At 43.9% G+C, this 144,179-nt stretch overlaps 4 protein-coding genes across 4 annotated transcripts in view; 2 read left to right on the forward strand and 2 right to left on the reverse strand.

Annotated features, from left to right (window-relative positions):
• The first annotated feature begins 24,403 nt into the window (after positions 1 to 24,403).
• FBXO41 (F-box protein 41) lies at positions 24,404 to 68,143 on the forward strand. Its single transcript, XM_089526408.1, has 12 exons — positions 24,404 to 25,204; positions 42,253 to 42,463; positions 46,438 to 46,517; positions 48,745 to 49,112; positions 49,933 to 50,168; positions 50,827 to 50,942; positions 51,493 to 51,645; positions 57,163 to 57,258; positions 58,123 to 58,241; positions 60,959 to 61,117; positions 64,842 to 64,957; positions 67,453 to 68,143. Exons 1-12 carry the CDS (start codon positions 24,468 to 24,470, stop codon positions 67,513 to 67,515), a joined length of 2,454 nt encoding a protein of 817 aa, XP_089382534.1. The 5' UTR covers positions 24,404 to 24,467; the 3' UTR covers positions 67,516 to 68,143.
• A 24,042-nt stretch (positions 68,144 to 92,185) lies between these two features.
• On the reverse strand, positions 92,186 to 108,101 carry CCT7 (chaperonin containing TCP1 subunit 7). The gene is made up of 12 exons (XM_089526409.1): positions 108,019 to 108,101; positions 105,737 to 105,890; positions 104,965 to 105,071; positions 104,161 to 104,286; positions 102,691 to 102,743; positions 101,145 to 101,316; positions 99,497 to 99,661; positions 98,701 to 98,889; positions 97,220 to 97,317; positions 95,907 to 96,039; positions 94,156 to 94,362; positions 92,186 to 92,843 (listed from the first exon to the last, which is right to left on the reverse strand). The coding sequence occupies exons 1-12, from the start codon at positions 108,022 to 108,024 to the stop codon at positions 92,625 to 92,627; spliced, it is 1,629 nt and encodes a 542-aa protein (XP_089382535.1). The 5' UTR covers positions 108,025 to 108,101; the 3' UTR covers positions 92,186 to 92,624.
• A 1,911-nt stretch (positions 108,102 to 110,012) lies between these two features.
• On the forward strand, positions 110,013 to 122,650 carry PRADC1 (protease associated domain containing 1). Its single transcript, XM_089526411.1, has 5 exons — positions 110,013 to 110,160; positions 115,300 to 115,400; positions 119,700 to 119,809; positions 121,433 to 121,600; positions 122,436 to 122,650. Exons 1-5 carry the CDS (start codon positions 110,097 to 110,099, stop codon positions 122,554 to 122,556), a joined length of 564 nt encoding a protein of 187 aa, XP_089382537.1. The 5' UTR covers positions 110,013 to 110,096; the 3' UTR covers positions 122,557 to 122,650.
• A 3,914-nt stretch (positions 122,651 to 126,564) lies between these two features.
• SMYD5 (SMYD family member 5) overlaps positions 126,565 to 144,179 on the reverse strand; it is a 19,018-nt gene continuing 1,403 nt past the window's right edge. The window contains exons 2-13 of the mRNA XM_089526410.1: positions 142,748 to 142,856; positions 141,926 to 142,062; positions 140,158 to 140,279; positions 138,312 to 138,381; positions 137,360 to 137,464; positions 136,731 to 136,793; positions 134,942 to 135,012; positions 133,723 to 133,829; positions 131,436 to 131,492; positions 131,218 to 131,312; positions 129,122 to 129,192; positions 126,565 to 127,026 (exon numbers count right to left, since the gene is read on the reverse strand). Of these exons, the coding sequence (XP_089382536.1) occupies positions 126,870 to 127,026; positions 129,122 to 129,192; positions 131,218 to 131,312; positions 131,436 to 131,492; positions 133,723 to 133,829; positions 134,942 to 135,012; positions 136,731 to 136,793; positions 137,360 to 137,464; positions 138,312 to 138,381; positions 140,158 to 140,279; positions 141,926 to 142,062; positions 142,748 to 142,856 (1,164 nt within the window). The 3' untranslated portion in view covers positions 126,565 to 126,869. The remainder of the gene's footprint in view (positions 127,027 to 129,121; positions 129,193 to 131,217; positions 131,313 to 131,435; positions 131,493 to 133,722; positions 133,830 to 134,941; positions 135,013 to 136,730; positions 136,794 to 137,359; positions 137,465 to 138,311; positions 138,382 to 140,157; positions 140,280 to 141,925; positions 142,063 to 142,747; positions 142,857 to 144,179) is intronic.

Here is a 144,179-nt window from a genome sequence, read left to right on the forward strand (position 1 = left end):
GGGGGAGAGGTCTGTCCAGACTGTCTCTGCCAGGCTGGTACCCCCAAGCACCCCTTGTCTCCCCCAAATGTGGGCACCAAGGGAGGGAGAGGTCTGTCTCCAAGGCCATTGCCCTTCTCTACCAGTTTGGTGTCTGTCCTGGTGGCAGCTGTTGGCACTTGGGGTGGGAGAGGTCATTGGCAGCTGCCCTTCTCTTCCAGTCTGGTACCCCCAAACTACTGCTCTGCCAGTCTGGTGTTTGCCCTGGTGTTAGCTGCCTTCTCTGCCAGTTTGGTGCCCCCAAGCAGCTCCTGTCTCCCCCCAAATGTTGGCACCTGGAGAAGGAAAGGTCTGTTTCATCAGCAGCTGCCCTTCTCTATCAGTCTGGTACCCCCAAACTGGCGCTCTGCCAGTCTGGTGTCTGTCCTGATGACAGCTGCCCTTTTCTGCCAGTGGGGCCCACAAGCACATCCTGTCCCCTAAATGTTGGCACCTGGAGAGGGAGAGGTTTGTCTCATCGGCAGCTGCCCTCTGGTACCCTCAAAGTGGTGCTCTGCCAGTCTAATGTCTGCTCTAGTAGTAGCTGTCAGTCTGGTGCCCCCAAGGACCCTCTGTCTCCCCCTAAATGTTGGCACCAGGGAAGGGGAGGGTCTGTCCCAATAGTAGCTGCCCTTCCCTGCCAGTCTAGTACCCCCAAACTAGTGCTCTGCCAGTCTGGTCTCTGTCCTGGTGGAAGCTGCCCTTCTGTGCCAGTCTGGTGTCCCCAAGTACCCCCAGTCTCTGCCTAAATGTTGGCACCTGGCAAGGGAAGGGTCTGTCCCAGTGGCAGCTGCTCTTCTCTACCAGTCTAGTACCCCCCCCAAGCACCCCTTTTATCCCCCCAATGTGGGCACCTGGGAAGGGAACACTTGAGGACAGACACCCCCCTGCCAAAAAAAAAAAAAAAAGAGGAAAAAGCAGATTTTGCACAAGACAGAACCATCTGGTGGGAGGGTGGCACGGAGAGGAGGGGCAGAGGAGCCATGCCAACCCCCCCCAAAAAAAAAATCCAGTCTGCTCTCATCCTCGTGAACAGCTGCAGACTCCCTCTTCCTCCCCCCCCCCCCTTTGAAAACCTCCTCCATCCCTCCTCCTCCATCTCTCCTCCCATCCCTCTCTTTTGCATCCTTGGAAGAAGAAGAAGAGTGCCCAGATTGCAAGCAGAGGAAAAGGAAGAAGAAAAAGAAAAAGAAAAAGAAGGGAAGGGCAGCCTCGGCTTCCTCTGGACCGACCCCCCCTCAACCCTGATACCCCCCTCCAGCCTGGAAGGAGGAAGCCAAGGTCCAGCAAAAGCCCAAAGCCTGCATCCCTTTGAAGAGCATCCTTTGCCTTGCCTTCGCTTGGCCCACCGCGCTCCCTCTAGCGGCCAAGAGCAGGTATTGCGCCCTGGGCTTTCTTTTCCGGGCAGCTCAGCAGCAGCAGCAGCTGAAAATCAGGGGTCCTTTTCCTCGGCCCCCCAACCACGATCCCAGCCCCATAGCCAGCCTCCTGGGAGGGCATTGGTGGAGGCAACAACCTTGGCAGGTCAGGAGTCTCCCAGCTCCCAGCCCAGAGGAGAGAAGAGGGAGCCAGCTAGCCAGGTAAAGGGAGCTGGGGGGTGGGAGGGATTGGGGGGGCAGAAGTAGGGGTCCAGGGAGGATGGGGAGCCTTCAGACACTCTCTGGGGGGCTGCTTAGGGGAGGGGGTATCATTTGGGGGAGATGCTGTTTTGGGGATATTCCTTGGGGGGCTGGTATTTGGGGGGCTGCTTTGGGGGAGATCTTGGGTGATTTCTTGGGGGTGTGATGATTTGGGGGGCAGTGCTTTTGGGGGGTGTTGCTGATCTGTAGTGACTTTGGGGATATGTTGCTATTTGGGGGTATTGCTTTTGGGGGTGTTGCTCATCTGTAGTGCTTTTGGGGTGGGTTGCTATTTGGGGGCATTGTTTTTGGGGGTGTTGCTCATCTGTAGTGCTTTTGGGGTGGGTTGCTATTTGGAGGGCATTGCTCTTGATATTCTGTTTTGGGGGAGATCCAGTTTTTTTGGGGGGTGGCTTTATTTGATTTTGCAAAGGCTCCCTCAATCCCCAGCAATTTCCCATTCCACACACACAGAAACACACACACACCCCTCCTCTCCCTCCTTCATGCCTCCAGCATGGCTGTGCAGAGGGTTCAGAGACCCAGAGCTACAGCCCCGTGCCAAGGGAGCCATGCAAAATGCCATGCTTTGTGGCCCTGAGCAGCAGTGAGGGAGCCAGGATCTGTGCAAGCACCCCTCCTCTTTCACCAATGTCTAAGCAGAAGAGCCAAGACCAGGGTTTGGGAGAAGCAATGCTAAACACAAGGCATCTTGGCTCTGCCACCCCCTTTCCATGCTTCAGATGAGCTGATCTGGTGCTGATGGGTGGAGAGAAAAAACCAAGGCAAGAATGAGGTAGGGGCTGTCTATTCTTACCAGAGGTAATCTCTTTATTTTTCCCTTGGATATAATGGGGAAAGGAAAGAAGGAGGGAAGGAAGGAAGGGATGAATGTGTCCTTCCCACCACCACCACCTTCATTGCTTTGCTGGTGTGATTTTTTTGTTAATGCAATCACATAGTAACCATTGCAAGAACCATTGCTGTTGGAAAGTGAGCAAGCAAGAGGACCCTGTTGGCATTATTATTATCATCATCATCATCATCATCAAAAAGAAGAAGACAGGTGTTGGGTTCAAAAAGGGAATGTTTCCAGAGCTTGCTCCCCTCTCTTGCAGTTGCACCCCTGCAATAAAAAGTCTCTCACAACCATCTTGCATCCCATCCCTCCCCAGGTATTATCCGAGACCCTGCCTGTTGTTGCTTGCAGAGGTATCAATCCACCGTCGTTGGCTTTGCGTTGGTTCAGTTGGAGAAGCGGAGGCTTGGTTTGGATGGCATGGCTCTCAGGGATGTCTGGTTTTAATATGAATGAATGAGGCGAGATGGTCTTAAAGTTATAGGCCAGGTATCCCTGACTGCTGTGGGTCTGGTTCAGACCAGCAGGATTCGTCTCCGCGACCAAGATGGTTTGCAAGATCACACGTGGTCCTGTATGGACAAGACCTTATTTCCAAACCTTTGCATGTAAGAGAATATTGCTATGTATCTATGGATTTCATTTTTTTTAAAGGAGCATCCCTGAGATCTAACATTTTAACATTCCGCTTTGCATTTGTAAGAAACGACCAATATTCCAAGAGAGTTTTTTTCTGTAGGCTTTTATTTATTTGTAAAAATGATCTCGCAAAGCTCACTCTTTTGATGGGGAAAAGCATGCTGGTATTTTGCCCAAAACTGCTAGTTTTGTAATGTCCTTTTTCTATAGGGCTTGGTGTTGTAAAATATATAAAAGGGGCATGATCTTAAGAAGCTGACAGTTCAAGAAGTGCAGAACCGGTTCAAGGTTTTGTCACTGATCCACCTCTTAATCTGTGGGGAAAACGCCAATATTGAGTCAAATTTCATTTGCTATTGAGAAGTCTAGACTTTGCATTGATGCATTTCTGGGTACATTGGTTGCCATCACTTCGCCACTGCATTATGGGTTTTGTGGTTTTGCAGGTGTGTAAGGTATCAGTCTTCTCCTCTGCATGTTTTGAGTCCTGAGTGTGAATGTTGTTTGGTTCTTGTGTGTCAATACAGGTTGAATCTCCCTTATGCAAAGTGCTGAGGACCAGAAGTGTTTTGGATTATTTATGTATTTATTGGATTTTGGAATATTTGCATATACAGTATATATATATATATATATATATCATGCGATGGGACCCACGTCTACATGTAAAATCCATTTACGTTTTGTATACAGCCAGAATGGTTTGAATGTTGGACTTCAACTCTGGAGGCCAGAGTTCGATTTCCAGCTCGAAACCATGAAACCCACTGGGCAACCTTTGGGCAAGTCACACTCTCTCAGCCTCAGAGAAAGGCAGTGGCAAACCTCCTCTGAAGAAACGTGCCAAGACAACCCCATGACAGAGGGTTGCCTTAGGGTCGCCCTAAGTCCAAAACGACTTGAAGGCACGCAATAACAACCATACGCTTTTATACACGTATCCCGAAGATAATATTAGATGCAACCTTTTAAATAATGTTGTGCATGAAAGAAAGTTTGTGTACACTGGACCATCAGAAAGCACAGGCGTCACTATCTCAGCCACCCATGTGGACAATTTTGGATTTGGGAATATTTCGTATTTGGGAATTCCTGATAAAGGAGAGTCAGTCTGTATAGGCATTGCCATTTGTAAGCTTCAAGGAAAATGGTTTTCTGGTGCAAAAAACAAGAGGTGTTGTAAGAATGGAGTTTATGTGAGCGGAAGAATAAGATTGTCTAGTTGTGTTCATACATGAAAAGACATGTCTGGGAAGATTGGGACCAGGGTCTGTTTTTGTGGTTATTGTTCTTCTTTCTTCAACCCATTATTGTTCAGTCTTCCAAGACTGATGGTTACTGTGCCCATTTTACAGATAGGCAACTGAGTCTGGGAGAGCCCAGGCCTCCCATTAAAGTCAGTGGCCAAACCAGAGCCCTTGTAAGCGTCTCTGTTTTGTATTGGATTGTGCATTTAAAAAGCGAACAGCCTGGATGCAAGTCCATCAAGAGCAATGGAGCCAGTGTTAACAGTGGGCCATAACACACTGCAGAAATCATCCAGTTTGAGACCGCTTGAACTGCCCTGGCTCAGTGCTAGGGAATTCTGGGAACTGTAGTTTTGCGAACCTTCTCTAGCAAAGAGCTTTGACACCACCACAAACCACAATTTCCAGGACTGAGCCAGGGCAGTTAAAGCGGTCTCAAACTGGACTATTTCTGCAGCATGTTTTGGCCCAATGACACACCTCTCCCATTGCTTTCAATGAGTCTCTCTTCTAAGTATGGCTGCAATTGCATCCAATGTGTTTCATGCAATAACGACACCAATTATTTATTTATTTATCAAAAGATCCCCCAAAGTATAGGAGATGGAGGGGAAAAGGAAATCTGGAACATTCTGATCTGCGTAGGAAGCTTTGGTTTTAAAAGGCAGGGATTGACTTCCTAACACGATCTGCACTTGCCTCAGAGACTGGTAGTTCAATGCAGGTTTTAGGGTTTCTTCTTGCTTTAAAATATGTCTGTCCATGGTTTAGATTTCATCACCTCTTACCTGGTTTTGTCCATCTAAGGCTGGACCTTTATGCCCACTTACCTGGGAAGAAACACATCTTTAAAAAGCCTTGCTTTTGCACAGATTTTGTGTCCATTTGTGGACAATGACAAGGCTATTGACCTCTAGGGAGGAATGTTTTGCAAACGTCCCTAACCTGGCATTCTCTACATTGCTTTGGACTACAAGTCTCATCATCCTCAGCCATGATGGTTTGCAGTGCCTCTTCGTTTTGTCTTCTGGACCTCAGAAATAATGCAGTCTGATGCTGCTTTAACTGCCATGGCTCCATGGGATGGGATCCTGGGATTTGTTGTGGCACCAGAGCTCTCTGGCAGAGGAGGCTAAGCACCCCACAAAACTACAAATCCCAGAATTCCACAGCATGGAGCCATGGCGGTTAAAGTGGTGTGGAGCTGCATCACTGTCTTCCTTTGCCACCTCTTCTGTTTTCGCGTTCACGGCAAGCTATATATAGTCTAGGGCAATTTAAGAAGCGACTTTCTCGCACGTTTCCTGCATCTCTCACCTCTTCTCTGAAGGTGTCTTGCCTTCTTTCAGACTGTCTCTGTCACACTGGCAACACACTTGTTCTCCCCGAATGACCTCCTTGGTGAAACTGGCTTCTGCTGCAAATATTGCTGCGGTTATTGTGGTGGGAGCTGATAGTGAGAGCCTGTCCTAGTTTTGCACATTTGCTATTATCAGGCATGATGTTCGTGAAGTAGTTTGAGGACTGTTCTGATTTGCTGCATTTTGGGGGTGTTTTCCCCCCAGTATGACAATGATGGCCCAAGACACACTGCAAATATCATCCAGTTTGAGACCACTTTAACTGCCCTGGCTCAATGCTGGGGAATCCTGGGAAGTGTAGTGTTTGTGAGACATTGAGCTTTCTCTGTCTGACAGTTCTGGTGCTGCAATAAACTACAATGCCCAGGATTCCCTTGCATCGAAACCAAGGCAGATAAAGCGGTCCCAATCTGGATGATTTCTGCAATGTGTTTTGGACCGATGGTGATGATGATGATGATGATGACACTTATTTATATCCCACCTTTCTTCCTAAAACTGGGATGTATGGCAGCTTCCAATTTATAACCACAATACGGCTTAAAACAGACCGCAAAAGTGAACATTAAAATGGGATTGAACTTTTTCAGGGGCAGCCATGTTGGGCATATATAGAAAGCATAATAACATCCAAAATACACAAAAGAGAGATAGCAAAATGCTCAAAACAGGAAACTTCCAGGGTTAGCCGTGTTGGCCATATAGCAAATGCAAATCAAAAATCCACCAAACAGTGATACCTTTATTGGCCAACCAAAATGCACAACGTACATGTTACAAGCTTTTGAAGCTTCACTGGCTTCTTCATCAGGCAAATTGTTACAAAGCATACAGGAGGAAAAAGAAATGCAAGACGTCAGTCATAGGCCTGTGTATGATAGCGATCATGAAACAGTGATATCTTTAATCAGTCAGCCAAAATGCACAAAATCTACGACGCAGGATTTCGAAGCTCTGCTGGTTCCTTCTTCCAGCAAAGGTGTTAATAATCATAAAGGATGGGAAAATAAATTATAAAATGACTATGTTAGTCATAGGCTTGCATTTTCCCAAGGTGTTATTGGTGTTGTTCTTTAGCGGGATATCTGTGCAACCAGTTCCCTCCTCCTGAACATGTGGCACCTGGAACAAAGCCTTCCAAAGTCCAATTTGAATTCCCTTCACAATGCAAAAAGGTATTTCCTCTGAGATCCCAGATGACTCCATCTTTTTGTGGGGTTGCAGCCCCTTTTGTTCAGCAGAGAATGCTGAGTCTCTCAAGAGAAGCCCCCATGCTTTTGCTTTTGGAAAATTGCAGGTGTTGTTTTGGCAAAACATGCCAAGTGTAATCCCAATTTCATAGACTCATTGGAAGTGACCCCAAGGGCTATCCAGTCAAACCCTCATTTGCCATGCAGGAACACGCAGTCAAAGCATTCCTGACAAATGGCCATCCAGCCTCTGTTTTGTTTAATTTAGTTTTTAAAATTTAAAAAATAAATAAATGTATTACCTTTGTTGGACAATATTCAAATGATTTCATGCCATACGTAAAATGATAAGACACCATTCAAATATAAAAAGCAATTCAGTCTGAAACAACCCAGCCCCATCAAGCCATTCTTTTAAAACTCTCCATATTAAAATCCTGCCAGAATGAAAAGACCTTTAACTAGAGGTTTGGAATAGGATTGGTGTGGAAAAGATAGAAAGGAATGTGTGATCTAACTGAAGATGCAACTGCAGCCTTTTAAATGAGGCTGGGAATTAGAAATGGGAATTGCATGGCCTTCCAGATGTTGGACTGCAGTTCCCAGCATTCCCTATCATTTGCTATCCTGGTCAGGGCTGCTGGGACTTGCAGTCCAGAAACATCTGGATTCCCACATGATTACATGATTCCCCCCCCCCCCCCCGGCCTTTGTGTCTTATTTTCCAACTTGGTCTTTCAAACCATTGTCATTTCTTTTCCAAATTCATTATAAGCTTTGTCATTCGGTGGGGGAACTAGCTAGCCGACAGTTGGAAAATATTGTTTTCCTGCAATGAATGACCAGATCCATTGTTGGAGGAAAGCAAACATAAGGTGAGTGTCAGTCAAGCATCGATAAAGGCACCGTTTGCTCCACATATTGCAAATGAGATGGAGAAACAAAGCCTATCTTTTCACATATCAGACCAGCGGTTTTGGTGTATCAGCATCAAATGCCACGCTACTGGAAATCAGCTGTCAGATCCTGCGTGGATAAAACTAGGAATGTAGGGCAGGCTTCTGCCAATGCAAAGCCCATCTAAATGTGGTGGGCTGGTTGAGAAAGTTTCTTATTTTTGCACTACAATTTAGACATTCGTTCCATTTATTTTCTTCTGGGTTCACAAAAATAATCAGCCAAAAAACACCTGACAATAGAGACAGTGTGGCATAGTAGTTTGTGCATTAAACTATGACTCTAGGGACCAAGGTTCAAATCCCAGCTTGGCCATGAAACCCAGTGGTTGACTTTGGGCAAGCCAAATGCTCTGAGGCTCAAAGGAAGGCAATGGCAAGCCCCCTCTGTAGTCGTCTGAGCATTGGACTAAGATGCTGGGGACCTGAGTGTGAATCCTGGTTTGGCCACGAAAAACCAACCAGGTGGCCTTGGGCAAGTCGCACTCTCTCGTCCTCAGAGAATGGCAATGGCAAACCCACTCTGAGGAAGCGTGCCAAGAAAACCCTGTGATAGGGTCGCCATAAGTTGGAAATGACTTGAAGGCACACAACAACAACAAAGTCTGAAGCCAAATTTCAAACAATCACATTAAAACCACAGCTTAAAAACAATATAAAATCATCCAGAAGCATTAAAAGTTTAAAATAATGCATGCAGACCGTAAGAAGGCTCCTTGCAAGCCATTACTCCATTAAAAGCCTGTTTGAACAAGGTCTTTGCCTGCCAATGGAAGGAAAGCAGGAAGGAAACTAGCCTAACTTCCCATGGAAGAAAACATGGAGGGGGAGCTGTGTTGGCCATTTAACAAATACAAACAAAATTACATCAGTGATACCTTTTACTGGCCAACCGAAATGCATAATATACTTGTTGTCAAGCTTTAGAAGCTCCATGGGCTTCTCCATCTGACTAACATCTCCAATTGTATGTTTTCTTCTCCTGTTTGGTTTGTAACATCTTGACTGATGAAGAAGCCCGTGAAGCTTTGAAAGCGTGCAACAAGTGTGTGTGTGTGTGTGTGTGTGTGAAGTATATCTTAAAAGTCCATAGAATCATAGAAACGTAGAGTTGGAAGAGACCACAAGGGCCATCCAGTCCAACCCCCTTCTGCCATGCAGGAACTCTCAATCAAAGCATCCCCATTGACAGATGGCCATCCAGCCTCTGCTTAAAGACTTCTAAGGAAGGAGACTCCACTACACTCCGAGGAAGGAGTGTGTTCCACTGTCGAACAGCCCTTACTCTCAGGGAGTTCCTCCTAATGTTTAGGTGGAATCTTTTTTCCTGTAGTTTGCATTCATGCTGCATCCTCAATGTGAGACCCCTTGAAATTCTTAAACAGGGCCATCATATCACCTCTTAACCATCTCTTCTCCAAGCTAAACATACCCAGCTCCCTAAGCCACTCCTCATAAGACATGGATTCCAGACCCTTCACCATTTTAGTCACCCTCCTCTGAACATGCTCCAGCTTCTAAATATCCTTCTTGAATTGTAATGTTCAGAACTGGATGCAGCATTCCAGAGAAAGGCTTCCCTCAAAGATCTTAAAAGTTGGACAGGTTCGTAGAAGGAGATAGAGTTTTTGAGACTGTCTGGACCCAGGCTTTATAGGGCTTTAAAGGGCATAACCAGTGCTTTGAATTGCGCCTGGAAACAGACTAGTAGCCAGTGAAGTTGTTGCAGTTTGGGAGTTGTGTGTTCCTTTTAACCAGCTCCAGTCAGCAGTCTGCTCACAGCATTTTGGATCTGCTGCAGTTTCTAAACAGTTTCCAAAAGCAGCCCCACATAAAACGTATTACAGTAATGTGAAGGGGATATAATCAAGGCATGTGTTGCCATAGCCAGATCTGACTCTTTAGGAATGGGCACGACTGCTGCGCTAGCTTTTACTGTGCCAATGCACTCATGGGCACTGCCAAAACCTGAGCATCCAGGCTCAGATCTGAGTCTAGAAGAACACCCAAGCTGTGAACCTGAGATTTCAAGGGAGTGTAACCCCAACCAGAACGGGCTGAATCCTTGATCTGTCTATTGACTTACCAAGAACACCTCAGTCTTGTCTGGATTAAGTTTGTTGGTTCTCACCCAGAACCAAAAGTGCAACATAGTGGTTTGAGTGTACAACTATGACTCTGGAGGCCAGGGTTCGATTCCCAGCTCAGCCGTGAAACCCACTGGTGACCATGGGCAAGTCACACTCTCTCAACCTCACAGGATGGCAATTACAAACCTCCCCTGAATCAATCTTGCCAAGAAACTCCCATGATAGGGTCACCGCCAGTTTGAAATGACACACAACAACAACAACAACAGCAACAGTACCCAGACCCCCCAGCCAAGGTGGCCTCAGGAGATGTGTTGCCTAATTGTATGAACTATGGCTAGAACATCTTTCTGATGTTCTAAGCTAGCGATTGCAATTTCTCCAGCATTCTTCATCAGTGGCAAGGGAAGACAGACAAAATCTGCTGGCTTTCAGCAGCCTTTTTCTCAGTGTCTTACGTCCTCCATGGTGCTATTTTCATCCCTCCACCTCCTCTTCCACTGGGGTAGCTACTTGATCGTGGTGGACCAACAGACCTCCAGACACAGTCTCAAAAAAGATAGTAGATCTGAATTTTATGTGGAGGTTCCCAAACAAATTTAGTCCTCGGCATCTCAGACTTATAGAGTTGGAAGGGACTCATGTAATTCAACTCCTTTGGCAGCACAAGACTCCACAGACATCCTTGGTAGGTGACAATCCAACCTGTTTAAAAATCTACAGCATTGGAGAGTACTCCACCTTCAAGGCGGTTTATTTCACTGCCAAACTGCTCTTACCATCAGGCAGTTTGAATCCAGAATGAAGTAGCAGAGAAGGACCTCCACCGGAAACCAGGGTGAACCTTCTAGAGAAGACACCAGTGGGCGAGATGGTACAGTGGTCTGTACAGTATGAATCAGCAGAATGGGGCAACAGTCCCTTTTTTTTGGACTACAACTCTCAGAATCCCCCATCCAGCATGGCCATTGGGACATCTGGGAGTTGACTTCCAAAAGAGGAATATCCCTAAGCTCTGCTCAGCTGTCCGTAGATACATCCACTGGTGAATTAGCGGCATCTCCTTAACCTGTTTTCTTGTGTGCTGTCCAGTCTTGGCTGAACTTCTATATTGCTGTCCAAAGTGCTGAAGCTCTTATGGTGAGATAGATCAGCACCATGGATGGTTCCATTAGGGAGAAAACTAAAACACGGAGTGAATTCATTATCCTACTGACATGGAAGCCACCCCTGACACTGGTGTTGCTTCCCCTCTTCAATCCCTCCTGCACCCCATAGGTTTCCAAATTGTATATTGGCCTCTACTGACAGGACCTTCAAATGTGTCTGAGCACATACACTTCTCTGAGTAGCTAGAAGATCTAGGAGAGGGGTGAGCTAAGTATGCAGTGGTGTGGGACACATGTGTCCCTTGGGACCCATACCTTTGGCCCCTAAATCCCCCGTCTTTTTAAAATAAAACTTTGGAGTTGATTGTCAGGTCATTTTTAACTGAAAGCTGTAGAATTGGCAAGTTGTGGGGAAGAGTGTGTCATTTGATGGCTGCAGGTGTTGAAACAATGGCCTTCTGTCATTCCTGCCACATTATCGCACATCATCCAGAGATCATCCAGGCAGTCTGAATCTACCAACCCTGGCTGGATATTATTCACTTTCCACTTTCTATCTCTAGCTGCTCTTCACAACAATTTCCATGACAACCCTTTTTACCTGTTGCTTTCTGCTAGTCTGGAAAAAAGAAACCTAGATCATACCATTGAGCCAGTGTTAGCATAGCATAGGGGTGGGCAGCTGCGGAGGGCCTGGGACCAATTTTCTGCCCCTAGAGTTCCCCAGGGCTTGCACAGATTGCTTAAAATCCTTCTCGCAGCCCCAAAACCAGAACCAGGAGTAGCAAAAAGAGGATTTGAGAGCCATCCAAGGTTCTGAACAACAAGGGCATTCGCAGCTACACAGTTGTACAATGCTGGTATTCAACAGAAGGGTGGAGTAGTGCAACGACTACTTAACTACATGACTATAGACTACACAAGTGTCATGTAGGGTCTCAGTTCATATGTTCCTCTTCCTTCCTTCTGGCAAAGAAGAGAAATAGAATTTGAGGAAGGGGTCTTATTTCCATCCCAAGTCAGGAGGAAAGCATGCTGTTATTATATACCTTCACGTCAACGTTGACTTACGGCAACCCTATGTTAGGATTTTCCTTTGGAGGATTTGTTCAACAGAAGCTTCCCATTGTCTTCTTCTGAAGCTAGGAGAGTGGGACTTGTCCAAAGCCACCCAGGGGGTTTCCATGGCTATTTGACCCTAAGTCTCCTGGAGTCCAACTCCTAGTCCAAGTCTTAAAGCACTGCACCACATAGGCCCTTACATACTACAAAGGAGCAGAGTTCAAACTACAAGTGACATTACACACACTACCAAGTAGCGGGTCTCAGATTCCAAAATTCCTTATGCTACAAATTTTATGTGCCTTCAGGTTGACTCTGACTCATGGCAAACCTCCTCTGAATAAGTCTTGAATGTCATAGGTTTACTTTAAAGTTAAAGATATTCCCCATTGACAAAGTTGTCAAGTTGTGTCTGACCCTAGGGGCCAATGCTCATCTCTGTTACTAAGCCAAAGAGCCAGAGTTGTCAGAGGCTACTCTGTGATCATGAAGCAAGTATGACTGCACAGAACATTATTTACCTTCCCACTGAGAAGTGGTACCTATTTATCTACTTGCATTTGCATGCTTTCGAACTGCTAGGTTGGCAGAAGCTGGGACTAGCGATGGGAGCTCACCCCTTCACGCGGCACCTGGGCCTCCAACTGCCAACCTGCCGATCTTGCAGTCAACAGAATTGGCTTCCTAACCACTTGAGCCACTGCAAAAGATTTGCTTTAGGATCACTATAAGTCAGAAATGACTTGAAGGCACACAACAACAAACTACTACAGTACTGCCACAATTGTAATCTCCTCCCAACCTACATTACCGGGCATCATGGAGAGAAGGAGAGACATTCTGATCACAACTGGAGCACAGATGAATAATGTCTCCATCAGTTTTGGGGGCAAGGTTGGTCCAGGTGACCTTACTTAAATATACTTAACTAAGTAGGAGGCATAGAATACTGCCTGTTCTTTCCATCCCTACCCCAACTGTGTTGACCCAACCTTGTTGAAACCTCCCCAGATAGCTATGTTGCTTTTCCTTTGACATGATCAGTTGGAGTTTCTCAGCCTTTGTACACCAATCCTCTCTCCTACAGCTTGGTTACTGGAACTGAGAGCTTTCAAATAAAATAGGCGGCAATTTTTGATCCCACTCCTTTTTCTTTTGGCCCTGCCCTCAATGGAATATGGTCCTCCAAGAATGTGTGAGTGGATGTGCACCTTCAGGTCGCCTGTCAGCTTACGGCAAACCCATGAATGTCAAGGGTTTTATTAGGCAAGGAATCCTCAGAGGTCGTTTTGTCAGTTTCTTCGTCTAAAATGCAGTGGGCCCTTGGTATCCGCTGTGGTTCAGTCCCAGGACCCCCCATGAATACCAAAATCCATGGATGCTCAAGTCCCATTAAATATAATTACATAATAAAATTATGCCCCTTATATGAAATGACAAAATAAAGGAATTTATATATATGTTTTTGTTATTTTCAAGCCATGGATGGTTAAATCTGTGGTCCAAGTGTCCATGGATACGGAGAGCCAACTGTATAGCCTACAGCACTTGGTATTCATTGGCCGTCTCCCATCCAAGGACTAACCAGGACTGATCCTGCCCAGCTTCCAAGGTCAGACATGATCTGGAGGCTTTATGGTATTTAGGCATGTAGATGCTGTTTAATAACAATATGCAAAATTGGGACCTTCCCCAATGTTGAACCTGTCTCTTTTATCAATGAGCCCAGGATTCAAGGTCACTTTTCCAAAGTAATAAAAGGACATGAGTTCACACATCACTGTCTATTAGTATTCTGCTGGCAAGGAATGAGTAAGGAAGAAAAATAAAATAGAAAAGCAATTTAGCCTCTCGCTCTTCAATTGGTCTAGAAGCCATGTTACATATTAGTTACTTGCCTTAAGCTTTCAGAGTTCAATTCAAAGTGTTGACTTCAGTCTATAAAGCACAAAAAGGAGTGTGTCTGCAAGTCCTTAAGGAACTGAAATTGATTTAATGTACAGGTTGATTGTACCTTATCTGGATTCCAAAATCTGAAATACTCCAAAATTGGCTGAGATAGTGACACTTTTGCTTTCAGATGGTTCAAGGTTCATGATTCATGACCAAATTATTTTAAATATTGTGCGTAAAATTACTTTTAGGCTATGTGGATGAAGTGTATATGAAACATACATGAATTTCATCTTGGGTCCCATCTCTAAGATATCTCAGATATATGCAAATATTCCAAAATCTGAAAAAATCTGAATTCCAAAACAATTCTGGTTCCAAGTGTTTCAGATAAAAGAGATACAACCTCTATCTATTTATGGAGGGGAAATGAAATGCATAAATATAGGATGGCTGACACCTGGCTTGACAGCAGTACATGGGGAAAGCATCTAGCGGCCTTAGCAAACCACAAGCTCAACACTGTGATGAAGCAGCCAAAAAGCCAGTGCTCTTCTAGGCTGCATCAACAGGATTATAGAGTCCAGATCAAAGGAAGTACTAGCAGGGTTCTACTTTGGTCAGACTTCACCTGGAATATGATGCCCAGTTCCAGAAGGATACTAGCACACTGGAAAGTGTGGCCAAGAAGGTCCTTAAACCAAGATCTGTGAGGAACAGCTTACAGATCTGGGTACATTTTCCTTATAAAGCAGAAAAAGGAAAGGTGACATCATAGTCATCTTTAAATATCTGAAGGGATGTCAGTGAGAAGATGGAGCCAGCTTGGTTTCTGCTGCCCCACAGACTAGAGTGCAAACCAATGGATTCCAATTAAAAGAAAAGGGATTCCACCTAAACATAGTCAAGAACGTCTTTACTGTACGCACTGTGTGAATGCCTATGAAGATGGTGGACGTCCTCATTGGAAGTCTTTAACAGAGTTTAGATTGGCATCTTTCAAGAGCTGTGTTTGCCTGCGTGGCAGAGGTTCGACTAGATAAATTTTGGGATCCCATCCAACTCTGTGATTCTGTGGTTCCTTTTTGCAACAATATTAACTCCTCACTAAAACCTTCCTTCCTACGAAAAATCAAATGAAAAATTTGAAGATAGCCACAGCCATGCCATATAGTTTTTTAAGTGATCCAGGATGTTGCAAGATAATTACATTCTGTTAGCTTAACATCTGACCAGGGCTGAAATGCGGAAAGCATTCATGCAAGAATTAGTTCTTTATTTTATTCATTAGAATATTTGTATTCCACCATTGTCTCCAAGGATCTTGGGATGTCATGTACAAAACCAATTTAGGCAGTTCAAAAGGAATTTAAAACAATTATAACAATTTAAACAGACTCAAATCAAATTAAACAATTTAACAACTCCCCCCCCCCCAAAAAAAAGACCATTTAGGATCAGTTAGAAGTTTAAGAGAATTTAAAGCCAAGTCCAAAAGAGTTTAGTAAAAAGCCATGTTTGTACTTGATGCTAAAATGACTCCAGTGATGGCATGAGTCAGGCCTCCAAAGGGAAGGTGAGGTGCCATAGCAGGGAAGGAGCTCTTCTATGTCTTCTCCTAGTGTGTCATCCCTAGGGCTGGTGCCACCCAGTGTGATAAGTCATGGTATCACCCCATCAACCTCCATGGAGAGAAGGGTTTCACCCTGGGGAACCCAACATCCTGCTGCCACAATGCCACCACAGCTGTCACAGCAAAGATGAGGCACAGCCCTCAGCTAAATCAGTTTTCCAATCACAAAAAAAAAAAAATCTCCATCCTCTATGGAGAGGAAGTCACAGCAAACAACCCACCCCCTTTCCAGAGGAAAATATCAGAAAAGAAGCCAAACATTTCAGGAGGGGAGGCTGCAGGAGGTGGGATCAGCGAGAAAGACCCATCATCACTCCCAAAGAGAAGTGATATGCCAAGAAAGTCCCCTGTTTCCTTCCATGGAGAGGGAGCCTTAGGATGCCTCACTGATGCCCAGTGTCACCCCCTCTGATGGTCACCTGGCGTAGTCCACACCTCCTTAGTGGTGCCACTGTCTCCCAGAGTGTTTTACTCCCATTCATGCGACAAGGATATTAAATGCAAGCTTTCTAATCAGCATGGCTTCTGCAAAGAGGAAGCATAGCATAATTTGGTCACCCCTATGCAGGCACAGTGGGCATGAATGCTATTACAGAACAATGACTTCTCTTTCACCGACTTCTCTTTCAGTTTCAATGGCAGCCTCCCCTGCAGGTCTCTGTAGATGTTAGCAGCTCCTCCAGAGCTTATGGGAGCTCTCCAGGTGCAGAACCCAATTACCAATGAGGGTTCGGCACCTGGACAGCTCACCTGACACCTGGGATGTAGAGTGGGAACTGAAAAAGAAGACATGATGAAACTGGCCAAGAGCGTCCCCAAGAGGCTGAGGGTTAGCGACTGTTAGAAGATGGGTACACTTGTCCCTCCACATTCACTGGGGTTAGGGGCACAGGACCGTCAACATGAGAAAACCGGAAATAACAAAAACACTATGTTTTTACTGAGACAACACCTTTCTAGGAATCTCTAGCTCCTCCAGTGCAACGCTGTGGTCAACCTCTGCCAGACATTGACCATAGAAATGCACTACAAATGCCCAGTGGAGTATTCTCTCTGGAATCTCTAGGTCCTTCAGTACGGCTTTTGGTTAAAATGAATATAAAGTTGTGCTGGAGGACCTAGATATTCCTAGAGAGAACATATTAATCAAATCCATGAATAATCAAATCCACAAAAGTCAAAGCTGCAAATGTGGAGAGATGAGTGTAGTATGCCAGGATCCCATTACATTCATATGGTTATCTACTAACCTTGGCTTTAGGCAACATCCTTCCTCCTGCCTTGTCCCTCAATAACCATCATTAAAACAGCTTGTCAGCTCGTCTCCACACCCACAAAATTTTGCATTCCTGTGGATATTCTCACACTCAGACTGCTATATAGGTCTGTCCCTGGGCTTTACTCTCCACCAAATGCATATGAGGAAGTGGGCTCAAGTCTACGAAAGTTCATGCTCCCAACTTCTCTCTTTCAGTTGGTCTCAAAGGTGCAACAAGATCTCTTTTGCATTCTGATTTTCCAGACTAACATGGCCAGGTTTTTGATTTCTGCCTCCGCTTTCTGTAAGCCCTCCTGCAGGGAAAATGATCATGCTACCCCTTTGCCTATAGTCAGGGCAAAAAGGTCAAGTTTATGGATGAGACCATTTCATTCAAGATAGTTTAAAAACCCCTGGAAAGAGCTCTGAAAGGATTTCTCAGAAGCAGATGAAGTATTCAATATAATTAATGGTCAACTAAAGCACAGCGATGCCAAAGCAATGACCCTAACTTCATGCATCCACTGATCAGGAATGACCAACCAGTAACAAAGTCATAAAGGGTGACTTCCTTACTGTGATGGATACCTCTGGGCCAAACTAAAAGTTTTGTCGCCACGTTGTCACATTTATTTCCCTTCCTTTAAAAAAAATAAAACACCTCCAAATAAACTTAGAGCCCAAGGGATCAAAAATGGAAGTCAACTGTATGTAGAAGAGAGTTTCATAATTTTTTTCCGACCCCACAGTGCCAATGAATATCTTCCCCAAACCCCTTCCTTGGCAAAATACCTACTCCAGTTGCCTACCGTGGAACAAAGCAAATTATATTGGGGAGCTTATTTGGATGGAGGGAAGTTACCCTTCTCATTTTACATCCTACTGCAATGGTGAATCCTCTCTGGATACTACAACCTGCAACCTGTCCCCTTTGCACAGAAACCAGTGGTCTCTGCCATCCTGACTACTTCCACACGGAGTGGTTATTTGTAATGTAGATATGTCTGTGATGCATATAGGTTTAAAACTGGGTCTCGTTTGGCCTGGTGACAATGTCAGCCAAACACGAAAAAGCCACAAAAGGGCAAAATCCTACACTAGCACTTCCTTCGGAAGGAACTGAAAAATCAGAGGAAGTTTATCAGCAGTGCCTTTAAAATAATAATAATAATAATAATAATAATAATAATAATAATAATAATAGTGCTGTCACCTTTGGAAGACGAGTGCCAAGCTCCTCCATTGCTCTTGCATAGTGAAAACACTCACATAGTGGATGCACTACACCGCGGCTGAATAGTCACACAGTGCAACCAACTGCATCCCTAATAATAATAATAATGCATTTTATTTATATCCTGCCTCTGCAGGTAACAAATAGTACATAAATAAAATACATAAATACATACATAATAATATGTAATTCCCTTATCCCCATCTTAAAACTAAGCCACATAAATATAAACAACATCATGTAAAATACAGATAAAATCACCTTTTTAAAAAACCATAACTAGAAGGAGACATTTTAAGGCAGGCTCAATAATCTGTAATTCCAAAATCCAAAATACTCCCAGACCCATAATTTTTTAACAGGTGGCTAAGATAGTGACAGCTTTGCCTTCTGGTGGCTCAGTGTACCCAAACTTTGCTTCATGCATCGGATTATTAACAATATTGTGTATAAAATTACCTTCAGGCCATGTGTATAAGGGGTATGTGAAACATAAATTAATGTTTTGTTTAGCCTTGGGTCCCAACTACAGAATAACTCATTGTGTACATATATGCAAAGACAGGTATTCCAAAATCCAAAACACTTCTGATTCGAAACATTTCAGATAAGGGAGACTCGAGTTGTATCTACAAATGTGCTTACTGTTGCTATAATCCTAGTGAGCCAAGAGTGAAGGCACTGGTGAGTTGTTACACATCACCATGAATGCACAACTGTATATGAAATGGTTATACTTGCAGAGTTCCACTTACACAACTGTAAAATGAATATGGGCTTTGCATCATGGTCAATGCTACAGAACCCATTAGGAATCTCCATGTATGGATCGACCTATTAATTGTACTAAAAAAAACCCTTGTGCTGAATGGTAATGTTTCACAACTGATCCACTAACTGTCTAATTGAATGTACAATCAAATGCTCATGTTCATCCATGCACCATCTCCCAGATTCCCCCAGCCAGCATGGCCCAGTGCAAATAGTTTTCCCAAAATCTCAAAAGCATTCAAAGTCACCCAGTCGCCAAAGCTGAGGAGGGATTTGAACCCTGGTCTCCTGGATTCCTAGTCCAGCGCTCAACTCACTACACCACACTGGCTCTTCCACTTACTTAGATTCTTACTTAGATTTACTTAGATTCTTACTTAGATTTATATTGAGTGTTGTTTGTAGTCCTGAGATGGAGCTGGTTAAAAAAAAAATCCCAAGCTATAAGAAGCTTATTGTCCTTTCCTCACTCTTCAGATTTCAAAGACGTGTGGCTCCTCTCTTGCCACTTCTCAAGGGTTTCAGCTTCCCCTTTTCCAGTGGGCGGAAAGATAGCGCTGCTTGATCCATGAGTAAAACTGTTATTCCATCTTGAGCTAATGGGTGACACCATTGCATATTTTAAAAACCCATGGAGGGTGCATTAGGAAGGGACTTCAAAGGCATTCTTTTGCAGATGGAGAAAGTGAAACAGTTAGTCTTTTCAACAAAGGAGGGGTGGTATTTAAATCCACACTATGTAATCGTGACAGGAATGAAACGCAAAGCGTTTTGACTGATCAGGCCATGTTGACAATAAAACAGAAGTAGCCTAAATACCCTCAAGGCAACGGATCCCATCTGATCTGGGAAGCTAAGCAGGGTCAGCTCCAGTTAGCGTTTGGAGAGGAGAATGCCTACGAATCCCAAGTGCTGTTGGCTATATTTCAGAGGGAGGGACTAGCAAAACCACCTCTGAGTATTCATTGCCTAAGAAAATCATATGAAATTCATCATACATGTGCGCATACAGCATGTCTGGACGCAGTTTGACAATATCATATTGGAACTATGGTGCCCAGAAAGGGCCACAGTATTGCAGCTGCGGTCTGGCCAAGCAGAATATGTCTCAGTCTGGACACTTTACCCCTGTTGATGCCGCCCAGAATTACAGTGGGTTTTTTGGTTATTGCATCACACTGTTGACTTAGGCTTAGCTTCTGGTCTACTAAGGCCCCTAGATCCTTTTCACTTGCACTGCTTTCAAGCCAGGTGTCACACATCCTATATTTGTGCTTCTTATTTTTCTTGCACAGATGGACTTTACCTTGCATTTATCCCTGCTGATGTTAATTTTCTTCGTTTGGGCCTAGCTCTCCAGTCTGCCATGATCCTTTTGAATTCTGTTCCTATTCCCTGATAAATTTGCTACCCACCCCACTAGTTTGATGTCACCTGCAAATACGATAAGTGTGCCTTCTGAGCCATCATCCAAGTCATTTATAAAAACATTGAAGAATACTGTGTCCAGGACAGGACCCTGTGGCATCCACTCACCCATCCCTATCACTTCTCCCCAGAATGAGGGTGAAGTTAGCCTAAATTTAATCCAGATCTGGGATTCAAGTGGTCTGGCAACCCTAGCCAGCATAACCAATTGTGAGGAATGGTGAAAGTTGCAATCCAGCAATATCTAGCAGACTGCAGGATTCCCTTCTACAATTCAGGCCTGTTGATCCATTTCAGTCGGTATTCTCTGCACCAGGAATGAAGAACATATAGCCCTATGGAAGTTGCTGGACTGCACTTCTCATTGTTCCTCGCTGTTTGTAACAAAAGCTATGTCAGGTGGTGGGGGGCATATTATTGTATTCCCCTGTTCTGCACTAAATGGCAGCAGGTCCCCAAGCAAAGCTTTTAAGCAGAGAACAGTGCTTCCTGTATTTGATGTCTGGTCCTTTCATACTGAAGATGGCAAGAACCTCCAAACCTGCTACTTTCTACATGGAGACCAGGTTTTCCTTTCAGGTATGGTGTCTTTCCAAAGTAAAGCAAAGTAATCTGTGTGGTAAGACTTTCATCTCAGCAGAGGGTGGAAAAGTGACCTTTTCGAGACTAGCCTGAGTGCATGCATACCTGCTCTCCATGCAATTTGTTCCAGGTTCTGCTGTTCTTGTCATCTCCAGTAGAAAAGGACCAGCACTTGATGGGAAGGACTTTTCTGGGAAGATAACTCTGCTTGGACTACACTTCCTTAAATCTCCCAGATAGCAGCTCCAAAAGGATCATAGCATTGAACAACCTGATGCTGAAACAGATGGCAATGTGTTTCCCTCCCTTGTTGTGCATCAGTGTAATCACTCCCTGGCCACCAAGCAAAATGGAAGAACCTGCCAGCCTCTTAGAACATGGTTTTACTCTGTAACTTATAGTTCCTTGCATAATGCTTCTTGCATTATGCTTCTGCTAGCTTAACATAATGTGTGCAGCTCAAATTAGGAGATGCTGCTGCTTCAGCATCCAACAAAGTGCAACCACTTGTGTGATGGCACTGATGTCACCAGAGGTCACCCATAAGATTCCAGCCCATCATCCCAGGCCATGAGCCTACATCAAAGTCATGTGGCACAAATCTCTGTATGCAGGGTTACATGTTAATTGTGCTGGGCTGACACTGCACAACTGGACCAAGATGCCAAATATGCAACCCGACAAATGCAATGGATATTCATGTGGCAATGTGAATGTATGTTCATGCAGAACCGTCTGTGGTGGATATGCACATTCATGAGCAATGCACTCCCATTTGTTGGTGCTGTTGTGTGCCTTCAAGTCATTTCTGACTTCTGGCAACCCTAAGGTGACCCTAACATGGGTTTTCTTGGCACGACTAGTTCAGAGGTTTGCCATGACCTTCGCCTGAGGCTGAGGGAGTTTGATGTCACCCAGTGGGTTTCACGGCCATGATAGGAACTGAACCCTGGTCTCCAGAGCTGTAGTCCAAAGCTCAAACCACTACACCACAGTGTCAGCACAGCAAACAAAAATGTCTGAATGCTTCGATAAGGGAACTGATGCATGTACAAGACACTAACAAGATTCCAGTTCCAACATTTCTGAACCCCAGACTGCTAGCCAAGTTGTCCATCCCTCAGCTATTTCGGAAGCCTGTTTAAAAAACAAACAAGCTAGAAGAGTGATTGATGGAGCAGAGGCAGGAGTTGTAGACTTGACAGGTTGACATTGAGATGAATGTCTTCTCAAGCTCTCAGGAGCCTTGAAAGAAAAGGCTTTCTGTCTGTATCCTTCCTCAGTTCCTCCAGGGATCTCCTTATTATTCCAGTCAGATTCCTCTCCTCTTGGGTCATCATGGATAATCCACATTGGGTTTGACATGCATGGGAAGAAGATCTGAGCCAGACACTATCTCAATGGGGGTTCTGTTTACTTCTTTGGTCACTTGTAATTACATTGACATTTAAAGGGGACTTCCTGGTTTGGTTCAAGGATGGATAGTAGCTTCGACTTTACAGTAGCTTTACAGCAGCTTCCATGTCAGTGGGGCATCTAATCCATTCTGGGTTGATCCTAGAAGCTGATCCTGGTTTGGGAACAGGTCATGGGAGCTTGGGTCACTCTTTTACAATTCCCACTAAAATCCAGAGTGAACTCACTGCCCACCATTTATCCCTCCATTTATCAGAGCCTTCTTTGCAGATTAAAAAAGGGTTAAAATGTGTGAAGATGGATTTTACATTTTAATGAGGGTCAGCATCACAGGTGATGAGATAGCAACTGCCAGATGAGATGGGAAGTTGGGCAGAAGTTTGGGATGTTTCTTAGGGGAGGTTTTTCAAAAGCCTGAACCACCACAAATCTCTTTATCTTTGGCTCTCTCTAACCAGACCATGAGGGGCTTCTGACCAAAAGCTCTGGATTTGGGAAGACTGGTTCAAGCTACAAAATCCCATCTGATCTGTGAGAGCATACCAGCCAGTTGCATTAGGATATTTTGAGTCCTTTCTTGGTTTATCTGAAATGAATTTACTCTGTAATTTCTCCTTTCTATCTGGACCTGGAGGACGAGGTAGTCCTTCGTGTAGGAGATACCCTTTTGCTATAGAATTTCCTTAGTTGGGAATAAAAACTCTTTCTTTAAAAAGTATTCTCCCTGCCTTGCCCTGCTTTTCACGTGGCTTAGCTTAGCTTGGCCCAGTTCTTCCCTATGGTTGGCAAGGGACGTGCCAGTTGAATTCCCAGTAATGTCTCGGTGCATTGCTAAAGGACAAGGAATCAAATCATCAGCTGGTGGCAGTGAGTTCTTTAGATAAAATTGGGGCTCAAGGGGTCTCATCCAGCTCAGGCAGAAGAAGAGACCCAGAAAAGCCTCACACACACTAACCTTGGAGAACCAGCTACCAGAGGCATTGGCATTGGCGTGGCACATCAGCAGTCTCTACTAGTTTACTTGCTTTGGGTAGAGCATTTACAAGGTCAAGCAGAGCTTGAGAAGTGACTTGTTTAGACTACAACTCCCATGCTGGCTGGATGATGCTGGGCATTGTAGTCCAAACAAGTCCCTTCTTGAAAGAAGGATTAGAGAAAATGAAAAGAAGGAGAGAGGTGAGAAGAAGTAAAAGAGTTGGATAGGGTGAGGTTGTAAGAATGTAAATGAGAAGGTAAAAGGAAGAAACGAACAGAAGTGAGGGAGAAGAGGATACAAAGTGAAAAGCAGAGGATGGAAAGGAAAGGGAAAGTGGAGAGAAGGGGAAACAGGATTAAGATAGGAGAAAGAAAAGAATAGAGAGAGAAAAAGAGGAAAAGAAATGAAAGGGATTAAAGGGAAAGATTGAGAAAGGATTAAGGCAGAAAGGAAGGGTGAAGAAGAAAGTTGAAGGAAACTAAGGGAATTAAAGACCCTAGTAGCAAATAATAAGCACGAATGAAGAAAACGGATAGTAGAAAAAGAAAATAATAATAAATAAAATGGTATCTGTAGATATCTTCAGATAAAAGAAATGAGGGAGACGAATGCACATGACGAATGACAAGAGATGAAGTTATGAAAGAAGATGGAATAATGAAGGATGTAACATTACGTGTAAAGTAATGTAATGTAAAAATGTATTGAATGTGGAAAAGAAATTGTTGAATAAAGGATACTGCCAAACAAGCAAACAAACAAACAAGCCCCTTCTCCATGTTATGGCCCAAAAGAGGAAAGGGTGGTCTGGGGAAACAAGAGTTGCCATGATCCTATTGACCCTGTTTCTCTCTTTCAGTGCCACCATCTGTGCCCGATGCTAACCAGGCCTCCTGCTGTGGTCAGTGGCTGGGATCCCCCACCTCCATGACTTCACCTGCTGACCCCTAACCCCAGCGATGACCTTGTGGAGCCAGCCTGCCCTCCTGCCGTGCCCCTTGCCCTCTGTCTCCACTGCTCCTCCCAGTGCCACCTGCCACGTGCCCGCTGCACCATGAGAGGGGCCCGGCAGCTGGTAACCTGCGGAGGAGGAGGGCTACTGCGTGGCGGGTGGAGTGGATGAGGGATGGCCTCCCTGGACCTGCCATACCGCTGTCCACGCTGTGGGGAACACAAGCGTTTCCGGAGCCTGTCCTCCCTGCGAGCCCACTTGGAGTACAACCACACCTACGAAACCCTTTATGTCCTCTCCAAGACCAACAGCATCTGCGATGCCACCGTCTTCCCACTGGCATCGGATTCCACACTCCTGACGCCCACCACCCGCAGGGACATCTTTGAGAGCACTTCCTTCCAGGGCAAGGAGCAGCGTTTCACCTGTGACCTCATCGCTGCCGACGAGCTGGAACCGTCCTCCTCCCCCGTGGCCTCCCGCTACGTCCACGAAATCGAGATCCCTCTCACCGAGATCTTCACCCGCAAGGCCATGACGTCAGCCACCACTCCTCCCGCCGCCGCCGCTGCGGCTGTGGCTGCTGTGGACGCGGCTTACGAGGAAGGCCTGACCCGCCTCAAGATCCGGGCCTTTGAGAAACTGGAAGTGGACAAACGCCTGGAGAAACTGACCGAAGAAGTAGAACAGAAGATCGCATCTCAAGTGGGACGCCTCCAAGTGGAACTGGACCGCAAGACCTCTGAGCTGGAGAAAGCCAAGCAGGAGAGTCTCCGGTTAAGTCGGGAAAAACAGGAGCTGGAAGATCGGGCGGTGGAGCTCTCCCGCCAGGTGGACGTCAGCGTGGAGATGTTGGCATCCCTCAAACAAGATCTGGTGCAGAAGGAACAGGAGCTGACCCGCAAACAACAGTGAGTCCCCATTTCTGGTCAATTTCTGGTCTGTTGAAGGATGCATGAGGTTGGTTTTATGGGTCACTTTAAGCCAAGGGTGGCCAGAGTGCAGCTTATGGGCCACATGTAGCCATCAAGGGCCATGTTTGTTGCTCTTCTGGCCAAAAAGAGCAAAATAATTGTTATAAATAGAGGTTGTGGAAGACATTCCTATCATGTTTTGCTCCCCCAAACCAATTCCAGGTGTTGAAAATGTTTTCCCTGGAAAATTGCACCCAAAATACCCTTTAGGCCTCTGGAGTCTAGGGGTACTTTGCTTAATTCTGTTACAGAAAAATCCCTCTCCTGGGACTTGAATAACCCGGAAAGGCCTATAAACGTGTTGAAGATGCTCCCTGTAGCTCTTGAGGGTGTTTGGGGACAAAACAGAAATTCAGTTTTTTATGGGGAGTTGCCATCCAAGGTCTTCTGTGAGGCTATTGCAGCCCCCTAACTTTCCACAGTTGCCCACCCTTGCTTTAAATATAACATTAATTTTTTTATTTTAAAAACCCTCAAAATCATTTTACAAAATTCTTTGTTGCTTGAAGCCATGTAGACCTGTATCCTATCAGTTGGTTTCCATCTTATCAGTTGTTTTCCAACCAGAGTAGCCCCATAGAAGCAACGGTGGGTCAACGCATAGGTAAAGCTCAGCACTAAATCCCATTAGTTGGAGAAGAAAGGAGAGGCATAACAATATCATGACCTCAGACTAAATGGATTTACACATATATAGGAGTTTATCTCACTGGGGCTAATTTCAGCATTAAAGAGAGATTAAAGTGCATTTAAAGGATCCTGAAAATAAAACAAAAATGGCAAGCAATTGCACGAATGATTATCACACGCAATTGCGCAAGTAAAGTAATATCAGAAATGCATTGTCGCTGAATTCCTGAAAGTAAAAAAGATGTGTGTTAATCCTTCTTTGTGATCACTTCAGTGTTGGGTTTTGTGTGACGTCGTGTGAAATCGTGTTGCGTAATGACATGATTTTTCCAGGATATTCATGGGATAAACTCCCGATCTCCTTCGTGTGATAAACTCCTTAGTGTTGTGTGTTTAAAGTGAAAATTTGGTAAAATGTGATGTTTTTAAAGAATTTTTTAAAAAATTATTATTTTTAATTAAAAATTAATTTTTGAAATTTGAAATTTTATCTCTTTTTTAGTCCATGCCCCACTAGTGATGCCACCGAGGCTGGGTCCTCATGGGTCACAAGCTAAGATTATTCTGGCCCCAGAGGTTCTTCAAAGTCCCTCCACTACCTTGAACACTCAGTTGTGATGCCAAGAGGCTGTTCATATTCATGCCCAACTGTGCCACCCAGCGCTGGCACCACTGATGCAAATCTCTCACTCTGGGGCCAGAATGAGGTGCCTAGCATCTCATGCTAGCAATGGCAGTGGCAGGACACATAGTAGGACACATTGCAAACAGCCACCCGGCATCGCTCCAGTGGGCTCCAGATATTCTTGGAAGATTTGGAGCAAAAGGTGACTTTTTAATACCATTTTACAGGTGGCATACCATGGGTTAGGTGCTGAACTGTCCAGAGGTCATCTGGACAGTTTGCACCAGAATCAGGGATTGGGCCCTTCATCATCTGGATTGATCGCCGTGGGAATGGGAAGAGGACATTTTATTTGGCCCATGTGGACAGGGTCATAGTAGCCCCAGTAGTAGTAGTATATGTGTGGTGTAGTGGACTGAGCGATGGACTATGACTGTGAAGACCAGGGTTCGAATCCCGACTTGGCCATGAAAACCCACTGGATGACCCTAGGCAAGTCACATGCTTTCAGACTCAGAAGAAGGTAACAGCAAACCTCCTATGAAGAAATCTTGCCAAAAAAGCCCAGGCTAGCTTTGCCTTAGGGTTGTCGTAAGAAATGACTTGAAGGCAAACAAGGCCTACCTTTTGATGTTTTTGCTCTCTGTTAAGATAGTACAGAAGGATATCCTTGCAGGCAGGGGCCATTCCTTTTGGCCATGTGGACTCTGCAAGAGTCTTATAGTCCAGGAAATAAAATTTAAACTCCATTAACAACACAAAAAAGATGCTTTCTTTGAGACCCAGGTGGCCTCTGACCTTTGCAATATGTATTACATGGTCACCAGAAGTCAGAAATGATTTAAAGGCACACAACAACAACAACAACAAAGAGTATACATGATGTAAGACCCAGTGTGGCATAGAGGTTTGAGAGTTGGACTAGGACCTTGGAGATCGGGGTTTGGCTCCCTGCTCAGCCATGGAAACCCAGACCCTCTCAGCCCCAGAAATTCCCATGGTAGGTTCGCCTTAGGGTCACCATAAGTCAGAAACAACTTGAAGGCACACAACAACAGCATATTTGTGATGTGGGTATAACGTACACTCCGACTTGTCTCTTCAAGGTCCTTTCATGTTCTTTGCTTTGTCTTCCGGATGCCTCTCCGTTCACTATGATGGGTGGATTGAAACAACCTGACATCTGCCCCCTTTTCTGCATCATTTGGAAACAGATGTTAAATAAGACCGGACAGTCATTCCTATTTCCTTCCTTCCTCCCCCCCTCCTATTACATTCCACCACAATCCCTCATTTCATAAACTCAGTCCATTTATTTATGGTCTGCCAGCCAATTCTTTTTGCCCATGCAACAGACTGTGTTTAAGCCCAGAGGCTTAAATTAATTTGCCAAGTTGCCTTCCATGTGCCATTTTGCTGAAATCAGAACAGATTATATGGGCTGTCTCTCTGCCCACCCCCATCTTTCTGAATGCTGGGTTTCTTTTCTTTGTTATCCCTTTTATCTTACAAAGGGCATCATTTGCAGGCTTGCCACCTGAGTAATTCAGTAACAAGGCTGAGCCATCAGCAGTGGCAAAATCCCTCATGCCTCTTGCAAAAATGCCAAGTTATCTTTTGTTGTTGTGTGCCTTCAAGTCATTTTCAACTTATGGCGGCCCTATAACTCTAGTGCTAACCAACATATGTCAACAGATATGGAAAACAAAACCAGGGCCAGCAGATTAGAAGCGATCAATATACATCCCCATCCACAAAAAGGGAGCCACAAGAGACTGCAACAACGATAGGACCATAGCACTGATCTCCCATGCAAGCAAAATCATGCTCAAAATTCTGCACCAGAAGACATGGGAGTGCAAATACATCTGATAGTCCTGATGAGAAATCTGTGCTTAGGACAAGAGGCAGCTATTAGAACAGAAGATGGAGAAACAGAATAGTTCCCAGTTGGCAAAGGGGTCAGGAAAGGCTGCAGAGGATGGCAATGGCAAACCCCCTCTGAATAAATCCTGCCACGAAAACCCCAGGATAAGGTTGCCTTAGGATCACCATAACTGAGAAATGACTTGAAGACCCACAGCAACATAACAAAGTGAATGATTAAAACATTGAAAGAGTTAAAAGGTATTTTCCATACCTTAGCTGATTCATAAATCAAAATGGAGTCTGAAGTAAAGAAATCAGGAGAAGACTAGGACTAGGAAGGAACTAGATAAATTCCTGAAGCGGAATGATCGACCGTTGAATATTGAAGTGAGGATTGTCCATGCTGTTGTATTATTTATTTATGTATAGTTGTAAAAGCTAAACAGTGAAGGAGGCTGATAGGAAGAGAATCTACTCATTGGAAATGTAGTGGTGAAGAAGAGTTTTACAGATAATCTGGCCTGCAAATAGAAGACAAATAAATGGGTCCAAGAGCAAATTAAGCCTGAACTCTCCCTAGAAGCCAAGAGGACTAAATGGAGACGCTTGTACTTTGGCCACATCAGTTTTGCAACGGGATCTTGTAGCACCTTTGAGACTAACTTTGCAAATGAAGTTTTAGCGTTACCTTTCGTAGATTTGATTTACTTCTTCAGATGCATTGGCATGAATTAGTGCCCAGGAAAGGCCTTTATAAACAGCCCGAATAGTCATAGAAATGCAAAAACGGTGCGGGTCTGGTGGTGAGGTGGCAAGCCCTGCTGGAAGAGATACAACAGCTGAAAATGCTGGAAATGCATTTAAAACAGCATGAAAGACCTATCTCTTCCTGCAGGCCTACCCAGTCAATTTTAAACCATGATTTTAATCTGTATATGCACTCATACGAGTGTGTTTTAATGATTTTATAGTGTTGTATTTTCACTGTGGGTTTATGTGTTTTTAATTGTGTTTAGTATTTTAACATGCTGTAACCTGCCTTGAGCCCTCAGGAGAGACATGACAGAAACAAAAATTAATGTCGTCATCATCATCATCATCATCATCATCTATGGTTGTTGAGGGACTAAGGCAGGAGGGAAGATGTTGCCTAAGGCCAGGGTGGGTGGATGACCATATGAGTGGTGGAAGGAGTCTGGGAATGTGCAGACTGGGAACCAGTAAAGAGATAAGGTAAACTGGTTAAGGATCTGGGGTGTTAACTAGTGTTATAATATGTGTCAGGATGCCATTTCACTTTGGGCATATCATGCGGAGACATAACTCCATAAAAGACAATAATACTTGGTAAGCAAGAACGCAAGAACCAGCATGGCATTGCGGTTTGAATGTTGGGTTGTGACTCTGGAGCAGGGTGACCAGATGTCCTCCTTTTCCAAGACATATCCTACATTTCGACCTTCTGTGCAGGAGGAATCTCAGAATGTCCTTCCTTTTGAGCATGACTAAGAAGCATGATCTTGCATTTATGTTAGTGTTTTTAGCTTTTGTTTTGTAATGTCCTATCTTTTTCTTGAATGTTCTACATTTTGTGATGCCTTGTCCTCCTTTGCAGCCATGACATCCCCCCCCCCAGGCCATGTAAGCCCACTGAGTGACATTGAGCAAGTTGCACTCTCAGCCTCAGGGGATGATGATGATGATGGTAATGATGATGATGATGATTTGTATCCCGCTTCTCCAGAAGATTGAAGCAGCTAACACTAGAAACATCCCTAAAATACAATAATCGTTTGCTACCATTGTATCCCAAACCCACCCAAACCCTCCCATCCACAATAAAATACAATTACTTAAGCAATTGTTAAAACAATTATTAAATTATTAAATGGATGACAATAGCAAACCTCCTCTGAACAAATCTTGCTAAGAAAATCCCATGGTAGGGTTGGCTAGGGTCTCCATAAGTTGGAAACAACTTGAAGGCACGCAACAACAACAACAACAACAACAACAACAAGGTAGAAGGCAGTAGGAAAATAGGAAGACCGCCTTAGAGATGGATAGGGCTGCTTTAAATTTGCAAGACCTGAGCAGCTTGAAGATCCTTGTATGAAATTGTGGTTTTCCACCAAAAAAAATTGTATTATGTGAGAAGTTTTATGATCAGTTTTATGCATAAGATTACTTCATTGGAGAAATATCCATGGGATGATAGTGGTGAGATAGAGTCCCCTTCTATGCAGATTGACCAGTTGTCCTCCTTTTCTAGGACATGTCATACATTTCAACCTTCCATTTTGAGCATGGCTAAGGAGCAGGACTTTATCTTTCTATGAATGTTTTTAGCATTTCTTTTGTCGCGTCCTACGATTTTCTTCAGCGTCTTACTTTTTGCGCTGCCTTATCCTCCTTTGTGGTTAGGACAGCCCTGCCCTCTATGTCTACCTAAGTTTTGTAGGAGTTCTTTTCACTGGAGAATAATGGTTAGCTCAATGGCTTTGCGCAATGAAACATGTGTTAGTGTCTTCCTTTTTCATGAAGACAGAATATGACATAACCCTGTACTTTTCATTCAGAGGGCTCTCTGGAAACGGCCCTCTCTTCCCATAAAGGGCATTTTGAACTGGATCGAGAGGCTGCATTTGTATGGTATGCTGTCAGATTTTAAGCACTTTGAGTCCTGTTCATCAGGGAAAGATTAGATATAAATAACATAAAGGGGTAAATTGTTTCTGCCTACGAAACAGGCGGAGAGGGAGGTTTTCCTAAGCAGAACTTAGTGATCTAAAGCTGATGGCTCCAACGTTAGTGGAAAAGTCAGATCAAACCCAGAGTTAGTGGGAAGTTCAGATTAAACCCAGGAGCAGATTGACTGCTCCAGTGATATAGGAGCCATCACCCTCCATTGATGGTTTCTGAGGAACCTACTGATTATTCAGCATAGGACTTGGATCAAGTTTGCTCTGGTTCGTTCCAATTTATCTGAATGTCTTGGATGTGCAACAGAGCTATGTACAAGTTGAATCTCCTTTAATCGAAATGCTCCCTTACCTGAAATGACCAGAAGTGTTTTAATACTACATACAGGATGAGTCTCCTATAATCCTACAACTGAGCTACATATCAGGTTGAGTCTCCCTTAACCAAAATGCCCCCTTAATCGAAATGACCAGAGGTATTTTAATCCTACAACAGAGCTACATACTGATTGAGTCTCCCTTAACGTATTCAAAGGGCTCTTGTAGCATATTTGAGACTAACTGAGCAAAGGGCATTGTGGCGTACGCTTTTGCAGACTTGTTGCATCTGCAAAAGTAGGCCAAGTCCACAAAAGCTTATGCTACAATGTCTTTCATTCAGTCTCAAATGTGATACAAGATCCATTTGCATAGAACCTTTAGAATTATCTATGGTTGTTGTTGTTGTTGTTGTTGTTGTTGTGTGCCTTCAAGTCATTTCTGACCAATGGTGACCTTAAGGTAAACCTATCATGGGGCTTCTTGTCAACAATGGTTTTGCCTTTGCCTTCCTCTGAAGCTGAGAGGGTATGATGTGCCCAAAGTCACCCAGTCACCCATGTCCAATACAAAATTTGAACCCTAGTCTCAAGAGTCATAGTCCAACATTTAAACCACTACACCACCCTGGTTTTCTAGCTATGATTTTTTTGTCTGCCTTCAAGTCGCTTTCAACTTATAGTGACCCTATCATGGGGTTTTCTTGGCAAGTTTCCCTGGAGAGGTTTTGCCATTGCTGTCCTCTGAGGCTGTTGTGTTGGGAGTGTGTGACTGGCCCAAGGTCACTCAGTGGGTTTCCATGACCGAGCCAGGATTTGAACCCTGGTTTAGGGCCTAAATACCCCAAAGGCACTAGATCCCATCTGCTCTTGGAAGCTAAGCAGGTGAGTACTTGGATGGGGAACTGCCAGTGAATACCGGGTGCTGGAGACTATACAGGGGCAAGAACTGGAAAAACCACCTCCAAACACTCCTTGCCTAAGAAAACCCATTTGTTGTTGTTGTTAACTGCCCTCAAGTCAATCTCAACTCATGACAATACTATGGATGAGACATCTCCAAGACCTCTTGTCCTCCATTGCTCTGTCTAATTCCTGCAACCCCACAAAACCCATGGCCTCCTTAATAGAGTCCATCCATCTGGTATGTGGCCTTCTTCTCTCCCTTGTTCCCTCCACCTTTCCCACCATTGTTGTATTTTCCAATGAGTCCTTCCTTCTCGTGATGTGGCCAAATTATAACATACCAATTTTAGTCATGTTAGTTTCCAGGGAGATTTCCGGCTTGATTTGCTCTGGGACCCATTTGTTTGCCTTTTTGGCTGTCCATGGGATCTTCTGAACTCTTCTCCAGCCCCACATCGCCAAGGAATGGATTTTCTTCCTATCTTCTTTCTTAACTGTCCAGCTCTCACATCCATCCATGGCAATAGCTTGTGTGCTGAGTTGTATATCTTTGCCTTTTAGAATCTTTTCTTGTTCTTTCATAGCCACTTTTCCCATTCTTAATCTTCTACTGATTTCCCGACTGCAGTCCCCATTTCAATCAATGTTTGATCCCAGGTATGGGCATTCTTTTACTAATTCTATTCCTTCTAGGTTGAACTTGTGAAGGTCCTCAGTGGTTTTATTTATGTTCAACATTAAGCCTGCCGTTGCGCTTTCTTCTTTGATCTTCCTTAGGAGGTGTTCCAGGTCTGTGAGGTTTTCTGCTAGTATTATGGTGTCATCTGCATATCTTAGATTCTTGATATTCTTTCCTCCTATTTTCACTCTTCCTCCTTCTGTGTCCAAGCCTGGTTTTCTTATAATATGTTCTGCATACAAGTTAAACAGATAGGGTGAAAGGCCTATCATGCCATAAGTCAACAGGAGACTTGAAGGCACATACAAACATGGTGCTACTGCCGTTTTCTCTGAGGGACCTTCCACCAGTGTCATCCCTATTACTGCTGTTGCGCAGGATCTGGTTTGCCAAATGTAGCCTCACTTCTCAGCAAAAGCCTGGGAGACCCTACCAGCAGCAGTGTTATGAGCATAGCCTCTTGCTTCAGATGAGCATGAGTCCCATAGAAAAGTAGCATCAAGGTGGGAGATATTCACCAGCGCTTTCATCAGAAGAGATGGCTACTCTTCTCTTCTTCTCACCTGCACTTCTTCCAGCTGCACCGCTCTGAACAAATTCAACTGCATGCTGTGCTTGCAGAAGATCCGGCAAGAGCAGACCTCCAGAGAAAAGCAATCTGAATATTAAAGAGCACAGCTGCAGTTTAAGAGCATGCACCTTTTTTAGAAACAGCTCCCTCTAGTAATTCCCACCTCCCTCCTTGGTTTTTATTTAATGTGGCCATTTGCATGGAGATGGGATCTGTACCTTGTTCTCAGTTAAATTCCTGCTGCGAGGATCAAGCTGTTTTTCCATGCAGGTATCATGGGGATAGTGGTGTAGTGGTTTCAGCATAGAACTAGGACTCTGGAGATCAGGACTCAGTCTCCTGCTCAGCCGTGGAAACCCGCAGGGTGACCTTGGGTGAGTCACACCCTCTCAGCCCCCAAAATCCCCACGATCAGTTCACCAGGGTCACCATAAGTCAGAAATGATTTGAAGGCACCTAACAACAACAAATGATGGGGATGCTGTGGCTAGCCCTGAAGCAAATATTCACCAAATTGTTTTGGGGAGAAAAAGGTGGTTGTTGGGAGAAGTTCCCTCAGTGATAATTTTCAACCATTTTTGTTTCCAGCACTGGCTTCTGCTTTGCTACTGATTCTGGGAAATGACTTGAATCTACACAACACACACACACACGCACGGTGAACCCATCGTGGGGTATTCTTGGTATGATTTGTTCAGAGGAGGTTTGCCATTGCCTGCTGCACTCCTACCAAAAATGGAAGTGGATTCATTTTACAGGGGATACAGGTGTGATTTCAATGCCCTCATGTACTTGGGGTTAGTGCTTTAGTCATCCATCCCAGTTTCGTACGGAGTCTCAAGAAACCAGGATGGATTACTATAGAACGTTCAATTGAACTAAGTTTTAAACGGGAGATGCATAAGAAATGGAAAAATGGGGAAATCACCAAAGAGGAATTCAAACAACTAGCTAGCATATGTAGGGGTAAAGTCAGAAAAGCAAAAGCACAGAATGAACTCAGGCTTGCTAGGGAAGTTAAGGACAACAAAAAGGGCTTTTTTGGATATGTCCGCAGCAAAAGGAAGAAGAAGGAAACGGTAGGGCCACTGCATGGAGAAGATGGCAAAATGCTAACAGAAGACAGAGAAAAGGCAGAATTACTCAAGACCTTCTTTGCCTCAGTCTTCTCAGAAAAGGCAAAGGTGCTCAACCTGAGGATAATGGAGCAGAGGACAGAACAGGGGAATTTCAGCACAGAATAAGTAAAGAGACAGTAGAGGAATACCTTGTTAATCTAAATGAATTTAAGTCTCCGGGACCAGATGAACTCCATCCAAGGGTATTAAAAGAACTGGCAAAAGTAATATCGGAGCCATTGGCAATCATATTTGAAAACTCCTGGAGAACAGGAGAGATCCCAGCAGACTGGCGAAGGGCAAATGTTGTCCCCATCTTCAAAAAGGGGAAGAAAGAGGATCCAAACAACTATCCTCCAGTTAGTCTGACATCAATCCCAGGAAAGATTCTGGAGCAGATCATTAAACAGAGAGTTTGTGAACATCTAGAAGGCAATGCCATCATCACAAAAATTCAACATGGGTTTCAGAGAAACAAGTCATGCCAGACAAATCTAATCTCTTTCTTTGATAAAATTACCATCTTGGTTGATGAAGGGAATGCTGTGGATATAGTATATCTCGATTTCAGTAAGGCCTTTGACAAGGTTTCCCATGACATTCTTGCAAACAAGCTTGTAAAATGTGGGTTAGACAAGGCAACTGTTACATGGATTTGTAATTGGTTGACCGGCCGAACCCAAAGGGTGCTCAACAATGGCACCTTTTCATCCTAGAGAGAAGTGACCAGTGGGGTCCCACAGGGCTCTGTCCTGGGCCCAGTGCTATTCAACATCTTTATCATCTTTATGGGATTGGATTGTATGACCCCTTCTGTTTTCTTCCAACTCTAAGAATCCCACCCCATAAAAATTCTTCTCTCTTTGGGAGATATGATTATCTCATCTGTCAAGCTGCTGGTCTACACTGACAGCTCTTGGCTGCCATGTCACTGGGATGGTGAATCTGCTCTGGACTTTTGATGAACGCCATTTCCAAAACAGAATAGGGATTGTTTCCTGAACTTTCAAAGAGCTGTCCAATGTGCTGAATCCCAACTGAACCACTGTTTCAGGAACAGACTACAAGCCAGTGGAGCTCTGAAAGCTTGCAACATGTATTTTTTGCATTTTGGTTGGTCCAATAAAGGTATCATGTTTTCTGGATTTTGGATGTTATTATACTTTGTTATATGGCCAATGCAGCTACCCCTTGATATGTTTTGGAGGGTGATGGAGCTCCCTCCTTTGGGCGGCCTTCAAACAGGAGCTGTACAGTTCTGAGAACTTATTTGGGGTGAAGATTCAGAACCAGAGTAGTATAGTGGATAAAGCATTGGACCAGGGCACTGGAGATCAGTGTTCGAGTCCCGACTCATCCATGGAAACCCATGGCCTTGGGCAAGCCACCTTCTCTCTGTGTAATAGGCCTCAGGATCACCATAAATCAGGAATGACTTGAAGGCACACAACAACAACAACAACTTCAGCACCATGGGTTGTGCTTTTTAAATTTCAATCTGAAACCCAGAGTAGATTGCCTGCTGTCTGCTCTTCACAGAAACCATCCTGAGCCGAAAAGGCTTAAATCAGAATTTTGACAGGTATTCGTTTTCCCTGTAGTTCCAGGTTCATCTGCTTAAATCAAGATTGTGGATTGGGCTGGGTGGAGATTAAGGTTTTCTGAACAGCTCTTGGCATGTGGGAAGGGGAAAGATGTCAGGGACAAAGGAAGGCTGTCCAACCAAGCTAGACAAAAAAAGGAGGAGGATGCTGTCTTTGTTCAATGAATCTGAACCCAATTATGTGGCTCCAAAGGACTTTTCGCTGCACAAGATCGCCTGGAACTGCTCCCTGTTGTGAATTCAAGCTGTCACACCGGGACACTATCCCCTTCCTGATTTCTTGCTGACCTGGCTGCAATCCTATAAATGAATCTGACCCAGATTCTGTGCCAAAGATACTCTGACCTTTTGAGAAAACCCTGCAGGACTGGAAGCTTCCTGACTCCCTGGAAAGGCTGCTGCATACGCCGGGGAGAAGGGAGGGAAGGAAGGCGAGAAGGAAGGGAGGCAGAACAATAATAACTACATGGATACGAAGACCATTTGCACATAACCCAAGGAGGGTCTTAAGAACATGAGTTCCCCTCTGGTGGAACTTGACACACATTCATAGACTCCTAGGCTGCATTTGCACTGCAGAAGTAATGCCGTTTGACACTACTTTAACTGCCATGGCTCAGTGCTACGGAATCCTGGGATTCTCTCTGACAGAGAAGGCTAAATATCTCACAAAGCTACAAATCCCAGAACTCCATAGTATTGAGCTACAGCAGTTAAAGCTGTTGCATTATATCTGCAGTGCACATTGTGTCCTAAAGTTGGAAGTGACCACAAGGGCCACCCAGTCCAAGCCCCTGTCATGCAGTAATGCACAGCTAAAACATCCCTGAGAGATGTTCTTATGGGGTTCCTCTAAGCACCATTCATCTCCCTGGTCTTGGTTCTTGCTAGGGCTTATTGTTGTGTTCCTCTTTTGGTGAAATTTTCATCCAGTTCAAGACTTGGGGGCTTGCAAATCCCAACATCTTCATGCCCCATGCATTTGACCCATGCAAGCTGGTTTACCATCCAAGGTCTGCTTCACTTTGTTGCTAACTTTCAGACTACATCCTTTATCCCATCATCCCTGGCCTGGATTAACATAATACTATTATTACTCTCAACCAGAGGAGACTCGTTTATTCAATAGGATTTATTTATGTGTTGCTTCCCCATTCAACAGTTGATTTAATAAGTCTGCTGTGATGGAGACTAACCTTTATGACTCAGGATACTTGCCACAATCCTGTTGGTGTCCTACGCATGCATACATTTCCCTGCAAATATGGTTGGATGCTTTTGGCTGGTGCAGTACATCCACATTCAGTTCAAGGCTGCAGAAGTAGAGTTACACATGTGGTTCCCTTGTACATCAGAACATATTGTGCATGGAAGTACATGAACACTGGGTGTCATGACTGGAATTCAGTATGGCATTTAGGTCTCCACAAGTGTACTTGTATGTGTGGGAAACAAAAGTGAGTAATTTTGTAATGCCCATATTGACTTAGTGATGCCATGACATTATATTTAGCTTCTGTATCCATGGAGTCTGCATCCACGGATTCAACCATCCATAACTTGAAAATGCTTCCCCCAAAAAATACAAAAAGCAAACCTTGATTTTGCCATTTTCTATAAAGGACACCATTTTATTACATTGTTGTACATCATGGGACTTGAGCATCTACAGGTTTACACAGGGAGTCCTAGAACCAAACCTCAGCAGGTACCAAGGGCCCACTGTACTATGCATGAGCATCTTTTGCACAATGATAGCCAGTGGAGTGATTGATGTATACTGGGCACTGATGCACATCAGGGACACTACACAATGTGCATCGGAACACCAGCTAGAAAGTACTGGAGCACAACAGAAGTGCCTGGTGCTTATTGGAACGCTCTTCTCCAGGTGCACATCTTTGCAATTCATTAACAGGGTTTTGGTTATGTTTCTGGGACATTGCTACAGATTAGTAAAGTTACAAGGTGTAGGCCATGATGTAAAATCTCAGATAATGTGCTTGTCCGTCGATGGGCATGCAAACTGGGTTGTGCCTATGGTTGCACATTTGGTGCTTGATTTCAAATGTTTATTGTTGTTCTTGTGTGCCTTCAAGTCATTTCTGACTTATGGTGAGCCTTAAGTGACCCTCTCATGGGGTTTTCTTGGCAAGATCTGTTCAGAGGAGGTTTGTTATTGCCTTCCCCTGAGGTTGAGAATATGTGCCTTGTCCAAGATCACCCCGGGGTTTTCATGGCCAAGTGAGGTTTCAGACCCTGGTCTCCAGACTCATAGTCCAGCACTCAACCACTACATCATGCTGGCTCTCCAAGTTCAAATGTACAATGTTATAATTAAGCAGAAGGGTTACACATTGAGTATGCAAAGGGAACTTGTAGCATCTTTGAGACTAACTGTGTGAAGGACTTTGTAGCATGAGCTTTGGTAGAATGAACTCCATGCGTCTGAGGAAGTAGACCTCTTAGGGTTTTCTTAGGCAAGGAATCCTAGTCAAAGGTTGTTTTGCCAGTTTCTTCCTCTGAAATACAGCCTGCATCCCCTGATATTTGTTGACTGTCACCCTGTTTAGCTTCCAGGGTCAGACAGGACCTTTAAAAAGTAACTTGACAAGCTCTAGTTAAGCATACTTAGAAAGGCATGTTGTGTGTATGTACCTTCAAGTCGCCTGTCAACTTATGGTAACCCCCTGAATTTCATGGGCTTTTCTAAGGAGAGGAATCTTCAGAGGTGGTTTTGCCAGTTACTTCCTATAATGTACAGCCTTCAGCACCTGATATTCCTTGGTGCTCCCATCTGAGCATGAACCTGCTTAGTTTCCAAGATCAGGTGAGATTTTGTGCCTATAGGGTATTTAGGCCTGCCTTAAACAAGGTTTTCTTAGACAAGGAATACTCAGAGGTGGTTTTGCCAGTTCCTTCCTCTGAAACGTAGCCACCTGGTATTCCTGGGTGGTCTCCCATCCAAGTACTGCGTAGGGCTGACCCTGCTTAGCTTCCAACATCAGATGGGATCTGGTGCCTATAGGGCATTTAGGCCACCCTCCCCTCTGAAACAACTTGCCAAGGGTCACCTTAGGATCACCATAAGTTCGAAACGACTTGAAGACCAACAACAACTACTTATATACCAACAGATTTCTTCATCAATGCTGTTGAAGACTGAGATTTTAGTTCTGTAACATCCGTGTATCTCCCCATATTATAAGTCTTTTGTGTTACATTGAAGAACTAACCAGGGAAATGTATGTATATCTTTTGTTTGTACCCAAACATCAGAGAATCCAGGAAAGAAATTCTTGTTTTAATAATTATATTCCTCATTAAAGATTTATTAATTATCATTAGATCCTATGAAAAGAATAGAACATCGAAAGGGTGATATGCAAACAGCTGACCTTGCATGAATCTACCCTTTTGCTAACTGCTAGAATATGTATTGCAAAACATTGGGAAACCGTGTTTGTCCTACAAATGTCAGAGTGATTTAGAAAGATCTTAGAATCTAAAGAATAAAGTTAACCTATTTTGCATGAAATTACTCAGCAGCTCATGCAGACAATTTTGCAGAGGGAGGGCCTTTATTTTTTGACTTTTAGGACAGTAAAGAGTGCAGCTAGAGGGGTTGGGCTTTTGTTTTTTAGGGGGTTGACAAGTAGGCAATGGCAACTCTATGAATCAGATCAGAGCCATGGCTTCCAACAGCCTTTTTCACGTCTTCCAATGCAGCACATTTGCCAAATTAAGGACAGTGGCCATGTCTTCCTTGACTGAATCCACCCACGATGTGGATTAAATCAAACAACTATGTGATCTCCCTTTTTTCCTCCTGTCATTCATTTTGTGTGTTGTGTTGTTTGCCTTCCGGTTGTTTCTGACTCCTGGCAGCCCTAAGGCGAAAGTATCATGGGGCTTTCGTGGCAAGTTTCTTCAGAGGAGGTTTTCCATTGCCATCCTCTGAGGCTGAGAGAGTGTAACTTGACCAAGGTCACCCAATGAATTTCTCTGGCCAAGCCAGACTTCAAACCCTGGTCTCCAGAGTCATAATCCAATGCTCAAACCACTACCCTACACTAACTGAGCAGTAATTCTTTGGAGAGTTGACTCCTCTTTTGGAGGCCTTTAAACAGAGGTTGGATGGGTATCTTTCAGGAATGTTTTACTGTTTAGTAGCCATATGTATTTGGCTTCTGAAGTTCTTCGCTGGATGCTCCCATCTCTAAAAATAAGGTTGGTGTCTCGAATGAGCCCCAAGTTTGAAACTCCATGAGGGAAACAACCATGGCTGAGATTTTCTATCAAGAAGATGGAGCATAATTTTATGCTCATGGAGTTGGGTTATAGTTGTGCAACATGGCCTCGTGCATGAATTGCAGTGCTGCACAACCAAAAATGCAATTCAGTTTCCAAGCACACCTTGACTGCACATCCGTGTACAACTGTGTCCAATGTGCATCCACGTGCCATGTGCCATATGTGCATCTCTGCTTCCATAACCTTGAATTGAATGCAGATGTTCTATATGGAACAAAAAGGTCCTATCATTTCCAGAGGGGGGACTTAAGCCTGTGTACAACATCAACAGGATTCCAGTCAAAGAATCTTGTAGCACCTTAAAGACAAAGGCTTAAATTCAACTGCTAGTAGACCACAGAGTCCAAATTATTGACCCGTAAGCCAGCTCTTATGTAAATCCTATTGCATAAGCTCTCATGGACTGGAGTCCATTAGATGCCTGAAGCATCGTCTTCCGCTGGCCGGTACATATGGATGCAGAGAGATGTGATGGGGGGATGTGAGCAGTGTGAGGAGAAGGAAACAACATGTACCAAGGAATAAAAATAAAAATACAGGCACTGAAAATTACGTAAAGCTTAAAATCACATAAAAGCTTAACAGCATGCCCTGGGGAGGCTCACTTTATATTTTTCCGAGGCCCCATCCATCCTCTTCACCTGGGCCTTTGGAGGTTACATCCTGCTCTTTGTTGGCTGCTTGTATAACAACGCAGGGCTGTTTTGGTTCTCTTGATTTGAGTTTGGCGTTTTGTTGGGTTTTCTATCATGGCAGTTTTTAACTTATATTGCAAAACTTCTCATGGATCTCTTTATCATAGAGAGATGGGGCACGCTCATGAATCCCAACCCAGGCCTGGTTACTGAAAGCCAGCCAATGCAATGGTAGATCTAATAGTGCTTTTTGGAAAATTCACAGAACCACAGAGCTAGAAGGAACATCTACTCCCATTTCAGTGCTCAATTCCAATGCTAAAGCAACCCTGACATGTAACTATCTGATCTCTGTGAAAATGCCACCACCTTCGGAGAAGTTCTTCCTAATTTTAGGTGGGATGGTCCTAGTCTCAGGAGCAGGTTTGCAGTTGCCAACCTCAGAGAATGAAAGAGTGTGACTTGCCCAAAGTCACCCAGTGGGTTTCCATGGCCAGGCCAGGATTTGAACCCTGGTCTCCCATTGTCCTAGTCCAACACTCAAACCTTTACACCGCACTGGTCCATATAATATGTACTTCAGGACTATAATATGTACAGTACTTTAGTTACTTTATTTCCAACCGTAATATTGCTGCCTAAAGTGTGCCTATTTGATCTCTGTGAAAACACCACCACCTTCTGAGATGTTCCTCCTAATTTTAGGTGGGATGGTCCTAATCCTAATAATAATCTGTGGAGCAGGTTTGCCATTGCCATCCTCTGAGACTGAGAGAGTGTGACTTGCCTGAGGTCATTCAGTGGGTTTCCATGGTCGGGCCAGGAATCAAACCCTGGTCTCCCAATGTCCTAATCCGACACCAAAGCATTACGCCACACTGGCCCATATAATATGTACTTCAGGTCTATAATATGTACTTCAGTTATTTCCATCTATAGTGTTGCTGCATCAAGTGTTGTCCCGCCCTTTGTGGGAAGCGTCACATCTTTTGTTTGCTTCGTGCCCCCTTCTGCAGGGAGGTGATCCAAATCGACCAGTTCCTGAAGGAGACCGCTGCCCGGGAAGCCAACGCCAAAGTGCGCCTCCAGCAGTTCATCGAGGAGCTCCTGGACCGAGCCGACCGAGCCGAGAAGCAGCTCCAGATCATAAGCAGTAGCTGTGGAACGACACCCAACTGCAGCCTGGGCAGATGCAGCGTGCCTGGCTCCAAGAGCACTGGCAGACCGGTACCTAATGGCAATGCCAATCTCCTAACACAAAAGTCCCCAAAAAGGGAGTGGGGGGTTTCCTGGGAGGGGGAGGCCCATGGTCAGAGGATGGAGGAGATGGGAGACACACAGTTGCTAAGAGCAGTGCACTGGTTTTACTGGTTTGGAGGGGAAGCTCCCCCAGGTACTCACTCTCTGTAGGACCTTACAGGCTGAAGGCTTTAAAAATGGACAATTAACCAGAGTGACTCCAAGAGCATTATTGCATTAAAAACAAACCCAACAGGCAAAAGGAGAGAAGCACATTTTTCTTTCTGTCTCTGCATGGTGTCGATTTTCGTTCTCTTTTGACCATAAAAGCATGGGAGAGGCTCATAAAACTGTCCCTTTTGCCAAGTTGGAAAAATCCCTTTAGAAAAAGGGATGTTTTTACCACCCTCTCCCACACTTTCACTTTTTTAAAAAATTGATATTGATTTATTTCTGACATCCGCATACATTCATCAAACGTATAATGCCACCTTCATAACAGCCAGACAGACAAACAATTAAATGTACATTCCTTTAAACAATAGACAATGACTTCCTTTTCTTGCCTCACTGGTTTTCCACAATCATGAATTTTATTTCATTCTTTTCTTATTTTATACAATCTCTATTTCCTTTTTATATTCGTCAGATTTTAATTTATTTATATATTCCTTTATTCACAAAGAATATTAATTTTCCAAATATATAACTGCAGTTATTTTTCCAATATTGTGTCACTTCTATATTATTTTTTAAAATTATTTTTAAATAAATTTTTAAAATAAAATTAAATACAGATTTTATTTTTCTATCCATCCTTCTTCTGGATTAACCGTTATCCCTTCTTTAACTATAATTATTAATTTATCCATGCTTATCATATCGTATAGTTTTATCAACTAATCCTCTACCTTTGGTATATCTTGATTTTTCCATCCATGCGCATAAACCATCCGCATCCAAGTTTGAATCGATGCTTGAATCCATGGATAAAAAAATCCCTGGATAAGGAGCTCCAACTATAATTCCGGACTTAGCGGAAATGTTATATTCAGATTTTTTATGATGACATTATAAACAGACAACCAAAAGGCTTTTGCTTTTGGGCATCGTATGATAAAAAGGGCCACTACTCTCTTCACATTTCCAACATCTTGGGTCCGTGTTCATATACAGTTTGGCTAATTTTTCTGGAGTAAGGTACCACTGATATAGCATTTTGTAATAGTTTTCTTTTTAGGCGTGCACATTTTATATTTTTCTCAATGCTTTTCCCCAATATTCTACATTTATAGGATGCCCTAAAATGCCGATCCCAGATGATCATGGCCTCTTTAATTGCCTCCCTTTCTGTATTCCCGTCCCGCACTTTTACAGCTGGAAGAGAAGGAAAGTGCTTGACTCCAAATGTCTGCCGGGTTTGTTTTTAATGTGATAACAAGGCTCCAGGTGAGGATGGAGAGAAGGAAGAGCGGATCTTGCTGCAAAAACCATTTATTTCTTTATTAAAAAGACAGAAGAAAAGCTGCAGACGCTAACATTGCAAGCTGTTTCTCAATGTACGAGAAACAAACATATTCACTTAATACTTATACAAAGATTACAAATACAAGACAAAACAAACAAAGCGACATCCTCCCCTCTATTCCATGAGTATCATTGCTGCTTCAAAGAAAATACACTTCTCTTTTCTTTTTAATTTTCATTATATATATATATATATATATATATGTATGTATGTATTAGTTGCCCGTTTTTCACTCAAGTTTTTTTCCCTATATAACTTTTACTTATCAACCATATAAGATTATTCCGTTCCTAATCCTCTGTCTCACATATCCGTTGTTCTCATGTCTTACATTTCATTACCTTCTGTCCAGGAGGTATTTCGAAATGAGCATGACTTAGGCCGCGGCATCCGCACTTCAGAAATAATCCACTTTGGCACCGCTTTAACTGCCATGGCTCAGTGCTATGGAATTTTGGGAAATGTAGTTGTTCTGGCACCAGAGCAAGCCAACGACACTTCCCAGAATTCCATAGCACTGAGCCAAGGCTGTTAAAGCGATGCCAAACCAGATTATTTCTGCAGTGCGGAAGCAACCCAAGAAGCATGAATTTACATTTCCATGAGTAATGCCCTGCGTTCTTCTTGAATGTCCTCAATATTAAAGTGCCGTGTCCTCCTTTGCAGTTAGGACACCCAGTCATTTTGCATTGAGGTTTCTCAGTAAGACTTGTTCAGAGCGGGTTTTCCTTGACTTTCCTCGGAGGCTGAGAGAGTGTGACTTGCCCAAAGTCATCCAATGAGTTTCCATGGCCAGGAAAGGATTACAAACCACGGTCTCCCAGAGTCATAGTCCAATGCTCAGTTTAGTGCATCATGTGCTCCCCAATGTTCCCCTACACCAATTTTACTTGGCTGAAAGCCAACAAAGGCTGTATTTGCACCGCACAAATTATGGAGTTTGACACCACTTTAACTGCCACGGCTCAATGCTATGGAATTCTGGGATGTGCCATTCCATAGCATTGAGCCATGGCAGTTAAAGTGGTGTCAAACCGGATTATTTCCGCAGTTCGGATGCAGCCTGGGAATAGCAACCAACAGCGACAGAGCATCACTCCTGGTGGACTGGTCCAGCTTGCATTGGGAGGAAGCCCACATTTTGCCCTCCATCTCTGAGCAGTTGCCCTTTCCTGCTTTCCATTTATCGAATTGATATAAGAGCTCTACATCGAGGTTCCTCTCTAACAGGGCAATCGGCTGCGACTGGCAATTGCCATCAAGAAAACAGCACTGAAAGTTCATTTTCAGACACATAACGCTGCAGTTGTGAATAGCTCTAGCGCTGGGTAGAAGACCCGTTTGTAAGTTATAGATCCATTACAATATTGACGTCTGCATCGGACCAGATAGATGGCTTTAATTTAAAATAATATGGAATAGATTTTTTCCCCTCCAAGCTCTTTCTCAGCACAATTTGCTAACCTTCAAAGAGATTGCGGGTCCCTGTTGTCTCTTTTATTTGGGCTCGCCATCATGTCGTATTGCAAACTGAGTTTAAAAGTAATTAGTTATGTAACTCATTACCGACAGTAACACCCGAGTAATTTGTCAGTGTTAGCGTTCCTACACACTCGCACACTTTTCCCATAATGCATTAATTTCCCATTGTTTTCACTAGTTTTTATAAGGGTGGTTATAAAAAGAAGGGCTGGTGGTTTTCATATTAGTTAGGCAATAAAGCCACACTGGCATTTAATCTAAATTTTAAAGGAGCGATGCAAGGTACCAAAACTTATCTCCAAAACAATTTAACATTGTAGATAGTTTCTTTAAAATTCAAATTAAAACCCAGAGCTGATTTACCACTTTAATGAGCCACAAACCCCTTCAGAGGTTGCTAAGGCTGCATCCACACTGCAGAAATAATCCAGTTTGACACCACTTTAACTGCCATGGCTTAATGCTATGGAAACCTGGCAAGAATGATTCACGCAAAGCACTGGAAAACAGAAGATTCCAGAAGTAGAAGAATGGTTACGAAAATCATTAGATTCTTTGGAAATGGATAAATTGATGAGGCATCTCCAAAACATATGTGTAAATCTACAGTGCTATATAAATAAAGTTTAATAATAAAACCAGAGAAAGAGTAAATTAAAAGAAGACTGGGATAAAGTATTGAGATATTTGCGACAGGAATGGGGAAGCATTATATTATTAGATCTAACAAATGACTAATGGTAAATAATGTTTTGTGGATTTTGGATGTTATTGTACCATTCCCACTAGTTCTGAAGTATAGCTTTGTACCTCCTTATTACCCCAATATATAAAAAGTAAAAAATCCATTCAAGCGCCGGGTGTGAGTGGAAAGAAATGGTTCAACCTGCATGATGCATATGGTGAATTGAGTGCCACGGACTTTTCCAAACATCACTCTTTCTGTTGACAGAGAGACCGGCATTCGGTTCCTGGAGCCACCGCTAACAGTTCCTATGCTGTTTCCAACCAAAGGTCCTCCTCCAGTACTGGGTAAGCCATTGCCGGATGCATTTGCTTTTTGCAGTTCTAGAAAGGTTCTCTTTTTCAGTTTACTTGGTCAAGTTCTTAGGAGCATCTGCAAGAAAGAAGACAGGGCTGGCAGTCCTACAGCCTTCCAGATGCCTCTGGACTATAACTCCCATCTTCCTTTCTTTTTTTATTAAACACTTAAAAACACATAACATACATTTATCAAACGACACTTAACTATAGTTACATTTATAATTCTCTTCAGTATAATCAACTTCTTATGTAGTCTACCAGGCCTGGCTGCCAGTGCTAACGTTTCTTGGTGTTCATCTTAGTTTCCCAAATTGTTCCCAAAGTGCATAGAAAGCTATCTTTAAGCATCTCGAGAAATGCCTTGTAGAAGATGGAGCAAACTTGTTTTCTGTTGCTCTGGAGACTGAATGCAAAGCATTGGTTTCAAATTATAGGAAAAGGGATTCCACCTAAAGAGTAGGAAGAAATGTAGGAAATAATAACATTTCCGTAGAGAAAGCTTGTTTCCTGAACAGAAAAATCCTGTGCCTTCAAAAGAACTGTGTAGTTTTTGATGGCTTTCTAACAGTGAGGAGGAAAAGGATAAAATTATTCATCCTTGCCTGCAAGGATGAATTTGATGAAGATTTACATCCTTACCTAAAGGACAAGGAAAATGACATTCTGCTGTTCGTTGAAATGCATACCTTTATTTAAATGTGTGCCGTTTTTCAGGCTCTTTTGTCCTCTGCAGCTTCTCTTTGTGTAAGAAAGAAAAAGGTCCCTAAATGGGAAGATCTGCAGCCACCCCCACATTCAAGCTCAGAAAATGGGTCTTAAGAAAAAGGATCAACCAGCTCAAGAAGTGGGTTCAGGAACATGGCATTCAAGTATACAAAATGGAGTTGTGCCCTGGGTTCAGCTTCTTGAAAATCACTTACGGCCTTCCTTGAAAAATAGGCATGCTGCTAGTCCTTAAAGCCGCACAAACTAGGGATGGAAAGAACATGCTCTCCGACTTTCCCAGTTTGACAGAGACATTCCCAATTAATCATCTTCCATCTCACTTTTCAAAGTTGGTTTGAAAATCTCCCAGTTTCTCTCGCCTCCTCCTTCCTTTGTCCTCAGCTTACTTCAGTTGCTGCAAACTGAGTTCGAAATGCAAACATTGTTTGCATTCAATTAACTCAGCAGAGAGAGAGAGAGAAAGAGAGAGAGAGGAGAGAAGGGGACTGAATCTTGCCCTTCCCAGTTGTCTGAGCCAAAAGCAAACCGCTGCAGCATCTCCTAAGTTGGATGCCCTTTCTCATTTACAGCTTCTGTCACCTTGGCCACACTTTGATTTTGCATGGTCACACAAGTCCTGGTTTGCATCTCTGCATTATTGAAGGGTATGAAGGAACATTCTCTGTTATGCATTTCCCAGTTGGGAAAAAAAGGGGTATTCTGAAGCCTGTCAAGGAGAAAAATAGCACAGTAAGAATGTTGTGCAGTTTTCTGCCAAAGCATTCCAGAAGCAATAGCATTCTGCACAGAGAAACAAGTGAGTTTTATGGAGGGAGAAAACAACACCGTTTCTGTTCAAAACTTGTATTTTCTATGCAAGAAACCGATTCCGATCAGGAAACAGTTTCTCAGGATTTTTCACACAGAAAGAGGTTTTTTGGGCAAAAAAAATGCTTCTTGCACAAAAATATGTTTCCTGCAAAGAAACATATTTTGGCACAAGGAAAATTTCTTGCCCAAAAATCTCTGTGCATGAAAAATCCTCAGAAGCACTTAAGGATGCTCAAATGTGAATCATAGAATCATAAGAGTTGGAAGAGACCACATCTAGTCCACCCCCTGCCATGCAGGAACTCTCAGTCCAAACATATTATTATTATTATTATTATTATTATTATTATTATTATTATGTATTTTTTAAATTGTTTTTACATTATTTTAATTGTTTGAATTTTATGGTGTTGTTTTTAACGTGATTTTTATCTGTCAGCCGCCTTGGGTTCCTTCTGGGAGAAAGGCGGCATACAGATGAAGTAAATAAATAAATGCAGAGGGAACACTGTGCAAAACAATATTCATTTTTCCCCCACAGCAGGGAGAAAACTCTAGTGTTCATTTCTCCTTGCATGTGAGAAGGAAATATTCAAATGCACCTCCAGTAAAAAAGAAACAGGTGTAGACAATGTTTGGGTGCCCACCTCTTCCATCTAATGTGGTTCTCTGATTCCAGGGCATCCAGCCATGCCAAGGCCGTCTCCCAGAGTTCGGGATGCTATGACAGCGACAGCCCCGAATTGTACCACGGGGAAGAGAACGCAGATGGAAACCCCTATCAGAGCGGACAGAGCCGAAGCTCAGATGGCGGCTTTGACAGGTCCAATGCTGTCCGCGGATCCGGTCTGCGCAGGCAGGCCATCCAGAACTGGCACCGCCGGCCGTATCGGAACAGCACCGAGGGAGAGGAAGGGGACATTTCTGATGTTGGCTCCAGGACCACCGAGTCGGAGGCCGAAATGTGGGAGACGGAGCCATCCAGGGTACCCCCAGAGGTTCAGCAGGTGAACTTCTCCAGGCCTGGAAACAACTCCCGGCTGCCAGGTGAGTGAATTTACAAGGTGAGGATCATCTCAAGTGCTAAGGTTTTGGGGCTGACATCTCAAGATGACCCCTGCAATCTCATTAAGCGTTAGGAATGAAGTACCAGTCACAGTGTGAAGTCGAAGGCTTTCATGGCCGGCATCCATAGGTTTTTGTGGATTTTGGGGGCTTACGACCATGTTCTAGAAGGGTTTATTTCTGACGTTTCACCAGCATCTGTGGCTGGCATCTTCAGAGATATATTTATTTATATCTCTGAGGATGCCAGCTGCAGATGCCAGCAAAATGTTAGGAATATACTCTTCTAGAACACAGTCACATAGCCCAAAAAACCCACAAAAAACTACCAGTCACAGTTTGTCATTGAAACATACACAGAGAGAACAGAGGTCCCTGTTTGGAAATTAAGACAGGAACTTTAGCCAAAAGGGCTGTTCCAGACCAAGGTGAAGTGAGAAGATTGTTTATTCCTATTTAGTTAGGGAGGCAGGATAAGGGACATTTAATCTAGCAGACTTGCTTTGAGCTGTAAGGTGGATGTAGAGCAGAGCAGATGGTGAGTCCTGACTCTACAACAACTGGGTGGGAAAGAGGAAGCTAAGTAAATACATAGATTTCCCAGGAGAGTCTCTGCAAGTTGCAGCAACAACTCAATTTAGGGCTTACAAACTATATCAAAAGCCAAGCTGGAGGTTTGCAAAGAGCCTTTAGCTCTTGCCAAAACTGGAGAATTTGTGCCCTCATTCAAGTGGAACCATAGTGCTATAATTGTGCCATATGAGAGCTTATGGGTGCGAATGTCACCTCTTTTCTCTTACAGCCCGGTCTGATGGAGGGAAGGCCACCCGGCCCGAGAGAGGCAGTCCATCCCGCTCAAATGAGGTTATCAGTCCGGAGATCCTCAAAATGCGAGCCGCTCTCTTTTGCATCTTCACCTACCTGGACACCAAGACCCTCCTGAGAGCTGCTGAGGTGTGCAAAGACTGGAAATTTGTTGCCCGGCACCCTGCTGTTTGGACCCGGGTGCTCCTGGAGAACGCCAGGGTTTCCTCAAAGGTAAGGATGCATCACAGACATGGGAAGAGAGGGACAAGGTGTGGATTTCAATAAACAGCCACAGGGAGCAGTGTCTAAACTGGGAGCATTCGGAAGGAGCTCCTGTCTTGGGGTGAGATCATGACTACAAAGATCCTGTAGCCTTTGACTTCATATAAAAACACACACTGCTGGCTTGAATATGCTGGAATCCAGAGTTGAACAAATGATTGCACCGCGAATCCTGTTCTGTACTAGAACTATCTAAAATCCCAGTCGTTCTCAGCAAGCTGGAACTTCAAGTCCCAGGATGCATCTACAGTGTAGAAATAATGCAATTTGATTCCATTTTAACTGCCATGGCTCCATCCTACAAACTCCTTATATAGTGCAGAAATAAGCAAAGGAAATTACAGTGTACAGCCATGGCTCATCTCCTATCCTATGATAGGATTTCCTATCCTAAGAACTATGAGAGCTTTATACATTTACAGCAATTGAAGTAAACTGAGGGGAAAGTGGGAGGAAGAGAGAGAAACAGGGACATTTTAAAAGCAGCTGAAAAGGTGGGAAGGCAGAGAATTAACCAGGAATGTCGCTGCCAAATCGGGGCAGTTGTGGGGTAGGCAGAGGCACGGTTTCTGTTCAGGATGTGTGATCTCCTGCTTTTCTTCCACAGTTCCTGGTCATGCTGTCGCAGTGGTGCACCCAAACCCACTCCCTCACTCTCCAGAATCTGAAACCACGGCAAAGAGGGAAGAAAGAGACCAAGGAAGATTACATGAAAAGCACACGGTAAGTGAGCTCATCCAGCTGTTTTATACGCTGTCCTTCTCCCAAAACTGGGAGTGAAAGCTGCCTGCAAAATTAGAGATGCAAAGGATGATCGTCATTTGCAGGCAATGATACTGGCAATAGTATGGAAAGTCTAATAAATTAATGACAGTTGCAAACATATCCATTAATAAAGAGTGAGAGAAAAGAAATAAAAACAACCACCTCCAACTCTCCTGCATTGGTCTGTCTTTTGAGATGGGTGGATTGCAAGGTGAAAGTTAATGTGAGATTAAATTTTGAATGAGCATTCAAATCCATATCCGACTTATGGCGACCCTAAGGCCATAAACCTATCATGGGGGGGGGGGGGGTGGTGCATTGGCAAGCCTTGTTTAGAGGGGGTTGTCTTTGTCTTCCTCTGCGGCTGAGAGTGTGTGACATGTCAGCGAGTGAGTTTCTACTTCAAAAGGTCCTACTACTTTGGCCTTTTGAAGCCCTGCTCCATTAGACAACTGTATACCTTCCTTGACATGTTTCCTTCTCTTTCCGTTTGGACTCCTCTCTCCAGGGGCTGCCTGGAAGCTGGGCTCGAGTCCTTATTAAAAGCCACTGGGAGCAACCTCTTGATCCTCCGGATTTCTCACTGCCCCAACATCCTGACCGATCGCTCCCTCTGGCTGGCCAGCTGCTACTGTCGAGCCCTCCAGGCTGTTACCTACCGGTAAGTGGATATACATGGGATCTTCCCCAAATTGAGTATTAAAGGTGAGTTCCTGGCAGTTTTCCATTGCTGAACGTGCATCCAACAAACCAGAATCTAGCAGAGACATTTCTGGTGGAAGATTTGGCATTCTCTGAAGATGCCAACTGCAGATGCTGGTGAAACATCAGGAATGAACTCTTCTAGAACATGGCCACATAGTCTGAAAAACCCACAAAAATCCATGGAGGCTCGCCATGAAAGCCTTCGACTTCACATTTGGCAATCTCATGAATAAGCAAAACATTTCCAGATATAGAGTTTTGAAAGCTTACAACATGTATTTTGTGCATTTTGGTTGGCCCAGTAAAGATATCAACGTTTGGGATATTATTATACCTATCACTAAGGTGTGATGGGAACTAATTAAAATGAATTAAATTATCAATGTGGCTGGATATTCACCAGCAAAATAGGCCAGATAAATACATTTATTTTTAAATTAAATGAAAGGTATACAGCAAGCCTTTCGTATCCACTGGAATTTGGTTCCAGAACCCCCCATGAATACCAAAATCCATTGATGCTCAAGTCCCATTATATACAATGGTGTAGTACAATGGTATCCCTTATATAAAATGTCAAAATCAAAGTTTGGTTTAGAGGTGATATGATAGCTCTTTTTATGTATTAGAAGGGCTGTCATATTGAGGATCGAGCAAACTTTTTTTCTGCTGCTCCAAAGAATAAGACATGGAGCAATGGCTTCAAACTTCAAGAAAAGAGATTCCACCTAAACATTAGAACAAACTTCCTGACAGTGAGAGCTCTTTGACAGTGGAGGACGCTTCCTTGGAGCCTCGGAGGATGGTTGAGTCTCCTTCTTTGGGGGTCTTTTAAAAGAGGCTGTCAACGGGGATGCTTTGATTGTGAGTTCCTGCATGGCAGAATGGGGTTGGACTGGGTGGCCCTTGGGGTCTCTTCCAACTCTAGGTTTCTATGATTCTATGACAAGTGGAGGCATAAGCTGGACTTTGACTTTAACGTGTTACTAACAGGATGCAAGCTGCTGTCTGACCTGTACACACCATCATTTTGCTAGGAAAAGACAGTGAACGAACAAAACAAATTACAACCATCTTTTTCTCTTTAAGTCCAAGAAAGTTCAATAAACATTTTAATTTTTGAGTCTGGGGAAGTGACAGGGAAACAAAAGTGTGTTTTTGTGCAGACACCAGAGGCTGGGCGTTATTCTTGGCACGACTACCAGGGCAAAGCCGGCCTGACATGCCAACGGGGGAGTCTGCAATTGTCCCCGTGTCAGGCCTGCAGTGAGATACCTTGCAATTATCCCTCTCTGAGTCAGATGGGAGATTGTCTCAGATTAGGAGGCTGGCGCTGGAAAGGAGGGGACAGATCTGGGCTTCCAGGAGAAGCTGTGGGTTGCTCTTTGCAAAAGCAAGGAGAGGGATTTGGGGCTGCTGGAAAGGAACCACGCAGCCTTTGCTGGATCCAATTTTACAGGAAAAAGCAACAACACCCTGCTTCCAATGAAAGTGAGAAGCTACGTGGGCAGAAAATCATACAATCACAGAGTTGGAAGAGACCCCAAGGGCCATCCAGACCAACCTCATACTGTCATGCAGGAACTCATAATCAAAGCAATCCGACAGATGGCCATCCTGCCTCTGTTTTAAAAACCCCAAAGAAGCAGACTCTGAGGACTTTTTCACACAGAGGAGTGTATCACCATCCCGAAACAAGAAGAAAGGGGGGGAAATCCAAAAATGCAAGAAATTATGTAGTAGCTTATCACACGCACAAACAAACACAGCGTCCGTCTGAAAGAGAAAGCAAGTGTGAATGCAAATGAAATCATCACATGAATACGTACCCATCGGCTTCTTGATTTCAAATTAGCGTATTTGCGCATGAACAGGGAGGACAGGAACCCATGGCCGACAGTAATCCCATGGCTGAACAGGAGATGTATTTCATACTAACACAAATGCAAATTGACTGCAAATTTGCAGTGGAAAAGGATTTGTAAATTCGATATTTTTCCAAATTCAGCTGTTCCTGGGATGTCTCACAATTGTGTTTGGATTGCCTTCTGTTTGCATGCGACGTCATTTGAAAATCTTTTGTGAAATTACGTAAAATACCTTGGCTGACCCTGGATTAATCTTTGGTTAACCTTCCAATTTTCCCCGTGTGATAAAGTCCTGAGGGAGTGTGTTCCACTGTCAAACAGTTCTTACTGCCAAGAAGTTCCTCCTAATGTTGAGGAGGAATCTCTTTTCCTGGAGCTTGCATCCATTGCTCTGGGTCCTGTTCGCTGGAGCAGCAGAAAACAAGCTTGCTCCCTCCTCAATATGACATCTCTTCAAATGTTTAAACAGGGCTATCATATCACCTCTTAACCTTCTCTTCTCTTCTAAACATACCCAGCTTCCGAAACCGTTCCTCATAGGGCATGGACACGCTTCTGGACACGCTCCAGTTTCTCAATGTCCTTTTTGAATTGTGGTGCCCAGAACTGGACACAGTATTCCAGGTGGGGCCTGACCAAAGCATATCCATGCATATCCATGTGCATGAGTGTGCATGCAGGCACCACATCGATAACTTTGCTTCCTTAGCCATTCCACATTGGACAAACATGTCTGATGGCTTCTGCAGGGAAACCTATTCATGCAATAGACACCAACACGATTCCAGGCCCACTGTCAAGCTTGGAAAAGTTCCTGTTTTGAACTACAGCTCCCAGCATCCCTTGTTCAGCCTGGTCAATGGCCCCACCAAGTGAGCGTACTGGAGACTTGTACTTCGATAAAGGAGCCAGTGTGGTGAAGTGGTTTGAGTGTTAGACTATGGACCTTATCACACTAGCAAAATCCTATTCAGAAACAGGATTTAAACTAGATTTAAATTTTTAAAAACCCCACAAATATGGAAAGCTTTTCACACGACTTTCCAGCAAACGGGAAATAACGCAAAAATAAACTGAAGGTAGTAAAACGGAGAGAAACGGCAGCTTTTTACTTTCGGGAAGTTCCAAAAGTAAAACGCTGCCATTTTTTCCCTTTTGCCTTACGCTGCCAGAAACGTCATGTGAATGTTTCTAATTTATTTCCAATATAAATCCTGTCTCCGTTTGGGATTCCTCTAGTGTGATAAGGTCCTGAGACCCTTAAGACCAGGGTTCGAATTCCGGCTCAGTCGTGTAAAGCCACTGGGTGACTCAAGCCAAGTCACACTCTCTCAGCCTCAGAGGATGGCAATGGCAACCCCCCTCTGAGGAAACTAGCCAAGAAAACTCTGTGATAGATCCGCTTCAAGGATGCCTTAAGTTGGAAATGACTTGGAAGGCACAACAACAACTCCAAACAAAAGTAATTTCTTTTCCGAGTTCTGCTTCAGTGCACAGTTTCTTTCTCTCCCTCCCCATTTTTCTCCTGAATAATCAGGTTTACCTGAGCCGCTTGGCAGCTTTCTAACCCATCACCGTGACTCATATGTTTTAATTAAGGCCAAGCCAAAGGAGCCTGGGAGTTCTGGCAGCCATCTTCCTCGGAGATGTATGAGCGTTCCAGATAATACGATTCGGCTTATTTTTAGGCTCATATGAAACCCAGAAGTGGGTCGTTTCAAAATTAGGCAATAAAAACAGAAGTTTGTTTTCAAGGGAAGGTGCCGGGGGTGCCTTGATCCAGCCCCTCTGAGCGTTCTTTCTGGCTGCATCTACACTGCAGAAATAATGAAGTTTGACACCGCTTTAACTGACATGCCTCAATGCTATGGAATTCTGGGATTTGTAATTTGGTGAGCTATTTAGCCTTCTCTGTCAGAGAGCTCTGGTGCCACAACAGACTACAAATTCCAGGATCCCATAGCATGGAGCCATTGAAGTCAAAGTGGCGTGCATTTTTTTCTGCAGTGTAGATGCAGCCACTGAACCACTCTTTATTGATGGCCAGTGATGCAGCAGATGATACACAGGGGGAACACACTACAGTCCTTTTGCTGATGGTGTCTGACACCCCACATAAACAACGGCATAACTGGACCCTCGAAAGAATGCCGCCCAGACTTATCCCTTCTGCAAGCAACCAAGTGAAATCCCTATAGCTGGACATAGAGGGCAACTTGGTTGCCATGCACTCCCTCCCAAGACGTGACAAATGGAAGATGGATTCTCAAATGTTATATACAGTGAACCCGCCATGTTTGCTGGGGTTAGGAGCACAGGATCACCATGAAAGTGGAAAAACCACACATTTTTTTAAAAGCCACTCTATGTTTTACCTGTAAGAAAACCTCTCCAGGAATCTCTAGATCCTCCGTAGCAACTTTATTGTCAACGTCTGCCAGAGGTTGACTATAGAATTTTGCTGGAGGACCTACAAAGTCCTAGCAGTGTTCTCTCTTGGCATATCTATCTCCTTCAGTGCCACTTTTGGTTAAAGTTGACCATAGAGTTGCACTGGAGGACCTAGAGAGAACCTGTTAATCAAATCCGCAAAAGTCAAAACTGCAAATCTGGAGGACCTGCTATTATGCAGATGCAAACAAACAAAATCCAAGTGTGCAAGTGTGACCCATCTCCCCCCAAAAGCTATGAGAACTGTGCAAGCTCCCCTTCCTATCTTCATATATGAAGTAGAAGGCTTTCATGGCTGGCATCTACAGTTTTTTGTCGTTTTTCGGGCTATGTGGTCATATTCTGGAAGCGTTTATTCCTGACATTTCACCTGCATCTGTGGCTGGCATCTTCAGAGAATGGTGGCATGAAGGTGTGTCAGTATATATACCCCACTCTCTTCCATGCCAGCATTCTCTGAAGATGCCAGCCACAGATACTGGCAAAATGTCAGGAATAAACTCTTCCAGAACACAGCCACATAGCCAGAAAACTCAAGAAAAAACTGTCTTCCCAAAGATGAAGCTGCAGAGAATAGGACCCAGAGCAATGGATGCAAGCTCAAAAGGTGTTGGAAAATGTATGCATTACATTCTCCTTTCCCTCATTATATATAGTCTCTCTCTCTTTCTCTCTCTCTATCTATCTATCTATCATGTGACTTCTGTCACTCAAGTTTGGAGGCAGTCAGTTGTTTCAGTTTCTTCCTGCTGTATTAAAGACGGTGAGATTTCATCTCTTTTCCCAAACCATCAGCAGCTGGGATAAGATTTAGTAGTTGTTACGTATTTATTCATGAAGCCCATTATTATTTGTTTTTTAAACTACAAACGAGTAAGTCTTTATTCTTTAGAAAGGCAGATTTAAAAATAATAGTCCGAACCACACTGTTTTGCTGATGAAAGCTGAACTCCAACAAGTTTAACTTTCATACCCGCATATTTTTGTTTCCCTTTAAAAGGGTTAACACCCTAAAATTGCACCCCACTAAAAGCCAATGCTATTCTAAGGCTGCATCGATAGAACTATAGTATCTGGATCAAGTGAAATAATAGTCCAGCTGTAAAGTTTCTGCTCCGACGTGAGGTTAACCCATTCCTCTTTCCCTGTTGCAGGAGTTCCACTGACCCTGTGGGCCACGAAGTCATCTGGGCGTTGGGGGCAGGTTGCCGGGACATCATCTCCTTACAGGTGGCACCATTGCACCCTTGGTAAGAATGCCTGCATATACATTCACACTGGTACCTTTGTTCATACACACAGGTCAGAAGGCAGATTTCCATTAGGCAAATGACTGTGGAGTGTGAGAAAGGGTTAAACTCCATGTGCCTGTTTTTAATATATTTTGGGTGCTGAATTTGAAATATACAATACAAGTGTCGTGCCGCAAGCAGTTCTTTCACAAATTAGATTTTTAAAAACCAATTCAGTCACTGCTCAGCTTCAATTAAGTGCGGATGCTGATGTTGCAGTCTGATTTCTATTACTGCCTTTTGAATGGACTTTTGTCATGGCTCCATCCTATGGACTCTTGCACTTTGTAGTCTCTTGTGGCACCAGAGCTCTGTAGCAGAGAAGGCTAAATATCTCACCAAACTACAAATCCCAGAATTCCACAGCACTGAGCCATGGCAGGTCAAGCGGTGCCCATCTGCATTAATTCTGCAGAGGAGATACAGCCAAAGGCCTTGTCTGCACTGCAGGAATAATGTAGTTTGACTCCACTTTAACTGCTATGGCTCAACGCTATGAAATTCTGGGATTTGCAGTTTGGTGAGGTATTTAGCCTTATTCCAGCATCCTCTGCTCCCCCAGAAATGGAATGAAACCATCATCTAGAAAGACATTTTTTAAAAGCGCTCTGTGTTATCTGGAGGGAAAAATAGAATTAAAGTTGGGTTACATCTATTTTGGCTGCTCTGCTCAAACTGCACACGACTCCCGTAATCCAGAAGCTTTTCCTAATTTGCGTCTCAGCTAATGACATTATGTAAAGGATGCTTTGATCGGCTTCTTGTCTGCTTTCCCTGTCTCTCTTTCTTTCTTTAATAAAAATCCCCAAACCTGTCTTCCAGCCAGCAACCAACACGTTTCAGCAACCGATGCCTGCAGATGATTGGGCGCTGTTGGCCCCATTTAAGAGCCCTGGGGGTCGGAGGCGCGGGGTGCGGCATGCAGGGACTGGCATCACTGGGTAAGTCTAGTTTGGGTCCTATGAAAAGGCAGAAGCAAAGGGTATCCCATTGTAGCGGGTGACCTCAAACCCACGAACCCGAAGGCCTGTGGCCTGCCAGAGGACAAGCAGAGTCAAGGAGACCGATCTGGCTAGAATAAAAACGCTTTATTTACTGCGCAGGGCAGCAGCACACCAAAGTAGGCATCACCAAGGCTGCAGCACTGATGGCTTCTTGCCACCCCCCTTTTATGCCCTTCGCAGAGGGCTGTTTTCTAAACAACAAGCGATTGGTTGCGTTCACTGTTCACTCAATGGTCCTGTATTTTCTTCTTGGCATTACACCTGCTTGGAGCCTGGAATGTACAGAGATAGCTAGCTACTGCAAAAGAGATACTTAGCTAGGATGATCCTGTTCCCTTCAAGGGCACAGCAAAGGGAGAGCATTGTATTCTCAAAGCTCTGGCAAAGGGAGGGTGAGTGCGTGTGATGTGAGTGTGTATGGTGGACACACACAGGAGCAAAAGGGTGGGGGCCATCATAGCCCATGCACTTTACTCTGAGGCTCATTCTATAAGCCTTCTGCAACCACTGATTCTTTTGCAAAGCTTTGTACAGAAAGCAAGAAAGCATTATTATGTCCCTCTCACCATGAGTATCTCCATGCTGGAATTTGGATAGAGTGGAGCCTTGGAGGCTAGAGCAGTGGTTCCCAAACTTTGGTCCTCCAGATGTTTTGGACTTCAGCTCCTGACTGTTGGCCAAGTTGGCTAGGGCTTCTGGAAGGACCAATGTTTGATCAATACTTACTCCTTGGAGGTCTGACTGGTGGCAACATGGGTTTCTTTTAGATGCTTTTTATGAAAGCTTTTGGGGACTCTAGGCCTCATTCCCCAGTGACCTTAGCAGTCCCTTGGTCAGGGTGCTGACAGGTATATAGGTAGGGTTTTAGGGGGTCACATAAACATTAGTCCCCAACAGTTACGAGACCTTGTGTCCATCTTACAATCTCATAACTGCTGAACAGCATACTAGACAACATTTATGTTATATTTTAGAAGAGTTTATTCCTGACGTTTCGCCAGCATCTGTGGCTGGCATCTTCAGAGAATGCTGGCATGGAAGTGAGTGGGGTATACCCCACTCTCTTCCATGCCAGCATTCTCTGAAGATGCCAGCCACAAATGCTGGTGAAACGTCAGGAATAAACTCTTCTAGAACATGGCCACATAGCCCAAAAAAACCACCAAAAACCTATGGATGCCGGCCATGAAAGCCCTTGATTTAACATTTATATTTTATTTGACTGATGGAAACCCACTGGGTGACTGTAGGCAAATCACACTCTCTAATCCTCAGAGGAATGCAAAGGCAAACCCCCTCTGAACAAAACTAGCCAAGAAAACCCTTGACAGGTTTGCCTTAGGGTCGCCATAAGTCGGAAACTACTTGAAAGTACACAAGAAGAACAACAAATATTTAGTGTAATAGGTAGCTTAAGCAAAGGGATTTTGTAGTATCTTTGGGACTAACTGTGTGGAAGAAGTTTTAGCGTAAGCTTTCATAGACTTGGTGAACTCTCTCAGAGGCTTGGAGTGAACCATACATCTATTATACATCCATACACCTGAAGAAGTAGTAGACCAACTCTATAAAAGCTCATGCTACACCTTCTTTTGCACAGATAGTCTCAAAGTTGCTACAAGATGCCTTTGGAGACGGATATTCCAGACTAACCTGGCTATGTCTCTGATTTCTGCCCCCATGGAAATACCTTGGTTTGGATCCAGGACCCCTCATGGATACCAAAATCCGTGGATGCTCAAGTTCCATTAAATGCAATGGCATAGTAAAATGCCATCCCTTATACAAAAAAGCAAAATCAATTTTTGTTTTTTTGGAATTTATACGTTTTTAAAATATTTTCAAGCCGTGGATGCTTGGATCCGTGGATAATAATATGCATGGATGTGGAGGGCTGATAGTATGGACTTTATGACGCAGGGGAAATTGGGTGTTTAAACAATGAAAATCGCACAATTGCGATTAACTTTTTCACACACCTCACCATTAAAGAGCCATTGTCCTGGGAATAAACAGGCATTAAACAGCAAGAAATCATTCATGGGATTTCCCCGTGAACAATTTGTTGCTGTTTATTGCCTGTTTATTCCCAGGAGAATGGCACTTTAATCATGACATCATGTGGAAAATGTTAATCGTGATTGTGCCATTTTCACACAATTTTCGCTGTTATATTTAATGTAGACATATTTAAATAAATACACACTAAATGGAACCTATTTGAGGATGGCTGTATGCCAGCATGATATAGCAGTTTGAGCATTGGACTTAGGATTTTTGAGACTGGGGTTCAAACCTTGGTTCAGACATGTAAACCCACAAACTCTCAGCCTTGTAGGAAAGCAATGGCAAACTCCCTCTGAACAAATCTTGCCAAGAAAACCCCATAATAGGCTCGTCTTAGGGTCACCATAAATTGGAAACTATTTGAAGGCACATAACAACGACAACATTTGAGGATAATGTCTGGGATCTTCGACAGCTCCTTTAAAGGTTGGATTAAAGCCCAGAAGGGATTTCAGCATCACATTGGCACAGAAGCCACTTTCTGCCACTATGCAGAGGATGAAATACTGAGCAGCATCCTAATATGTTATCATGCTCCTAAGCCCAGCTGTGACTGGCTAACCCTGCCTGTCTTTCTTTCTCCATAGCTCGAAATTGCATGCGCCTCCAAGTACTGGAGCTGGACCACGTGACGGAGGTGAACCAGGAGGTGGCGGCCGAGGTGTGCCGGGAAGGCTTGAAGGGCCTGGAGATGCTGGTTCTGACGTCCACCCCAGTCACCCCCAAGGCCTTGTTGCATTTCAACAGTGAGTGGAAACTCCCCAAAGGGTCAGCTCCCCAAATGGACTTGGAGTGGCTTGAGGCAAGAGGTCTGGGAAGTGTCCTCGTCTCGACATGGGAAGAGTCTTTCAGTGCCTTCGCCAGAGACATTGCCACCCATAAGAATTGCCCCCCCCCAATTTCCCTCCCTCCCCCAGTTTTTAATAATTTATTTTTGATACTTCTCATAGAGCATGGTTACAGAACGGCCATATCTACAACCCTAGAAAGTGATCTTTCCCGAGAGTCTCACTAAACAAGACACTATGTAGAGAGATCTTGTAGCATTTTTGAGACTAACTGAAAGAAAGAAAGTTAGGTCCAAAACACACTGCAGAAATAATCCAGTTTGGGACCACTTTAACTGCCCTGGCTCAGTGCTAGGGAATCCTGGGAATTGTAGTTTATTGTGGCCCCAGAGCTCTTTGACTGAGAAGGCTAAATGTTTCACAAAACTATGGTAGGGAATTCTGGGAGCCAGGGCAGTTAAAGTGGTCTCAAACTGGATTATTTCTGCAATGTGTTTTGGACCTTAGTCTCAACGGTGCTACAATTTTTTTCTACATACTGATTTTATAGACTTACATGGCTGTATCTTTGAATTCTAGGCAAAACACGCACAGTTAACAATTGGATGAATTGCACTGTAAAAATAAATAGCTGATATGGCTGTAGGGAATAAAATCTGGATTGAGACCATGGCATGGAAAGTAGGTTTTAACGTTTGGGCTCCAGCTGGGATCCCAATGCAAACCGAGCACGAGGTGTGCTTCCATTCTTGCTATATGTTCTCGTTTAGTTGTTTCATCCGCCCAAGTTAATTAAGTGAATTAAAATTCAATGGCGGCATTATCAAAACATCAATAAAGTTTGAGAGGCTGAGATAAGGAAATGTGAGGTGTTTACGTCCCATTGTTAGAAGATGCTGTTGCCTTTAAAACAGCCTATCTCAGTCCCTGGTGTAAAAATAGACCCAAACTGGGCCCCCTCTTTTAAATTAAGCCAGGGCACCCTTAACTCTCACCCCTGCTGATGAAATCTACAAAGTGGTGAATCTGCTAATTGATCTGCTTGGCGGATTCATCCAAACTTCATTAAAAGTTTGCAGTGCTGATAATTAAAAGCAAAAGATCAGGAAATATTTCCTTTAGAAAACGTTTGTGAAGGGAAGCATACTTGGTCTCATGCAACTGGATCAGCAATTCTGGCCCAGCAGTCTGCAAAGAGAGAGGGAGAGAGAGTTCCTATTGTAGATAATGGCTAGTTTTAAAATCAGCAGAATTGTGTCGGATGATATCTGCGTGTTATTCCTTCCCAACACATCGTTTGCGGTCTCACCCTGCATTTCATAGGGATGGGATATTCTTAAACATATTGATCTATAAGGGTTTTCCTAGGGGTATAGTGCAGCCTGAGCAAAGATCTGTTGTCCATTAGCAAGATAAACACTAAAAATTGAATTTATGGAAAAGACCCACAAACCCTTCTTTATTGTTGAAGTAATCGACCATTGCTCTGATGTCAATGAATGGGAAGGGCAGCCATGAGAGAGCTAGAAAAGATCCTAAAGAGTAAAGGCATATAACTGAGCACTGAAGTCAGAATTTGTCCAAGCCATTGCATTCCTCATCACCATGTATGGATGCAAGAGCTGGACAATGAAGAAAACAGATAAGAAAATCATTTCATTTGAGATATGGTGCTGCAGAAGAGTGCTGAGGATACCATGGACGGCCAACAAGACAAGCAAATGGGTCCTTGAACAGATCAAGCCTGAACTCTCCATGGAAGGCAAAATGACTGAACTGGGGCTCTCATTCTTTGGGCCCATCTTGAGAAGACAGGACAACGATGCTAGGAAAGGTGGAGAGAAGCAGAAAGAGGGAAGACCACAAGCTAGATGGATAGACTCTATTAAGGAAGTCATGGGGATGAATTTGCAGGACCTAAGCAGAGGCGTGGAGAACAGGGGTGGATTGGAAAACTCTCATCCAAAGGGTCTCCATGAGCCAAGGGCAGTTCAAGGGCAGTTAACAACAAGGGCATTATGCAACCAGGGCTCACATGGTCAAAACATTGGATGCAACATCACCACAATGTAGGACAAGTAACCACCAGTGGATTTGCATTCCACTTGCATTATGCAGTCCCTCTATTAGATACCACTATAGCACAGTACCATTGGCCGGCTGTATCCACGGATTCTTTATCCACGGATTCAGCCATCTGCAGTTTGAAAATACTCAAAGAAGTATATAAATTCCAAAAGGCAAACCACCATTTTATATAAGGGGCACCATTTTACTACCCCATTGTGTATAATGGGATTTGAACATCCACAGATTTTGGTATTCACAGGGGCTGGGGGTTCCTGGAACCAAAGGCCCAGTGTATGCAGTAATCATTGCTAAATGCACCCAGATGCACAGTTGCAATGCACAGTGATACACACCAGTTAAAATTCTTCATTGGGATTTAGCATTGGTGCCTTGGGCATGCTGTAGCACAACTTATGCAGTGCGGTGATAAATGCACACCACTGGCAGTCAGGGGTAGGCAACCTGCGGCCCGCGGGCCGGATGCGGCCCGGCAAGGCCTTGGGACTGGCCCCAGCCCGGTCCTGCCGCCGATTGCCGCCGGGGCCTTTGGGGGGCAATTGTCTATAGAAGCCTCAGAAACATGCATTTATATTAACATTTTTTTAAAAATCAGCAATTTTTTTCGTGTGTCCTCCATTTTTTTAAAAAAAGTTTCTTCCATTTGAAAATTTTGTCCTACATTTGTCCTGGTTTATTTATATATTTAATTTTTTTTAATTAATTATTTATTTTTTGGCTTTGGCCCCCCCAGTTGTCTGAGGGACAGCAACCCGGCCCCCGGCTCAAAAAGGTTGCCTACCCCTTGCATAATTGCAATGCTCAAGGTGATACATTTTATACACATTCCACATTGGGTCTCCTTATGCTCTCCAGTGATGTCTCAATGATGCTCAGTCATGGAAACCCAGAAGGTGACCTTAAGCAAGTCTTGCCAAGAAAACCCCAGGAGGGGGCCATAAGTCAGAGTCAACTATAAGGTGTATAACAACAGTAACAACTAGAGGAAGACTTACTGAAAACACACACACACAGTAGGTGCTAAATTGAGGGAACTGGCCTATCAAATAGGCTAGTGATCCACCAGGATCCCAAGTGGTGCAGAGGTCTGAGTGTTGGACAAGGAGCCTGAGAGCTCTGGGTTCAAATATCACTCAGCCTTGGGCATGTCACACTTCTCAGCCTCAGAGGAAGGCAGTGACAAACCTTCAAAGAAACCTTGTCCAGAAAACTCTAGGATAGGGTTTCCCCAAGTCATAGTTTATTTGAAGGCACATGCAAACAGCAATAACAAAATGCAATATTTTGCTGGTTTGAAGGTTTGAGACTAACTAGAACTATAGGAGACCAGGGTTCAATTCCAGGTTCAGCCATGGAAACCCACTGGGTGACCTTGGACAAAGTCATACTCTCTCAGCTTCAAGGAAAAGCAATGGCAAACCTCCCCTGAATTGATCTTGCCAAGAAAAACCCATGATAGGTTCATCTTCGGTTTGCAAAAAGGTGGAAACAACCTGAAGGCATGTCACAAAAACAAATCAATGTTGTGTTTGGGTACTGCTTTCCTGCCCCATCCCTGAAGCGTTGGACTAAAGGTGTTTCTCTCTCCTTGAAGGTGTTTGTCGGAACCTGAAGTCCATTGTGGTGCAGGTTGGAATCGGCGACTACTTTAAGGAACCAAATAGTTCCGAGGCCAGGAAGATGTTTGAGGAAATGGTTAACAAACTTCAGGTAATGAGTTTATGGCTTCCATGATATATAAGCCCTGGCATGCTTCTCACTGTGATGATTTGACTGTGTTTCTAGCAATAGGCTTGCAAATAGACAAAGGGTGAGCCCAGGCAAACATATGGCCCTCAGCTTCATATCAGAAGGCCACTGCAATTTGTTCTGGCTTGCAAATGAGTAAAGGGCTTGCAGATAAGCAAATAGGCAAGCAAATAGACAAAGGGTGGTCCCAGGACAAAAATGCAGCCCTCGGCTTTGCAGCAAACGGCCCCTGCAACTTATTATGCAAAAGTGTGGCTTCTCTGGAAACCCATGGGTGGGAGGGAAGGAAGAAAATGAAGGCTGGTTACAGGGAAGATAAAACTCCTTTGCAAAGGGATCTCATAGTACCTTTCAGACGAACTCTGCAAAAGACGTTGTAGCATAGCCTTTTGTTGCATGAAGTGAATGGGTGCCCAGGAAGGACCTTTATAAACAGACGGCATGAATAGTCATAAAAAGGCAAAAGTTGTGGGTATGATGATAAGGTGACAAATCCATTTTAAACTAGGGTTGTTGAGGGGCAAAGGCAGGAGGAAGGATGTTTTCCCAGTAGATAAGGATGTAACAGCCTGAATCATGTGTTGTACCTCCCCAAACTCTCCCAGTAGGCAACCCAGGATTCAGAATGTCAAATCCTTATCTACTGGAAACAAACTAAGGCCAAGGTGGATAGATGACCATATAATTGGGGGAAGGAGTTTGGGAATGTGATGTATACAGAATGAGAACCAGAAAGGAGATTCCAGTTTTCACCTAGGCATGTAGTGAAGAGGGTACCTCCTGTGCAGGAAACTAGCCATGATAAGGAGATCTGACTGGCTCAGCATAGGAGAAAGCTAAAGGAAATAGTCTGCATAGATCATAGAATCATAGAATCATAAAGCTGGAAGAGACCACAAGGGCCATCCAGTCCAACCCCATTCTGCCATGCAGGAAATCCCAATCAAACCATCCTGACAGATGGCCATCCAGCCTCTGCTTAAAGACCTCTAATGAAGGAGACTCCACTACACTCCAAGGAAGGAGTGTGTTCCACTGTCGAACAACCCTTACTCGCAGGAAGTTCCTCCTAATGTTGAGGTGGAATCTCTTTTCCTGCAGCTTGCATCCATTGCTTTGTGTCCTATTCTCTGGAGCAGCACAAAACAAGCTTGCTCCCTCCTCAATATGACATCCCTTCAAGTGTTTACAGGGTTATCATATCACCTCTTAACCTTCTGTTCTCCAGGCTAAACATACCCAGCTCCCTAAGTTGTTCCTCATAGGGTATGATTTCCAGACCCTTCACCATTTTAGTTGTCCTCCTTTGGACACGCTCCAATTTCTCCACATCCTTTTTAAATTGTGATGCCCAGAACTGGACACAATATTATTTCAGGTGAGGCCTGACCAAAGCAGAATAGAGTGGCACTATTACTTCCCTTGATCTAGACACTATACTTCTAGATCAAGGAAAGTAATAGTGCCACTCAATTCTACTTTGGTCAGGCCCCATCTGGAATACTAATAAGTTGGTTAAAAGCATCCTTGTGAATCTGGGGTGTTATAATATGCGTAGTGTGCCAGGAAAGCATAGTCTCTGTTCTACCCACTCTTGATGGATTGGACTTGAATTTGCTTCACTGGCCTGTTTCCAGGCAAATTCCAGGGTGCTAGTGATGACCTTAAAAGGCCTATATGGCTTGGGTCCAGGCTGTCTGAAAGCCTAAATCACTCTATATGAGACCACCTGAGTTTTAAGATCTTGAGAGGCAGGCTCTGTCACATTCACCTGTGCAATTGGTAAGGGCATGGTGGACAGCCTTCGAAGTGATGGCCCTTCTGGCCCCTTCTAACTCTACAACACAATGATTCAGTGGTGTCACTTGGGGGGGTGCAGGGGGTGCGGACCTCACCAGGTGACACCCTAAAAGGGGGTGACACCACTGTTCCTCAAACAGTTTCAGGAACAGGCAGAAATGGGCTGCGGCATTCACCTGCTTCCCTTTAAAATGCTTTAAGAGACGGTGGGAGTGGAGAGAAGCCCACCAAATCTTTAAAATTAGAATTTTAATTTTTTTTAAAATTTTTTAAAAAATAGATTCTTTTTCATTATTCTTTATTTATTTATTTATTTATTTTTAAACCCACATTTTAACCAAATCTTCACTATGTACTGTATATGTAAATACGTTTAGGCCATGCTTATGATATTGTAATTTGAGGGTACAATTTCAATTTTGCTAGTTGTTTATGTCACAACTGTTAGCATTACACTCAGTGGTATATGGGAATTATGGTTTACGAGCCACATCGGTGCAAAAAGCATTGCTAAGGATTCCGTATGGTGTAAATGGGGGGGGAGTGACGCCATGCGCGGCCGCACTGAGCGACTCTGACCCAGTGGTACTAAGCTGTGCCTGTAAATTGCAATGTTTTCTCTCCCGCCGAACCCCTTCTCTTCCCTTCTCCTCCAGGCCCTGAAGAAGAGGCCGGGCTTTTCAAAGATTTTACACATAAAGGTGGAAGCAGGCTGTTAACCTTTGCGAGGAAGAGGTCGAAACTGCAGCTTACATCTTCCGTCTGCCTGTTACGAAAAGACAACCCTGGAGCCAACACCGGTAGGCTTGCGAGCCGCCGTTCTCTGAACCGGCGCTTTAGAGAGCAACCAGCCTTTTTGAGTAGGCCTTTGGGAAGGCAAGCGACGGGCTCCTTTTCCTGACGGAGGGTCGGGTGCATTGTGTCGAAACGATGGTGCTACATATTTAAAAAAAGAAAAACCAACCACAAGGGATTTCTCCAGACTGCCAGGGAGGTTGTCCCCTTCTCCTGTCCCGTTCTCTCGTTCTCTCTCTTCTTACAGAGGCAGCTGTGAAACCATCTCCTTGCAACAGACGTTCTCTTTTTCTTTGCAGAGCAATCCTTTCTCTTCAAAGAACCTTTTTCCCCCTTTGAGAAGCTCAGTAACTTACAGCTGAGAGTGATTAATACGCTGGGCTCCCTGTCCTCCCTTGCTTTGCTCTCCTCTGCTGAAATGACTGATCATTCCTTCTGTCCGCAAAAGAGCCGTGAAAAACCCAGGCGGCGTCACTTGAGATTGAACTCCTTTCTGCGGTCTCAGTCTTGTTCCGTCTCTTTCCAAAATGAAATTTCTTAAGAACTCGGGGGGGGGGGGGGGGGACAAAGGAGTTCCTTTTGTGGAGAAGTGGAGGAATCTAGCATTTCTGTTGATTTTGATTTTTTATTTTTTTTTGTAAGAAAGGGCAAAGCAGAACTAAGGAAAAGAAAATTTCCCATAAGACTGGATGTTAAAGCATAAAATGAAAACCCCAAGATGCCTACTGTGGGGTTGTATCTCATCTCAGCAGCTCCGAAGTCACTCAGGAAGCCAAACGTGGTCCCATCTCCAAAGCCTGGTTGGAGTCCATCTCTGAAGTAGAACATCTCTTAAGTATCCTGCGCAGGCAATAAAGCATTTTGCCAACAATTCAAGGGCACTGTGGTTTCACAAGGCCTTTTCTGACACCACTATCTTTTGGAAGGCAGCACTCACAAATGATATATTCCTCAGCGGTGCCACAGAGCTGAATAGCCCACAAGAGATGGTCCTTTTCTGGATGCAAACCTCCACCATGACATGACCTTCTTCACTCCGATTGAACAAAGAGTAGAAAATTCTGGCTGACAGTATTTCCCAGGGATTTATTATTCTGCAAGGGCCCTCCAGATAAACCATTCCATTCCACTCTCTGGTTTCTGCCAAGCTTTGGGAAGAGATGGAACAAATATCCATCCCTCTGCCATTTCTTGGCAAAATGGTGTTGCTCCGCTTTGGATTTCTCAAGTAGATGGAGCTTTGAAACTCATGGCCACGCTTGTCAATCAGAAAACAGGAAGGCCATTGAATCACAGAAGTGGAACCATAAGGGCCAACTAGAGCAACCTGATGCTATGCAGGGATGCAGAACTACAGCACTCCTGAAAGATCTCCATCCAACTTTTGTTTACAGACTTCCGAAGAAGGAGAGTCTACCATCCTCCAAGGCAAGCTATCCCACTGTTGAACGGCTCTTACCATCAGGACGTTCTTCATAACATTTAGGTGGAATCTCTTTTTCTTGTAATATGAATCCATTGGTTCATGTCCAAGCAGAAGGCAAGCTCACTCCATCTTGTACTTGACGTCTCTTCAGATATTTAAAGCTGGCTCTCACATGCAGTACTTTTTGGGATTATATCATTGTAGTGGAAGTTCAAAATCAGAACTGTTGAACTTCCAAATCAGAAGATGTGTTTTTGGATCCCGTGTGGAAGGACCAGGTTGACAATCTTCTGGATGAAGCTCTGTCCCAAATCTGGGCATAATCTTCTTTGAATTCCTCAAGACATCAGGGTTTGCCATCGAGAAAAGAGGTTTTTCAGTCTTTGGCCAAGAATAGCAGCCACATGTGCTTATCAACTGGAAGTCAACAAGCCCGGCCTTTTCGATCGGTGCATTTCAATTTTGGAGAGAGATATGAACCTCATCGGTTACATTTCTTCCTGTTGTGCAGATGTTAAAGGTCAGAAAACAAGGCAGCCACCCTGACAAAGCCTTTTCCTGTCAGTTCATAGAATCATCAAAACTGTGAGAGATGGAAGGGATCCCAGGGGTCACCTGGTTCAACTCCCTACTAGAGTCGAGATTGGGTTCCCAATTCCCTTCCTCTGAAGAGAAGGTAAAGGAACAGCAGTGTAGGTGAGGGTCCTCCCAAAGAAAACCAAGCATCACCTGAGACTTTTGCACTTGCTAAGCAACAACAATAACCAAAAAAACAAAACCGAAGGAGCATCGATATTCTGTGCCGCAAAAACCCAACCGTTCTGTGACAAGAATAAATTATGTAAAGTGAACATAAAGATGAGACAGAACCTCTGAAATTCGCAGGGACACATCTCCATTGTGTCCCTGCAAATTTGTTAGAGACACTAAACAAATGTCATGAGAAATGTCTTAGGCAGTGTCCTGCTTTCCTGGATGTTTTGGGGAAAACTGGAAAGGGGACAACTGTTAAGATAGTGGCCTTTCTAATGGCTGGCCAATGGGAAGGCTTGGCAAATGCCCAAATTTGACACTGTCGGGTAGCTTGAATATAGAAAAGTAGTTAGGCAGACAGACAAGATAGGACACACGTGCATTATACAGGGCTGAATCAAAATATTACTCCCAACTAAAGCAGACCAGTTCAATCAATGGAACTTATATAACTGTTACATTACCAGGTTCCCATTAATTTCATCAGTTTATTTATTTATTCATCTATTCATCTCTGACTTTATTCATTCATTCATTCATTCATTTATAGAGTTTATCACACAGAGAGCGAATTGGTAAAATCCCATGCAGAAACGGGATTTTAAATCTGGGTCTTGTTTGCCAGGTGCGTTGGCGTGAAAACGAAATAACGCAAAAATAATCTGAATGGAAAGCTCCTTTATACTTTCAGAATTTAGCGAAAGTAAAAAGGAACTAGTTTTGACAATTGTGCATTCAGGTTGTTTTTGAGTTAATTCTCTTTCACACAAACATCGTCTGAAAAACATCCCGCAAATGTGGGTTTTTTCAACCTTCTGTTTGGGTAAACAGGCGCAGCAACGCCTATGATGCCCAGGGCGGCTTCTTTTTGCTTCCTCCAGGGAATAGATCGGTGACACTTCATGCGGTTGCTGCGACACCAATCCGGGGCTAAAAGAGGTGGCTGCATGCTGCCCTTCTGTATGGCCCCTATGGAGCTCACTACACACATGTACATAGATATCCAGATTTTCTGCCCCAAACCAAGATAAATCCCCATTTTTTCCCCTCCGGATTAAACCCCTGAAGCAATGAAAAGGCCCAGATTTAGCCCCGATTGCCCCATACGTCACTTTTACAGCTCACTGTGCAAACCAGGTGAGATTCTTTTATTTGGCCTATGTAGATGCGATCTCCAAAAAATCCATCATCCAAGCTCCAAAAATCGGTGTAGATGCACTCTCCAAAACCCACAAAACAGTGATAGCTTTATTGGGACAACCAAAATTCATATTAAATATGTTGCAAGATTTCAAAGCTCCACTGGTTTCTTCATCAGGCAAAGTTATTTAAAATGATATGGGAATCCTCTTGTCTATGCATAATCCTCTTGTGCGTTGTTGTTGTTGTAACAGCTTACAATAGCTTACAATATTAATACAGCAGCTTACAATATTAAAAAACAGTTCAATTAAAAACATTAAAAAGTGATACATTAAAACAGAATGAAATTATTATTATACTAAAAACAGATTGCATGTTAAAAGACTAAAACACAGTTCAAAAGAATTAAAAAAAATCCCAAGTGATAGGATTCAGGCCCAAGTTTGGGCCATCGTTGCCTGTTGTATGAGAATAAGGTCCAGCAGAAAATGGACACAGCCAAAGAGAGGGAAAGATTTCCTTGTTTAAAAAACTAAACTGAAAATAAGGAGCCATTCACAGCTGTAAGATATGGAGCGTCTGCTGACGTTTCCAAGAACTCCTGCTTCAGAGGCATTCAAGGAAAGTTTGGGCCATGTTTGCCTGGGATGCTCTAGTGTCAACAGAGGCTCAGCCAGCGCAGACGGCTGGATTAGATAACTCATTTGGCATCCTTTCAGCTTCATATCCAAGATGCATAATTTATTCTGTTGCTTAGACACGGGTTTTTCAAAGAATGGTTGGCAGGGTTTTCTCTTGGGAGGACTGGCTGAATGGAAAGGATGGAGCATGGAGCCTTAAGGTAGACGGGAAAAGCAAAGAAGAGCCAATGTTCTTGAAATCTATCCAGCCCTACCTCTCATCCGCCAGTGCCTCTGCCTCAATGCATCCAATTCAGTTACCATAGGACACCTGAATGGTATAGGTCCTCCATGCCCATAAAAGAAAATAGCATAAATTGGATGAATGCACCAGCTTTCCCTGCAAAAAAATATCCCAGCCTCTCTAGCTAGGGCTTGGAAAAACCCAGCTGTGAAACTGGAGAGACTCCCAATCCGGAGAATTAATGCGGTTTGACACCATTTTAATTGCCGTGACTCCATCCTGTGGGATTTTGACATTTGTAGTTTTGGGAGATATTTCGCCTTCTCTGTCGGAGAGAGAGCTCTAGTGCCAACACCAACTACAGAGCCCAGGATGCCATAGGATTGAACCAGGGTTGTTAAAGTGGTGTCAAATTGTATTATTTCTGCAGTGTGGATGCAGCCTAAAGCAAATCAAAGCAAAGACAAGAATTGAATTCGTGTTTCCAAATCCATGGCTCAGTCTCCTAGCCTTTTTGTGACCACCAGCAAAAAGATAAGCTTATAAAGGAATTTCTAATGGGTGCAATGTCCTACAAAGTATTCAAGAGGTGGCAATTCCCCAAAATATACAATGTTTAGGAGGGGGATGAGATGTGAAATTCAGATCTTAAAAAATGTAAATGCCATCTGCATCCGGAGCGTGGAGCTGCTAAAGCCCATTCTTCCTTAAGCCTTTGCCTATGGGAGCCGACTCTCAGCATTACTTATTTCTTTAAAATTATCTATAATCTTTCTGCAAAGATTTCTGCACAACTTTCACAATTTTTCTTTTCCTGTCCCTGGAGCAAAAGACTAAAGCTTTTGAAATCTGTTTGCCAAGATTTATGGAGAAGAAGGCCCCAAAATGCCTTGTTCCTTCCATAGTTCAAGATGCATGACATTTTGAGAAATGCAGACTTCCAGGATTGGGATGCCCTTATGTTTACAAGAACGGCAACTGTTTAATCAAAAACTCGTTTTTATCTCATTGCCATAAAGATGGCAGCAACAAAACACAAAGATTAGCAAGCTGAAGAGCGAGATGATGCCTCAAAACCAGCAAAGATATATATATATAGCTATATCTTAAACAATAAAGAACTAACAGAGAATGACAAAAATGAAGGGGGGAAATATGAACACCGCCTCCAGAATTTCATATTTTGATATACTTTTTAACACACGGTTTTCCGGCAGCGATGAGAAACCGCCGAGCCGAACTTGTCGCTTTTGACACAGCACAGAAACTTGAACAAAACTGAAACCTTAAATGCAAGAAAGTCGGTATTTATTTCTATAAAGAACTGGAGGAAAGAAAAAACAAAACAAAGGAGAGATTTTTAAAGCAAAGTTATTTACTCAGCATGTGTCGATATGCTCTGTTCTTAGTGAGGGATTTGCTTTACCCGAGAGTCATTGGGGCATTGTTTGGTTTCTTTGTCCTTCTTCATCCATAACATGGTGGATGGCGAGATCGAATCCTGAGGCTGCTTGCTGCTCTTTTTGTTGCTCTTTTTTCCTCCTCAGAGGAAAGACCTAGTGCATCTGATGCGAAAAGAACTAATGCGCTGGTTCGAGCATATAATGCTATAGTTTTTTTGCCCATGTTCACATGCAGATGACACCACCTTAGGTCTCTGGAAGTGGGGAAAAAACTAAAGTTTGGGTCCTCCCTGATTAATCCAGGGATGCACCTTGCATGGCAGTGAATTTATTGGGATGCCACATAATTCCTTTTTGGAAAGTGCAACATCATCCATGCGCATCGATTCCTCTAAGCAACAGAGTTCAACAGGACAGAGAGGCAATCTGGAATATAATCTACCTTCCAGGTTTGCTTGTCCCATGGTTGGCATGGAGGAATTTTGTGTTGCAACGCAAAGCATATGGTGGTGGGGAAATTCCCCGCAAATGTGGCATGTGGCAAGTCGCAATTTATGCAGAGAAGACGCCACCATCCGGCATTCCCGGTGGCGCACTGCCATGTGCTGAGAGCGGAGAATGGTTTTATTAAAAGGTGGGTCAGGGTGAAACGGAGACCAAAGTGACTTTTGAGAACGTATTTCATCTCCAAGGACGGAGGGATGAGGGTTTTTTGGGGAAGAAGAGAGCAAAAATATTTATTTATTTATTTATTTATTTATTTATTTATTTATTTATTGGCGAGATGGCCTTGGTATTTTTGTTTTCTAAAAGGTGAGAAAAAAAACCACACTGTGGGCCTCTCTGTGGCATTTCCTTGCTTGTGAAACCGTGGTCGAAACGGAGCTGTGTCTGGAAGTGTGGCTCCTGCCCACCGTCGCCTTTTCAGTTTACTGTGAAAAGTTTGCCCGACTGGTTTATGGTTTTCCCACCCTGTTTTTTGGAGGGCGTGGGCAAGAATAGGGTTTGTGAATGGATGCAGACCGTGGTGATAGTTGGAAGTTATTTACTCATAGCTGTGGCATCTCCCTTGAGGACCAGGGGTACCTTTCATATCTTCCTTTCCCCCATCTTTAAATAATGGCTAACATCCTGCTGGTGAATTACGATGGTATAATATACCATCGCAAGTCACTCTTTTGGTCGCTGCGGAGGTTGAAGTTCACTACAGGTTGATTCTCCCTTATCTGAAATTCAGGATCAGAAGCGTTTTGGATATCGCAGGGGTTTTTTGGATTTTGGAATATTTGCCTATACATAATGAAATATCTTAGAGATGGGACCCAAGTCTAAGCATGACATTCGTTTGTGTTCATTTATGAAACATAAATGAATTGCTTGTTTAGACTTGGGTCCCATATTGAAGACATCACATTACATACATTTAGATCTACAAACATACAAATATGTATTGTATGGACATACACACATATCTCATTACCTGCATGCAAATAAACACATAGCCTGACGGTAATTTTATACACACTATTTTAACATAATTTTGGGCATGGAACAAAGTTTGCATCCATTGAACCATCAGAAAGCAAAGGTGTTGCTATCTTGGCCATCATGGAAAAAAAGTTTGGGATTTTGCAATATTTTGGAATCCCAGGTAAGGGAGAGTCCAGCTATCTTACCATTACTGGGTCGACCAAAAGATGGAAAATCTCAGCTACACTTGTGGATAATTTTGGATTTTGCAGTCTTCCAGATTTTGGAATTCTGGATAAGGAAGACTCAGCCTGTACTAAAGTTGCAGTGACCCAAACCCTTCCAAACCCACCTTTTCTAAGCTGCAGATCCCCCAAAGCTGACCATTTCCTGGTCAATGGAGCATTAGGAGAGCAGCAGACAAGCAACCAGAAAAGCCTCCAACTGTCCTGATGTGACAAGAACAGACCCAATTTATCCTCTGTCATCCCACTTTCTAGCCTGGTTTTCAAGTATTCCAGGTTCTCTCTTTGCATCCCACATTCCCCCTTTATGTTCATCTTACTTCAATTGCTGCAAACTGAGAAGAGGAGAAGGCTGAATTTTGCCCTTCCCAGTGGGCCTTGGCAAAAACAAACTGCTGCAACTTCTCCTAGCCTGTGTGATGTTCTTCCTCCTCTCTATGCAAAGGGATCTTGTATCACCTTTGAGACTAAATGTGTGGAAGAAGTTGCAGCATAAGCTTTCATAGACTTGGTCTACTTTCTCAAGCGCATGTAAGTAGACCAAGTCTACAAAAGCTTATGCTGCAACTTCTTCCACATAGTTAGTCTCAAACATTCGATAAGATCCCTTTGCATACTGATATTCCAGACTATGTTTCTGAGCTTGCCTCCTCTTTAACAGATTTTCCCATCTTGGTCACATTGATGTTGCTTGGCCATCCACATCCTGGTGTTCATCTGTCAAATTTTGGAAGGTGTGTCCCAGTTATGCTCCTGTAGTTGGATGCATCATGTGTAGGATGCAGATCAGTGAGAACATATCTGGGGAAAACCCCAGAGATACTTGCAGATGTCTGTTGCTGAATATCCCGCAGTAAGAAAAAAAAATAGAGATTGGTTTACCAACTAGGAAATGGCCACGTTTGCAAGGCTGCAGCTGAGAAAAGGTGGTTTTGGGAGCTTGGGGTTGAATCTGAGACTATCATAGCTGCATTTCTTATAACAAAGTCTCCAAACACAGGATTGCAGCCAATTTTTAATTATTTGTTTTTAAAGTGGTGGGCCAAAAGATTGTCAGCAATAAGATGGCAGGGACCACAATCCAGCTGAAGTTTGCCATCTCATTGATTTCATGGAGAATGCCAGAAGATCAAGCATGCAATAAAGGGATTAGGAAATCAATCCTATGTATAGGGATGCAGAGTTCAGTGAGATTTGCGTCTCTCTGAGGCTATGATTCCACTTTAACTTCCATGGCTCCATCAGTCAATGCAATCTTGGGATTTGTAGTCTGGTGAAGAACCAGAGCTGTCTGGCAGAGAATTCTCTTTCTCCCTAAACTGCAAATCCCAGGATCTCAGAGAGTCCTGCCATGGCAGTGAAAGTGGCAACAAAATGCTATAATCATATAGTGTGAAATAGACCCCACTTTCCAACATTGAAGCCCCCCCCCCCTTAGGAAAAAAAATATCAAGATTTTATTATAGCTGCCTTGTTGCAAAGTATCCCAGGATTCTGTAGGATGGAACCACAGCATTGAAAGTTGAATCATAATGATATAATTGTCTAGTGTGAAAGTGACCCAGGTAAGTGTGTGCATAGGATTGCGGCCCAACTGCATCTGGATTGTGCCCTTGATTGATGTGAAAGAGAAGAAAGATTACCAGTGTGGTCATTTGTGTTATTGGGTTGCCTATGGATGGTCTAAAGCACTTGTGAGGATTTAAATGTGAAATTGATTTTAACTGTTTGAGACGGAACAGAGGAGTTAATGGAATGATCAACTTCAGCAGCTGGTTTCTAAAAACAAAGATATCCATGATGTGATTTCTCCTCTTTCAGTGGGCTCCAGTTGAAGTCCTAGACATACTAATGGATTGCCCTTCACCTTTACAGAGAATGCCCAATGGAGGTTACTTCTGGGAGCAGGGGGAGGAAGGGTCAAGTGTGGAAAATATACAGGGAGGTTACAAGTAGGAGTAGAAAAATATTCATCATTATATCTTTCTTCGCTGAAGAAAGGCAGAAGGTATCCATAAGCTGCTGTGAGATTCCTTGCACTTCAGTAAGTGCTCACCTGTGCAGAAACACACATAGATTTCTCTTGGTGTCTTACCCAAACCTATGTTTCTCTGATGCAGAATATCCATATTCCGTTCAAGGTGGCAGAAGCAAAGTTGTCCACATGCTGCACATTGATGTGCATTGATGCGCATGTTGGTGCACAAATGATGCCTATTCAATTATGTGTTCAGTTGCGCAGTGTCATTCGGCACAAGGGATGGGTAGCATAATTGATGCATAAACTGCCATTGCAGAGATTTATACTCCGCAACCTCGATATGGGACCTCACCCATGGTTTTTCTGTGCAGAAAACATATTTTTGCAGAGAGAGGAAAATGCTTCCTCTCCAGGAAAGAGTACATACTACACTGTGTTGTTCCCAAATGAAATCAATTGTATTTCTGCACAAATACCTACTGATGTGTAAATAGCAGTCAGGAACTACGCAGATAATTTTGTCCTTTCATGAAGAGGGGCTAGTATGGGAATTATTTGCTCTTGTCTGCAAGGACAAAAGACACACAGTGAGAAAAAATGACATTTTCCCAGCCCCTGATTTGTACTAATCTTAAAAATGGGGAGTTCTGCTGAGATGCTCAACCCAATTGTGCAACAACATCAACAACAACAAAACAATAATAATAATGATAATGATCAAAATACACTCTAGGAAACCTGGTTGTCTGACCTGGTGTTTTAATGTGCTTTTGCAATTCTTCCAGATGTTGGGGCCTGGTGATGTGGACTGTTGAGGATGGGGAATGTTTTGAGTGGTCATTTTTATATCATGTCATTGAACACATGGCTTTATCCCAATGGGGTAAAAGGTAAATCCATGGTATTTGTGGCATGGAATATGTTCTTAAAGGCTGGGTCACAACAGACAAGGAAAAGGCCGGCAGGAGTTGAGGAGCGAGGGAGACATCAGTATTTGCCAGGCTTCCTTTGTAAAGCTAGCCAGACCTTCCCTTCTTTTTTGTCTCCTATCAATGTCTGCTTATGGTTGATTTCCCAGACAGCTGCAAAGTCTCCATTAGCCAAGTCTCAATCTTCCAAATTCTTACTCTTGCAAAAGGGACATTGTCACAGCTAAGTTTGTCTTTATGCAGAATTCATAGTCAACTGTGGATTTCTATAACAGGTCTGTCAAGGGTGACCTGGCATTTTTACCAGACAGGGCCTTTTTGTCAGCCTCCAGACAAGCTGGGGCCCTCTGTCTAGTGCAAGCCAATCTCAGTGTGTTGAAAGTTGTCCATGCCCCAGATACCATCCTGCATACACGCACATTTAAAAGATGCTATGATGTACCTTAGGATTCTTGCAGCGGAAACCTATGAGTATGCACAGAGCACATACTAGAGCAGGAAACTGCTAGGGGCAGGTGGAGAACCAACTGATGCCAGGTGTTACCAATGGTCTCAGTAGCTGAATTAGATTGCAATGGGAAAAATTGTGTGTGGGGGGGGATCTCCCTTTTCAACAATGCAAAAGCACCTCAAAACAATGAGACAACCTCCAAGATTCTTGATCAACATGGACACCTGTAACCTAGGTCAAGGTTCGTCACTTGTAGGTGTGATGTTTTCAGCAGACTCTGATCCACAAGTGGCATTGCCCTCCCCAATGTACCATGTGCAGTTCAGCTTCCAGATAAGATTGCTTGGAGGAAACTAGATTAAACTAAAACCGTAATATGGGAATTCACAACACCATAGCAGGGTGGGGACCCATGTCAATAGTGTTATGAGGTCATTGTATGGTATCTGGATGTTCTGTTGTATCATTTTATCTTAAGTCCAGCTAAAAATGAAGGGAAGGAGCTGGTAAAACCAAGGTTGGATCTCACCCCTCCTGCAAAAGTTTCCTGCATAGAATTAGATGCCACCAGTAATGGTTAAATGAAGATTGCATGAGTGAGGCTTACAGATAATCAAAGAAATGCTGCTTGCAGGAGAGAGAAAAAGAGTGAGTTGCAGTGAGTTGTTTCTTGGAAAGCACTTATAATTTTTCTACATCAATCATGGTCAATAACCGAAAGTGTGTGTTACCGTGTGCCAGAAAGAAAGAGTGCAGCTCTGGAGCTATTTTTTTAATTATATAAATATATGTATATTTTAGTCTCTAGTGGAAACGTGCCAGTGTTCTGAGAACCAAAATGTTCCTCTCTTGTGTCTCGAGACGATCCCAAATAAAACACAGAGAGCATATATGGATTTATGGGAGCGGGGAGCTGTGAAGGGGTGGGGAGGCATGGCATGGCAATCAACAGGGAAAAGGGGCCCAATTCATTGAATGGCCGGTGGTTCTTCAACAACGGAATATTTTCTTGCAAACATATCTGCAAATGTTGACAGTACTGGAAGCATCTTTGAAATGGATAGGATATAGCAACAGCGAATTTAGGAAACTTTTATTGTGTTGCCATCGGAGTGAATTTATTCTTGTACTCTCCTTGCAAATTCTCACAAAATGCAGAATTAAAAATGAATGGAAAAATTCAACTATTACATGGGGAATGTTTTCAACAAGGACCGGGTGGTCAATTTTGCCTTGCTAAAATGTCAAGGGCCATATATATATATATATATATATATATATATATATATATAAATAAACATACACTTTGCAGGTCAGTGGGATGGGCCCACTTAATAGGCTGACATTTGGTTCCAATGCCAGTTTTTGAAAACATATCCCAAAGCTTTTGGCTTCTAGCTGTGATGGATATGTGAGCCAAGCTACCAGGTTATGCCTGGCACTCTGTTAGAGACATATGCATGCATAAGCCATGCTATGCATGCAGGGCAAATTATTTGCCATAGTGCCACAGGTGAATTCTGACAGCAGCAAGTGTGAGGTCACCATACAGCAATGTTGTATGATGCAGTTGTGCACTAGGGTTGCACAGTGGTACCCAGACAGTGACATGTGTTGCTATTCTGCATGGGAGGGAAGCATTGTCTGCCATCTTGCTGCCTCTGCTGTTTACTGGTGAGGAGGGGAGCAAGGGGCAGATAATACAAGAGGAAAAAGCAGCCAGTCTTTGTTCTGAGGGAAGGAAAAGACTGATGGCTCTTCATCTGGGAGTGCAGGCTCATTTCTTTCCTCTTCTGAGCTGAGACCAGCTGCATCCTTCTTCTCTGAACTGCCTCCCCTTCAATAAGGATCAGGCACAGAGGCCTCTCCCCAGAGCTTGACAGCTGATGTGGGGAGAGGATGTGGGAGCGCATGGGCAGAGTGCTACACTACACCTACTTGATGCACGATCTTGGCTGCATTCATGCATCCATTCCTGTATTGAAGTGGGTTAACCTCCATATTCAATTCAATGGCTGTAGAAGCAGAGATAGATGTACACTTCCATTTGTTCATGGTTCACCCATGGTTGCACAGCACTACAATTCACTGATGAGCCAGTGTTGCACAACTGCCATGCAACTTCACAAGATAAAGGTGTACACAGGCCTGATTCCCACTACCTTGTAACCCGGATCGCAATTTGGTTTGAACCGGTTGAAACGACCCTAGTTCCCACTTAAATCGATTCACTGAAGCAATTCCGAGGGGGGGGTCATGCACCAGAACCATTTAACCCACATCTTTTTGACATTGATTTTTCACCAAATCAATTCAATGCAAGTGTGAACCAGAAGCTGATTGGAATCGATTCAAATTTGCCCTTCGGCTGGCTGGAGCCAAATCGATTCATTTGCGAATGTGAACCGCATGTGGGTTATTTTGATGCCAGAAAATGTGATTGGGGCAAGTGTAGTATAAACCACAATCTGATGTTGACTTGATCCATTGATTCGGATTGTACATCGAATTATCTGTAAGTGGGAATTAGGCCACAGTCTCTTCAAAGTAGAGTTCTGGTCATGGATTCAGGCATCCATGGCTTGAAAATATTTTAAAATATATAAATTCCAAAATGCAAACCCTGTTTTTGCCATTTTATATAAGGGACACCATTTCACTGTGCCAATGTATTTAATGGGACTTCAGCATCCACAAATTTTGGCATCCACAGGGATTCCTGGAACCAAACCCAAACAGATACCAAGGGTCCACTGTTCCAGAACCACCACATTCAAAGAATTGGGTTCCTTTTTACCTGCCAGACAGGGAAGAAAACATTTGCACTGCAGCTGAGAGGTGGGTTTTCTTTCGCGTAAAGGATGAACCGGCAAAGGGCGACATGAGAAAGGTGAAGCATGAGGTGCAGAAAGACTGGGGCATCTCTCTGCCGAGGGAGACACCTGAGAACATCCCATTTCCCGCCAATCCTGGTGACTCTCTCGGAGCCCCTTTTCTCTCTTTTTGGGGCTTCTTTGGGGGGCAGAACCAGCATCTGTAAAATGCACTTTGATGTCGTTGCTTTTAAACTTTGCCGAATGTAAACAATACGTACTTAAGATTTAAAAGAAAAAAGAAGAGAAAACCAATTATGTGTTATAAGAGCTATTTTATGATTCAGTGTTGAATAAAGATAACTTCAAATGACCAGGGCTTGTTTTCTTTTTGTTCTTGCAAGCAGTCCACTTAAGGGTGCCAATACATACATACATAATGGCCAGATTTCTGTATCACATTTACAGAAGCAGAACCTGGATTTACACATCCGTAACTGATCCATATTCATGATCCCTATGTAACCACAACTGGCATGATTTCCACAATTGTAACTGCCTACTCAAACCTACCTTATTGTGCATCACAACACAGAGAGGAGGTCCATTCTTGCTTCTCAAGCAGAAGAAGGACCCCACTTGCAAGTCCTTCTTGCAGCTTTACTTGTTAGTGGGAGTAGGTTGGAAACTGCCCAAATCAGACATTGAATGGATTTCTGCAGTATGGGTGAGGTGCAAGTCATTTCTGACTTACAGCAACCCTAAGCTGAAACTATCACGGGGTTTTCTTGGCAAGATTTGTTCAGAGGGGGTTTGCCATTGCCTTCCTGAGGCTGAGAGAATGTGACTTTCCCAAGGCCACCCAGTGGGTTTCATAGCCGAACTGAGAATCGAAGCCTGGTCTCCAGAGTTGTCGTCCAACACTCAAACCATTATGCCGCCCTGGCTCTTTAGGAGTGAGAATATCACACCAATATTGAAATTGCTCTACTGGCTGCCAGGTATCTCTGGGCAAAGTACAAAGTGTTGGTTATTACCTTTAAAGCCATGCATGGCTTGGGTCCAGGTTACCTACAAGACTGGCTCCTCCTTATAATATGCCCCAAATACTCAGGTCCTCTGGAGGACATTTAATTCATCCGGCCAGAACTGGACAGGCAATTGTCACCCAAAGGACTTTTTCATCAGCCGCCCCTGGACTGGGGAATGGCCGGCCAGGAGAGATTTGGCAGCTAAACAGGCTTTTTAAATTTAAAACAGTATTACTGTGATACCTTTCTTTGCACAAATAACTGTACGTTGCACATAATATGACTAGAGAAGTGTTTTAAAAGAAGATGGTTTTATGGGTTGTTGTTTTTTTTTACATATTTTCAGTAGATAGAAACAAACTGTTTAGTTTAGTTACCTGAGACAGAATAAATTTGACATGCAATGTAGAGTTATTTGTGCAAAGAAAGGTATCACTGTAAGTTAGGATATATATAATGCATTATTTCTGAGGCTGAATAGACTCAAAGAGACTATTTCTATATAGAACGTTAAAGAATGGGAAGTTATAGTAGTATAAATAATCAAATTAATATTTCAATTGCTCTAAGACAAACTGTTTGACAAAATTTTATTGGGTTTTTTTAATTAATAAAAATATATTTTTAAAAAGAAGTGTATTCTATATGAATCTCCAGTCATCTGCTGGCAGAATTGAGCTAGAGGACCTAGAGATTCATATTCATCATCATCATCATCATCATCATCATCATCATCATCACAATAACAATAATAATATAATAATTTATTTCTATCCTGCCTCTCCAGCAGGATAGAGGTGGCTTACAACTACAATAAAATTCATACAATTTAAAAATAAATCCCTATTATCCCCTCCCTCCTAAAATAACAACATAGTAATTCCCATAATTAGTCAAGTCCATGAGTTATTAGTCAAATCCATGAACAATCAGTTCTGCAAAAGTCAAAGCCGCAAATGCGGAGGGCCAACTGTAGATGGTTTGATGTGGTGGTTTGATGCACCCTTCCTCGAGCTTTTGGGAGAGGCGGGGAAGAATATTATTATTACATGAGGAAGAACATACGAGTATTCAGGGATCTGGTCAGGTTTGACACCAACCAGAAAGGCACAAGATAGCTTGGTCCATGCTTGAGAAGATAGCCAGAATGATAGTATGGAAGGAGAGACCATGGTAAGCGCACATCATGGTGACAGCTCATCATAGAAACAAAAGCAAACAAGCCCTCTAGTCCTCCCATGAGCAAAACATCTGGAGTAAGCGTCAGGTTGCTAACCAGAGGCAGGGGTTCCTTGCCCAGCCGTGTCAGGAAAAATCCCACTCTCGTTTTGACACACAGACACAGCCCAGTGGCATACGCTGTGGCTTGCAAGAGCAACCGGAGGCCTGGGAGGAAAAGGCAACCACAAGGAAGATTCTCAAAGGAGTTCCGTCTACTGTGCTTTATTTTGTAGAGTTGCAGGAAGCAAGAGCTTAAACCAGAAGTATCCCTGGGGGGGTGCAAACTGCGTTGGGGGACACCTCAGACAATGATGGGGAGGGCTGCTTTCCAGGTCTGGTGGCTTTGCTGGCTGGGCAAGAGAGCTAGCAACAGCAATAGCAATTGCAAGTGCATTTCTATACCGCTTATCAGTGCACTTAGGCACTCCCTAAGCCAATGGTTCTCAACCTTCCTAACGTTGCGACCCTTTAATACAGTTCCTCCTGTTGTGGTGACCTCCAAACATAAAACTGTGGTGTGTTGGTTCCTAAGACCACTGGATATATGTGTTTTCCAATGGTCTCAGGCAACCCCTGTGAAAGAGTCCTTCACACACACCCCAAAGGGGCCGCGACCCACAGGTTGAGAACCACTGCCCTAAGCAGTTTACAATGTGTACACTAATTGCCCCAACAAGCTGAGTACTCCTTTTAGTGACCTATGAGAAGATGCCAGGCTGGGTCGACCCTGGAGCCCTGGCTGGGACTGTGGTTTGTGAGCGAGTGGTTGCAGTCCAGGCATGTGATCAGTGCGCCACCAGAGATAGTCTCCTCCATTTCCTTCTGGGCAGCAGCTGCGCCAGATCCAGGAAGGCTGTGGGTTGATGATAGTAGCAGTCCGCTTCCACCAGCAACCACTCATTTCTTAGTCTGGGGATTTCATTTATCTGAATGGCATACTGCTGCAGCTTTTCCTAGCTTCTCTGTTCTACTTCATTAACCAACTTTTGCTGTCTTGACCACACTGCGCTGTAGCCCTTTCCCCCCGTTTCTGTTAATATCCACACCTGCAGAAGGATTTCTAGAAGGAAAGATGCCACTTGCATACAAATTAGGAATGGAATCATCAACTGAAAAATGAACATGCTTCCTTGAAGGTTTATCTCTATCCAAATCGATAGGATGTGCTGCAGACAGGTGTGAAGAAGCCAGTGTTAATGTGCCATACATCATTATTTCTGTGACAGAAAACAAGTATGTGAAACAAAACTCACTGCCCCAAAAACAGCCTTCCCAAACCCAAAATCCCCTTCTGTGCCTTCTCCAAATACTTTTTCCCCTGGTTCTAGCACAGGAATATCACATTAAAAAAATGCACTTTCCTTGTGAGCTTTCTTCTTGGTATTATAGACTCAAAGATAAATGCTGGTCTTCCCTGACATTCACTACATCTTAAGAAGCTGTGACCGTATCAGAATATACATGCAAGCTAGGAATAAATGAATGAAAATCTTGCCCCATATGTTGTTGCTGGTGAATGTGAGAGATGGTAACGTGTATCAGAAGCTGAGTAATTAGGAACCACAAGCAGAAGGTGAACAACAACCAGTCCCACACCGCCACTTCATACACGCAGTGTCTAGCAAAGAAATAAAGCAGTCAGTCTTTTGTTCATCCTCCATTTTGTAGCCTCCAGTTCTCGCTTGAAGAACACATGTTGCATAGCCTCCCACCCCATGATGTTATGAACACTTTAGTATTTGTATGTAAAGTCTACATGTGTAGTATTTGAATGGTGGATTAGGATTCCAGGAGCCTAGGCTTTAAATCTTTAAACCATTGAGTGACCATGGATAGGTCACACTCTGTCAGACTTGGAAGAATGCAATGAATGGAAAGCCTCCTCTGAATAAATCTTACCAAGAAAACCTGGTCGTTGCTGTGAACTGCCCTCAGGTTAGCCCCAGTTCATGGCATCCCCATGGATGAGACATCTCCAAAATCCCCTATTCTCCACTGCTTGTAGATCCAGGCCCTTGACCTCTCTAATTGAGTCCAACCATCCATCTAGTATGTGCCTTCCTCTCTTTCCTCCACCTTTCCAAACATTATTGTCTTTTGCAATGAGTCATGTCTTCTCAAAGTACGACAGCCTCAGTTTAATCATCTTGGCCTCTAAGGAGATTTCTGGCTTGATCTCCTCTAGGACCCATTAGTTTGTCTTTTGGGTTCTCCACAGTATCTTCAGCACTCTTCTCCAGTGCCACAGCTCAAATGAGCTGATTTTCCTCTTATCTACTTTTTTCACTGTCCATCACTTACATCTATTCATGGTGATGGGGAATTCAATGGATCTGACAATTCTAGCTTTGCTGCTCAGTTGTATAGCTTTCCTACAATAGGCCATAAGTCAGGCACATAACACCAAGAGTATCCGAACTCATCACCCCTCTGAACTTGCTATGCCTGTTCGCTTGATTTGTTATTTGAATGTATGATTCTAAATTATAATTGTTTAATTGATGTTTTAGGGGAGGGTGGGATGTTGGAACGTGGGATTATATGTAATTTTAACTTGTAAGCCACCTCGATTGTCATTGACAGAGAGGCGGGATATAAATAACGTTTTATTTTATTATTTATTTATTACAACCACTTCGTATGATTTTAAAAAGGAAACTAAGCCTGGTCTGTTTCTCTGCTAGACCCTGTGTGTGGATAGTGGCAAAGTGAGACTGGTTATTGCTCACCTTCTGCTTGTGCAATACACTCTCTCACCTGCCGCAGCTATTCTGTGGAGTCAAGCAGCCCTGACTGATTCAAGCTCATGAACATTAAGCAAACTCAGACAATCCTACCCATACATAGGATCATAGAGTTGGAAGGGACCCCAAAGGCCATCCACTCCAGCCCCATTCTGCCATGCAGGAAGACACAATCACAGCACTCCCGACAGAAAGCCATCCAGCCTCCGTTGGAAAACCTCCAAAGGAGGAAGCTCCACATGTCATTCCTCTCCAAGACAGCCTCTTCCAATGTCAAACAGCTCTTACTGTCAGGACATTATCTGCCACATTTATCTGCCACTCCTGGGGAGGAACAAAATATGAAAATCTTCATTATCTCTGTCTTTACAATTCATCTGGGATTGTTCGCATACTTTTGATGCTCACCTTAAGGACTAGAAACTTGGCGCAGTGGTTAAATGCCTATCCTGCAGCCACTCACTCACAAACCATAAGGTTGCGAGTTCAATTCCAGAGAAAGGGCTCAAGCTCGACTCAGGCTTGCATCCTTCTGAGGAAGTTGCTAAAATGAGTCCCCAGATTGTTGGGGGCAATTAGCTTACAATATGTAAACCACTTAGGGAGTGCTTAAATGCACTGATAAGCGGTACAGAAATGTACTTGCTATTACTTGCTACATGAAACCACTTGTTGTCAGACTGTGCCATTTTGCAGTGCAAAGCTCCACCAGTTCCTAGCATAACCATAGAACGTGCAAAACTGCCCCAGTTGTATATTTCTTAATCTGATTTAATTTTGCGGGGTGGGGGCAAAACCCTAGGAAGTAGGCTAATGTGAAAGATAGCAGTCTATTGTTCTCTGAGTGTGGAAGAACTTGATAAAACCAGGCAAAAAGAAGAAGCAGCAGCAGCTTGCAGTTTAAAAATATGTCCGAGACAGGTATGGATTTTTCTTAGCTGAAAGACTGTTTCCTTGGTTACTTTCTCCCTTGGCTGAGCATCACTTCGCACTTTCCTGAGCTGAACGCTCATCGAAGGAAGGCTGGATTCTTTTTAGAAGCATCTTAAATCGGAGAACCAGGTGACATCCGCCAGTCTTCCTTCTGAACACAATCTCTTTCTTTTCGTTCCCAAAAATAACGTCTGTACCAACTGTTGCCACTCTACAGAGCTTCAGGAAAGCTGTGCTTTTTGGACTAAGTCTCCAGTAATCCCTGCTGGCTGCTCTAGGTTTTACTCCTGCGTTTAAAAGCTCTCTATCCAAGGTATTTTTTTTAATGTACCATTCAACATTTTGGATGGTTCCATTAAAATCTGGGCTAATGCGTGCAGCATATTCCCGGTCTCCATGGCACAGAAGCCAACACCAGCCAAAAAAAGGTTTTCTATGATAGCTGAGCCTATGTTTCCATGGCAGCTGGGGTTCAGGTGTTTTGAAAACGATATGAAAAATTGGAACTGGAATTAAATGTCAGGCTACTAAAGAGGGGCATTCCAGCCATCTGCAAGATGCGCGCTTTGGTTCCTTTGGCCCGACCCTCCTTTGCAGCAGATGGAGCTTTTCATGAGGGGGTTGTGTTTCGGTTTTATTAGGTTTGAGATGTGTTTCTAAAAGTGCTTCTCACTCATGTTTTTAACCTTTGTATTTAAACAGAAATCTATTTTAGTTGTGTGTCAGCTTTTTGGATGAATAGTTTTTTCTCCATAGAATCATAAAGTTGGAAGGGACCCCCAGATGCCATCCAGTCACTATTACTTCCCTCAATCCAGACACTATACTTCTATTGATGCAGCCTAGAATTGCATTTCTTAGCTGCTGCATCACAATTCTGACTCGTGTTCCCCTTGTGGTCTACTAAGACTCCTAGATCCTGTTCGCATGTATTGCCGTCAAGCCAGGTGTCCCCCATGCTATATCTGTACATTTCATTTTTACTGCCCAAGTGTAATATCCTACATCTCTCCCTGTTGTAATTCATTTTGTTAGTTTTGGCCAGGCTTTCTAATCTGTTATGGTCATTTTGAATTCTGATCCTTTCCTCTGAGTTATTAGCTACCCCTCCTAATTTGGTGTTGGAAGGAAGGAAGGAAGGAAGGAAGGAAGGAAGGAAGGAAGGAAGGAAGGAAATAGAAAATAGAAAGTCCAATATACTTTTGTTGTTTTTGTGTGCCTCCAAGTAATTTCTGATTTACTGCAATCCTAAAGGTGGATTTCACAGATTTCTTGGCAAGCTTCTTTAGAGGGGCTTTGCATCCTCTGATGTTGAGAGAGCATGACTTGCCCAAGATCACTCAATGGGGTTTCATGGCCAAGCGGAAATCCTGGTCTCCAGAGTCGTAGTCCAACATTCAAAACACTACACCACGCTGGTCCTCTTCCTTGCACCAATTAAGAAAGCACACCCTTCCCTAGATCTTAAGCAGGTTATGTGGTGTTCTTTCCCTTCTACGTATTTGCATTTCACTTTCTTTAGCATGGGAAAAAATAGTGCTGATGCTAAATTGCCTCTTTATATGGCATCGCTTGCAACAAACTCTTTCTACATTGCTGGATTTAGCAGGTCATTAAAATTGTGCTCTCCAGCTAATGATGCTCCGCTGAGATTCTGTTCTTGCAAGTGCATTCGTCCCAGGGCTTCTCAAAGCCAGAGCGGTTGGGCTTGAAACACCACAGCAATACCAGAAATGACAGGCTTTCAGAAGAGGCGATAGGTAAACTGCAAGGGCTTTATCTCTTCTTGTCTTCTGATGCCTGTCTCTGATAGAAATGTCCCAAGTTTTTGGACAGAGATGGTCGAAGTGACCGCTGAACCGTGAAACTCACCAGGTATTGGCCATTCCTATGCTCTCCACCTGAGCTGCTTCACAGGTTTGTTCAAAGATATAGCCATGTTTGTCTGTAGAATCTGTACGTAGAGCGATCTTGTAGCACCTTTTGAGACTAACTAAAAGAAAGAAATTGGCAGCATGTGCTTTCCTAGACTTCAGTCTATTTCCTCAGATGCATTTGTTGTTATGAGACTAAAGTGGGATGACAGAGAGCAATGTTTCCTTGGGAGGAAAGCTGGTTTAAACGGAACACATAAAAATGTAACCTTGAGAAATGTGTTCCTGTAAGATTGATTTTGACAAGTCTGAATGGTATGGACCAGAAAACGGAGTGCCCCCAGACACCCCTGGTTTGTCCATATGTTCAGGATTCACAAGCTGAAAGTTTACCAATATAACTGGACAAGGGAGCATCCCAGTGGTGGGATTCTTAGCACTGTAGTCCTGGGTGGGGAAATGCTATTGCTGCTGTATGTTACCCCAGGTTCGGACCCCCAATCGCCCTCCCCATATCTGATATCAATATTTGGAAATTCGGTTGGCTGTGAGCACAGGACGAAGCAAGAGCACCCACCACAATGAGATTGTCCAAAACTGAAATCAGCATAATCCCTTTGGCTATGGAGGACGATGATGGGATTCTCACTTGAGAAGGTGGTTCTGCAAACACAGACCAAGGACTTTTCCCCAGCAGGAGGTTGTCCTTTGTCTGAGATATGCATGCCAATTGTCCGGACATTTCCTCAGTCTCTCAACCATTCTTCTCTTGGGAAAACCATTTAGCAATGAGGCAATCCATTCATCCCAAGATTGCTGCCTCGGGATATGATTTTGAGTATAAATATCACTGCCTGCACACTGGCAATTTGGTCTACTCAGAAGCAGGTCAGACACTCTGTCTGATTTTTACTAGATTCCTCAATAAGCCGGCCACCCCACTGGCCGTGGTGGCTATCAAGTCACCTCCATTTGGTTGCCCCTTGATTGGAACCAAACTTCAGGATCAGTACGGTCTCACCATTAGCAAGGTCTACCACTTTTCACCTCCTCCCACATTCATTTCATTAGTTCTTGTGTGCGTGTGTTGGTGGTTCTTTTATTAATAAAATTACAAAACCTATCTGGAATTGCCTCTGCAGTTCTGTGTGATTTGGAACTGGTAAACATAGGGTTAGATCCCAGGTTGAACATTGCCCCAGTCAAAGGTATACTGTATATACTCATGTATAGGTCTAGAAATTTAGGTCAAAAAACTGACCCAAAAAACCTGAGTCAACTTATCCACGGGTCAGTGTACATAATGTATCTTAACTCTTATCTAAAAGAAGGAACCATCCCCTGATGACAAGCAAGAGTATAATCTGTCCCTCTACTCTTTCATCCATCCAGCCTTAAGAGTAAGCACAAAGAGTTATGTCTGCTGGAATTTTGTAAGTTCTTTGACATTGTTTTGCTTTGCTTCATCCTTCAGATCCTTTGCTATATACCCCTAAATTTTACCTTTGACTTATCCATAGGTCATAGCAAAATGCATAATTTTGGCCCCAAAACATGCCCTTGACTTACACATGAAGCCGACTTATAGTAAAGTATATATGGTAATTTAATTGAGCTACATTAATTCCCCTATTAACTATATTATTTGTGGGTCTCCTGGGACCCTAGCATTTTGGGTAACAAGGTGAAGCACATTGAGACGCTGAGGTTCTGGGAACTATCCCAGCCACTGAGCCCAAAGGACTGTTGATTTCCCAGACAGCAGAGAACCCAAGTGGAAAGTTACTTCCCAAGCGATACCTGGACAATTCTTTACTGGGTATCGTTTCCCAGTGGGAAGCAAGACAGAACTGCAAAATTTCAAGGCAAGAGTCAGAAGCTTGAATGCTCTTGCGTCAGTTCTGCAGCAGCATGTTTCTGTCTCACCTTTAGGTTTGGCAGCTGAACCCCTGCCAAATGCTAAACTTAGCACAGCTGGTGGGATCCTGAAACCCCAGAAGTCAAGGCAAACAATTAAATGAGGAAGCTACTCTGACCCACTCCAGGTGGGAAGGCTTAATACTCTTCCACAGGGCCTTCTAGCACCACGCACTGTAGAAGACACAAATATCCAATGTGAGGCTTGCTGGAGTTCGGATACAATTCTTTCCTGCTTCACAACTGCTGCCAAAGTAGAAAATAAGCACAGTGCAATCTTAAGCCCGGCTTGAGCTTCCATGGACAAAATCCCATTCTGCAGCACAAAGCTCAATACTGTATTGTGCAAGACTATGTGGTTTGTATTTTCTAAGTGATACAATACAAATGGAGCCTTTTCATATTTTGGGACACATCATGAGATCCCGTGTGTATGTGTGTTGTGTGCCTTCAAGTTGCTTCCAAATCATGGCAATTCCAAGGCAAACCTATCAGGGGTATCACAGGCCAAGCAGATAGCCAAATCCTCGTCTCCAGGGGTCCTAATCCAGCATTCAAACCTGGCTTTGAGATGATGCAACTTGCTGGAAAATACAACAGTGCTCAGTAAAGTGGAAGTGGAGGAAACAGGGAAAAGAACAAACTACAGGTCGACTGACTCATTCAAGGAAGGTCACAACCCGAAGTTCTCTACATGGTAGCACCATGGCAAGATCAAGGAACAGACCCCAAACTCACTAAACATCCATAATGCTGGGTTCTCAAGGGCCACAATGCTGTATTCTCGGTTCCAGCTGCTGAATTTTAAAGAGCTGTCGGACATGAGGAAACTGCAAACAATCACAGAATTGTAAGCGCTTGCCTGGTGTCACTCCCTCATCTATCCCAAATCACTTTTCACACCCTCAACCTTTCTTACCCTTTTCCCTTAGAAAGATTTTAATCACAGGGAGAGGAACAGATTTGAAAATTGGTAAGGATCCAATTTTATGGAAGATGTGGGCCAATAACGGGATTGTTAAAGCCTTAAATCAGATACTTCTTGTTGATGGTGAATTTCTGCCTTTTCAATTTTGCAAGTACAGTTTAAACTACTTCTATCAGCTAAATGGCAGTATCTACAAGTGAACAATTTTTTACAATCCAGACTTGGCCATACAGCTTTATGTGCATCTGAAGTTCCCTTAATATTAGAAACATTAACTGAAGCCAACAAAATAGTCACGTCAACAATGATAGATTGCTATTACATCTAGATTAGATGTAATACTGCTAATGATTCCTTAACACACGTTTTAGAGTTGTTTCATAGTAGCTACATTTTGAGAACCCTTTGGAATGTAAATATATATTTTATAAAAATTGCATGAAGAAAGGAAACCTATGAAACCTAGGCTGCTTTTTATAACTATTTATTGTGCTCATGCCTGGCTTTGATTCTCCAGTAGAAAAGAAAAACCAATAAATACAACCAGTAACCAACCCATTTAACATTCAAGGTCTATGCCAACACTGCAGACACCTGGGGGTGCCAAATCGTCCAGGCTGAAACTCAAGGAGTAACCTGGGAGTGGGGAGAGAGGCATCTGCAACCTGCTGGCATACCAGGGCTTGAGTATTCAAATGTGTACGGCCTTGAATTTTGAAGGACTTTTCCCCATTTAATACATTATAGGAAATGAGTAGAGCTCTACTGAACAAGAGCAGCCACGCAATGGGGCACATAGTGGTGTAGAGCATCATGGTTAATGGTCCAAATGAAGGAACCAAATTAAGGGGAACTAAGTGACAAAGACAGGGTTTTTGCATCTCACACTACTGGCGAAATCTGGCCATCAATGGTTATGGGGCCGCCCTCTGCCACGGCCTGCAGGAGGGGCATCGACTGTGGAACGGGGGTTCTTGATGGTTTCGTCCACGGACACAATGATGCACGCTGCTTCTGAGGCTGCTGTCAGGGCATTGAGGCGCACCACTGCCGGCTCCCATACACAGGCCACAAAGTTGTCTGCAATGTCTTCATTGTTCACATCTACACCATACCACATCCCGCCCTGAGAGACACACAGAAAACAGGCACCATTACAGAATGGAAATGAAACTGCTCTGTCATTGGGTCTCACCACGACATAGGCCCATCTCTCTTTCTTTCAACAACACACCATCCTGAACATGCCTGCCATGATTTCAAAAGCTAAACAGGTCTGGCTAGTACTTGGATTGGAGACTAGCAGGGATGGGAAGCTAGGGATCTCCAGGGAGAGCAGGGTGGAAACTGTGCAGGGACCAATTTTCCACTTCACTCCATCCCCCTGCCAACTGCACCCCATTTGTGCTGACATTTTGAAGGACAAAGGGGAAAGGGGAAATTCAGAAGAGATTTTTGCATATTTGACTATATTCAGGGAGCTCTGGCTGTCATTTTCATTCACATGCAAAAAAATTAATTAAAACCTGGGGGCTACAATAGTGCAGTCCAGAGGTTACACCTTCCCCAGTCTTGAGGTAAGGCTACAGAAGAACCTCTGGGGAGCCATGGCTGCCAGTCAAGAGTTGACAAGAGCGGGCCAGACAAAACCATGGACCTGGCAGAAGATAAGACTACTTCCAATGTACCTTTATAGTTCAGAACCTTGTTGGCAGTGTGGCAAATCAGATGCCCACAAATATATCCCTGGCCTGCTGGGTACCTCCAGCAACTACAAATATGGCATGCTAGTTTATCTACTTATATACTGATTAGCCAACAGACATCACTAACTCTTGGGACCCCTCTCAGAGGAACCTAACAGTCGCACTGCCTCTGATAAAAGGTAAAGATAAAGGTTTCCCCTTTGACTGGGTTATCAAGTCTTGTCTGACTGTAGGTGCTTATCTCCGTTACTAAGCCTTTACTAAGCTGAGTGAGCCAGCATTGTCAAAGACAACTCTGTGATCATGGGGCCAGCATGACTGCACAGAATGCTGTTACCTTCTTACCAAAGCAGTACCTATTTATCTACTTGCACTTCTACATGCTTTTGGACAGCTAGTTTGGCAGAAGCTGGGACTAGCGACAGGAGCTTACTCCATCATGCAGTATTTGGCAAAATCAATACCATTAGCATCTTCTATTTATACAACACCACAATAAAGTAACACAACAAAAAAAAGTCAGCAAGACCAAATCATAGCATCTACAACATGTAACAGGCACCTGACATGGCCACTGATTCTTCCATGAATTGATCCAATCCTCCTTTAAAGCTGTCCCAGCCAGCAGCTGTCACTTTCATCTCATGGCAATGAATTCCAGACTACGTGCCATGTGAAGTAGTACCTACGGGTGATGGAATCCAGGGGAAGGACCCTGCTGTGGAAGCTCACCTGCGCATGCTTAGCCCGGAGCTTGTTAAGGATGTTTGTGGCATCAAAGCCGGCATTGTCACAGAGCTGGCGTGGAATGATCTCCAGGGCTTTGGCATAAGCTCCTATCAGCAACTGCTGCTTGCCAGGAATGGTTCTGGAATAGTCTCGGAGGTACTTTGAGATCTCCATCTCGATGGCTCCCCCGCCAGCGACAACTGAGTCATTCTGAAAGATATCACCAGTACAGAAAGGTCACTGCAACTGGTCTGAGTTTACTCCATTCATAAGGCAGCCCCTGGCTGAATGCCCAGCACAGATTTGGCTGGCATTATTTGGAAGAGAGTGGCTGTATGTCTGTCAGATTCATGCAAGCTGCATCCATCAGTTTGTTGGCAAAGAGAGGAAAGGCACAGCTGCTATACAACCTACAATCCAAAAATCCAAGTAAAGAAAAAGATAGGTAGAACTGCCAGATTCTACATGCCCAGAAGTATAAATGTAACTAAGGTAGGCCTGGACAAAAGCCGAATATTTTAAGCAGGAGGCAGTTAGAGGGAGGGTAAGCTGATTTTCAGGAAATCACGAAGCACTGACTGAGGTCATCATTTTCTAGACTATCTAATGTAATGATGATTACAAGCATGTTATTCAGTACATGAACAGAAGGAAGCACACTGAAAAGTTTAACCCTTAGGCTCTGGGATGGCAAGCCACTTCTTGTTATCATTTCTGAAAGAGAAACAGAGGTGAAACAAGAGTGAGTGAGGTTCTGGGGCAGTTCTTGGAGGCTGCAGATCCAGCCACCAATCTGAACTTACCATCCCTATGAACTTGCTATGCCTACTTGCTTGATTTGTTATTTTAATGTATGATTTTAAATTATAACTGTTTAATTGATGTTTATAGGGAGGGTGGAATACTGGGACATGGGCTTATATGTAATTTTAACTTGTAAGCCGCCTCAATTGTCATTAACAGAGAGGTGGGATATAAATAATTTTTTATTTTATTATTATTTGCAGAGGGGGTTATGTGATTGCATGCTTTTCATGAGAAGGTTCAAGGTGCTTTGAGGGACTGGTGAGGGGACTCAACGTTCTCAAAAATGAGGGCTGCATCCAGCTCTTGGCCACACTTTCCACAACCCTAAAGGACATAGTTGTTCAGCCCTTGCAGAAGGGGAAAGCATCTTAGCAGCATGAGAACAGCTCTTACTAATCAGATGGGAGGATTCAATATTCCATACAGCTTCAATGCTGTTCTCTTCATCTGCCCTTCTTTCCCTGCTGCACAAATGCCATCTAGAAGGCCAATTAAACACTTAGAATTCTATTAAAACTTGATCCTGAGTAAGTCCCATCTATTCCTAAGGTTAGAAATTAAAATATTTTTGGAGTTCAATGCTCTCAGTCCCTCACCACTGGCTTTGCTGGCTACATCTGAACAGAGATGGTAGGCCAAAAACAACTCTCTATCACCAATCCATTCACATGCTCCACAAGCCGTATTTACGTTAATGTCAGCAGAATTCCAGATCTTCTCTGGAACACAGACCCTTCTTAAATATGGGGGAACTTCTGGTATTTCCTAGCCTCAATCTGTACTCCATCTGAAGAAAGAACTGGAAGGAACACAATTCCAGTTTAGAGCCACATCCCTGCCTGCTCATGTTGCTTACCTGCCAAAGCAACCAGGCAAAAAGCTACTGGCAAGACTAAGGTAGTCCAAACATAGAAGTCAAGTCACTGACATCACTCACACATACATACCTTGATCGCCCTTCTGACAATCATGATGGCATCATGGAGTGAACGCTCAGTCTCCTCCATGAATTGCTCTGCTCCTCCACGCAGAATTATCGTGCACGTCTTGGCTTTCGGGCACCCTGTGAAGAAGTTATACCTGGCAAGAGAGAGGAAGACTACCTTTAACATAACATCTTACAGTACACACTCAATGCAATGGGGGAAGATTTGCACTGAGGAGCTTTCTGCTCACACGCAGTAGTGTATAACTCAAAAAAGAGAGGTGGCATGGATCTGCCTTTGCTGCCTTTGTAAAGAAGGGTTCTGTTGGGGTTTAGGCTAAATGTCAGGGTATCTGACAAGCCATATCTACATATAAACCCACCTGGGTTTTGAGATCTTCAAGAGCATCTCTTTTCTCTATGGCCCTGGACAGACGGGCCCTTTGTGGCATCACGGCGATGTGCTAGGATTGCTTTGGGGTGGCGCATGCACACGCCCCGCAACCCTAGCACGTGACAAGGATGTCACAGCTGCGCAGCACCATCTACACGGAGCGCACAGCTGTGACGTCGCATCAGCACAGCATCCAAACAGCGCTGCACAGCTGCAACACCATTGCGATGCCTCTGGTGGTTTGCAGCGGCGCAACTACACCACAAAAAGGAGGTGCTTCCGGGCCTTCCTTTTTTGCTGCGCAGCAGTGTCACACAATTTGGTTGCTGTGGCGCTGCTGCGGAGCAAAGAGAGGTGCCTCTTTTTCGCACTCTGTATCGCGCCTATATCACTCCTCAGAGATACACCCGGCGAGAACACAGGAGAGGGCCTTCTCAGTGGCTACTCTCAGGTTCTGTAACTCCCTAACTCCCTTTCTGCAGAAGCTAGACTGGTGCTTTCCTTGCTATCTCTCCACAGGCAGGAGGAGAGCTTTTGTTTTAGCAGGACTGATTGGTTATAGGAAAAAGGCCTCAAATAATATGCTATATTGTCCCTGTTTGTTTTTTTTTTTTAATGACCATCTATTGATAGTCCAATTATATTTTAACTTTTGTATGATGTGTATGTTTAGATGTATCTGTTTTAACTCTTGAAAGCTGCCTTGAGTCCCAGGGCTGAGGAAAACGTGCAATGTAAACAGATAAATAATATCAAGAACAACAGGCACAAATGGATGTTGCTAGGGTGGGTCTTATTTCCAAAGGATAGTAGCTTTGAGAAAAGATTCTAATACTGAAAAATGGGGGGAGGAATGGGGCAAACTGCTGATCATCTGGAACCATCACAGCAGCTCCAAATACTTCCTTCGTCCCCAAGCAACTCATCCAGGCTGGCTTTACCTCTCGCCTCCAACCTGCACCTCCTCAAAGAGCTCACAGCGCCCAAGCACATCATCTGTCAGGGAATTTGCACTGGTCTGGATGGATCCCCCACAGGCCTAAAAAGAGTACAAAAGGGCACATTTTCAGGGCAACCATTATACAAAACCAATCTGCCATTAAGAAAATGTGCAACAATTTTACAAAATCAAATAAATCAAAAGTCGCATTGAGCCCAAGAAGGTTTGCCTACCATTAGGAAAATGTGCGTGTGTGTTTTTAACAGATTAATTATCCCAACAAAGCAGCCTAATCTATATCCACATTCCCCACTCTAACAGTTTGCTATTCTTCTATCAAAAATGTGATCACTTATTTTACACTATTCCCGTGTGAAAAGAGTTAATTCAAATTTGACCTAGATTTTTTTTTTAAATATTTATTTTTAAGGGCTGTGAATGCAGCCCACAGAGCCTGGCAGAGTCATGACACGGAGCTGTCTCTGACTGGAGCTATTTAGTCTTTGCAGCAGACTGCTTGTTGTTGCATGCCTTCAAGTTGTTTCTGATTTATGGCAACTCTAAGGCAAACCTATCACAGGGTTTTCTTGGCAAGATCTGTTCAGAGTCTTTGCCTTCCCCTGAAGCTGAGTGAGTGTGACTTGCCCAGTCACCCAGTAGGTTTCCACAGCTGAGTAGGGATTTTAGCCCTGGTCTCTACAGTCACAGTCCAATGTTCAAACTATTATGCCATGCTATCTCATTAGCAGAATAAGTCCAGTTGCTGAATTTGTAACTTGAGGTCAGAGGAAAAGTCTACTCATCCACAGCCCTTCTTTAGACTGTCTGCATCAGCACTGCAGAAATAATCCATTTTGACACCACTTTAACTGCTATGGCTCAATGCTATGGGAGTCTGGGAATTATAGTTTTGAGACATTTAGCCTTCTCTGTCAGAGAGCTCTGGTGCCACAACTGTAAATCCCAGGATTCCAAAGGATAGAGCTATGGCAGTTAAAATGGTGTGAAATTGGATTATTTCTACAGTGCAAATGCAGCCTAAGTCAGTCTCACTGGATTGTGACTTGTTTTGTTCAAGTGACACGTACATCATGGGAAATGGTGCCTGCATAACATTGCACAGAGTGACAAGTTTGGGAATCTTTCTATCAAAATCAAAATGAGGTTTCTCTGTGTGAAGTACTTTTTAAAAATTGAGATATAAAAGGAGAAAGTGCTCAATGCTTAGTACAAACCCTGAACAGCCAGAATCATCCAGTCAGCCAGTACAAAATACACTTTAAGGGGCCTCATTTCATGTAACAACACAGTGATAGGGGACTGAATATGGTTCTTGTACAACATCACCACATTCTATATGGGACCCCTAATTTGCCAGGATTACTCAGAAAGAATGAAATCAGCAATTGGATAGGTTGCTCATATTAGGAAGCCAGTCCTGAGCCTCTGATCAGCACTGTAAAAATAAACATGGGGCCTTACCATCATGGTTCTTTTGAGGTCTTCTTCGGGGACTCGGCCAGCACAGAACATGTCCCTATCAGCAAAGTACTGAGTGGCCACGTCACCAATGGGAAGCTTAGAGAGGATAACTTTGGCCCCTGATTTGTGGAGTTTATCCAGTTTCTCATACAAGATGTTCCACTCAGCATCCACAATAGCCTGGTAATCCTGTTGGAAGAATGAGTAAAGAGAGTAATGAGTAAAGAGAGAAAGGAGGAGATAGGAAGATTAGATAATCAGTGGAATAAAACAGTGTCAATAAGCATATAGTTTGTTATTTATGTGTCTGTTATGCTTTGTTTGTGTATTTTGTTGTTGTTGCTGTGTTTTCTTTGTTATATATTCAATAAATATATTTTAAGTAAAAAATTCCCTGGTAATCAGGCAAAGAGAGATTGGGAAAAGGAAGTCTCTGTATTGGTTCTTTAGCTGAGGATCCAAAATGTTTGCATTAAAATGAGGGAAGGCTGCCACACCACCGTCTGCACAGAACTGTCTGGACACAAACACCCTCAAATCAGTGGCACAATTCACATGCAAAAAACAGTTTGACCCAAGAGCCACCTAACAATTGGCTTCAGAACACTCCCTCTCTCCTTGCCACTCTGTCTAACTGAAGGAAAGAGATGCCCAAGGATGCCTACTTCTCCAATGCTCTTTGACCATGTAACAGTGTTGTCTCACTACCTCAAGTGCTCCTGGGCACAAAGCTTCCAGCTTTTGTCAGAAGCAGTCGTGTCCTCACAGAAGTCTTCTGGTAAAACTATCCCCTTACCTCCACAGTGCTGACTCTGATTTCAGCATTGTCCTTCTCTGCCTTGAGCTCCAGCTCAATGTTGAGTAAGGCAATCTTGGGGGACTGGTACTTTTTAGGCTGCATCTCAAACCCAGCATAAGAGAAAGTTTTCTTGAAGGCAACTCCTGCCACCAGCTGGGAATCCTGAGAAAAGAGAAAGGCATTAAAGCTGGGATTTGAAAATCTATTTGTAGATACTGGCTCACAGACAGAAATCAACAGTACTACTCACTTAATTAACACTTTTTATTGAAAAAGCTTACAGGCTCAGGATGGTTGAGCAATGATTTCTAAACCTCTAAACCTCAAACAAAACTCTTGTTTACAAAAGCAAAAAAGTCTGATCCGCACGGCCTTGGTCTTTTGAATTATCCTACGCTACCGCAGATGATATACTGCTGTACTCTAAATTCTCTTCTAAAAGGCAGTATGTGCCAGTAAAGACCTTTAACCTACGATGTAACAAAGTTGAGTGGTATCTTTCCATCAATCATAATAATTGGTATTGTTTTACTGGTAGGGGTATTGTATTTTACTACAACAATTTTAAGACTGGCACATAAATGTAACAGGGCAATATTTTTATTATGGTTTTAGGTCTAATATAAGTCACTCACCTTGTTAGCAAAGATAGCACCAAGTGCACCAAGTTTATAGACATGCTGAATGCAGGCACATCTTGTGTTTTTGTATTTTCTAAACAGTTCTCCCAAAAATGGGAGAGGCAGCATATGTGGAAAATCAGTGATAGCAAAAATCAATATATAGATGGCCATGTCCAGAACCTTCCTACTATTGATGACCCATCTGAAGGCCTCCAGGAGGTGCATGTTCACAATAACTTTCTCAGCTGCTGCAAAATGGGCACATTCCACAGCAGAGTATGATGTGATTAGCAAATATACATTTTCACCCTCCTTGAATCCCATTGTGGGAGAAAGGAAGGATATAAATCCTTGAAATAAATAGCCCAATTTTGCAGGTCGGGTTAGCACCCACACAGGCCAATCCTATACATGGGTACTGAAAATGAACCCCCCAACCAAGTTCAATACCAATTACTCTCAATTATGTGTGCACAGGACTGTAGCGTTTCTCCACTTTCTCTAACGTTCTACTTCTCCCTGTAATTCCAGGAGTTATAGCTTTTTCTTTTTTTACAGAAATACAACCAAGAGAAGTAACATTTGCCCATAGTTCCAGGGCAGTAAAGCACCTTGTACATCGATGGTGCTATATAAATAGACAATAATAATAAACGTAATACCATGCAATCTGAACTGGGTTTAAGCCTCCACTCACTGTTATCCTCTGACTCTTTTAAGATATGGGGTGGAGCAGACGGGCCATAGAAGTGATCTGCAGCTGCTCTGACCATGACTGCACTGGGACCACGGTGACAAAAGATGGCCACTGCCACAGTCCTGAATGAGCCTCCAGGCCACATTAGCTGGTCCCAGAGTGGCTTCTGGGCCGTTTGGGGGCATGCATCGTTTGAACAGCGCACCTCCAAAGCACCCAGAAGGCACCTTATTTGGCCCATCTGCAGTTGAAAATAGGGTCATAGAAAATAATCCAGACAGACTTTGCTAAACCAAGATGAAGTGTGGGAGGGAGGTAAACTTACCTCCAGGGCTCCTCCCTGCACCTTCTTGATTCCAATCATTTTTATCTGCAGCAGCTCATCCAGCATCATGACTGCATCCACCACCATCTTGGCAAAAAATTCCTTCTGTGAGGAAATCAGCTTGGAACTCAAAGCTGTGCTTGCACATTTCTCCAGCAAGCCTCTCAACTCCCTACATGGAAGGAAGGACAGACTGCTCTTAATGCCAGGCCATCAACTTATATGGATCATTAAGTCAGCTAGTGATTGCACCAAGAAGGAAGAAGAGAAGAACAGCTTTTTTGCCTAAAATCATATTCTCTATACAGCTGCAGTCTCACTCATCATAACAGATGAGGGTATTAACAAAGCCCCCAAGAAAGAAGTTCCTTTTTACAAAGTTGTTCTATGTCAAACCCAGCCACCAGCCTATCCTGTTCCAGGTGCTTCTGCCAAGTGAAGAAAGGCAGCTGGCAAGGAGGGAGAGGAGAATCTACTGGGGGTGACTCCCACTCTGTGCAACCTCCTTCACAAGAGTGTTTGTTTTCTTTATTCCCAGGTAAAGAAGACTTTTTTAAAAAATATATATTCCAAAACCTTTTTTAAAAATTGTGATTTCATTGCTTTAAGCCCTTCTTAAGTGCTAGGAAATTTCAGTCATCTTTGTATTCTTCTCTCTCCTGGATTTTTTTTAAAACTGCAAGCAATTTTTCATTAGTATTATATATACTTTACTTTGCCATTTTTATTTTTGTGAAGAAAATCTCAACAATTCTCTATTTGGAATGGTGTAGCATTAACTAGTAGAAGATCTGATAGTATGGCAAATCTCTTAACTACAGTCTGCCACCGAAAGACTGCCTAGCGACTGCCTGAATGCCTCTTACATTAGGTCAGATACAAGGTTAAAAGGCTTACAAGAAGGCTTTATTTATTATCTCCTGGTGAAGGGCTTGTAAATTTCAGCCCTGTGAGAGCCCCACAATGAAGGGAGCACACATAGCAACCCTCCTTCAGTCTCACTGGGCATCCTATTCAGGTGCATCCCCTACTGAGCAAAGTGGGAGTAAGAGGATGGAAACTGGTGGGGGAAGGTTCTACACTGTTGTCTGACTGCAAATCACAGCATCCCTCACCATGGGCTGTTGTAGCTAGGGCTGCAGGAACTTGGTCCATAACAAGCCTTGTGGCTACATGATCCCCACCCCTACTTTCTGATGGCACTTGTGGAGGAAAACTAGTCTATCTTTTCTAGAAGGGGTGGCAGGATAAAAGTATAGCTGGGTTAAGTAGTAGCTGTTTAAAATAATAACTCTTCTGCTGCAAACTGCAACAGCAAAATGCTAAGTATCTCAGCTTTCATGCTGGTCTATCACAAGCCTCCACATAATTAGAATCACTGCCACAAACCCTGGAGACAGCTGCATTCATCCAAGAACAAACACATGTGTACCCACAGAAGCTCGTTTCAGGTGTCAACAGAAACAGGCACACAGGCTAGTAAACAAAGAGAGAAAGCATCACAAAATTACTCTAATGAGCAGAAAGAAGAGAACAGCAGACTTACTCTTGGTCTGTTTTCTTGATTGTGACTGCAATACTCTTGATCTTATTTACAGCCTGTCAAAAGGACACAAGAACCAGAATGAATGCATTGGACTCAATCCTGCCAAATCTACATGCCAATAGTGACATGTTTCAGCCATCATATGCAAGCATCCAACTTGAAAGACTTCACCACAGGCACCAATCTGTGTGGATCGCTTCTTCATCAACAAAAACCAACAGAGACACACACAAGCTTTGTTCGTGATGTCAGTATTTCTGTCACTTCCATCTCCACTTTCATAAGTGGAAAGGAAAACATATCTACAAAAGGCGTGGGCAAAGTAGGTGTGTTAGAATGCAACTCCCATTGGCCCTAGCCAGCATAGTCAATGGCCAAGTATCCCAGGGAGCTGCAGGCCAACATCATGTGGAGGTCTGCCACATTCTGCCCATCCTCAATCCAGATGGTGAGGAAGGATTTGCTGGAACTCTGGAAAGCCTCCTATGGTAAGTTTCCTACACATTTTGAGGGGGGGAAATTGCGCGCGCGCGTGCGCGCACACACACACACACACACACACACAGTGCTACACACAACCATGGCCAAAGTCCCAGAGGAGGTGTCCAGAGCATCTTGTCCATTTTGTGCAATTAGATTGAACTGGTCTGACCTGGCATGAACCACGTGTATCAATAGGTTCACTTAATTATCTTTATCATCAAACTATACCCATTATTTATTTATTTATTTATTTATTTATCTCAGCTTCTTGCCAAAAGAACTAAATAATGGTTTCAAAAGCTTGTCAATAAGATGGAATGGTTCCAGCTGCCTTGAAGGAAACAGTTGTGGGACCATTTATTGAAATATCCTGTATTCTTCTCTGTGTGAAGTTAAACATTTTTATTTTTCCAGGAACTTAAAAAAAATATGGCCAGTTTAGTAGTTACTTATCTCAATTTCTTGATTTATGTTACTTATTTATATTGGAAATTTCAAAAAGAATTGTTCCTCAACCATAAGAGAACCATTTTTAGGATAAAAATGCAGTCTATAATTTCCTCAAATAAATAATTAAAATAGACTAACATTGTACTCCCTGCTGAACTAGTAGAAGATACCAGGGCAGCAGTGGAATGATGCCTCGAGGATGTTTACTTTGTTCAAACTCCCATGTAAACAAGATTAGCATGAAAGGTGCAAGGCAGAATTTCTGGCTCAGTATGTGCTTGATAACTCCACAGCAGGAGACTATACTGCCTCTGAGGAAGGGAGAGAGAATTATTCTCAACCTAAAAATGTGCATCCAGTATGCACTATGACTGCACAGATAAACCTTCTGCTGGTATCACATTTCTAACATCCTAAATCAAACCTGAGCAGAAATTACTTAATTTTTCAGTCTTGTTGTCATTTCCCAGACAGAAGTCAGCATTTCTGCAAGAGACAGCCATGATCTACTTCAAAGGGTGCAGTGGATATCCTTACCAAGTGAGTTGCAGTACGGAAGGCACGGATGATGATCTGGGGATGGAGGCCTTCTTCCACGTAGGGCTTGATCTGCTTTAGGAATTCAGCAGCTAGGAGGGTAACAGAAGTGGTACCATCACCAACCTAACAAAAGAGAAGTCTGTTTAGAGAGAATTTCTCTCAGCAAAAGCTCCGCTGAAGCAAGCATGGTTTTTCTACTCCATCTCTTCATAGAGGGACTGCATTAGTGTCACAGCTTCCTGGGTTAACTGTCCCTTAAACACTAAACCATGGCAATCCCCACCATGTCCATCTGCACTCAGTCTTCCTTGTCTCTTGCAGGCAGCCCCAAAAATCTTGTCAGCAGTTTCAGCAATCTCATGGCAAAGGACTTCATGCAGATTGCATGAGTAGCAAAAACCCTCCCAACAACTCTGTTCTTAGCATCCAGCAGTCTCATTCCTGGATTGCCAACAAAGCAACAATCTTTCCAAATGCAGTAGCACCCCCTTACTTCCATTCTCTACTCTCACTAGCAGTCCAAGCAACATTACTCCTTTTTCAATCTTCTCCCCATTCCTCCCTGACAGCTGTAAAACAGAACAGCTGCCTTCCAAAGGAAGGAAAATGTACAATCTCCCCGTCCCATTTGCTGAGGCCTAGAGGCAACTTTCTACTACTGAAGAGAGAACATCTTTGGATAATGACTTCAGAGTACACACAATTTAGAAGAGAACAGTGTGAAGAAAATAAAATGATCTGGACCCAGCAGTATCTCTCCTGCCCTCATTGTCTGACAATTGCCACAGTCTCCATGCCCACCTCTGCATCTTGGGATTTGGCAATGTCTACAAGCGTCTTTGCAGCAGGGTGTACCACATCAAGGAGCTTCAGGATAGTGGCACCATCATTGGAAATAGTTGCTTTGCCTGCAAAGTTTAACAGAGGAAAAGTCTATGAATTAGTAGTTGAATCAGAATTATCTGCAACATCTTAGCAAGTCCATTTGAAGGAAAGGGGAAGAAAAAGAGCACACCCAAATCAGACCAGAGGTGCACCAAGCACCTTGTCTCCTATACAGGATCACAAGTCATGCAAAGACTATGATCTATGCTCAACCCTGTTAGAACTGTACGGAGAGAAGCCAAAGAGGCAAGCCAAAGCCCAGCATGTCCCAACACAATTGTGAGAAATGCTCCCACATTCCTGCCATTTCCACAATGGGCAAACCTCTTAACTCCTGGTGGAAGTTGAATGGGATGCACACAAATTCATGACCATTGATGACGAATGTTCCCCCTTCTCCATGAAGGCAACAAATCTCTCCAATGTTGGGTCCCACAAAGCCTTAAAAAATAACGTCTGTGTGAGCCACAGAAGGCCACACCACAAAAAGGTGAGTCGCTCTGGAAATGTTGCCACCCAGCCTTTGGTAAGTCTTGCAAGTGGAAACTGAGCTGCTGAGGACAGTCATGCAGAATCAGGCAGTCCCAAAAGGTCTGGGGACTTTGGCTGGAGGAGGATTACCCTGAAGATAAACTTTGCACAAAGGGACTCAGACACACCTGCAAGTAACGGAAAGAGCCCAACTCACCTCTGTCATCAACGATGAGTTTGTCCATGCCCCGGGGGCCAAGCGTAGTGCGGATGGCTTCTGCCACGATTTGGCAGGCACTGATATTACTAATCAGCTGAGGGATCCCTTGGGAAGTGTCAGTGCCCTCCTTCAGCAGGATAACCGGTGTGGGCTGCAAGGCAGACAGAGAATCAGACAAATGGTCCTCCCAAAAAAGAAGCCAACATTCAGTTACACAAAAGGCATTTCTGTATAAACCATTTTAACAATGCTTTATGGTGCTATGGGTTAGAAAGAAAGGTCAGCATCATTAGCCATTAGCCACCAGGATGTTTTCTAAATGCATATGCAACAATGCAGAAGCAGGAAGACATAAAACTGAGAAGATAAAACTCAGTGGGTACGTTTGGATGTCATGACAAACTGGAGTTCTCTTCAACTCCAGTTTGTCATGACATCCAAACATGGCCAATGATCCAGGCTAAACAACAGCTAGACAAACCATGAGCCTGTTTTTATAGTTCACTCTAACTTTTAGGGAGGAACACAAGACAGCTGAGTCCCTGCCGGGTTCACATTTCACAATAAAGCATACAAATCCTAGTCAGAAGGTGTTCAGTTTGTTCCTGTTCACCCGTAATAAACCATCTTTCCCGCAGATTCCTGGTTGGACACAATGGGAGAATAAGACCAGTGAAGCAGGGGTGACCTTCCAGAAAGCCACAACTACAGATCCCAAGATTCCACATCATGGGGCAATGACAGGTAAAGTGCTGCCAAACTGCAAACGGGGGCCCTGTGCCCCTGACCCCAGCCAATGCGGAGGGACAGGTGTATATTTGTTACCTGAGAAAACAACCCTCTAGGAAACCCTTGGTCCTCCAGGGCAATTCTATGGTCAACATCTGCCAGAGGCTGACTATACAACTGCAGCGGAGGACCTACAGATGCCTAGAGAAGTGTTCTCTCCAGGAATCGCTGGTCATCCAACTCTATGATCAAATTGCGGAAGAGTTGTGCTGGAGGACCTAGACATTCCTAGAGAGGACATATTGATCACATCCGTGAATAAGCAAAGCCGCAAACACAGAGGGTTCACCTCAGAGGACCCTAAGTCAGAAGAAACAACTTGAAAGGACACAACAACAACAACAACAACAACAGCATGCCTCCACAGATTGAAGCATTTCTACAACTTGAGCTCCGTCCACACTGCAGAAATAATCCAATCTGACACCACTTTAACAGCCATCATCATCATCATCATCATCATTTTCTTATATCCCACTTTTCTTCCAATATTGGGACTCACGTCATCATCAATACTATTGATGTTCTATGGAATCCTGGGAATTGTAGCTTTGTGAGCTACCCAGCCTTCTCTGGATTATTATTATTATTATTATTAAACTTTATTTCTATAGCGCTGGAATTATACACAGCGCTGTACAGAGTCGGTAAAATTAGGAGTAAATAAAAGCCTGCCCAAGGCGTACATTCTAAGATAATAACAAGCAGAAACAGCCCAGTTTGACACCACTTTAACTGCCCCGGCTCAATGCTATGCAATCCTGGGACTTGTAGTTTGTTGTGGCTGACAATGTCTCACAAGACTACAGTTCCCAGAATTCCACAGCACTAAGGCAGGGCAGTTAAAATGGAGAGGGTCAAACTGGGTTACTTCTCCATTGTAGTTTGAAGCCTCTGTGAGACACCCCTGCTGCCACAACAGACTGCAGTGTGCTATAGAATCCTGGGATTTGTAGTTTGTTGTGGCCCAGAATATCTCACAAGGCTACAGTAATGAGCCAGGGCACTTAAAGCGGGGTCAGACTGGTTTATTTCTCCATTGTGAATGCAGCCTTGGAGGCTTTCTGAGTCAACTTCAGCGAGGACCACGCTAGAGGAAAGAACGTAAAGGCCATGCCTCCCAGACTACAACTCCCACAATGCCCCGCGCTCGTGTCTCCCCCCAGGGACCAGCATCCCACTCCCCCATTGCTTGGCGGTCCTGGTAGTCCCTTAAGGGACCCCGCATTACGCATGCGCGCGTCCCTTCGCACCTTATAGGCTCACGCTTTTGAGAGGCCTCTACGGACAACTCGAGCGAGGCTTGGAAAGCGGCCTCCAGACTTGCCTCCCTCCCGGCCACCCAGCGCCTCCGGCCCGCGGCCAATAAGGCCCTGTTCTCAGAAGGGAGACCCTTCCGGAGAAGGAAAGGCCCTCTGCGGGGTGAACGAGGCCGCCTTCGAGGCGGATGGCGGCGGATCGGCCCCGCTTCCCCTTCAAGTCACACTCACCATCATCTTGGCGGCGGCCCTGTTGCTACAACGGCTTCTCTGCCCCACAATGCACCGCGCCTGCGCGCCACCAGAAGCTTCGCCGGCGTCTGCGTGGGCGGAGCCAGAACAAGGGGGAGGAGCTTCAAGGGTCAGCGAGATGGCCATAGATATAGTAAAGTTGAAGAGAACACGCATCCTGCAATCTGACAGCACACTTCCGAGTTCCTCTCCTTCTTCTTCATTATTATTATTATTATCATTATGATAAGAAAATCTAAAGGTTCACACATATTATGTATTCAAGGGTGCCTGCAGGAATCCCACCCAGAGAGGGAGGAATGGTGCAGACATAGTTAATGCACTTATTATTATTATTATTATTATGTTATATTATTATATGTTTTATATGCCACCTTTCTCCCAACTTAGAGACTCAAGGCAGCTGACAGATTTTTTAAAATGCAATTTAAAAATAGTTTGACAGCATTAAAATAGCCAAAGTTGTGGGTTGGGTATGCTACTATGTAATGTATGTAATTTTATAATGTTTTAACATTGTTTTTTTTATTATTATTGTAATGTGTTTTCAAAATGTTTTATCCGTGAGCCGCCTTGGGTCCCTTTCTGGGAGAAAGGCGGCATTTTTTTAAAATGAAATGAAATAAATAAATAAAATTGGATTAATGCCCAGGGTCCACATTCCAGAGGAGAAGATCAAAATTCAAAATGACCTGAACAGACTAGAAAGCTGGGCCAAAGTTAACAAAATGAAATTCAACTGGGAGAAATGTAAGGTACTGCAGTTAGGGCAGAAAAATGAAATGCACAGATATAGGATTATGGGGGACAACTGGCTGAATGAAACTACGTGTGAAAGGGATCTGGGAGTCCAAGTAGACCACAAGTTGAACATGAGTCAACAGTGTGATGCGGCAGCTAAAAAGGCCAATGCTATTTTAGGCTGCATCAATAGAAGTATAGTGTCTAGATCAAGAGAAGTAATAGTGCCACTGTATTCTGCTTTGGTCAGGCCCCACCTGGAATATTGTGGTTCTGGGCACCACAATTCAGAAAGGACATTGAGAAACTGGAGACATGAGTCCAAAGGAGGATGACTAAAATGGTGAAGGGTCTGGAAACCATGAAGCCCTATGAGGAAGGACTTAGGGAGCTGGGGATGTTTAGCCTGGAGAAGAGAAGATCAAGAGGTGATATGATAGCCCTGTTTAAGTATTTGAAAGGATGTCATATTGAGGATGGAGCAAGCTTGTTTTCTGCTGCTCCAGAGAACAGGACCCGGAACAATGGATGCAAGCTACAGGAAAAGAGATTCCACCTGAACATTAGGAGGAACTTCCTGAGAGCAAGGGCTGTTCGACAGTGGAACACACTCCTTCCTCAGAGTGTAGTGGAGTCTCCTTCCCTGGAGGTCTTTAAGCAGAGGCTGGATGGCCATCTGTTAGGGATGCCTTGATTGAGAGTTCCTGCATGGCAGAATGGGGTTGGACTGGATGACCCTTTTTGGGGTCTCTCTACGATTCTATCATTCTATGCTTATGATAACATAAGAATTGCTGACAGTAAGGGCTGTTTGGCAGTGGAAGATGTTCCCTTGGAGAGTGGTGGGGTCTCCTTTGGAGATCTTTAAGCAGAGCCTGGATGTTATTATATTTTATCATTATACTCTTATCTATGGTGCTGTGACTCTAACAACACAGCAGCTCTTTCTCCAATATATTCTGTCCTAACAGCAGCCAAGTGCAGATCTGTCACCAGGACAAAGGGATGCTGCTGTGGCACTCGCTCCCATGCCTTTAAGAAGCAAGCCACAAGCTTTCCCTGATGATCTGCGCACTGGAAAGGCAGGCACACGGCCCAACGCGAGAACCCCATCTGTGACAGCCACATGACTGACAAAACCCCTTCCCAATGGCATCACTTGATGCTCTAGTGCTTGTCCAATGAGAGGTAAGGCCGGAGGTGGGTTTCCCCTCCTTCTGTCATGAGAGATTTGGGTGCATGATTCACATCCAGAGGCACAGAGAAAGAGCTTGAGAGAGGGACCCTGTGGCACAACCGTGTGGCACATCCCAGCCATGGTGCCCCCTTGGCCTGGATGGATGGCCAGCTTCTTGCTCTGCTTTGGCTCCTTGGCTCACGGTAAGCATCCCATGGCTTTTAAGGGCTTGGGGCTCTTTTAGCCTGCAATCGCACACTACCATCTCTGGACTTGTCACTTTGGAGCATCAGCTAGCATAGCAAGCACCCACACTTGCATGGGAGGAACATTATGCCACCTTAGCATGCTCCTGCCCTAAAGTCCAGTTCTTGCTGCTCATGCTTGAAGTCTTTAGGGGTATTTCCCCATTCCTGAGCCTTTTTTTCACCCTTGGCAGGCACTGCGCATGCAAAAAGAAATCTCTGAGCCTTTTCCCACGCATGCAAAAAGAAAGGCTCAGAAACTGAAAACAGAGAAGAAGAGGAAAAGGTGGAACAAGAAGAAAATCCAAAGAGGTTTAGTCCTGGAATACAGGCTGCCATGTTCTGTTTTGACTGGTCACTTGGCAACTTTCCTATGCCCATGTTCACATGCACTCATTTAAACGGCACAAGAGCAAGCCAGGTTACGAATTTCTTTTTGGCTGGTTACTTGGACACCTTCATGCACCCATGTTCACTTGTGTGCGTGTTAATGGTGCAAGAGCAAACCAGGTTGTGAATTTCTTTTTGACTGGTCTCTTGGCTGCTTTCATGCACCCATGTGCACTCAGTCCAAACGCAAACCAGCCTGCAATGTTCTTTTTAAGTGGTCAGTTGGCAGCCTTCATGCATCCATGCTCTGTTTACTTTTCCTTCTCCTCTCCGCTTTCTTTACACCTCTCTTTTCTCTCTCTTAGACTCACCGGTCTTACAACATTAAAACTGGCTTGCAAAAATGCGAAACAAATACAGTATACACACAAAAAGCTTTCACTGAAATGAATCAGACTTATCTCTCATTGCAGCCAAAGAAGTGTTTGTTCATTCATTCATTCATTCATTCATTTCTGTATTTCTATGCCGCCTTTCTCCCAGGAAGGGACCCAAGGCGTCTCATAGATAAAATCAGTTTGAAAGGTTTTACAATAAATTTTTTAAAACAATTCAAATAGCTTGTTAAAAACAGTATAAAATGACACGTGTGTGTGTGTGTGTGTGTCATTTTATTTGTTTTATTTGTTATTTGTGTGCCAGTTATTTGTTACATCTAAAAAAAATAGGAAATTTCACGTCTAAATTCCAACCAAACAAAAACACAACCCCAAACTCCTAAACTCTGGACACTGTCTAGAACAATTCTAACCCAAAAGCAAAAACAAAAGACGAAGATGCGCACAAATGCACCGAACGGGACAACGGCTTCCAGGAAACCTGACTATTGTTCTTTAATAATAAAAGGAGTCGAACTCCCTCTAAATTATTAATAAGTCTATTCATTACTTCAAATAACCCTTTCTAAAATATTGGAAGAACGAGATAGATATATTATACTTAATAAAATCTCTACTTATATGTCTCTTTTCAAAACCCACAAAATCATTATGAAACCCCTCTTATTTTTCATGTGATCAATCAGCATCCTCCCATTTGTTCTGAAAATGATCAAAGTTTTCTCATGCATCATCACTACTGTTAACGGATCCAATGGTTCTTTGGTTCTTCTTCGGAGGAGGACTTTAAACAGAGGTTGGATGGGCATCTTTTGGGAGAGTTTTAGTTGTGTATTCCTGCATGGCAGGGGCTTAGACTATATGACCCCTTGGGTCCCTCTTTCTCTTCTATGTGTTCATTAGTGTGTGACACAAAACTTTATTGTTGTTGTGTGGCTTCAAGTGTTTCTAGCTTATGGCAACCCTAAGGCAAACCTATCACAAGATTTGTTAGAAGGGGTTTGTCGGCATTGCCTTCCTCTGAGGTTGAGAGAGGGTCACTTGCCCAAAAACTTTACATGCTTTTTTTAAATTGGCATTGCATGTCTATGTTAAAGGCACAAGAGCAATCCAGGCTGCAATGTTCCGTTCAACTGGTCACTTAGCAACCTTAGTGCGCCCATGTTCTCATGCACACATGTTAATGGTGCAAGGGCAAACCAGGTTGCGAATTTCTTTTGGACTGGTCTCTTGGCCACAAAGTCAATAGGTAGACATAAAACTCCTTGGCTTTCCTCCTCCCGGCCACATTGCCCTTGGATTCCCCCCGGATTTCAGACTTGGTCCGTGATTGTATAAGAAGAAAAGTCACTGGAAACAATGCCAACCGGGCTGCATTCCAGGCAACCAGCTGCTGCCATGCTGCAAAAAATAGCAGAAAGCTCAGGATTAAAAATAGACCTGGGACTTCAAGCCCACATGCCACAGACTCTGGAGCAACGCAACAGGAATCTTCCAGGAGTAGTCAGAGTTTTTGCAGCCCTGCCAAGGATTTGGTCTAAACATCTCGCCTTGGCCCCTCGTGGCTTATGGGAACCCTTGATTTGGCAACACAGCAACATGGTTCTTCCATGGGACAATGTGAACATGGGTGCATGAAGGTTGCCAAGTGACCACTCAAAAAGGAATTTTCAGCCTGGTTTGCTCTTGCACCTTTAACATGGGCGCATGTGAACATGGGTGCATGAAGGCTGCCAACTGACTAAGTCTGGTTTGCTTTTGGACTTTTAACATGAGTGCATGTGAACATGGGGTGCATGAAGGTGGCCAAGTGACCAGTCAAAAAGAAATTTGCAGCCTGGTTTACTCTTGCACTATTAACATGGGTGCATGTGAACACAGGTGCATGAAGGTTGCCAGTTAATAAGTCAAAAAGAAATTCTCAGCCTGGTTTGCTCTTTTGCCTTTAACACTAGCACATGTGAACATAGGCACATGAAGTTTGCCAAGTGACCACACATAAAGAACATTGAAGTCTGGTTTGCTCTTGTGCCTTTAACATGGGGGCACATGAACATGGGTGCACTAAGGTTGCCAAGTGGCCAGTCAAACAATACATTGCAGCCTGGATTGCTCTTGTGCCTTCAACACAGGCATGCAATGCCAATTAAAAAAAATAGCCTGTAAAGTTTTGTGTTGTGTGCCTTCAAGTCGTTCCCAACTTAGGGCAACCCTAAGGCGAACTTGTCACGGGGTTTTCTCGGCAAGCTTTGCCCAGAGGAGCTTTGCCATTGCCTTTCCTGGAGGCTGAGGGTGTGGGACTACAAATCCCAGGATTCGATAGGACAGAGACATGGCAGCTAAAGTGCTATCACAATGTTATAGTTGTGAAGTGTGAAAGACACCTGCATCAATACCTAGGAGGCAACTGCCTAAGAAACCTGGCGCTCCATAATCCCCAAGACACGCTTGGAGAGCTTCACTCGGCTTAATGGAGCACATGCTTTGCTTTCATTGCTTAGCAATTATTTGGCAGTCTTGGACGAATTGTTAACAGGCCAAACAATTCCGTTTAAAATAACCAAAATAACCTGGTCCTGCCCAAAATTTTATCTTTGGGGTGGGGATTAAGTATATTAGTTCTCAGTTTTGGAAAGAAATTCCAGCATAGTGTAATGGGTTGAGCATTGGACTATGACTCCAGAGATTGGGGTCCGAATCCCAGCTCAGCCATGAAAACCCACTGGGTGACCTGAGCAAGAATTAGTAGCACTAAGAGCCAGTGTAGCGGTTTCAGTGTTGGGCTATATGACTCAGGAGACTAGGGTTCGAATCCCAGCTCACCCATTAAAATCATTAGATGACCTTGGCCAAGTAACACTCTCTCAGCCTCAAAAGAAGGCAAAGGCAAACCCCCTCTGAAGAAACTTGCCAAGAAAACCCTCTGTTAGGGTTTCCATAAGTCGGAAATGACTTGAAGGCATGCAACACCACACAACTGTAAAGAGTAAATGCATCATCAGGGAAACTGCAGATTAGGGGTGCATCTACACTGTGGAAATAATGCACTTTGACACCCCTTTAACTGCCATGGCTCCATGCTACAGGATCCTGGGATGTGTAGTTTCTGTGAGGCACCAGCACTTTATGGCAGAGTTTGACTTGTTTGCTCCACTTTAGCTGATCTCTGTGTAAAAAAACCCACATTGTGTAGGAAGGTGGTAAGGAGGCTCCTTACCATCCAGTTTGAAACCAGTTTCACAGTCACTCCCCATTGCCAGGTGAAGCTGGTGAGGTGAGATGTGGCTAGAGATTTCCAATGGAAAATTCGCCACACCTCCTTGAATTTGAAGTGAAGCCAAAAGAGAGATAAAACCAGTTTTAGAATGTGATGCAGGGCGTATGCATACTGCACAATGACAGCATTTGATATTACTAAGGATGCATTATTTTTGAAGTGCAGATTGCAGTCAGACTGGAATGCAACTGGAAAAGTACATTTTTAAAATGCAATAGGAAAAGTGAGATGACAGACAATAAACTGGGACTATTTCTACCAAGTCTGGACAGTTGAAGGGTACACACATACAGTACTATCTCCTCTATTTGAGATTCCCTTTCTGCAAAAGTAAAGTTGGCCCTCCGTATCCACGGATTCAAGCATCCACAGTTTGAAAATATTCAATACACACACACACACACACACACACACACGTATACACATACTGTACATTCCAAAACCCAAACCGTGATTTTTCCATTTTATATAAGGGACACCAATTTTATTGTGTCATTGTATTTAATGGGACTTGAGCATCCACAGATTTTGGTATCCACAAGGGATCTTGGAAACAAATCCCAGCAGATACCAAGGGCCCACTGTAGTAATATTAATAACAATAATAATACCCCATTGTATTTAATGGGACTTGAGCAGCCATGGATTTTGGTATCCTGGAACCAAACCCCAATGGACACCAAGAACCCATTACAACTGTTCCTGTTTTATGCCTTCAAGTTGTTTCTGATTTATAGCAACCCTAAGGTTGCTATAAACGTATCATGGGGTTTTAGTGACAAAATATCTTCTGAAGATGTTTGCACTTGCCTTCCTCTGAGGCCGAGAGAGTGTGACTTGCCCAGGGTCATCCAGTCCATTTCCATGGCCAAAATGAGGCCTCATTCCCACTTACAAATAAATTGGTTTGCGATCTGAATCAATGGATCGATTCAACAGCGGAGCGTGGTTCACACTACATTTGCCCCGCTCACTCTTTTAAGACAGTCTGCTAAAGTGCTTCCATGCTTAACTTGTGGAGAAAAGGCCACTGACTCATTGCCACTGGATCTCATGCCTTCTGCCTTCTCTCTTTGCCTTCTTGCTTCACAGCGTTACGCATCCAAGAATATCTCTACTTCCAAGTGCTGAGCCCTGGAGACATCCGCTATATCTTCACCGCCACACCGGCTAAGGATTTCGGGGGAGTATTTGTAAGTATGGAGTTTATCAGACTCAAGTTTTGGACCCTGCAATTGCGCTAAGGAAGTGTAAAGAACGTTGCGAAATGACTGTTTCGCGCAATGTCTTACCGCATTGCTTGCCTTTCCGTCATTCCCCTGTAACGTTATGTTAGCGCTACAATTGTGCAAAAGTTGCGCGAAAGTTGCGCGATAGTTGCGATTTCCGTGATGCAAAATCACGCATTGCGGAACTATTTACTACACCCACACCTTCCTTTTGTCTTTTGCATTTCGCAACAACATATTTGCGCATGCGCCTTGGAGGTTTTGGTGGCATCCTGACCTTTTTGCTTCTGGGGGGGAGAGGGGAAAGGGACCCCTTTCATTTACAGCCTCCTAGGTGTCCATGCAGGACAGAGGAATGGGGCTGGAATGGATGACCCCTAGGGGACCCTATCATTTTCAGCCTCCTAGGAGTCCATGCAGGACAGAGGAATGGGGCTGGGATGGATGACCCCTAGGGGACCCTATCATTTTCAGCCTCCTAGGAGTCCATGCAGGACAGAGGAATGGGGCTGGGATGGATGACCCCTAGGGGCCCCTATCATTTACAGCCTCCTAGGTGTCCATGCAGGACAGAGGAATGGGGCTGGAATGGATGACCCCTAGGGGACCCTATCATTTTCAGCCTCCTAGGAGTCCATGCAGGACAGAGGAATGGGGCTGGGATGGATGACCCCTAGGGGACCCTATCATTTTCAGCCTCCTAGGAGTCCATGCAGGACAGAGGAATGGGGCTGGGATGGATGACCCCCAGGGACCCCTTTCATTTACAGCCTACTAGGTGTCCATGCAGGACAGAGGAATGGGGCAGCCTCCTTGGTGTCCATGCTGGAAAGAGGAATGGGGCTGGAATGGATGACCCCTGGGGGTTCCTTACATTGGAAGCCTCCTAGGTGTTCATGCAAGACAGAGCCACCCCCCCTCCCCGGGGGTTGTCCTGGAAAAGGAAGGCCACTGGAAGGGAATGGGGTCAAAAAGCAGCTCAGCAGCATGGGAACTTTGCAGTCAGTAACTTTAGCATTGCGTTGCGCTGCTGCCTACCACACCAAACCATTTCGCAACACATTTCGCAAGATAACGGGAGACCATGGCCTGGCTTCCACTTTTGCCCGTAATGCCCCAAAAGGGGAAGAATGACACTTAAACTGAAGGCTGGCCAAGTACCATCAGGGGCTAGCCTGAAGAAGAAGAGCCCTCCCTCCGGTCCATCTGCCTTGGTCCAGGCCTCAGAGGGAGAGAAGAATGCTGGACCTGATTCCCTCCCTCCCTCACTATTCCCTTCTCCTTTTGTGTCGTGTCTTTTAGATTGTAAGCCTGTGGGCAGGGAACTGTCTGTTATCCCCTCTATTGTAAACAGCTCGGATTCCCAGTGATTGGGCGGTATATAAATAAAACCTATTATTATTATTATTATTATTATTATTAAACTACGGGAGTGTTGCGCAACGGGCTCCCATAGAAATGAATGGTGTCTGGAAGAACATCGCACTATCACGTTATTGTGCAACGTTGATGACGCTAACATTGCATGATAGGCAGGAAAAATCGCCAAAAACTCGCGTCTGATAAACTCCACTGAGAACCAAACCACAGCCATTAACTTGGATTGCATCCACACTACAGCAATAATCCGGTTTGACACCACTTTACTGCTGTGGCTCAATGCTATGGAATCCTGGGAGACGTAGTTCATTGTGGTGCCAGAGCTTTGGTTTCATCTGTATTGTTTTTGAACATTTTAATCTTTTAAACTGCATTTTGTTCTTTTCCACTATGATTCTATGATGTCTTTTAATACTGTATTAGTTTAATTCTATTTTAATGTTTCTTTTTGCATATTTTTAATGACTTTTTTTTTTTTACTGTAAGCTGCTTTGGGTTCCAAGCTGGGAGGAAAAAGCAGGATCATCATCATCATCATCATCATCATCATCATCATCATCATCCACTCCCAGAATTCCATAGCGTGGAGCCATGGCAGTGAAAGTGGTGTCAAACTAGATTATTTTTCCAGTGTGCATGCAGCCTGGGTCTTCTTTTTGGTATCATCCCCCCCCCAAAAAAAAAACCCAGGGGGGATGCAGCCTTTTAGGAATCTTTAAGGGCTCTATAAGGGATACTTATCTATTTCCCGCTCTGATGTTCCTATGCACAGGACACAGAAGACGTCTCCCCCGCACACTTCCCAGTTTTCTGACTCCTGCCAACTCAGCAATTATTTTTGTTCAGGATGCTTGACATGCGAAGATGAAGGTTTTCCCCTCTGCTCTAAGTGTGTTCCTCCCATCTGCTTCTTCTCTCTGCGGTGTCACAAACATTACTCATCGCATAAATCGTCACCAACAGAGTGGGATGCCGGAGTCACTGTGAGCAGGATTTGAACCCATGAAGGGGAAACACACCAGGAGTGACTTGCCCTTCACTGACCATTCAACTGTCAGCCTAGATTTTTTTCCCCTGTTTTTTTTTTTTTTTTACTATGTGGCCATGTTCTAGAAGAGGTTATTCCTGACGTTTTGCCGGCACCTGTGGCTGATATCTTCAGATTGTAATGAGTAATGGATTGTAATGAGCCTCCTTACCCTCTTTCTACAGTTTCTCTGAAGATATCAGCCACAGATGCTGGCGAAACGTCAGGAATAAACTCTTCTGGAATATGGCCACATAGCCCAAAAAACCCACAAAAAACTATGGATGCCGGCATGAAAGCTTTCGACTTCACAAGTCAGCCTAGACATTGCAACTCCCAGCCACAATGTCCCTTGCAACTGGACATTGCAGCTCCCATTGCCTGGACATTGCAACTCCTTATTGCTGTAGTGTTCACAGAACTTGGTAATCATATCCAAGGGTGGTTGTGTTGGCCATATAGCAAGTATATTCCAAAACCCACAAATCAGTGATACTTTTATGGGCAACCCAAATGCACAAAATCCATGTTGAAATGTCACTTACAAAACCTGGGATATGCTGGGAATTGTGGTCCTCTCCCAAAAGCAACAAGCTTTGGCCAAAGCATAAGGAAAATCCTGAAACTGAACCACTGTCACTTTATTTCCTCTGAATGATGTTTTTACCATCTCTGCCTGATGAAATAATCTGTGAAGGTCTCAGAGTTTGTTGTTGTGTGCCTTCAAGATGTTTCTGACTTATGTTTCGGGCAATTATTGGGTTTTCCTGGCAGTTTGCCTTTGTCTGAGGCCGAGAGAATGTGACTTTCCCAAGGTCACCCAATGGGTTTTCAATGGCCAAATGGGAATTCAAACCCTGGTCTCCCAGAGTCCTAGTCCAACAGGAAAACCACTACCCCACATGGACTCTGTTTCAAAGCTAGAGTAATGTATTTTTATATCTTTTCGTTGACCCATTAGTGGTATTGAGACTCCCTTATCTGGAATTCCGAAATGACAAATAATCCAAAAGCCAAAACGTTTTCCATGAGCGGCTGAGATAGTGGCACTTTTGCTTTCTGACAGTTCAGCATACAAAAACTTTGCTTCAGGCACAAAATTATTAAACATATCACACATAAAATTACCTTCAGGCTATGTGTATAAAGTGTATACAAAACATAAATGAGTTTCATGTTTAGACTTGGATCCCATCTCCCAAAGATCTCATGATGTCTATGCAGTTATTCCAAAATCTGAAGAACGCTGAAATCCAAAACACTTCCCATCCAAGCATTTCAGAGAAGGGAGGCCCCATCTGTACCTAGAGATGGAGTTTGGATGTTTTTGTTTGCTTGTTTTATGGCCAATGCAGCAACCAAGGACTGTGCTGTAAAACTTGTGTAATTGTGGAGTTGAAGGCTTTCATGGCTGGCATCCATAGTTTTCTGTGAGATTTTCGGGCCATGTGGCCATGTTCTAGAAGAGTTTTCTTCTTGATGTTTCGCCAGCATCTCTGAAGATGCCAGCCACAGATGCTGGTGAAACATCAGGAAGAAAACTCTTCTAAAACATGGCCACATAGCCTGAAAAACCCACAAAAAACTATTTGTGTGATTGTGTTTTTCCCTTAACCAGACAAAGGCCATAGTTTCTAGTGCAGCCTACCTCCAACCTTTCATCTCCCATCAGTGTAGTCCTATGCTGGCTGGGGATGATGGGCATTGCAGTCCAACTCCAAATTGGAGAAGGATTTTTTTGGTGTATACAGAATGCCAGGGACGGGAAGGGGAAAGAAAAGGAGGGTCTGTGTTTTCTCATCATGTTCTACAGCCTGTGGTTTCACCTTTTTGTACTTCTCTTTCCCCTGTTGAAGAACACAAGGTATGAGCAAATCTACCTGGTTCCAGCAGACCCTCCAGAGGCTTGTGGAGTGCTTAACAATGGTGTCTTCATTGATGGCCAGATCGCCTTGGTGGAGCGCGGGTGAGTTTCTTTGCACACCAAGCTCTTTTGCTGGTGCCGCTACATATGGAAAAGAAGTTGGAGCAAAACGATGGAGGTTGCTGGTTTCCATTGTTGGTGGGGCAGTGACTCCTCTCTGGATTTTAGCCTGAAGTTTAAAGGAGCTATCCCAGATGCTGAACCAATTTTGGAGATAAGCCCAAGTAGCTTGGATAGTACAGTGGGCCCTTGGTGTCCACTGGGGTTTGGTTCCAGGACTCTCTGTGGATATCAAAATCCAGGGATGCACAAGTCCTGTTATATGCAATGGCAGGGTAAGATGATGTATCTTATATAAAAGGGCTGAATCAAGATTTTCTTTTTGGAATTTATATGTACAGTCACCCCTCCTTTCTTGTGGACTTGAGGTCTGCGGTCTTGAATATTCACAGAGGGATAACCTCTGTTACTTTCAATGACACATGCCCCTGGGGCACGTGGTACATGTCCCATGAATGCTCGTGGGCACATGCCCAATTCAATTATTATTATTATTATTATTATATTTATTTATTTATTTATATCCCACCCTTCTCCCAAGACTGGGACTCAAGATGGCTTACAACATTATAAAACACCATGCAGTTAAAAAGATACAAAAACAATAAGGTTAAAATAGGATTAAATTACTACAATAAATAAAACAATGCTAAAATATCAAATACTTTAAAAGATAAAAATGCCTAAAATACAGGGCTTGAATATAGGTGAGTCTCCATTTTCCCAGGGGCATCCAGAACAGATCCCCTGTGAAAATGGAGGGCCATTTTCCAGCCGTGGATGGTTGAATCTGTGGCTAAAAAATCCATGGATATGGAAAGACACCTGTAGTTTCAAAGTTCAAGCTATACCCCGGAGCACATTGACCACCCCAGCAATACAGGAGCTTCTCATCACTGCTGTTTTACAGGTAACAACGTTGGCTGAGATCCTAGGTCAGCTACTTAACTACTTGGCCTGACCTCTCCAATTCTGTTGTACCAGGCAGCAGCCTCTGCGAGTGACAGATTATTATTATCATTCCTGATTTATGGTGACCCGAAGGCAACCCTATCATGGGGTTTTCTTGGCAAAATTGGTTCAGAGGGGGTTTGCCATTGCCACCCCCTGAGGCTGAGAGAGTATAACTTGCCCAAGGTCACCGAAGCTGGGATACGAACCCTGGTCTCCAGAGCCATAGTCCAACACTAAACCACTACGCCACATTAGTGTTTCAGTTTTTATTTGTACCCTTCTCAACGACCCCAAATTGGGACGCAAAGTGGCTTACCATCTAAAAGCACGATAGCATTAAAAACCTGCGAAAGTGTCAATTAAAATAGAATTAAACCATTACAATATTAAAACATCATTTGTCCTCTCTCCTGTTGATCAATGCACATTCCTGACATCCCTCCGCCTCCAAATTTCCAGCAATATCTGACTGCAACGGTCAAAAGCAGGATTCCTGTTGCAATTCCTCCTTGCATCCGCGATGAGAGAGGGGTGGAAGTGTCAGTGTGCTATAGCCTCGTTCAATTCAAATGCCCATAGCTTTGGTGTCCATGCGCCTAATGGTCATTCATATCGGTCTAAGTTTCAGCACTCCCACCATCTTTCCCCTAGGGGCTGCTCATTCCTATCTAAGACCCGCATTGTCCAAGAGCATGGAGGCCGTGCAGTGATCATTGCTGACAATGCCTATGACAATGACAGCTCTTATGTCGAGATGATCCAGGACAGCACCCAGCGGACAGCGGACATCCCTGCCCTCTTCCTTCTTGGGAGAGATGGGTAAGTGGCCTAGGGTCTGTACCATGAGATGAGCCCAAGAAGGTGAGCTCAGAAGTTCTGGGTCCCAACCTTCACACAGCAATGAATTAATTGATGGCAGCAGTAGGCAACCTCCAAGGATTGTGGGAACCACACTGGCCTTCCTTGGGATATTGGGGGGCTGCACCCCATGCAACTCTTTCACCCCTCAAAAATACTTCTAAAAATGGGACTCCAAATGCCCATGTACTTAACTTTTCCCACTCCTGCTTTAATGGGAAGTCATAGAATCATGGAATCACAGAGCTGGAAGAGACCACAAGGGCTGTCCAGTCCAACCTCATACTGCCATGCAGGAACCCACAAAGAGAGTGTGACTTTTCCAAAGACACCCAGTGGGTTTCAATGGCTGAGCAGGGATTCAAACCCTGGTCTTGACTTGTAGTCCAACACTCAAACATGAGAGCATGCTGGCACTAAAAAGGATATAGACTTTTCTTGGCAAGATTTATTCAGAAGGGGGTTGTCACCACCTGCTTCTGAGGCACAATATACTTGCTGCAAGTTTTTGAAGCTTCATGGGCTTCTTCATTAGGCAAGATGTTACAAACCTTGCCTGATGAAGAAGCCCATGGAGCTTCAAAAGCTTGCAACAAGTATAATGTGCATTTCAGTTGGCCAATAAAGGTATCACTGATAGATTTTTGTTTGCATTTATTAAATGCCCAACACAGCTACCCCTGCATGTTTTCTGCTTCTGAGGCTGAGATTGTGCGACTTGCCCAAGGGGACTGTTAAAAAAAAGTTATCATTTTTTAAAAAACCATTAATTCCCATCCCTGATTCCCATTTGTAGGTACATGATCCGGCGATCCTTGGAGCAGCACGGCCTCCCGTGGGCGGTCATCTCCATCCCCGTCAACGTCACCAGCATCCCGACGTACGAGCTCATGCAGCCTCCGTGGACTTTTTGGTAGCACACGTGGCCAAGGATGCTGGTGGCCACATCAAGGAGAAACCAAAGAGCAGAGCTGGGCTGGAACAGCAGAGACTCCAATGTCTTGTGAGCAACCTGCGAAAGGATCATAGACTAGCGGCTCATGACTGATTGAATCTCCTCAAAGCCTCCGGAGCCATACTTAGGAAGAGAGGGACCTTTTCCTGGTCCACCTGGCCTAGTGTTCTCAACTCTTGTCCAGCAGCAATAACTTTTCAGGGTTTTAGGTAGGATATTCTCCTAGCCATTGCTGGAAACTCCTGATCTTCCCTACCATCGGGGTCTTCCAGACACATAAGAGGAGCCTAAGAAGCTGGTTTATTATGAATCAGAGCCTTGGTGCATCTAGTCGAGTTATTGCTGATTCTGACTGGTCATGGTTTCAGGTAGAAACGCAGCCATGTTTTCCCCAGCTGGTGGTGGTGGTGGTGGTGGAGGTCCCAGGACCTGGACCTCCTTAGCAGCCCAAATCAGCTAAGATCAAGGGGGGTTGGGTCCTTTGGGGGATCCTTTTTCTTTTCCAGATGAAAAGGACTTGCTTGCAACCAGCGAGCCAGCGTGGTGTAGTGGTTTGAGTGTTGGATTATGGAGACCAGGGTTCGATTCTTGCTTGGCCATGAAACCCACTTCATGATCTTAGGTAAATCACATGCTCTCAGCCTCAGAGGAAGGCAATGGCAAGGCTCCTCTGAACATATCTTGCCAAGAAAACTCCATGATAGGTTCACTTTACGGTTGCCATAAGTCGGAAACTACTTGAAGGCGCACAGCAGACACACAACTCTCATTGGCACTGGCTGGTCTCAGGTGGACATTGCTATTGCTGGACCAGATGAGGGAATGGCTAGCCATTGCTGAAGTTCTGTTGCCAACTGCACAACCCACACAGTTGTGAAATTTGCTAGCTTTAGCTAATATCTCCCATCTCAAGGGAGTAAACGGGTTGTATGTTTGAAAAAGGAAACTTGTTCCTTTTTCCTTTGTTGTTGTGTGCCTTCAGGTCATTTCAGACTTATGGCGACCCTAAGGCAGATCTATCATGGGGCTTTCATGGCAAGATTTGTTCAGAGCTGGTTTGCCATTGCCTCCCCCTGAAGCTGAGAGCGTGTGACTTGCCCAAGGACAACCCAGTGGGTTTTATGGCTGAGCTCCTGGGCATTCAGAAAACCAGGCTCTCCCACCTCTCACAAGCTTTGTCCCTGAACGAAAACATCATAAGATGCCCAGCGTGGCTCCTTTTTTGTTCTGATCTGCGATGGTGGAGCCATCCTTCCTTGTTGCTGCTCACCCTGAAACAAACCAACATTGTTAACCTTCTGTGGGTGCATCTACACTGAAGAAATTATGCTGTTCGACATCACTTTACATGCTGTAGCTCCCTCCTATGAAATCCTGGGATTTGCAATTTTACAAGGCCTTTAGCTTTCTCTGTCAGAGTGCTGGTGCCTCACAAAACTACAAATCCCAAGATTCTATTAGATAGCACTATGGCAGTTAAAGTACTGTCAAGCTGCATTATTTCCTCAGTGCAGATGACTTATTAAATATATTCAAAGCCTGCCGACTCTTGGTACATAGCTATGCTTTTCTGATCGGTTCCAGCTGCAACTCCCATAGTCCCAGCCAAGGAGCTTGCTGGCTGGGGATAATGGGGGTTATAATCAAAACAATCTAGAGGGTGCCACGTAGTGGAAGGCAGTTACAACATGTGAAGTCACAGACATAGAAGGTTTTTTTACCCATGACCCTGTCCAAAACTGAGGAAGTCAACTCTTTCAGGTATCAGATGATTTTTGTGAACTGCTGAACATTAAATATCTATCTCTATTCCCGTCTTTATGCTTTCTTCATATTCAGAGAAGATGAACGCTGTCCAGGCTGCTCTGGAGCATCTCTGATTTTTCAGGTCTTTGCAAAATGCACCCAAAGTTCAGTGTTTGGCCGTCAAAAGAAATACCAGGCTTACCACTTACTGCCCTTTCCACCTTCCCACTCTCCTGAACTGCACTAGAGCTCCCTAGCAAATATTTCTAAGATCTTTCCGAAACAGTGCTCCTCTTCTTCTTCCTGGAGAGAAGTGACCAGTGGGGTGTCCAGTGGGGCTCTGTCCTGGGCCCAGTGCTATTCAACATCTTTATCAATGACTTGGATCAAGGAATAGGGGGCATGTTTATCAAATTTGCAGATGACACCAAATGAGGAGGACAGGATCAAAATTCAAAATGACCTGAATAGATGAGAATGCTGGGCCAAAACTAACAAAATGAATTTCAACACAGAGAAATGTAAGGTACTTCACTTAGGCAGAAAAAAATGAAATGCATATAGGATGGAAGACACCTGGCCTGACACAGTACACGAAAAGCAGGATCTAGGAGTCTTAGTAGACCAGAAGCTGAGCACAAGTCAACAGTGTGAAACAGCAGCGAAAAAAGTCAATGCAATTCTAAGCTGTATCAATACAAGTATAGTGTCTAGATCAAGGGAAGTAATAGTGTCATTCTATTCTGCTTTGGTCTGGCCCTACCTGGATAATACTGTGTCCAGTTCTGGGCATCACAGTTCAAAATGGACATTAAGAAGCTGGAGCGTATCCAACGAGGGTGGCCAAAATGGTGAAGGGTCTGGAAACCATAAAGCCCTATGAGAAGAGACTTAGGGAGCTGGGTATGTTTAACCTGGGGAAGAGAAGGTTAAGAGGTGATACAATAGCCCTGTTTAAATATTTGAAGGGATGTCATATTGAGGATGGAGCAAGCTTGTCTTCTGCTGCTTCAAAGAATGGGACATTGAGCAATGGAAGCAAACTCCAGGAAAAGAGATTCCACCTCAACATTAGGAGGAACTTCTTGACAGTAAGAGCTGTTTGACAGTGGAACACACTCCTTCCTCGGAGTGTAGTGGGGTCTCCTTTGGAGGTCTTTTAACAGATCTGTTGGAAGTGCTTTCATTGTGAGTTCCTGCATGGCAGAATGGGGTTGGACTGGATGGCCTTTAGGGTCTCTTCCAACTCTATAATTATATAACTTTGTAACTAAAAAAAACATGATTCCATAGGAGGAGACCAAATATGAAACTCATATTATTCTGCAGTGTAGAAATATTCTGAGCAAGAAGAGAGAATCAATCCAGATGCAAAACCTGTCTTGACATACCAGTCATTAGGGGCCAAACAGTATCTTTAGTACATGCTTGTAGGCTGAACTGAATACAGTTCTTTTGCATTGAATGAAAATGCCCAGCTACATAGTGAAACATGCATGTAGACAATACCATTAGGATTCCTGCCACATACAGTCGGCCCTCTGTATCCATGGATTTTATCATCCACAGATTCAACTATCCACAGGTTGCAAATATTCAAAAGTAATATAAATTCCAAATCAAATATTGTTTTTTTTGCCATTTTATATAATGGGCATCTTTTCATTATGCCATTATATCTAATGGGACTTGAACATCTGCAGATTTTGGCATCTGGAACCAAACCAGAGCAGATACCAAGGGCCCACTGTATGTTTTTGCACAAAGCCATGAAGTGCACAAGGACTTGGCTTCCCTATTTCTTCAGAAAAGGGGTCAGAGTCATGTGGCCCTCTACATGTGGTTTGGCTGCAACTCCCATCAGCCCCAGCCAGCATGGTAGAATCATAGAATAATAGAGTTGGAAGAGACCGCAAGGGCCATCCAGTCCAACCCCCTGCCATGCAGGAAATCCAAATCAAAGCATCCCCGACAGATGGCCATCCCTGACAGATGGTAAAGGACGCGGGGAGATGTATTCACTTCTGGAGGGCTGCACATTTTCCAGATTCAGAGTGGCCTCTTGCAGCATCCAACTCTTTCCAATCACCAGCATGCGTACACAAATCCACACTAAGTATGCACTTAAGTGAAAGCAACAATCCCACCCTGTTCCAAGCCCTCCCCCTCATACACCCCCCCCCCAAAAAAACCTAGAAACAAGTACAACCACTTGTGTTACAAATCATTTACTGTACCAGGAATGTAGGGGGAAACTGGCGGGAAGGGGGGGGTGCATTCTTTCCCACATCACAGCATGTTGCATTGGGGGGTGGAATCCCATGTGGCAAATGTGAAAACCCCAGCCCTTGCTTTTGAGCTTGATCAGATGAAAGGTTCAAGCTCTCAAACAGGTCTCTGTGAAATCTCAGACCTTCTCTGCATTGCCAGCTCAACCTGGCATGGGTTCAAGAACCCCTTCCGAAATGCACATCACGACCTCCCTCCGAGAAGGGCCCCATCCAGCCCTGCTTTCTGGGCCCCTGGCGATCAAACGTCCGTCATCTCATCCTCCAGCTCTGCATCCTCCGGTTCTCCTTCGGCTTCTTCCTCTTCCTCCTCCTCTTCTTCCTCTTCTGAGGTCACATCTGGATCGTCGGTTTGAGCCAGGCACTTGGGGCAGGAGCAAACAAACAGGTAGTTTTCCCTGGGGAGAAGACAGGAGAGAAGAAAGTCATGGCGACGTCTCAGGAGATAAATTAGAGGTGTACATATGCCACGTTAGAAACCAATGTGCACCAAGACAGTGTCATATACATGAACTCTTTTGTTCAGAAATCTCAGCTTCAGTGGTGAAATGACAGAAAACCTTTATTCAGAAAACTATAGATGTTCTCCATAGACATTTGTGTTCAGAACTAACCAGCAAGCATTAGCAATGCCTAGTTAAAGCATATTGTTGTTGTGTGCCTTCAAGTCTTCCCAACTTATAGTTGACCCTAAGGCAAACCTATCTTCACAGGGCATTCATCATTGCCATCCTCTGAGGCTGAGAGAGTGTGACTTGCCCAAGGTCATCCAGTGGCTCTACATGGCCTCCAAAGCCCTAGTCCAAGGCTCTAACCATTTTCTTCCCCTTTCCCATGGGAGTCTCTTCCTTCTCTCACTTCAGCTGTTTTCAAGAGACTGATCTTGGATCGAGCCTCAACTCCTTTTTCACCTGCTTGTTAAACACAAAGCAATGTGGCCAACAGTTTTACCAATTAACAAACGACTGTATGTCCTATCATTTAACACATTGCAGGCCAGCAACTAACAAGCAAGTGAAGCTATACTCATTCAGCCCAACACTCCAACCCACGGCAGGCAAGTGGCAACATTCAGCACCTGATAAAAAATAAATAATAGAACTTTTATTTCTATCCCGCCTTTTTGTCAAAACTATCAAAGCAGCGTATAAAGATTAAAATATCTCAGCATATACATAACATCTCCCCCTTAAAAAAGGACTAAACAGTATAAAGGTAAAATCCAACAATTAAAAACCAAACCTGCCACTGGAGCTGCAAGGAGCAAGCTGCCTTATACTGTAAAAACTTGTTCTACCTGCAGGCAGGGAAGGGGAGAAGGAAAGTTACGTGTCTTGCTGCCCCTAAAGCCTAGAACTCCCTGAAAATCACCTGAGCAGACTCCCTTCTTAATATTTATATGCATAGGCCAAGATGCATAACTTTACGATGATGCGAGTTCTGTCACTGACATGACACACAGCCATGCTAGTAAAATGTGATGATGCACAATGGTACTGAGAAAAATGTTGTGTGGCACAACAGGGGTTTCCATTGCACAATGGGACAAGTTGCACATTGAGACATATTGTGTAGTTATATAAAGCCTATGCTACTGGCTAGGCTTCTGCAATGGTCCTGATGGGGTAGGTCTCCACTCTCCTTTTGAGAGCATGAACATTGTGCAATGGTACAATTCAATCTTACGCAATTGTAAGTTGAATGTAACTTCTCAACAGGATACCAGCCAGGGTTTAAAATGCTTCAAGAGAAGCTATAAAACCTGGTATATGGTCATCCTCTGCTTACCCTATTGGTTATCTGTGCATGTCAAGAGAGCCATGACAACATGTTCCAGACTGCAGTGTTTCCCAAACTTTGGCCCTCTAGGTGTTTCGGACTGCAATTCCCAGAAGCCCTAGCCAGTTTGGCCAACGATCAGGAATTCTAGTGGCTGAAGTCCAAAACATCTGGAAGGGATTTGGAAATACAGAGTTCCGTATCCTTTTTCTGAAAATGTTGTGGAAAAACTGTGCTGGGAATCACAGAGGAGTCTTTCTCGCTCTTTCTACTTCCAAGTGCTGCAAGAGGAAACTGGAACGCATTTGTTAATAAACGTATTCTCTTTATCACAACCAGGTTTCTTGCTTCCTTTGAAAAGGGAAGGGGGAAGCATGGTAGCCCCCTTGGGAATGTCCCCTTCACCTTCAGTTTTTAGCATGTTACATGTTTGTGTGTGCCTGTGTATCTCCATGGATATGGGAGCCATCAGCCATTACTGGATGTGATTTTTCCTGGCTTTTAGCCTCTAAAAATAAAAACCACGGAGGGCTTCGGAAATTTCTAGGGGCTACAGGGACAGCCTTGGTGGCTTGCATGGAGGCTGCACTCTTTCCACGCCTGACATACACAAATGTTACCCTGTCTACATAAGTACACCCACCAAAATAAACAGCAATGGTGAATTCAAAGCCAAGCCACACCATTTCCCCAAACCCATGTCGTTCCTCTTACCGGAGCGTCTTGTGTCGGCTGTGCCGACTCCGCTCCCGTTGGCAACAGTCTAAGTAGCTGATACAGATCTCCTGTTTGGAAATAAAAACAATGGCACAGGTTGAAAGTGCAGCTGTGCTTTAAAAATTAAGCAGAGGTGTTCCCTGGTTTACTAAGTGATTACAGAGATGGCAGGCAAACCTGATCATTTCTCATGACGATCTGCATGCCCCCTTCTGTCACCCCCTGAAAGTCTCCTTTTACAGGAAAAGGTATTTTAAAGATTCCATTGAGAAGATAAAGAGAACCTCTGATCCAACCCCCCAGCATAAAAGAGGCCTCAGCATGTCAGACCAGGTCTGTAGATGAAAGCATGCCTTGGATGCAAATGAAAAGTCCCCACACCCCATCCTGCTTTTAACTGGTAAAACATCACAAGAACACAATGTTTGGGTTGATGGTTATCTAGTCATGTACTGTTATGGGAAAAGTAAGCTGCAGGGAGAAGGAAGTTAAGAAATACCAACCATACCAGCAAACTAGGGCTGCGTCTGTACTGCAGAATTAATGCAGTTTGACACCACTTTTAACAGTCATTGGCAAAGTGCTATGGAATCCTGGGTTTGCTGCGACAAGAGCTTGTTGACAGAGAAGGCTAAAACCTCACAAAACTACAAATCCCAGAATTCCACAGCATTGAGCCAAGCTGTGTGAAACTGCATTGTTTCCGAAATATACCACACGTACCCTCAAAGGTGTGCGTGTCTGTGCCTGTCAACTTATAGTGACCCCATGAATTTCACTCGTTTTCTTAGGCAAGGAATCTTCAGAGGTTGTTTTACCAGTTTCTTCTGCTTATATATAGCCTACAGCACCTGGCGTTTCTTGCTGGACTCTCATCCAAATACTAACCAGGGCTGACCCTGCTTGGCTTCCAAGATCAGACAGGATCTGGTGCCTTTATGATATTTAGGCATATTCTCAAAGGAACCCCAATTTAATCAATCTTTTCTGGGAACTATGGAAGCTGTAATTCAAAGGAGTAGACAAGAGCTCTCTTGCTACCCCTTTTAATCTTCTCCAGCTTCCAAGGATGCATTTACACCAGCCACTTAATCCAGGGCCACTCTGGAGCACTATGCTTTTGGCCAGTCTCAAGCTGACCACGATGGTGACCACATGCACTATGGCAATGAATCCATCATTGCGCCAGCCAGGCCAATGACACATCGGCCCCACTGGCTCATCCGTTTTCAGAGCGGCCGCTGTTGTTTTCTCGCAGGCAGAAGCTCTGTGTAAAGCCTTCCCGGCTTGCCTCCACTTCTGCTCAGGACAGAAAAAGGCACCCAGATATGTGAGAACATGGAGCCCAGGTGCCTGTTTCTGTCCTACTAAGGCTTTACACTGAGCATCTGCCCACAAGGAAGCAGTTTGGCAGCTCCAAAAACAGGCCACCCCCTTTTCCTTACCCCTGCTCAGTATAAGCAAAGGGGATTGCACAGCTCTTGGTATATGGACAACTAGATCAGGCTGCATCGGACCTGATCCAGCTGTCCACATGCCAAAAGAATCCAAGGTCACCCTGTGTTTTCTAGGAAACATCAGGATTCCCCCCAAATTTGCTTAGTTGTGTAAAAGATAGGAAAAACACAGATCCTCCCTGGAATTAGCCGTATATCGTCAGGACTGCCAGCACCAGCTTCGGGGTGAGCATGGCGTCTTTTACCAGTGTAGATAAACCCCAAGACTTTCCCAAACTACAAATCCCAAGATTCCTTAGGATGAAGCCACAGGAGTTATAGTAACATCAAACTGCTACAACACGCAGATAGATGCATTCCACATGTTCATTTGTAGTCCAATCTGAAATGCATCTTTTGGAGGGGCTTTCAATTCAACCCACATCGCAGGTCTGGTTGTATCACCTGGGAGCAGTTGATGCTATGTCACTCCTGAAGCTAAGCTGATATGGATCAGACCCCTTCTCCTGGATAGGAGAGCATGTGTTCCACATCAGAATAAATAAAAATATGCTATTTGTAAAGACACACATGCCATTGGTTTGCACAGGCACCTTCTCTCATTATGTTTTGGCCGGCAACACCATTGCTTCTCACCTCTCCTGGCCTGATGTCTTCCAAAGCTGTCAAGTGCAGGAGGAAATTGTTCTCTGGGAATGAGGTCTCAGCATTAGGGATGCAGCTGTGGTTACCTGGAACGCAAAAGGAGCTGACTTACACCCTCAAGTTCAAGAAGCAAATCCCTGGTGATCACTTCCAGATAAGGAGCTAGAGTCCCCCTGGACTGGCTGGTTTGTTTCCCCTCTGTTACTTACAGCAGCTCTGCAATACGTAGAGACCAGACCCTTCGCAATTCAGGAATTCCCCTGTCTCTAAATCCAAAAGAAAATGGGAGAGAGAAAGGAGCAATAGAGGCTTTTAAAATATATACATTTTATTTATATATATGTTCAATTAATCACTTACAAAGAACCACCATACATCTGGCACAGCAGTGCTTACCAGTGGTGCCATTTAAAATACAAGTTGAGTGTCCATTATTCAGATTTTGAAATATTCCAAAATTCAGAATTGTGCGCATTGGTGGCTGAGAATGACAACTTTGCTCCTAATAGTTCAATGTACACAAGCCTTGTTTCACACACAAAGTTACTAAAAAAAAATTTGGCATTAAACTACCTTCAGCTCATGTAGCATATCCAGTGGTAGCTGTGTTCGTCATACAGCAAAGTACAAAAACTTCCAAAATCCACAAAACAGAGATACCTTTATCAGCCAACCAAAATGCACAAAATACACAATGTATGTTGTGCATTTTGGTGGTCCCATAAAGGTATTTACTGGCGTTTAGCTGGCCAATGAAGATACATCATGTATTTTGGGCATTTGGGGCATAGTGGTATTGCTGTTTTGTGGATTTTAGATGTTGTTTAGCTTGAAGTATATGTGTAGAAGGTGTAAATGAAACATAAATGAATGTCATATTTAGACATGGGTTCCATCTCCAGGATCTCTCATTATGTATATGCAAATACTCCAAAATTCAAAAATACCCAGAAAGGAAGATACAATCTGTAATGAAGAACTGGTTCTAATTTTTTTTGAATTGCCCAAATGTGTGACTTCAGTCTCTCTTCACTTGGAGAGGTTTGCTGCCCTCCTTTTGGGTTACCAGGAGTTGGTGTGGTTGTGTTTCCACCAGCCCCTTGGCAGAAACCGTGCTGGACAGAAACTCTCCCCCACAATCCTTCCCTATCCTCTTTCCACTACACTCATCTGGCACAGAACCCCGTGAATGTGGAAGGACCGCAAATAACAAAAAACACTATGTTTTTACCTGAGAGAACATCTCCCTAGGAATCTCTAGGTCCTCCAGTGCAACCCTGCGGTCAACACCTGCCACATTGACCACAGAATTTCTCTGGAGAGGCTACAAATGCCTAGTGGAGTGCCCTCTCTAGAAATCTCCAGGTCCTTTAGTGTGACTTTTGGCTAAAGTTGACCACAGAGTTATGCTGGAGGACCTAGATATTCCTAGAGAGAACATATTAATAAAATCTGTGAATAATCAAATCCACAAAAGTCACAAGCCACAAATGTGGAGAGGCAAACCAATGTGAACTGGCTGAATGACACCACTTGTCCTTAAACAGAGAACTCCAATCCAGCAAAAGTTGTTGTTGTTACTTGCTGTCAAGTCAATTTTGACTTATGCTGTTGTGAGCCTTCAAGTCGTTTCTGACTTATGGTGACTCTACAGGGGTTTCTTGGCAAGATTTGTTCAGAGGGGGTTTAGCATTGTCATTATTTGAGGCTGAGAGTTATGTGACTTGCCAGGGTCACCCAGTGGATTTCATGGCCAAGTGGGGGTTAGATCCCTGTTCTCCAGAGTCTTAGTCCAATGCTCAAATGACACCATACTAGTTCTCTTTGACATATGGCAATTCTATAAATTAAAACTCTCCAAGTCCCCCTGTCATCAGTCTTGTAGACTCAGGGCAGCCATAGCTTCCCAGATAATCAATGACTGTCTTATTGATTTCATGATATTAATTGTATTTATTAAAAGTTTGATGTATTGTAATTTGTAGTTTATTTTAAGGAAGAGGGGGTTGTGGGATTGTTTTATTGTGTATGTGGTTTTACTAATGTAAACAGCCTTGATCCTATTGGAGAGGCAGGACAGAAATAATAATAATAATAATAATAATAATAATAATAATAATAATAATAATAATTGAGTTTATCCATCTGGACTGTGGTTCTCCCCTTTTCCTGCTGCCTTCTACCTTCCCAAGCATTATTGTCTTTTCTAGTGTGTCTTGTCTTTTCATGACATGTCCAAAGTATGACAGCCTCAGTTTTGTCGTCTTGGCTTCTAGGGAGAGTTCAGGCATGACTTCCTCAAATATTTGAATGCATTTCTTTAGATAGCTGTGTTTTTCCTTTCTATCAGCAGATTGGCATGGAGAACATGTATTTCCCCTTCCCAATGCCACACACCACCATAAAAAATAATAAACCCAAGAGCATCCTCCCACCCAGGGATCTCACAATAGTGCCTACCAATGAAGTCACCTTGAGATCCTGTGGCTCACCCACCTTTCTCAATGTCCTTGTAGAGCTGGTCTATGAAGGCGTCTAACTGCTCCCGCTCCCGTGGAGGAAGCTCTAAGGCATCACAGGCATGGACCCACTGGCTCAGAGAGCTGGAGAAAAGCAAAAAGCAAGAGCTGGGTTGAGGGAAGAAAGGAAGAGCCCCTTCCTCAAATCCTATCTCAAACATTTGGCATTTCTTTGGTACTGTTGAGTCTCTTTCATGTTATAGCACTTGGATACCACTTTAAATCACTGGGACCCCATCTTCAGGTTGACTCTGCAGTTCCAAATGTGATGTTATGGACTTTTTGGGGGGTGGAACAGTTGTCATATTCACTAGAAAAATAACTATATAATATGGGCATGTATGTGCAGTATATTAAAAATGTAAAGCCAATGTGACATAGTGCGTGTGTTGGACAACGGCTCTGGAGCCCAGGGTTCAATTCCCTGCTTGGCCATGGAAACCCAATGGGTGACCTTGGACAGGTCACACAGTCTCAGCCCCAAAAAACATCATGAGAGGGTCACCTTAAATTTGCCATAAATTGGAAATGGCATGAAGGCATGCAACAACAAAGATCTGTTGGGCTGGTGACAGTACAGAATGATGGGACTGAGTGTGACTGGCTGAATGTTTGAATGTTTGAAAAAGCTGGAATGTATGATAGGTCAGAGTGAGAGTCATCAATCAGGAATAAGAGAGATGTAAGGTAGGGTTCATTATTTACGGTCAAGTAATCCTTAATTGTACAGCTGCACCCCATTATCCACCATGGTCCAGAACCCTGCATCTGTAATACTTTTGGACTGTGACTGACTGCAGGGAACTGAAACCACAGAAAGCAGTATCATGGATAATGGGGGGACGGGGACTCTGTAGTACTTTCAGACCGTGACTGAGCATGGGGATTTTGTCTTAATCTGATACTGTTAGCTGCTGTGGGTCTCACGTTGAGGAAAAGGCAGGACAAACATTAAACAATAATCAACCAATGTTGTTAAAATGGTATCAAAGAACTACAACAGCGTAGTGTGAAAGAAACATAGGACACCCTTCTTTTTCCCCAATAGCCTGATCGCCCTTGGTGACCAAGAACTGCATGCAAGGCGAGTCAGTGGAGGAGGGATGGAGTACAGTTTCTAACCCATCATCCACTCTAGAGAAGCCATGCGGATTCAGAGAGACTCACCCCTTTGCCAGAACTACTCCACCACTTACCTGGTTCCTATCCCTTGGCCATTGGTACCTACCAGGGCAAACAGCGACCGGAAGCCTTCAGGAGAAAACCACTGTTGAGAGAAGACAGCAAAGGAAAAAGAATGTCACACGCATCAACCTAGTGGGCCCTTTGTCTTATCCAACACACCTACAGTAGTTGCAAAAGAAGCGTGCTGAGTTCGAGGGATGCCACACAACTGCCACTGCGGGCTCTGAACACTGGCAAAATGCTTACAATAGACTATTAGATGAGTCCTTAAATTCTATATTTTATATCTTTCTTCTGTATGTGTCACATACACACATCTCCTTTCTTCCATATATACTTGGAAAAAGATGAGGATAAAGAGTTTAAAACTTGCTTTGAGTTATGATTTGAGGGAGAACTTCCATAAGATGTGTTGCTGGTATGTATGTATGTATTTATATTATGGTATTTATACCCTGCCCTTCAGCCCTAAAGGCTATTAGAGCGGCTAATGCTGGGCAGGATATTAATTTTTTTTTAAATAGTTCAAATAAATGTTGGAAATGTAAACAGAACACAGGGATTTTTTAACCAAATGTTGTGAACTTGTGATGAAGTGCAGAAATCCTGGACTCAAATACACTTAATGTCGGATGATATTTTTAAACTTTAAATACAGCTGAAACCAGAGACTTTTGGTTGGGAATGCTAAATGATCCGTTGAGAAGAAATATGGAAGGATTCTACAATGTATGATTACAGCAGCAATAATAATGTATGCCCAAGGATGGAAGGATGCTGTTATTCCAGTGATGGCGAACCTATGGCACGCATGCCAGAGGTGGCACTCAGAGCCCTCTCTGTGGGCACACATGCTGTCTCCCTAGCACAGAGTTTGCCAGTTTCTTACTAGAAAGCCAGAGGGATGTGGCACTTTGCAATAAATAAGTGGGGTCTGGGTTGCAGTTTGGGCACTCGCTCAGTAAAAGGTTCACCATCACAACACAAGAAGACTGACTGATGAAAATAATTCTCCTCGCTGAAATTGGTACATTGACAATATTAAGGACAAATCTTTAAAAACCTTTAAGATTGGGAACAGTTTAATACTTTTTGCAGTCCCATTGGGGGCATACATCCGTTTTAGGTTTTGCAAAATAAACAGAGTTTACATGTCACAGAAGCATAAATATATTATCATCTGAAGGGAGTGTAGTAATAGTGGCACATACCCATCAATTAGGGATGAGAAGTCAGTAATATAAGTATTGTCTACTTTTATTTTGTTGTCTAGATGGGTTTGTAGTTTTTGTGTTGTTTACGCATGCTTGTTTTAGATATATATATGTGTGTCTGTGGTTGTGTTTATGTTTAATAAAAGTAATGTAATAAAAAAGAGACAATACCCATTTCTCCACCTCCTTGTGGCTTTTGTGTTTTAACTGTGTGTTTCTTAAAATTGTTTTTAATCTGTTTTTAGACAATGTTTAGACTTTTGTCAGGAGCCGAGAGGCTGGTAGGTGCTAAACAAACGCTTGTAATGAATTAACCTATAAATATTTTATGTTGTTCTCACAGCTCCCAATGAATTAATCCAGACTGTGAGAAAGGGACAGGCTCCAGATCATTTTGTGGGTTTTGTGACTCACTGCCAACTCAAAACTGTGTCTCCCTCCATTCCCACAACTGGCAGCCACAAGACGTTTCCTGAGGATATCTATTCCAGCCCATGCTAAAGAACGCCATGTTTGACCTAACTGCTTCCCTTCCCATGACAAAGGCAAAAATGTCATGCAAAAATGCAGAAGTGTTGGGACTTACCCTGCCAACATGGTCATCATAAAGGGCTTCCGTGAAAAGCACACGCAGGACTTCCAGCTGGCCCTGGAAAGAAACCAATGGTGGCCCCCAAAGAGGAAAAGATCAGTCAGCACTATACAGTGATAAGAAAATGACAAGTGCTATATAGTGTATAGATAAAGGACTTCTTAGGGTGCATCTACACTGTAGAAATAATGCAGTTTGACATCACTTTAACTGCCTGGTCCCATTCTACAAACTCCTGGGATTTGTAGTCTGGTGGTTGTGAGCCAAGATGGCACAGTAGTTTGAGTGTTGGATTACCAATTTGGAGATCAGGTTTCAAGCTCCCCATTCAAGTATAAAAACCCACTGGGTGACCTTGGGCAAGTCACATTCTCTCAGCCTCAGGGGAAGGCAATGGCAACCCCCTTCTGAATAAACCTTGCCAAGAAAACTCTGTGATAGGTTCACCTTAGGGTCACCATGAGTCAAAAAATTAGGTGGAGGCACACAACAACAATGAGGCACCACTCTTCGGCAGAGAAGGCCAAAGATCTTTTAAAACTACAAATCCCTGAATTCCATAGGCAGGCAGGAAAAGGACCACATCACCAAACCTGATCTATGTTTCCGTGGGCGACTCTGACCTTAAACTTGTCTCCCAAGAGCTTGTGGACGATTTCCTCTTCTTCGTTGGCTGTTTTGCTGCAGAACTGAGCAAAGAGTTTGATCCACCAGTCTTTGTCCTTAGCCTGGAAGAAAGCAAAATTAAAAATGTCAACACTGTCTTTACTTCCCCTTACCCTGTCTAATCTGCTGAGGGCTTGCAAGGTTGCAGCCAACTATATCTCCTCCTGTTTCTTCCTTGGAAACCAGAGAAGCAGCGAGAAAGGTGCTGTTGACTGGAGGTTGTGCAGAAGGCAAGACCTTGAAAATGCATTTGATTAGAAGCTGTCAAATGTGGTCCACCAGGGAATTCAGATTTAACTTGTTGACTTGTAGAGGGCATATACTCCGCATCTGAATCCGAGGCTATGATTGAAGGCCTGTTTGAAGGCGACCCAAAAGAATGAAAGATCTGGGTAGGAGCTATTCAATAGTGGAAGATGCTTCTTTGGAGACTCCACTATTCTCCAAGGCATCATGTTCCACAGCTCTTAATATCAAGTTCTTCCTAATATCTAGGTGGAATCTCTTCACCTGTAGTTTGAATCTGTTGCTCCATGTCCTAATCTCTGGCGCAGCAGAAAAGAAGCTTCCTCCACCCCCAATATCACATCTCTTCAAATATTTAAACATAGCTATCATATCCCCTCTTAACCAGCTCTTCTCCAGGCTAAAGATAGCCAGCTCCCTAAGCTGCTTTTCACAGGACTTGGTGGTTTCTAGACCTTTCTCCATTTTGGTCACCCTCCTCTGGACACTCTCCAGCTTCTCAATATCCTTTTTGATTTGCAGTGACCAGAATTGGACATAATTCTAAGAGTAGTCCTAAGCCTTTGGTCTTAGGTCATGGCTGTTTCCTAGGCTGACTGGCCATCAGTCGGTTTTACTGATGGCCAGTCCATACCATTTTACCAACCTTTAGCAGCTACACACCTGTTTGATGGTCGCAACCATCCGGGCCATCAGCATGATGCTTGAAGTCTCGGGTGGGTAATGGATGTTCCTGGCCAAAAAGAAAGAAGAAGTTTATTTTCATACTACAGTCGTCCCTTCCCTTATGTGAGGGATCCGTTCCAGACCCCCCCCCCCCAAGTAAGGGGGAAAATGCAGATGCTCAAGCCTCAAATGAAGGGGGCTTGTGCCCGCCACAGTGCGGCGATGGCACACAGGGCGCATACCACAGGAACACGTACCATTGTTTCCTTCTGGCGCGTGCCACCCCTCCTTCCAGCGTATGCTGGAAGCCACGTAAAACGCACCCACGTATAACGCAGGTGCACCGTACCCATATTTGACCAAACCTACATTTCAGTCAATCTCTTTCCTGAAGCAAGGGCTGCTTGGCACTCAACAGCGGCACCAAGTTAAAACATGGCTTTTTATTACATACAGTACTTTCTTCCAAAATTTACATACAGCGCACTCACTCCATACTATGTGGCTTCTGGTTTACGCAGAACCCGCACTGTTATTCACTGAATGGTGCACGCACACCACGTCGCCACAAGCACAAGCCCCATTCTATCAAATGGGACTTGAGCTTAGGTGGTATTTGCATTACACCGGGGGTGGGTGGGGTGCCTGAAATGGATCCCCATGTAAGGGAAGGCTCCACTGTATACATGGTTTTAATTTGCAGATTGGCACTAACAGAGGTGCCAAGTTAAAACATGGCTTTTTATTAAAGTCTTTCTTCCAAAATGTGCAGATACATGGTTTTAAATTGCTTGCACCCTTTTGAGCAGATTCTTACTTGCTAAGTTGTTGAACATGTTTCTAGTCTGCTCTAAATTCTATGAAATGGGTTAAATAGGCTGCAGAGATTGGAAAGAAGGGCAGATATAATAGTTGTTGATGATGATAATTAACAATTATACTTGCCCACCATCCTGAACTCCCATAAAATAAGGTGAATATAACTCTTTTTTGGGAGCCAGGTTGACTTAGTGGGAAATGTTAAACGTTGGACGTTGCCACACTGTAGAATTAATGCAAATTTACACTATGTTAACTGCCATGGCGATATCCTATGGAATCCTCAGATTTGTAGTTTGTTGGGGCACCAGAGTCCTCTGACAGAGAAGGCTAAATATCTCAAAAAACTACAAATCCCAGAATTACGTAGCACTGAGTCATGGCCGTTCAAGCAGTGTCAAACTGCATTTATTTCTGCAGTGCCAACGGATCTGATTTTAGCGGACCAGTCTGAAGGCATTCAAGGTATAATTCAGAAGTGAGAATTTTGTGGTCCTCCAGATGTTGTACCACTCCAGCTCCCAACATGCCTTACTCCTAGCTGTGCTGGTTAGGGCTGATGGGACTTGCAGTCCAACAACACCTGGAAGGATAGTTGTTGCTGCTAGTCTACGCTGGCAGTCCTGGTATAGGCAGTTAATGTGGGGTCCAATTGCATTAATTCTATAGTCTATCAGCAGCCCTGGACTTTGGAAGATCAGTGTCCGAATCCCCCCATCAGCCATGGAAATCTATGGGCAAATCCCTCAGCCTCAGAGGAAGGCAATGGCAAGCCTCCTTCAAATAAACCTTGCCAAAAAACAAAACAAAACAAAAACTCTAGGAGAGTCAACTTGAAACAGGTTTAAATTGAAGGCATATGACTACCTATGCAACCAAATATTTTAATCAGTAAATAAGTCTGCAATCTGCAACTTGGCTGAAAGCTGCAGCTTCATTTCCAACTAAGCCCTAAAACATTGGCTCTGGCAGCCCCAAATGGGAAGGAAGGTTCTGGAACTGCGTGGCATCCAAACACACTTACCTCCATGCCTCTTGCAGTTTGTTGAGCGGGTGGTTGGGATCCTGGCCAGAGGGTCCCAGGCACAAAACTTGGTGGTACTGTTCCCATGCAGCTTGCCGGCACTCTGCACTGCAATACGTCACCTTGAGAACAAGGAAGAATTTGGGTGAACCTAAGAACAGCTATGTTGGATCGGACAAAAGGCCTCCTGAGTCCAATACAAGTCAGGTATCCCTTATCAGGGATGCCAAAATCTGAAATAATCCAAAATTGTCCACACGGATGGTTGAGATAGCGACACTTTTCCTTCCTGATGATTCAGTGTACATAAACTTTGTCTCATGCACACAATTATTAAGAATGTTGTCATAAAACTACCTGCAGGCTATGCGTATAAGGTGTATATGAAACATATATGAATTTCATGTTTCGACTTGGGTTCCACCTCCAAATATCTCGTTGTTGTTGTTGCACGTCTTCAAGTCGTTTCCCATTGATGGCAACCCTAAGGCTGCCATTATGTATATGCAAACATTCCAAAATCAGAGAAAAAAATCTGAAATCCAAAACACTTCTGGTCGCAAGCATTTTGGATAAGGGAGACTCAACCTGTATTTTTGGATTTCCATTATTGGTTATTGCTGAAACACTGGGGTGGATGAATGTGGTTCTCCAAGCTAAATTTCTCTAGCTCCCAAGACCTGTTCTTCAAAGAGCATTTATGTTTTAAACATTAAACTGCTTCAACAGATTTAAATAATGTAATGGAAATGACCTAGAAACCATTTCCCCCCTGTAGCTGATTTTACTGAGAGCTATCTAAGGATCTTATGATACTGGGGAGAGTGTGTATGAAAGCTTCACGTGTCCCATAGAGTAGATGTGGCGATCATATATTTGATTGATTAATTTAGAAATCTACATTAGCATAAGGATATATCTGACATGAATGGCTTCTCCCTTCAGACACATTTAGAAGTTACAGAATAGTCCTCCATATCTTTTGGACTTCACATCTCAGAAGCCTCAGTCAACATGGTCAACAGTCAGGAATTCTAGGAGATGAAGTGCAAAACATCTAGAGGACCAACCTTCAGCCCTCCATTTGTATTTGATTTCAGATGCCAGAACCCTCAGCCAACTTGGCCAACAACCGTCTGCAATGATGGGAGGTGAAGTCCAAAGACAAGGCTGGGAACCACTGGTCTAGGCTGTTTTTAGCCAAGGTCACAAAATGAAAACAAACCCTGACATGGCTAAACTAAACATTCCCAACTACTCATGACTACAGATGGGTTTTGGAGTCACTGATGTACATGGGAACCAGCTAGGAGTGTGCAATGTTTTGTCCAGTCTCAACCGCGTTGAGGTGGAACAGATAGCTCTGGTCCCCAAGTATCCCTTTGTCCATCTCCCTGCCTCATGGGCCTTATAACCTCCGCTGGACAGGATCTTGAAGATTTATGCTTCTGCCCAACTGGCCATTTCGCTGCACAGTTGGCGCTCATGACCTGTGGCTCCTTCGTGATGCTGAACCCAATAAAGGCAACTTATACCAACACTTCCCTCAGAGTGTAGTGGAGTCTCCTTCCTTAGACGTCTTTAAGCAGAGGCTGGATGGCCATCTGTCGAGGATGCTTTGATTGAGATTTCTAGCATGGCAGAAGGGGGTTGGACTGGATGGCCCTTGCGGTTTCTTCCAACTCTATGATTCATTAACCCTTCATTTACCTAGAGGGAAGATTATCCCTCAGTTGTACTGTAAAGGGGAATAAAGCCCCTTCCTTACCTGGCAGCTGGGACAATGCTGGTGGAGGTCTTTCCGGATGCCACACTGCTCTGGATGAGGAAGGACTTGAAATCTCCCAAGCAGCCGTTGAGCATTTTCTTCTGCCGTCTCCAGCGCTCGCAAACAGTGGTCACAAGCTGGAATGGGAAAAAGAGACCCTTGAAGGAAAAACCATCTCAGACAGAATTGTATGGATTCTTGAATTTGATTCATTTTTTTAAAAATGCAAAACACCAAAATGTGAAGTCGAAGGCCAGCCACAGATGCTGGCGAAATGTCAGGATTAAACTCTTATAGAACATGGTCAAATCGCCCGAAAAACCCACAAAAAACTAAACACCAAAATGCTCTATTACCATTCCAAAGTCAAGAAACTGTGTGAAGTCGAAGGCTTTCATGCCTGGCATCCATAGTAACAGCATTCTCTGAAGATGCCAACCACAGATGCTGGCGAAATGTCAAGAATAAAGTCTTCTAGATTTGTGAGGCTGGAGAGAGATATGAAGAGCTGTGAAATGGCAGGAATTCCAAGAACAGTGCAGGGTGCGAATCCTTGCCTCCTGCCATTTGACAGATCCTTGCATCTCTCTCCAGCATCACTGGGAAAAAATAAAATGTAATACAGATCTCCAGGGACCCTGCTACCTTCCTGCTTCCAACTAGCAAGAGCGTCACTTGCCACCTTGAAGCATCACGTCTGCGCTGAAAATGTTCCCAATTTTGGAGCATTTTGGCTTTTCGGATGAAGGATACCCAACCTGTATAAAGATGTTACAAGCAGGTGGAGAAGTATACACATTGTGTCTTCACAAATCTCCTTACCTCTGTATTTATAAAGGGCGTTCCAGAGGAACTGGGCTGCCACCACCGGCTTCTCGACAAAAATCGTTTCCCCTTTCTGGATATTCCGGGTTGCAAAGAGTCCTTTCCCCTTCAAAAAATAAAGAGAAAGAGGTAATAAAATTAAAATTTAATGGAGGGTGGTGGTGGGAAGAGGGAGGAAGGTTGCAGAGCATTCAAAGTGCTGGTTACAACTATGAAGTCCTACAGAGCTCAGTTCCTAGTCTGATAGTCTGGATGCCTGGGTGAGAGAACACCTCCCTAGGAATGTCCAGGTTATCTGGTGCAACTCTGTGGTCAACATCTGCCAGAGGTTGATCACAGACTCATGACAGGGGTCCTACAAATGTCTAGAGAAGTGTTTTGCCTAGGAACTTCTAGGTCCTTGGTGGCGAACCTATGCCACATGTACCCTCTCTGGCATGTAAAGTCATTTTGGAGGGCACACGGAGAGATGGGCTTAGGGGCTTCCAGACCTTCCACCATTTTGGTCACCCTCCTCTGGATGCGTTCCAGATTCTTTGTAGTAACATGGGAACCTTACATTGAGCCAGACCATTGGCCCACCTGGGCCAGGAGTGCCAACACAGGCTAACAACAATAATTCTCCTTCCAGGTGGTGTTGAACTGCAGCTCTCATCTGTCCTAACCAGCACAGCCAACAGTAAGGCATGCTGGGACCTGGATTCTGTAGACAGAGTGGTGGCAGTTAAAGTGGTGCCAAACTACTTTAATTCTGCAGTGCGACTGCACCACCAGAGCTTTGCGCTGATACTTCCCAAACTAGAAATTACGGTTGGCCCTCCAAGTCTGCGGACTTGAAATTGGCAGACTTGAAGATCTGCGGAGGGGTGACCTGCCATTGAGGTGAATGGGGTGTGCTCCCACGGTGCACAGCCTATGCTCACGTGCAGGAGCACATCCCATTTATTTCAATGGGGCTTGATTATCTGCGACTCTCCTAACTTGTGGGTGGGTGTGTGTTCCAGAACGGATCCCCTGCAAGTTAGGAGGGGCGACAGTATTATTGTTATTGTTATTAATATTTATTTATAGAGCGCCGTAAAGTTTGCACAGCACTTTACATAGCAAGGATCAAATAAAATAAAAAGAAGAACAAAGAATATGAACCTGCAAAGTGGCGTACAATCTAAAACAACATTAGTGATTAAAATATCTTTAAAATAGTAAGTCGTATAGAGTAGGCCCGCAGTTTTTGCGGAGGATCCATTCCGGACCTCCCCCATGAAAACGGAGGCTGGCACATATTCAAGCCCCATAGGCATGAATAGGGCATGCCCCCATGCGTATGTGCCAGTGGAAATAGCAGAGGCCACCCTTCCGCGGATATTCACAGTCGCGGATCTCAGCTCTGCGAGTTCGGAGGGGAGATTGTACAATAAAAACAAAGTAA

Source organism: Sceloporus occidentalis, unplaced genomic scaffold (genome assembly GCF_023333645.1).
Source record: "Sceloporus occidentalis isolate IW3139 unplaced genomic scaffold, rSceOcc1.0.p SCAF_5, whole genome shotgun sequence".
Lineage (NCBI taxonomy): Eukaryota > Metazoa > Chordata > Lepidosauria > Squamata > Phrynosomatidae > Sceloporus > Sceloporus occidentalis.

Coding starts and splice junctions, on each gene's coding strand:
- CCT7 (XM_089526409.1), bottom strand. Junction 105,072..105,736: donor ACTCATCGTTGATGACAGAG/GTGAGTTGGGCT, acceptor TAAACTTTGCAG/GCAAAGCAACTATTTCCAAT. Junction 94,363..95,906: donor TTGTCAGAAGGGCGATCAAG/GTATGTATGTGT, acceptor GATATCTTTCAG/AATGACTCAGTTGTCGCTGG.
- FBXO41 (XM_089526408.1), top strand. CDS start 24,468: ATGGCCTCCCTGGACCTGCCATACCGCTGTCCACGCTGTGGGGAACAC. Junction 42,464..46,437: donor CCAAGAGCACTGGCAGACCG/GTACCTAATGGC, acceptor TTCTGTTGACAG/AGAGACCGGCATTCGGTTCC. Junction 50,169..50,826: donor ACGCCAGGGTTTCCTCAAAG/GTAAGGATGCAT, acceptor TTTCTTCCACAG/TTCCTGGTCATGCTGTCGCA.
- PRADC1 (XM_089526411.1), top strand. CDS start 110,097: ATGGTGCCCCCTTGGCCTGGATGGATGGCCAGCTTCTTGCTCTGCTTT. Junction 119,810..121,432: donor ATCGCCTTGGTGGAGCGCGG/GTGAGTTTCTTT, acceptor TCTTTCCCCTAG/GGGCTGCTCATTCCTATCTA. Junction 121,601..122,435: donor TTCCTTCTTGGGAGAGATGG/GTAAGTGGCCTA, acceptor TCCCATTTGTAG/GTACATGATCCGGCGATCCT.